This window comes from Rhipicephalus microplus, chromosome 5 (genome assembly GCF_043290135.1).
Source record: "Rhipicephalus microplus isolate Deutch F79 chromosome 5, USDA_Rmic, whole genome shotgun sequence".
NCBI classification, from domain to species: domain Eukaryota; kingdom Metazoa; phylum Arthropoda; class Arachnida; order Ixodida; family Ixodidae; genus Rhipicephalus; species Rhipicephalus microplus.
In genome coordinates, this window is record NC_134704.1 from 56,486,002 (window position 1) to 56,603,220 (window position 117,219).

Here is a 117,219-nt window from a genome sequence, read left to right on the forward strand (position 1 = left end):
TCTATGCAGAAGACATCACCATATGGTGCACTGGAGGCAGCAATGAACGAATAGAGGCTGTGCTTAAGTAAGCTACTGAGGTAACGAGTAACTACTTAAAACCTACTGGAATCGGTGCTCGTCGGTGATCTTGGAACTGCTTCTGTACAGGCCCAAGCACAGTAGATCCAAACCAAGAGGTTAGAAGCCATTAGAGGACGTCAGCGTTAGTCTTAGAGCTGGTGAGGGCAGCTTGATTCCCAGGGTGAACTCCCTCCAGGTTCTGGGTATGACCATTCATTCGAATGTCTCCAATAACATGACGGTAGCTAGTCTTGCTAGAAAAAAAACTGACAATGCCCCAGACTAATAAGAAAGGTGGCCAACACACAACAGGGACTTGGAGAAGACAACCTCGTAAAGCTGGTACATGCCTTCGGGATGTGTCATTTCACCTACGTGGCAGCCGTGCACAACTGGCAGAGGTCGGAGCGTGATAGGCTCAATACATTATTCAGAAAGGCCGTCAAGAGAGCTCTTGGGCTCCTTATGTACACAAGCTCAGACTGACTCTTTCATCTCGACATGCATAACACGCTGGAAGAAATCGGGGAGGAACAGGATAGGGCGCAATTCGCCAGGCTGTCCACCACGCATACTGGTAGAAACATCCTGCGGGAGCTGAGAATTTCAGGAAAATCAACTCGTGATTCCGCAGTATTCCTCGTCAACAACGAGAACAAATCTTGGTGGCCCCCATTCCGCGAGAGGTCCACCCCGAACATAACGTGGCTTGCAGGTGGGCCATGGCAAAGGCTCTTCCACAAAAGACTCAGGACTGCACCGGCGACTGTAGCTTCGTTGATGCGGCCTGGTATCCCGAGGAGAAGGCGTATGTGGCCGTTAGCATCAACCATGAAGGCAGTATATAAACTCCACAACAGCCCGGACGATGGTGGCTGAAATAGCAGGGCAAGTGGCGATCGCATTGGCCTTGCTGGACAACAGGAGGTTTACCATTTACAGCGACTCGAAATCAGTGGTCAGAGAATTCACCAAGGACACAATTATGAAACATGGCTTAACGGATCCTTCTGGACAAGGAGATATAGCCACACACACACTCGTTTGGTTCCCACCTCACATGAGATGCATTTAGGTGGTCCCACCCAATCACAACAAGTTATCCCCCATAGCTGCGCGAGGACTATAGAAAAACGCGTAGCTATCGGGTGGCGTGGCGCTAATATTCTGGAAAACCTGCACCTTCCCTTCTCGTATAACTAACGAACTCACAAAACATTTTTACGTGGCGCGGAGACAATGCCCACCCCCACACAGAAAACTAAGCAGACCTCAAGCTCTGACACTCAGGCTGCTTCAGGTCGGGGCGTACCCTAATCCCGCGCTATTGCACGAGATTCATCCCGAAATACAGCCAGCTAATACATGTTCCTTCTGCAATGATACAGTTAATTTAGAACACATGTTCTGGCGGTGCCCCACGTTACGCTGTGGTTAAGTCATCACATCGTCCAAATGGGAAGGTGCTGCCCAGTTAACTCCGAACTCGAACAACAGTTATGGATCAGAAGGGACAATTGAACGAGTTGGTGCACTTTCATCCTAAATGAATATCAGCGCGACAAACACAAGGACGGGAAATAAAAGACAAACTACAGCAGTTATGGGCAGTACAACGAGTCCGCGACGCAGCAGAAAGACTTGGTCCTTCCATTCCAACGTGGGAGCGGCTGGTAATGAGCTAAAGCACGTTTCGAAGGACCTAATGAGGTTCATCGGTCCATACATCCATCCAATGTTTTGCAGCATTTATACCATGACGAGGCTCATTCGCACAGCGGCACTGGCCATTTGTGAGGCCCACTTATACGGTGTATGGGCCAGACGTGATCTGAATTTGCTTAAAATTGTCAAATGTGCTTCTCTTGCAAAAATTGAAATCACACACATCATCAAACAAAGCAGATTTGATGGTTTACAAACTTACATACGTGTTTTTGAGCGTGAACAATACATGTACCACTTTACGCGCTCAAGTTTATTACTTATTTATCATAAAAAAGATGTGTTGGCAGTGCTTTTAGAGCGTTATGGCATTATAGCACTTGATGTGATGTCTAAACAGCAAAAAAAATACTATATATCAAGCTAATGTTAAGAAACTGGCATTTTATGTCATGGTTTCGTAGATGATGGGTGGTATCTTTTGAAAGAAACTGCGCATCAAGATGACGGGCAAAAAATTGCACATATAATATAACCGAAAACCAATGAACGATATTTTGTGGTAAAATTCGTTTTTCCCACTTCGCCTAATGTTAACACTACCGTACCATGACGCCACTTCAAGCACGGGTAGAGAAAACATGGAGGTGATACGAACTTTTCTCATGAATGGAGCAGAGTAGTCAAAGGTCTTGTGCGTATTACATTACGGTGAATTTGCTTTCGCAAATTTCAATTAAATACATATCTTTATCCAGATGAGTTGGAATGCATGAATGAAAGCAAAACCAAAACCACCGTATTAGAGATGGAATTCGGGAAAAACATAAGTCACAGTGCTATATCTAGCACTGTATCCTGTCTATTTTGTTCTCCTTGTCCTTTCTTATTTTTGCACTAATTATATTGGCCTATGTCGTGTACCAAACTTAACACTATGTCGTGTACCAAACTTAAAACTAGATTTAGCTCCAGCGTTATTGTTGTGTGTGTGGTTAGGACAGGCACTGTATCACCACTAACTGTTTAATCAGACTACAGTAATTTGTCGGTGATGCTGTGCATACAAAAATGTCCTTTTTCCTGCAAAATGAAGGTGTCATGTGAACGAACGTCATCCCTAGGTAATAAATATAGTATTTGCGCCAATGTGCTTTGTTGTCTTTGGGAGTCCACGATATTTTAACGACTGAAGACGAAACGATAGTGTAGAGCACATGATCTTGGTCACCACAATATTATTAACTCTGTTAGTATACATCGTATAGAAGACAAAGAAAGCTATCACAGAACCAAAGAGTTTCTTTCCGAGAAAATAGTGATGGGTTGGGCTTTGAGGGCTATTTAAAACATGCAATAAATTAACGATGGAAGGTTCGTATTTGTGATGCGTTTTATTTGTAAAGCCTTACAAGTAGTGTAATTAGAAAACTAGGAGACAACTTTTGAAACAGGTTCCATACCTCTATAATGCTGTTGAAACGGCTTTTCAATGCCCAACGTAGTTTGTTTTCTCACTGTAGTGGCACCGTTGGAGTGCCTTTCACACGTATTTGTTACTCGCTGTTTTAGTTATTGAAGTTTTATCATAATAACTACATCATAGATATAAAAAAATTATAATAAAACTTAACTTCGCTTGACGTTTCGCTTAGAACGCTCCTTACAATAGCTGCCCATCCAACACGAATGTCTTTTCTGCGCGGCAGCAGCATATAGCGGTGAAACCTTACCTATAGAAGTTTTGAACGCAATTGCTCCTGTAGCGGTAGTAAATCAAAATTTTGGTGTAATTATACGATGCCGACGTAATACATAATTGATAAAAATAGTGGCAATTATCGTTGAATTCACTGCACTAACCCGAAAGACACGAAAATTCATATTCGTTGGGCACGACGTCAAACTGCGAGACTGTGGCACAATGACTATTGCCTTACTCTTGGTAGCTGCAGCCTGCGCATTCAGTTCATTCCTTGCCTTTTTTATATGCACCTGTGCATGCCGAGTTTCAAGAGTTAGAACAACAAGATATGAATCTGAGGTACATCGTAGCAAAATGGTCCGGAAACTGCGACCACCTGAGCTTGTCGAACGTGTTCATAAAACTAAAAACACGGGCGTTTCACATTCAGCCTCCATGGAAACACTGGCACCACGGCCGAAAGCAAACCCGCGACTTTCGAATCAACAGCCGCGCCCCTCAATCACTGCACCACCGAGGCGTTTCTGCCCATCACCGAGGCCGGCCGGCAGCGTATCTGCGGAGGCAAAGATTGTGGCGCCAGCTGGCTAATATCTAAAGAACCACGGTGCGCTTTAAAAGCACCGAATCAGGTACACACGCGCACTCGTGTGAGCCAACGCGTGAGTATGCATAATATTCTGGACTCAAGTTTTCAAAGGCCTTCGAGATGTTAATTGTTGGCAAACATTATTTACGTTTTGGTCTTCGAAGCCGTTCCCCAAGAGATCGACAACGCCGCACCTCTCTAAGGCGATGCTAATGCTGCGCTTCTTTCGCATTTATTTGGTTGTTCGAGAAAACAGGTCTCTGCATAGCGCCGCCACCTAGCGCGAACCTGAAGAGACGGCAAAGTTTGGCGCAGTATTTGAAACCGTACGAAGGATGTAGTTTTTCTCTGATTAAATTCAATCCTTACACGCAGAAGCTGGCTTGGTATTTCACCCATTTATAATAAAGAAACTATACTAGGCAGTGACGCAGTAAAAATAGAGTCAAGCCTGCGCCACGCAAAATGTTCTGGATTCAGTGGAGTAGCCAGCTCACCGGGCCCGTAACTGCCGTGCCCCCCCGCCCCCCCATTTTTTTTCCACCATGACATACAGAGTAAAAATTGACCATTTTAAGGGTTTCCACTCCTGAAATAAAAAAAAAGTACCCCCCCCCCCCAAAAAAAAAAAAAAAAGATTCTGCCTATGCCCCTGGCTCAATTAGTTGTAACAGTTGTTCGATCGTAACTTCTCACGCTGCTCTTTTGAAACCATGATGTTTGTTTGTCAAGTAGAGCATGTCCTCGTAAGATTTTATTTCCTCCTATTGAAAAAAAAGGTGTATGAAATACTTCAAACTGCTAAAAAACCTTCAGGAGAAATCAAAAGCTAGTATGATGAATCAAACACGTCCAAACATGAATTTAAGAGCTAGATTCTGGAGGGGAGCCAGATTATTTTATTCGTTTGACCCACACACCTCCAAGGGTCGTATGATATTTGTGTTTAGGAAACTTTTTTCAGCCAGCAGTCGTTGCGGGTTCTGCCAGAAGATGGTGTTGCATTTCAGTTCTGTAAAGGGCTTCACCCTGTAGTTCAGGATGATGGCGCAGAGTTTTTCAAAGCACTGGGGTTTAGGGACCGGGAGGGCAAAATAGACTTTAAGCAAGTAGACTTAACTAGAAGGAGGTTATCTGATTGGTGGCTAAAGTCAAGGCACGAGTGAAAATTAAACTCTTCACTGTAAAGTACAAATCCTCAAACTCACTTTTTAAGGAAAAAAAATAAATATTGTTTTGGGTTCATTAAGTATTACGGCTTGGTGGTGCTAGCCACCGCCCGATCTAAAGGGTACAGCCATATCCATCCATACATCCATCGATGCTTCTTAGAGTTACATGTGCTCTTGCTGTCACGCTTTCAGCCTTCACCTCGCGGTGTTTTTTTTTCTTTTTTAAAGGCGATAGTCTTTCTTAGGGACCTTCGACGGAAAAATTTTGATTGTCTATCTGTCTGTCTGTACATTTGTTTGTTTGTCCGCCCTAAGGATTCCTCAAACGGCATCAAACGGCAAACCCCTCCGCAGCGCCCACCAATATTGCTCAATGTTTAGCGTTCATAGCTGTACGATTGTCAATTAAAAAACAGTTATTGCGCATATCTGACGCGCCACAACAACGCTTCAATGTCTTGTATCTCTGCCTTTATACTGGAAGAGACACACACAAGTAACTCTAAGGACTGTAGCGCTGTGCTGACAGTCCAACGCGATGCTCAAGAAGGTGTTTCTAACGCTTTGCTACGACGACACGGTGGTGGCACCTGCCGTCGCTTTGCATTCTATACCTTATCACCTCCGAGACTGGCGTGCATCTTTCTCCGCGGTCACGCGCGCCTTCGTTTTCGAAGGTAACTGCCAGATGGCGCCTGTGTCTCGCTTGAGGCACTCTAACGCCGCTCCTTCAGAATACCACTCACCGATTTTCTTGCGCAGAAGATGAAATAAACGTTTTGTTCACTCTCTCCAGATGCAAGACTATCGTCTTTCGACGACATTTACAGTGTAACATGTAGATTCGGGCCAATTTTTTTTCGTAGTTATCAAAATGATAATTTAGTGTTTCTCCTGCCTGCATAGACATGTAGTCTTGTTGATTTTGATTGGGTACAAGAGGTGAATTCGTAGAAATGCACGCAAACCCACGCGCTGTGCTCGGCAGTTTTGTTGAGACATCGGTGTACTCTAACACGCTAATAGATTGCGACGATTTTATTTTATTGCGGTGTTCATCGAAAACTTCGGCGACACGTGCACACGAAAAAATGACAACACTGTGCGCTGTCAATCCCGACGTCGATCTTGGTGATCATCGCGAAAAACATTTAGCCTCACCTTACGACATTTTCGAACAAGGGCTTCCGGTCATCTTCCATCCAGTGTTCCGAGATAGCTCATCGCATGAAGCGTTGTCCATATTTGCTCCTGTGGGGAAATAAGCCTTTTTATCGCGAGAATTTATGTGCCCTATTCTGGCGTATAGGCAGTATATGAAGTGTCTACTGCACTTGCGTGTCTATTATGTTTTCACGAGTGACCGAACTGTATCATATGCTATTGTTCATGTGACTAGGCATCTTGCACTGACGTCACTCAAACAAACATGTTAGTTCACAGCGTGGTGAGGCGCAAGGCTTGCGACGTTGCGTGGTAATGTTAACATTACATCACTTGCAAGTTCTTTAGTTTTGACAGACAGGCAGGCCAATAGCCTTCTCCCTGCGTCGTTATCACATCGAATCAGGTTAAGCACAACGTGGCCTACTACCCAGAAGTTTACTATTAATGCCCTAGTGGGTATAAAGCAAGGGTACTTGCAGTAGTTCCCCAAGGTGTTTTTGAAAATGCTCTGAAAGGCCACTCTTCTAGCTTCCGCTGTGACTGTGCTGCGCATACCACGCAGGCCTGGCGTGTTTTCTTTTTTTTTTTTGTTATGGTGATAGCAGCTTTGATAAGACAGTTGCAATGACCGTAACAAAAAAGAAATTCAAACTTACTTTTCCGTATGGCTATATGATAGCGACATCAAGCAAGTACTTGGGCGTCGTTATATAATCAGATCACGGATGGTCAGCTCATGTAAAAAACGAGACAGGCAAAGCGCGATGCATAAATTGATGTTTTTAAAGCGGGCCTTGTGATATTCGGCAAGAGGAGCTAAGCTCTTAGCATATGCGACGATTATACGCCCTGTCTTAGAATATGCGAACATGGCATGGTTCCCGTCGAACCAAAACCACATGGCCATTACCGAGGCTGTCCAGCGCCAAGTCGCGCGTTTTATGTGTAACAGATATAGGCCCACCGACTCACCTATATATACGCTAATGCTGACCGAGATTGGCCTTCACACTCTATAGCTAGTCGTGCAATGCTATCCGGACTTAAATTTATGTACCTCATCCCACACAACAAACTTATAATAAATTTGAACACATACATTTCCTTCAACACCTATTGAAAAACTTGTCAAAAGCATTACCGTGCACTCCAATATACTTATGCGCCAACAATATTTTTAGTTTCTCGTTTTTCCCGCGGGCAGTGCGAGAGTGGAATGCTTTACTCGAGACGGTGGTTGCGCGGTCCACTGTCAACGAATTTGTCGAACTTGCTGGCCTAAACCGTTCTGTCAGCTACACGATAGCGACGCTATCAGGATTGTCGTAAACACTGTTGATTGTTTGTCCTCTTTCCGAGCGTACTGATATTTGCGTTCCGAAATGGTGGAAGTCGTTCTAATGATGTATCTTAGATGCTCGCCTTTCTTCATTGTTATTTTTCCTTAAGTTTATGCACATGTGACAGAAACGTCTGCACCATTTATTAGCGAAGGTCCATTGTCATTGTAATTTTGTTTCATGACTTTTCTCTACACTTGTATTAGTGTGTATTATTCTATTTTTATATGTGTCATATTGTGTAAATATATATTATTTGTAGACACTTATTACCCACTGCTGTAAAAAATACCTCGCGGGACTGACAGTATTACTAAAAAAAATAAGTGAAAAAATTATGCTGCTTTCACGTCATCAAAGCCATCGTGTTTGTGAACTGGTACGTTAAGAAGCTGCGTCCTTGATGTGATGCGCAAGCTGTATAATCCTTGTATGAGGACCATTTATTCTCCTCCATTCAGTTTGTGTTGTTACACTCTGCAAATTGAAAAACGCGGTGTCCCCCCATGACGCTTGATGTCAGACCACCATAAATTCATTTCCATTTACGAAATATTCAGCGGCTCGTTTCCGTGAGCTCCTGAGAAGGCATCTAAGAATGTTTACCAGAGCAGCATGGCTTCGTTACGATACACTGCGGTGGCTTAAGCGGCAGTGGCCTTGCGCAGTACCAGGACTGTCGGGGGACGTGTTTGATTGACGGCCGCAACAGTTGCGTATTGTCGGGAGCAATATTCGAGAACTTCGATGCGCACAGATTAAGGTGCACAGAAAGACGCACAAAAAAAAGAAAGCTAGCACCCTTCTCGTCTGCATTCTTCTTCATTCCCGTCTTATTTTCGCTAGTGAAACGTACTGAAAACATCAATAATCCTAGGTGGGGCGAAACTAATCCCGAGTCTCGATATACGGTGTACATGGTGATCATACAGTGGGGTTAGCACGAAACATCTCGGAATTCTGTCAGCTTAATGGCAACCGACAATCCTTCATGTGCCGTCAAAAAACTACTAATAACGTTGGCGAACCTGTTTGCCAATACGTTACGTCTCGACTGTAGTTTTACGAGACGACACGAGCCCCGCTAACTAGCACTGGCCCGTGTTCCCCGACTTGGAAACGCAGGCTGAACACTTACCTTTACTGCAGCCAAAACGCTTTCCCTTGCCAAACGCAGGCTTAGTCTGTTCTTCGGTGTTGCTCGAACAGGCTCACAAACCATCGATCAGATCAACGCCTCCTCTATTTTATCAATGCGAGCCAGATGTGTCCGATCCAGCTGTTCACCGCCCACTCTTCTAGCCCTTTCCCTTTCTCTCACATCACCTAGCCTTCGGGTATGCTTCGCGGTTATGGGGGAGAGTAGCCCCTCATGTCATGACATGATTGATATGTGGCGTTTAACGTCCCAAAATCACCATACGATTATGAGAGACGCCGTATATAGTGGAGGGCTCCGGAAATTTCGACTACCCGGGGTTCTTTAACTTGCACCGAAATCTGAGCACAAGGTTTATAGGCCCTTGTGCTCAGATTTCGGTGCAAGTTAACCAATGGAGGCAGTGCTCAGATTTCGGTGCAAGTTAACCAATGGAGGCAGAAATGCTCAGCATTTCTGCCTCCATTGGAAATTCAGCCGCCGCAGCCAGGATTCCACCCCGCGACCATCGGGTCAGCAGCCGAGTACCTTAGCCACTAGACCACTGCGGCGGGGCAGTGCTTCATGACATGAAATCACATGAAGTTATTTTTTATTCAGTTGTGTACAGATCCGTAGGGTGGTGTCTTGCATTACTCGTGTTCACAAATTGGAAGGCACGCCATGGCTCAGCGAAATATACGGTGTTTCGACACAGCGTGTCGCCGTTGGTGGCGCTATGCGGACAACCAATGGGGAAGCGTCACTGCAACGTTTCTGCATGCGCTGCTCTGTGACGCGGAGGCGGCACTGTCTCGAGCCAGAAATAAGGAGTACGAAGGGGGGGAATCTGACAGACGTGTGATATTGATGTGGGAAACTCGTCTGTCGCATGCACCTTCGGAGGAAAGCGCTCGAACACACGTGTGGCGCTAGCAGCGCGACCCCTCATACAGCGCCGCATCACAGCCACTCACTGAATTAAGGCGGACCGACGGCTCCCATTGAGAAGCGTGCCTTTGCACTGGCATTGAAATAAAAAAGGCGTTGTTCAGATACACTCTTGCGATTTCCGGACGTGACTTCGGGGATGAATCGCAACGATGTTTGCTAGCCGCGCTGTCTGCATACTGTTAGCGCTACTTCAGATTACGAAACACTGGAGCACCGAGTAGCAGTATAGCGCTGATCGTGACATCTAGTGAAGCAGTGTGCTCTAATATGAAATGTTAGGAACATTCCTGTGTCTCATGCGCGTCCCGCGGCAAACGAAGGAATACAGACTCGCTATACTGGCCATGTTACCGACACTCTTACACCAGCAGCTGAACAGATTTCATTTTATTAATTGAGCATTAATAATAAATGAAGATTTTCTACTTAAATAACGCAAGGAAGAAGTTGAATCGTTCGAGATGCTCATTTCCTTGCTACGTATACAACTAATCAAACCAACAGACAATTAGGCCAAAGAAACGTTTTACTAAAAACTGGAACTAAGTCCCGTACGCTTTCCTTGGTCTAATTGTTTTATTATTTAATTAGTTGCTTCATTACAGGGTAACTTGACAGCTCCCCACATACTTTTGTCTTTCTTTCTCTCGCAAAGCTAATGATCAGTGGGGTGAAAAATGTGTGGTGAAAATTGGCCATAATGTTCAACTTGTGGAAAAGAGACAATTAACAGTTAAGCGAAAAGTTCGATATATGTGCCTACATGAGCGGGCACACTGAGATAATTCGCCACACGAAAGAATGAAAACAAATCGCAACATACTCGGAGCTGTCCTCGAAATATGTTCTCACAGTATAAATGAAAAAAAAAAAGTTTCCATTTTGTTTGTGGCAACGCAACCTAACGTCAAATATAGCGTCGCGATGAGTGCATACCAGAGTTCATACGGGACATAATTTTGTGCGCACACCAACAGAGTGTACCAAGGCGATTATCAAGCCCTCATCTATAGACACACCAAAAACCTTTCATGAATTATCATTCTATCTCGTGGTACCACAAACCACTCAAATGTGCTCCGCCGCACTGGTCTCGTGTGTCTAAGGTACTCGGCTGCTGACCCGCAGGTCGCGGGATCGAAACCCGGCTGCGGGCGCTGCATTTTCGATAGAGGCGAAAACGCTGTAGGCCCGTGTACTCACATTTGGGTGCACGTTAAAGAACCCCAGGAGGTCGAAATTTCCCTAGCCCACTACGGCGTCTCTCATAATCATATGTTGGTTTTAGGACGTCAAACTCCACATATAATTCGATCAACCACTCAATTGTCGCACTGGTTCTAGTTGCCAGTAGAGAGCCACGAGCAAATTAGGCGTAGTATTAGCAGTGTTGAAACAGCATTTAAACACGCCTTCCTCTTCTCGCCACAACGAAATAAGCACTTGCCATTTAGCGCCTAAAATCTACCAAATACTGATCACGAACGGTCACTTCAAGAATTAAAGCTTGGCAAGAACAGTATATGCGTTCTGTTTTTCAGGGCGTGTTTGGTGACTGAGTGAGACAACTTAAATAAATATCGTACTAATTACGTAAATCTAAATAATTTAAAAATCAGCGTGCTCATTATTTCAATGTTACACTCAGCACTCACTTGAAGACTGAAATTACTATGCATGCTATTTACGACTTACCAATATTGTTTTTTTTCTTTTGCAACACCATCAACGTTTTCATCACGATGAAAATTCACGGATATATGGTGCTTAGGGCAGCATGTGTGGCACCGCTTCAAATCATGTTCTCTCTTTAATGTAATACAGTCAGTGTTCTCACGTTCCTTACGTCTCAAACCGTCACTTCTCCAGAATTTTTGTGGCTGTGTGCCTTCAGCAACTGCCAAGGCTACTGTTCCTATGTTGAACGGCACAGTGAGGCACTTCATACCCTCAATCATGGTACAAAAGTTGCCGTTTTTGTATGTAAATAGACTACACCACAACAAGAGTACGGGTAACAGGGATTAAGGCATTGAATAATGTCTATATTTACGACGTTATAATTGCTTAATAACTACAGTTAGTCGATGCAGAGCATCGATATATATTTTATTTTCTTCATCATTCGCATAAAGCTTGCTGCAATACTTACTAGAGCGAATAGTAGCGCTGCGATCGTTTCGCCTCGATCCATGTACTATCTGTGATGATAGATATAGCGTATGGATTGGCCTATTTTTCGTGCTACCGGCTTCGGACGCACTTTCGCATTTGTTTATTGTTGCGTCTTGACGTATGTGCCGCACGAAATAAACACGGCTTCTTCTGAGCTCCCGTAATCTGGTTTGAATCGCCAATACTAAAATGGTCAAGGTGATGAAGTGGGAGGGCTGAACTTCAGCTGAACTTCGTCTTGCGACATAACGGATGCAGGACACACGAGCCGGAAGACCGAAGCTTAGGCAAATCCATCATTCGCATATTGGCCGAAGAGCCATACCTTACAGCTCCTGTGGACACTATTGCGCCAGAATTCCAGTGTACTGTTTTCAATTACTACCATCGTTGGCTCTTCGAGTATATAGTGTCTTTCTTTTCAATCCTGTTTTTTTTTTTTTGCGCGTAGTAGCCATAGGAAGTGGATCATTTACGCCCAAAGGCTATATTATTACACGTTACAGCAGGCTCAAATTAATGGGTACCGAGTGGCGATGGCATAGTTCCCGCCTAGCCGGGGCGACATGTTGATGAAACGGTCTACGCGGCTCGTAATTAGAGCGCACATCTCTTCTTCACGCCGGGGGTTGGAGGGGGGAGAGGGGAAAGCCCTGTCGTCCATCCTTTTGCGGCCTCTTGCTAGGTGCCAGCCTGTTGCCGCAGGCACACAAACCAAACGAAAGGCAAAAGCCGTGAGTGCATGTGGTAATTATGTAAAAAAAAAAACAACCTCACAAATGGTCGCATATATAGGCATATGTTTAAGACTACTCGAATGCGAAAGTCAACTCCTTTCAATTCTGAGTCGATGTATTCACCCTGCCATATCGCTTTCTGATGCTAGCGTCGTTTTGTACTGCCTCAAAGATCGGAAGTACATTACCTAGTTTTGCATTGCCTCCGACATCTGACCGCCTTTGACCGAGTTACGATGCCACGATGAAGTCACAGTAATGCCATAATGATGTCACTCAGACGTCACAAACTTTGGCGATCTGTGACAGCATCCCGTGATCAATTTTTGCACCACTCGTCCTCGACGTCGCAGGACGCCGACGGTCAGATTTCGTGTTCCATGAGGCATCTAAGGCTCTCGTCCTAAGAAGAGGCTCATTATGAGGCACACTGAAACTCACAGACACACACATTGCTGACCATAGAGCGTTTTTTTTTAATTGAAAGCTGGTCTAGTACAGGCCTGCGCGCAATAATAAAGAGGCATAAATGCTATCAAATGACTGGGCCGGTGGGCAGAACTTTACTACATGATAGCATTTGCACGCCTTGTTAGATGCGAAGCAGCTTAAGGTCGAGCTCAGTCTGGTGTGCCGCGTTACCACCCTTACTGCGCATGCGTGTTCTCTCCCCCCTCTCTCCTCTCCTGCACTCCTCCCTCTTCGCCTCGCAACACCGGCCCAGAGAGCGCCTGCTAACCTACACTCCCTCCCTATCTCTCTCCTCTGGGCTATCCTCCCTGCGGCGTTTACACCCCCATTGCGCATGTGCGTCGCCTCCCTCTCTCTCCTCTCCTATACTCCTCCTTTCTCGCCTCGCAACGCTGATTGATTTGTGGGGTTTAACGTCCCTAAACCACCATATGATTATGAGAGACGCCGTATTGGAGGGCTCCGGAAATTTCGACCACCTGGGGTTCTTTAACGTGCACCCAAATCTGAGCACACGGGCCTACAACATTTCCGCCTTCATCGCAAATGCAGCTCCCGCAGCCGGGATTCAAACCCGCGACCTGCGGGTCAGCAGCCGAGTACCTTAGCCACTAGACCACCGCGGCGGGGCGCCTCGCAACGCTGACGCAGGTACGGTCTGCTAACGAGTTTCTTGATTAAAAAAAAAGAACTGTTCGCGCTGCACAACCGTCCACTGACCACCCCGTATATGTATAGTATAGTGTATACCTTGACCTCCATGGTAGGCACTGCGCCGTGCTCCCGACCGGGTCGCAGAAATTAGGTGCCTTTTTCTCATCTTCTAACCACTACCACCTCCATGGTAGTGGCGGTGGGGGATTTTTTTCCTGTGCGTTGTTGATCAAGACAAATTCGCAGCGTGCGCGTTAACTAAATGAGGACTGCGTGTCTCTGTGACAAATCGGAGTCATCTGTCTCTCACTGCCCGATTGGCATGTTCCAGTAGGAAACAGCGGTCCATAACTGGGCGCTTTGGGCTTCCCCAGGTTTCTCTCCAGCGCAACGCTGCGATGAGGGGCAGCGACAACGTCGCCGCCAGTGTAAGCGTTAGCGCCCTCTGCTTCGCATCTACACATGATTCCTATTTGTGGGATATTGTGTATTTTTTTTATTGCTCTCTTGCACCCTTGCACTCACTATTGAAAAAAAAATAAAGGAAATGAAGAAAAAATAGCACTCTCCTGTGTGTTTCGCTGCATTGTAGCGTGCACTGTTCTGGCCTGATGTTCATTAACCAACCAGTTCAGCTATACAGGAACCCATGTGTAACATGATGCACCGCGAAAATTGGGGCAGATGAGTCGAGTTACTGCAAAGGGTGGGTCTATGCACATGCATCAGGACCAACTTCGACGTTTTTAGTGAATATATAATCTCGTGCTTGGTCACCTGCACTAGCATTTCGCAAGTAGGGTACATAGTTCGATTTCCGAATCGCATCTGACAATGATGACGATTCCTTGGTTTCCTGAATAATTAACCTGCATTCCTACACTCCGCCAAAAGAAGGAGAGAAAACGAATGGTAAAATTCACTACACGTGCTACGTTCTTACAACGGCGGCCAGCGTTGAACACTGAAGTCGTACTGACATGCTGTCATTAAACTCTTCGTGAAGTCAAACTCACTCGGAGACCGAGTTTACTGGGGCCACGAGAACTAACAAATATAAATAACACACGACATTTCTTTATTATGGAAGCTGAAATGTTTCAGCCCCGTGTGCTTAGACTTATGTGTACGTTAAAGAGCAGCAGGTGATCAAAATTTCCGGAGCCCTCTCATAATCACATCGTGGTTTTTTGAAGTTAAACCCCAATTATTATTATTATTATCATTATTATTGTTATTATTTCTGTTATATTTTATTGTATGGTGTGTGCTAACTTCCGAAAAGCCCACATAGAGCTGTGCGGCCACGCGCGCCTTCAATCCCTCGCTCTCTGTTAATAGCGTTCGTTGGCCTCAATGTCTGCACTTTGCCTCACGTTAAACACTGTATACAACTGTGCACCCGCAAACGTAGGAGGGCTTGGGAAGGTAGTTATAGCTAATACAACGGAAGTACCTAATCGCCCCGATCGCGTCGCACATATGAAGAGCGTTGGTCAGAGTAAGCATGGGATTCCCGCGTTCGTTCCGCCACATAGAAGAACTCCCGTGGGCATTCCGAATGGCGGGCTTTCGTGTCAGTCAGCCATAAGCGATACCATAGCTACTGGCCTGTATGCACGTAGATGGACCGCCCGTGGGAAAATTACATAATCGATACTAGCGTAAAAATATCGCCGCTGTTATTGCGTCGCCTGGAGCGCTTATATAAATAGCCTGTTAGGGTTATACACGTCTCCTTTCCGCGATAGTTAGCTCATCGAAAACCATCGGCGCTTCTATCTCTGGGTCTTCTAGTTACACGGGAACTAGTCAAGCGGCATGCTTTCGGGGTAATTTGCTCTTTGCACACAGACTTCAACAAAAAGGCATCCCCTCTTTTAGACACGAGAGATTCTCAGAAAGAAGCCATGGCATGTAATCACGAAGTGTTACAGTAAGGGCTTTCAGTTGGTTTTAGGGCATGTCAGTCTTATAATCCCCTGTTTATAATGAAGTATGACCATTTGACAAAACAGGCATTATGTACCGTTCAAGATGCAAAATTGATTCCGTTGAAAACTTCTTTGTGGGGACGAATACGCCTCATGTGAGCCTCTCTAAAAGCGGTTACAAGACTTCATCAAATTTACACTTGAAAATAAATGCCACAATCACGAATACTTTAGACGGTCTCATCCATCTAAGAGTGATGACTACCCTGCCCGATTCTCGAGCGGGAACGGCGTGCAGGGCAGGGGTGTCTCTACCATACCGTATTCACTCGTCATTATAGTAAGCAGAAGTTGCCCGCAAACAGAAAGCGCCACTGTGTGTCACTACAAACAATAACTTCAAGCACGTGTGCCTGGACAAGTCATTACTACTTTTCTGTTCTTTCTTTTCCCTGACACTATGAACTGAGCAGAGAGCCTTTTCTTTAAAAAAAAAACGTGCTGAAACGCAACATAGTTGCTCTTCCTGAGGTTCACTAGCCACCTTTGGATACACACTCTATGACATCGCTGTCACCTGGTTTGCTGCAAGCCCCAGTAGATGGCATGAAACAGCTCTTGAACAATTCAAGAAAGCTTCCACCAGGGCACAGTTTTAATAAGGTCTTAGTTAAATGCCGGCTGTGTCCAGGACACAAGACGAAAAATGTCTCGTTCCCTGACTATATACAATCGTGACTTCGCGAAGAGCGCGGTGTAGCAAGCCGGACGCACGTCTGGTTGACCTCACTGCCTTTAATTTTTTCCCTCCCTCTTGCTCCATCCTTTCTCTTTCCTCCTGCAAAATCTTGAAGAGTACCACCGCAGTGACTTCAGAGAAATGCATGCCGGAAATCGCCCGCAGGAGCGCGGGAAGGTATGCCGATGGAACCAAACAAGACCTGCTTCCGGCACTTTTTTTTAATATAGCTGCACACTACCTTTTTTTTTTCAGCGTGGACATAGGAAGAGCAAAAAAAATGATTTCTATTATCGCAAGTTATTGTAAACATTTTTGTGCTAATGAAATAAAAAGAAAAGACCTGTGATATAACCAAACATATTCGTTCTCGTTTCAACCGGTCTCTTCAAGGAACGTCTCGCTGTTGACGTCGACGAGGCCTCACTCTCAGTTTGTGTCGAACTGTTCAAAAGTTCCTTCGAAACCCCGGTACTCGTGTACGTGACATAGTAAATAACAGCCGGCGGCACACTTTGTCAGTCTAAAACCCCTTTCACAAGGGCACCCGCGACCATCGTTTAACTCCGTCGTCCTTACGACAAAGGAGATGCGGTCGTGCCACACGGCCATTCTTGCGCAGACGAAGGTGAACGGAGCATTTCGCAAAGGACGTTTGTCAATCTTCCTTTGCAGCGGAACGAGGAACTCTCGTACCCAGTAGTCTGCAGGTCAGAAAAAAAACTGCGACCAATAAATTGCCGCAGTGAAAACAATAATACATTTTGGCCATACTAAACGTTCTTTCATTGCAGTACTCATTCCCAACGTGTTTTCATTCACACATATGCGTATACGCCCGCCATGGTGCAGCCATTCTCTACACCGATGCCCTCCTCACCGTGGGGTCTGTGCCTCGCGAGTTGGGCCGGGATATTTCATCCGTGCATGCGGTTGTTGTCGCCCTGTTTGCGTTTACCCGTGAGAGAAATGACTGAAAGCGCTGCAACATAGTCACCTACTGAAGACACAACACAGTATATAGAAGATAAAATGTGTGCTCACCAGGCAAGGGAAATCTCAAGAACTTTCGTACACAAACAACTAGTTGTCTAGCACGATGCAACTGTAAAGAAAAGTAGCTTTCGGATCAAAGTGGACACCATCGCTGCCAGCATCGCAACATTTAGTGAATGCGTTTTAATTTGAAATAACTTTTAATGCTTTGTTCGCTTCAGGCTTACTAAAGCATAACGAATAATGACAAAAAAAAACAACTATAGAGATAAAATTGGGCTAATTTTGCGAACATCTAACAGTGCCGGCTGAGCACCTCGCGGCAACTATTAGAACCTTGTCATTGCCGTGACCAAGTTCAACAGTTTGGTGGTGGCCGTGTGACACGAGTATAAGCTTACAAACAAAAAAAAAAGAATGAAACACATAACATTCTCACTTCATTATGTGGCTCCCAAAGTCACCCGCTGAATAGCTGACTACCTTACCTGAATACCATACCTCACCCACAAGACCGCTATAAAACATGTTTCTTTATTCGTTGATGGCCACGTGAGAATCGCATACAAAGTTTGAAACAACATATTTGCACAAGGCGGGAAAGTTCGGCTTTAATGAGCAATAAGAATAAAAAATATGGTGAATATATTACCTGTGTAATGCCTATCACGCTCACGTATAACGATCTAAATTCTTCAACCTAATACGCGATAAAAAAAAAAGATTTTCAACATAAACGCTAGCATTCGCTTGCGCTTTCGCGTATAAACGCACAAACATCAGATCCAGGCATCAACGAAATGCATTTTTTTTTGTAAAACCTCGCCATCGTCGACAAATCAAGCAGCACAATTAAGCCTCAATTGTGCGCCGTCGTCACATGACAATATCCACATACCGTGACGCTAATATCCCTAGCACGTTGGGCGGCTTTTCCGCTTCGTCCTCGCAGCGCTCAAGGCGGGCTCCGTTGCTGTCTCCGCTACATTCGCGCACAATTAAATGGCAAACAGCGCAACGAGGAGATATATAGAAAATGTTTGCTCAGCCCTTTCAGTTCAATTAGGAAGCCGTCGGCACGAAAACGCTTCGAAATTACCACATCATCTCTCAGACATAACAGCCGGTTGCAGACAAAGTGAACACAACAAATATCACATCTAATGTAGCTCTTCTGAATAGAATGATGACTGCAGGCACCGGCAGTTATACTCCAATAAGCAGACCGCACATGCTGTCTACGGAGTGCATGAATGCGGACAGTCTACAACAGTAACGTATACACATCTAGAAAGCAGTGAGTTCACAAGTTATTCAAGAGTTGAATGCGCCAGCAATCGCAGAACATGTTCTTTAGTTGTCTATTTTCAGGGATGTGTAGTTAGCAGCAGAGCTAAATGACTAAAGAAATAGGCGTGTGAGAAATACATATACTGTACCTCTTTGTGCGACCGCTGTCACAGTCGCCAGCCCGAAGCCTCTATACAGTGCGCAATATATTCTGATAAGTTCTTAAATATACGCGATAATCTCGTGCCACAGTGGACGTACCAACATACCATGCGTGCGGCAATAAGACTAACTGTATCATGAGCGTTCAGTGACAGCGTTGTGCGTCAACCAAAACGATGACAGTGCCATGGAATGTATGCAGACGTAGAAATTAGAATTCCACAATCTGAAGCACACGTCGTGCGCACACTACGCAGTCAACATACTAACATCCTCGAAAGCCAAACACACAAACTCCAATTACAACTGCAAGCCTAGAAAAAAAGCCACTCACTGAACACACAGTCGTTTGGGTTGAGTCAACGGGTGCTTCAGCTGAAGCTGCAGCAAGCTATCAAGTCTACATGTTATAGTGGGCAGACAGCATGCTACACGTCCTGGCCAGGATTGATCTAATGCACAATGCCTTGTGCCATGCAGTGCAGGCGTGAATAGCTTCCATCAATTCGGTGAAAAGCCAGCCCCTTCAACCTTGTTTAAAATTGTTCGCACAACGACAGTGCTTTCACGTCACTTGCGTATACGTCACTTGCATATACTCTCGCGCACTTTCTCCGCACACGTCTGACACCGCACAAAGCAGCACCAATGGAACTTGCAGTGACACTGCTGAGCCCTGGTTCGATAGTGGGTCTCGAATCCACGACCGCAGCAAAGAAAGCGGCAGCTGTCGGGGCCCGTCGAGGTCCGGTTGCAGATGCGACCCACGGTGCCGGATGAGCCACGCTCCAAGTCGCGCACGCAATAGTTCGGCGAGTCCTCCAGGAACACCAGGTCGCGCGGCTTGGGCCGCACCACGACGTCTGCCCAGGGCAGCTCGTACGAGTCCTGCGGTTCGTCTTCGAAGAAGACACTCGTTGATGACGCGCGTCTCTTGGAAGACGACGTCTTTTTCGTCTTCCTCTTCTTTTTTCTACCCGGCGGAGCCGCAGTCACCGTAGGCGGTCGCAAGTGCTTCTCGTGCAGCTTCAGATGTACAGGTCTGCGCCGGTTCGGGTCCAACGCTGCCCTGGAGCGACCGTAGTAGGGAAGCGTCCGCTTGGCGCGCCGGTACCGTTCGACCAGGTAGTCGCCGATGTAGCTGAACTGGGGCAACCGCTTCCAGCATGTCTTTAGAGAGCAGGAGCCAGAGACGCCGTGACACTTGCACTCCGTAAGGAGAGTGAACTTCACGGCCTGAAATGAGTGAAAGCGAAGAAATGAGTGCATTCTCTAAAAAAGATAACCAAAGAAAAGCACTCAAAGATAAACACAGCAATCGTCGTTGTACCATTGTCGTTTTAGGTGTACGTAATCACCGAAGTAAGTTTGGGCATACATAACCTGAAAATTAATATACACACGCAGTGCTGCAATACAATTCCGTGTGTGTCGTCTTTTATCAGTCCTCGTTAAGGTCAGCTTTGTACACGTTACCGAAAAAAGTGACTAAATACGTTATTCGTTACCCAAGTAAAAAGGAACGCACTACCACTATACGTTACCTCCCAAAAAAAGGTAACGCGTTACCGTTACCGATAAAAGTAACGGACCAGTTGCTCCTGCCGCTACGCCGTTGTGATAAGTTTTAATCAATGGGATTTGTTGCAGGGAACCCAAAATAACATTTAAATCTCAAATTTATGCTTCACACGAAACGTCTAATCCAAACGAGAATGATGCCCAAATTCTTAATAGACGATAATTATTCATGTAAATTTTAATGTGCCAGAACTTATGAATGTCATAGAAGCTTAAAGATGTTCATAGCGTTACATGCGATAGCTTCCGACTCTGTGGCAGATGGTGAAGTCATTTTTCTTAATGTGACAACATACACAATATGATATTCCCTCATCCACATATATTCGCCGAGGAAGCCTCACCGAACTATCAAGAAATTCACAGTGATTGGAGTTTTCCGGGTCCGAACAGCACCTCCAGGGCCGGTCATCGAAATAAACACTGGTGGTCGTTGACCTTCGAAACTGCCCACCGCGTGCCAGTAGCAATCACAGAGGCCTGCAGTGACACCGTTCTCGGGAGTCCAAAGAGCCGGCAAACGAAGTGTGGCCGTGGGACATACCGCTACAAGTCTTTGGAAAGCTCCAGAACAATGGCGTTACTTCGACAGCTATTGGCTGCCTGAGGCAGCTAATGACACGAGACATCTGTATTCCGTCCATGTATTTCTTGAGCTGATACGGATTATAAAGAAACGTTGATTGCGGTATTCAGGACGATACCAAAGCAAAAGATCGCCTTAAGGATAAAAATGATCACCATATGGTCCCACTCGACAAAAGCTCCTATTGAAGAATGCGAAAACAATCGCACATACAAGAACGCACACGCAAGGTAGGCCGTTAAATAATGCTGTCTTCATTCCTCCGTGCGTCGCGCGAAGCAAAGGACATACTAAGTTGCTTTATGAAGAGAAAACTCTGTCGTTAACCGTGATTACCTCCATCCACGCTTCCCAGCTGCTGCCTCGTCATTCTTTATACGCCACCTACCGAAGAACACCGAAAAAAGTTACAGGTGTCATTCTCACAGTCATAATGGGTTTCTGAGATGCATCACTTGTAGAACAAAGGAAAGACAGAAACGTGTCTGTCGAAAAAGAAAGAAAGAAAGAAAGAAAGAAAGAAAGGAAGAAAGAAAGAAAGACGTGAAAAAGACGGGAGGCGACGGTAAAGAAGAGGTGCACAGAGGTTACCAGCGTCTCGGGCGGCTGCGGGCGCCGTTACTCATCCGCGGGCGCACACACCACGCAAGCGTTTCGTCGGTGCGGCCCAGCGAGCACGAGTTGATGGCAATGCGTGGGCACGACTACGGCCCATGCCGGGGAAGAAGTCCGCCGCCACCGCAATCCTCCGCACACGAAAAACAGAAAAGATCTCGCCGCCGAGCGAGATGAGCGATCCGACTTGCCGTCGCGAGGTGGCTGTTGGAAACCGAGTGAAATATAAAAAGGGGGCCGGGAAAGAGAATCCAGGCCTCAACGTGCAAGAATGCGGGCTCTGCGTTTCTCAGCGGCCGCCGGCACATATCGAGGGGGAGGCGCTGAATCTTCGTCGGAGAAAGGCCACCGATTCCTGTCGCAGTGGGTACATCAGCCACGACCGCTACCATCGGGGTAAGTAAAAGGAAACAAACTAAAGAATGAGCATTGTCATAGGCATCTCTCGAAACAAATGTGCGTACGCGATTCAGATTACAATTGCCAAAGAAAGCCTTTGCATGTCTCATACTGACCTTTATTTTTTTGTACCCATAATCCTGCGCCGTGCTACAGGTTCTTAGTTGAAAAGCTGTGCGTTGTAATGTACGCCCACCGATAATGACCCACAATATCTTATATATCCTTAGCCCTACAGATGGTTATGTCGTGGGACCATGCATCAAAACATGCATGCCTGTATGCTCATGTAAGAATATTATGGTATACAGGGCACGCAGGGCACTTTTGAAACCGGAACGTGTTTTGGGCATATGAATAGCAAATAGCGCATAAATGTGAGATTCTAATCTTCAAATACAAGGGGTCATTGACACCCCCTGGATGAACTGTGATTTCCTTGCACTGTACATCAGACGAAGCTGTCACAATGCAAACTTCATTCTTCTTTTCTCCCCCCCTTACAGTAAGACACTTGTTACCCAGACCCCTCAGTCCGGGCCCCGCGGTGTAGATAGGCCCCCGAACCTTTACCAGGTCGGGGGAATGAGGTATGAACGAAAATATGAGGCAATGCGGAACAAGTAAAGCACAGTTGCCGATACAGAACAGCGCAAGATATGAACCTGGCCTATAAAACTTACAAGCCTCACGACTGAACCCGGTCACCACGCCGAGACACGCTCGAGTCACCGATTTTCGTAGTGGAAAAGATAAGCCACCGCGTATGAACACGGGTGCACCAATATCTAAGGGTGCCCTGTATAGCTTGCTTAACATTTACTGAGATATAGGAAACTAAGGGAAAAGAATATTTCCTGACTGCCTTATGTTTACAAACACGTGTTTAGAAAAAAAAATTGCCCGCAGCTTCCCTCGGGGGAACACTGAGGAGGATGCGGAGCATATAATTGGTTAACGGGGTGTTAAAGTGCGACTTACTTGGGTCGATGGCTAAATTGGTTAACGGGGTTGTGAAATGGGGTGTTAAATTGCGACTTACTTGGGTCGCTGGCTAAATTGGTTAACGTGGTTGTAGGAGGGGTGTTAAATGAGTGAACACGTACGACACGTATGCGAAAGGGCGGTGTTTATTTATTGCGACGAACTTTGAGCACGATGGCTTTTAGATGCCACTTTGGCCGGCGCTGGTCGAAGGGACGTCGATCATTGCGACCTCGGACGTCAACGCGCCGTACAAACTAACCGACGAGCGGAAACTGAGCGAGCGAGCACCGACCTTGAGTATATATACAGCGCGACGGCGCAGGCACTGTCAGCTGTCGAATGTTCGAGAAGGGGGAGAAGCGCAACGGCGCATGCGCGCGCGTCAGCTGCCGATGTTCTCGAAGCGCGACGGCGCATGCGCGCGCGTCAGCTGCCGATGTTCTTGAAGCGTGACGGCGCATGCGCGCTACATTATACAGCTAGCGAATGTTCGTGAAGAGGAGAAGCGCACGCGGTGTGTAGAGGAGGAAGGGTGCACAGATGGTGGAGGAGTGAAGCGCGCGCGGTGTGTAGAGGAGGAAGGGATGCACAGATGGTGGAAGAAGGAGGAGGAAGCTTGCGGACGGCGCCGCACTACAAGCCTCGAGTATTAGATGCTCCACATCTAAAATGTTTAACGATTTCGAGTACTTCGTACTCGATCAACTATGGGAGAGCCCTGAGCCGTCCCGCTAAAAGATATTACGTTCTTATCCTATGCGGCGAACTTTTTTAGCAGCACCAGGCCCTTGATGGCATCCGGTTTCTTTCACCCATGGGCCTTAATAGCAGTGGTGGGCAAAAAGAGCTTTAGAAAATAGCGCGTTGATATTCTACAGTTTCTTTCTCTCAGTATTTGGTAAAATATTTATTCAAGTAAATGTTATTTTGAGCTATAAAAAATTACAGGGGATTGCCTTAAACTCCGCGCACTTTCCTTTTATTTATCTGAAAAACTATTGATTGATTTGTGGGGTTTACCGTCCCAAAACCACCATATGGTTATGAGAGACGCCGTAGTGGAGGGCTCCGGAAATTTCGACCACCTGGGGTTCTTTAACGTGCACCCAAATCTGAGCACACGGGCCTACAACATATCTGAAAAACTAGAGAAATACTTTCATTATTCTTGAAAAGAACTTCAAAACGTACTTTCATTTTGACGTTAGGAGCTAGTAAATGAGGTAACCGGAAGTTTTTTTTAGGGTACAACTCTTGCAGTCTTGGAAACGTCTATAGAGCTAGCACAAAAGCCTCCTCGGCGACGTGTATGGAATTTTACTGACGATTACAATACTACCTTATGCAAAGTCTGAGTGCAGATTCATGTTGAGACCACGCCAACTGTGTAAGTTTTCGCCATCTGCAGATGTAGCAATGTAATATGCCTTAAATATTACCACGCAAACTACCAAAGTGGTTGAAAAAACAAGTCACAGCATATCCACGGAGTGCATGATGATGATGAGTGGGGCGAAGCATCCGTCAGTCCATCCGCGCTTCCGTCCGTCCGTGCGTCCGTTTGTCCGATCGTTCGTGCGTTTGTCTATCCATCCGTCTGTCCATGCATCCGTCCGTGCGTCCATGCGCTTGTCCGTGCGACCCTCTATTCATTCATGCGTCCGTCGGCGCGTCTATACATCCATCCATGCGTCCATTCAATCGTGCATCTGTCTGTCCGTTCGTCCGTGTGTCTGTCCATCCATCCGTCCATCTAGTGAACACTTCAAGTACCGCCATCTCGCATCTTTCCGTGAAATATTCATCATGCTACCACTCTTACGTCATTTGAGTGGCATGCGGTAGCCGCCCATGCATCATGTACTCTTTCTTCTGTTCCTCCTCCCACGTTCTTATACATTCTCGAGACAGGAACAAAACTACTGACTATGCCTGGAGACGCTGTTTGAGTTCACTCCCGGTTGCATGGGCGCTTCGCCCCACTCGGCTACACATCATATACCGCCATCCAGCAGATATTCCAAGGACTAAACGACAGGTGGCACACCCGGACCAGAAGAGAAACACGCGCGCACTTTCTAACAGCCTGCGCTTCATGTCTAGTTCCCATTCCACCTTTAACCGCCGCTACTTCATGCCACCTGCTAAAACCAAGGAGGTCACGCCCTGCGAGCTTAACGTGACAATTCTCTCTGGTCAGATAGTGCTCAAAGTGCGTCCTTCAGTTTAAACACCAAATTCAAGGCAAATTTTATTGGAAATGAGGTCACCGATACTCGTATGTGTAGGTTATTTCATCAGAAACAACTATCTTTTTTATTTATGATTATCGTGCGCGGGTTTCCTCCTCAATTCAAAAGAGTGCGCGCGTCGCTCCTCTAGTCCGGCCTTGGAGGTTTCTAACTACTACTACGACGCACTACTGCTGCTACTACTACGTACATTGTGGACGCACGACTCACGGCTTACGGATCTTCGCCCCTAAAAAACAGGAAGCTGCCAGCAATCGATTGCTACGCACACCGCCTTGTGCACTGCAAGCGTCCCGAGCCAAGCCAAACGCCTGAAGTCCCGTCACGACAAGGGAAGCCAGCCGCAGTGAACACGCTAGCACTGCACGTCCATGCCCTTGCTTCACACGAGCTCTGACCGAGGGAATGAAGGGCGAGTGTGCAAAACGGAGGAAGAAAGTGAGATTAGAGGCCAGTGGTGAGTGATGTCGACACACACCGCGCTTCCTGTATTAAATGCGGAGCATGTCACGCTTCGGCGTCGGCGGTGGCGCCTTCGAAACTCTCACTGCGCATGCTCGCGTCTCGTGCCACATGTTGCGTCTCGTGCCAACTATCGCTCCACCCCCTCTCTCGCCTCACAAGGCCGACGCAGGCAGCGTTTGCTAGTAAAAAAAAAGCTGTTCGTCTGTCTCTTCCTGTGTGTCGTGTTTTGTTGCGCTCTCGCGATGGTTTCTATGTCATTGCGCCAACTAACCATTCAATGCACCAATAACCCCGTATATGTGCGCACTGGATCCTACATCAGCGCCCCACCACTCGTTGAAGACAACGCTTCTCCGTTCAATAAATAAGAATAATAAAAACGAAATAACAATTAAGCATTGCTAAACCATACCTAATTATGCAACATTCACGTGAAACCTCCACCAATCTGCGACGCATTTACTCGAGTTCGCCCCGTGGAAAGGTTCGGGGCGGCATCTTTTCGTCTTCGTTCGCTCCGAACAGCTCAATTCGATCGAGCGAGCTCGCAAGATGGCAAAAGCCACAGCGGACCTAGACTTATCGCTCCCCCTTAGCTGGAAAAATTTATCTGCATTAAAGTTTTTTTATTCGTTCTATCACTAACACCGACGACAGCGACGTCACTAACTGCGCTCTGTAATAAATTTACGCGTTCCCACGTCACGCTCAATTTCTCCCGAAAATCGGCCCCGCTGGCGCGAACGAAGTCGTGACCCATCAGCATTTATCTCATTCCGCACGAAGCCGACCCCTCGGTCAAGAACTGCTTTTAGAAACCGAGATTAGCATTCTAACTTGCATTCCTGGGACGACATTGATAAGAATGGAAGGTTATACGCCCATGCACTGGGCTACCCCTTTGCCCACTCCACCTCCACTCCAAAAGACGTGATACTCACCATATTTCATACCCGTCGAGCCACGTGTTGCTTTCTCCACATACATAGCAAGTTTTTCCTTTTTTCTTTTCATGCGTACTTCGCGGTCAAAAGATATCTTTATCGCCTAGGCTAGACTTTATTGAGGGGATCACGGGGAAAAGATTTACGATCGCCGTTGCGCACCGGTGGTCGCATATTTATTGCGGTCAGTTCTCCACCATAAATCGACGCTGCCTTCGCTTAAAGGTCGAACGGGTAAAAAAATGCAGACAAGCGATTCACCAGCAGGCGTACAGTGGCCGGTTTCAGTACACAACTAAGCAACAAAGCTTGGCATCCGTACTAGCCTATATAATTGCCAACAGGTAAAAAAAAGAAAGAAATGAGGAAATGAGAGTTCAGGGGGGCGTGCGTAGAGTCGCGGGCAATTGCTTGAAAGGGACGTGCTTGCCTACAGTACCGATGGTACGTCGTAATACATAATAGGCGAAAGCGTGAGAGGTAAGTCAACCAACAAAAGTGGAAAAGGCGTGTCTCGACGAAGATGTGCTCAAAATGGTTCGGAATCCGTTAAAATATAGGCGTCTGTCAATGCGCTCTTTCTTAGCAGCGATCGCGAGTCTCCGGTTGGGAACGTTTCGACAAGCCTGCCGTGGTATAACAAGGTGGTAAGAAACCTCGTCGACCAAATACATTCTTGTGTCCCGTCTGCTTGTGTTGAAATCAGTTTCAGATTATTTGCCAACACGCCCAGTCTAGTACTTTATCGATCATAGCACTGTAATGAATCGAGGGTGGCATGCGCTCCCAGGCCGCCAGGGGTGCACATGTGAGAGGTCTACTCCCGCTGATTCACTCGTGCACTTGAGACCAATGTTTGAAAGCATATGAAAGATGAAAGGGTGTTCGAGGCGGGAGGCCACGTTTCTGCAGGTGCGATCAACATCAAACAGCAAGATCGACTACAAGAAATAAATAGAATTGAAATTTCTTTTGGAAGGCGAATTACCATACCCTCATCATTTGGATGGGCGCAAATAGGGGCCCTTCAGGACACGAGCATTGCAGGTCACTGGCTGAAGCAGGAAATTGGCTATCTTAGGAGGAACGTAATGAAATATGTGGGGATTTGCGTGCCACAACCACGATATGATTTTGTGAGACGCCGTAGTGGAGGGCTTTCGAAATTTCAACCACAGTACACGGGCATCTCCCGAGGAACAGTGACGGTTTCTTAAACATACGAAGAAAGACGTGGCAGTCTTGAATATAAACTACAATGATATTGAACAAATTGAAAATTTGTGTTTTGAATTTTTTCATCAGCTCAGTCCCTTCGCCTTTCGTGCACGCGAAGCACACTGCCCACTACAGCCTCAATAGAGACGCCGCAGCTGAATATACCCACCAAGTGGCAAAGGTTTACGAAAGGAATGATTTGCCGCCCTCCGATTTTAGCCGAAGCCAAAATTCATACAGATTTCTCAAAAACAAAAGAAAAGCTTCTAGTTCAAGAACAAAACGTCAATAGCATGACCCCTCGTTCCTTTGCTGGATACTGCAGAACTCATTTGCAAGCTCAAGTGTAGTCCAAGGTATTGGTTGTTGTGGTATGTGCTACACTGCTTTGACTGGGCCTCAAAGATGGAAACTGTAAGGCTGCGCATTTAAATCCTCTGATCCGGAAAGCATTGTAAGGCCCGGATATATATTAAAAAATGATAGAACGTGGTGGAATCTGTAGTTGGAAGTCTAATGAAAACACCTTGCAGAGTTTTCTGGATGCCTTTTTATAACCACTCGCAAATGACATTCAACCGCGAGGCACCAGCTGGACGCGCTTGTTGCACTTGCCGGCGAGACAATCCCTGACGTACGAGTCCGTTCTTGGTGGTCAGTCGCTAAAAGGTCAAGCGACCACCTGTCAATAGACCAAGGTGAAGGAGCCAGACTAATAGAAAGGTACGAATGTAAACTTTAGTTCGTCGGAGCAGCGCGCTATACATCTACATTGGCCGTCAAGTGAAAGTACTAGATTTAGAGCACGTTCAAGCATGGAACCACACGCCTTCGAGCGATGGCCAAATGACAAATTCTCCAGCGAGGTCATTAGGAGACACTATAACCGCTTGTCTGGGCAGCTTGCAATAAGCAAACACCTTTGCGTCGTCGTGCATTTAGATCCCATGCAAGCGAACATATTTTACACGCTGCTTACCTTATGTATACACGAAAATGAAGATGAAGAGGTTTCGTATAGAGAGACGAGTCGGAAAGTGTGTGTGCACCCTTTTTCTTTTCCTGTGGTCTCTATAGACAACGACCGTTTTATGCAGGCTGCGTCGAAATTGGGCGCTCTCGTTTAATTCGCCGGGCGGAGACGACAGCGCGCGCGTGGTATTAACGACCCGGTGGTGCCGCATAAATCTCGCGGGCAGTTTGGTTCGTTCGGGGCAAGTCCACGGGTCTCTACAGAGCCATGGAACAAAAGCTCCGTGGGAAGATAAGCGGTGGTAATAGGAAGATAATGACGAGTTTGCACTTTCTGCATGCTCAAACTTCGCCCCCCTTCCCCAAAGCACACACACACACACAGTACACGTTAACAATAAGGAAAGGGTTTGGAATGGAATGAAAAAGCTTTATTTCAGTCCTGCAGGACGCGCTTAGCGCGGAGCGGGCGTCTCCCACGTAGGGACCAACAGGGAGTACCTGGCGGCCGCTTCGTGGGCCTGCAGGACGGCCCATTGCTGGTCCGCGAGAAGTGAGCTCCTGAGGGACCTCTAAACTTTGTTTAGACTATCTGATGATTTTTTTCTTTATCTACATCAATAAAAAATGAGTTAGCGCGAGAAAAGGGCACGTCCTTTTCTCGTCTTTTACTCATTTCCGCGCCTGGCCTCGCGATGTTGGTCCCTGCCTGTGATGTTCCGACCTCGTTATTACACTTGTCGCTGAAAGATAGCGTCCAAAGAATTTGTTGCTTCGGCCACTCGCTGGGATATCTTCGTTTGTAGTATTTATTGTCAACGTATTCCTGCAAACTAGAGAACTCCACAGTTTACGGTGCCGATACTGAGGGCGCCGCCAGATAATCAGTCATTATCAACTGTCATCTGATTAGCGCAACTTCGCGATAATTAATGTTTTACGTTCCTTCGACCGATAATATTTGTCTCAGCATACAGCCGGAAATTATACGTCAAGGGCTTTCCCCTTTAAATTTAGACGACCATGACAATGTACGTGTACGCTATGCAATTTCACCGTTTTCGTGCAGTGTTTCAAATGCTTTTTTTTTTTCAGTATAAACTCCGCTTCAACTCACAACTCGGCAGTCGTTTTCGCGAAGTTTTACAGCCATTTTGAGACCTAGAGTGTGAAGAAACAACTTGAAGATAGATGCAACCATCCTCAGGCACGAGTTCTGGCAAATTTCAACTCTGAATAGCTATTTAGGCGGGAAGAATAAAGATACGGGTTTCGCCCCCACAGTCAGCATCTTGGAGAATAGCTCCAGAATCTTCATCACTGAAACTTGCATGCTATTGAGGTCGAAGCTGGTTAAGGAAGGTCTAGCAAAGTGAAAGAGGCAGTGGATGTGTGCTGGGGCTAAAGCCTCTATGGGTGCAATGCAGAAGGAAGTCGATATCAGATTAAAAAAAAAAAAGAAAAGTCACCCGGCTCTGCTAGTCAAAAACCGATGAAACATCGAAGCTGGTGGCTTGCAAAGAAGCATTCGAAGTGAAAACTTGAGCGTAAATCAAGAAAGGCCACAAATATATTGAAGACCCAAGCACTGGCGCTGTCTCAGCGCCAGTGCTTGTTTCCTGCCTTCTTAGTGATCCGTATCAATTTGTGCTGAAGCTTTTTCCTTAAACATCTTGTGTCAACTAGGTCCAATGGAAGTTTTTCTTACAAAAAAGCCTCCGCCTCGCCAGTCACTTTAGCTGGTTGAATGAAGTGGGGCAATAATGAAGTGGGGTTCAATGAAGTGAGAATGAAGTGAATGAATTAAGTGGGATGAGTTGTTGGCGTAGTAAGGACTTGTGAGAGCGTATACACATAGTGAGACTCAACCATTTTCCGCGGGTAAATTCCACTACGATCTACTATCTGCAACAGTCTCTGGACATGAAAGACTCTACTGGGAATAGCTTTCCTGCTAAAAAGGGCTATGAGCAAAGTACAAGGGGCATCACTGAATGAATTGTTCTTGTCTTCCACGAGTCATGATGCCTTTTGCGTCACATGTCGCAGCTCTCGTTATCCCGCTCATCACGTTCCTGCAACGAAAGCTATGAAAACTTGAAGAATACTCTATTTGTCCCAGCATACGAGCTGGGCCTCAGTTTACGCTGTGCGAGTGCCCACGGCATATTGCCATCGCTTTTCCGTGGTCACCTTTGCCATCAAGCCAGCTATGATACGATTCAGCTATTCTCCAGGCTCTGCGTCTTTTGTACTTTGCGTAGAATCGTCACAAATTAATTATTCTATAGATAGCTTCTATTCAGACGTGGGAGAACAACATATAGTTGTTCTGCCGCATTATATCCGAGAGTTCTTCATTGTACCACGACAGGGTATGTACAAGAAGCATCCCATTGCCTTGTGCAATAAGGTGACTAATTCCTAGATGAATCAGAACTGGCATCAGATATCCGGCGTCGAGCACGCTTGCGCGTGAAGTGAAAGCCAGAAAGTATCCAGAAAGTGTGCGGGAAGCTTTTGTTCCAGGCAGTGAGGACAGAAGGTATCGAAACGGGTACCATATATAGCTGTTAGGTTTATTCAATATGCGTATTTGTAAACATCTGGCTCTTTAAAATGGCACTGCTCGAACTCTCAAATAACCGGGGTGGCAAGCAGAGGCCAACTCGTTTTCTCACAAGAAAAAGTGCGAGCGGAGGACACGCAATAACAATTGCTCGGGTTTTATACGTCTCAAAATAAATATATGATAATAAGAGATGCTGTAGCGGAGGGCTCAGAAATTATCGATCACCTTGTATTCTGTAGCGTGCACCTAAATCCGAACCCACGAACTTTTAGCATTTCGTCTTCATTGAAATGGGACTACCGGGGCAGGCATCTGATCCTAAGACCTTCGAGTCAGAAGTCAACCACTATAACCACAAGGACACCTCGGCGAATGGCAGAGGACATGTGAATTCACGTTATTGCACCCTCAATTGGCGGACTGACGAGAGCTGCGCTCCCGGGGTGTTTCATTGACCGGGAAATCAAGCATCCGGGTCATAACGATTGCACAACGCAGCATGATCACACGTTAAATATAAGATGGCCAAGACACGTCTCCTCAGGACGTGTGATTAATGAGCCACTTGCTCAGTGAATAAAATTAAAACCTAAAACGCGATCCACTCGCACCAGTGGAGGCTCATATGGGAGGGAGGTGCACAATCCCACGAATGACTCCGAGCAATGTATATGCACAAACCCGTACAGAAATAAGAGCGATGACCATCGCCACCAAGGCGTGGTTCATACAAAAAAAAAAACGCGTGTTGCAATCCGCGGTATCCTTTTGGTCTGCCGTTCCGCAACCCGCAGACGAGCTGGCGAGGTCTTTCGCAACAGAAGCATCGGCTCCCGAAGAGGGGGGTCTTAAGACGAAACACGCGCTCTCGATTATCGCTTGTGCAAACAAGTGTTCCAATACACCGACTTATAGCCACGCATGCCACGTGCAAGAAGGGTGTCCACACGCGCGTATACGCCTGCGTGTACACACCGATCAACCAAAGAGAGAGATGGAAAGAGCAAAAGCTTCGTCGAGGGCTGCAGGTCATCCAGTTAGTCCGCAAGGCCATGCCAGCCACCGACTCTCTTCAGCAGTACCTCCAGCCGAGAAATGTAACAGCAGTGATCGATGGCACAGAAGGGAAGGCAGCCTGCCGGTCGCACGGTTGAAGTGGGGAGGGAGTCTCTTTCAAAAACGTAAGGAGCTCCATCGCTTCTTCATCGGCAAGGAGAGCTGGACGAAGACGGCGAAGGGAGTATCGCATCTGAGCGCGCTTAATTGGTTCGGCCGCCCATCTGACGGATCCCACGAGGGGTGTGTCCCGACGTTCACCGCAGTTGTTTCGAGAGCGCCTTCGCTGCGTGGGACGTCCGCGATCGGTTGCGGCCTGCCGGTGAGCACGTGCAGAGGAGGCAAGAGACCACCAGGAGAATTTATGTCCGAGCGTGGCCGCTTATCGGAGCTACCAAGCGCGGTACCGGGGCGGGCACTGAGAAAACTGCGGACGTAATATATATTCTTTACAATATCTACGAGCGTAAATGCCGAGGAATGTTACGCGGGGGGCTTTCCCTTGGGAGACCGTTTCGTGTAACGTTCACCTCGATCTGGTAAGCCGCGCACGGGTTCCTGGACGCTGATAAAAAGAGGGCGTCTCGTTTTCGATGCTCCGAGTTGAGCTCGGGTGCTCGGTTTGTTCGGGACATCAATTTCGGGGCCGCTTGTAAGAGATTTGCTACGATTATCCTGTCACTAAATAAGGGGCTATTCCGACTCACTGAGTAGACCAAACGAATTTTCCTTTCTCTCTTTTTCTTTCAGCCTTCACGCCAGGCATAGAAGGTCGCTCTGGTCAGCACGCACGAAGCGGACTTCCATCCGGTACATATCGGGTTACCAGTTCCTCCCTTCTTGTATTATTTGTTTGCATATGGCTACTTGTAGTTCGTACGTGTTGTCAAGTGAATGTTTGTCTATTTCAATGTTAGAGAAAAAAAAAGAGCCGTGCCATAGAGTGACCACAGAAGCTTCAAATGAAACATAGGTCGTGAATGTCGAGAGTATACAGAGAGCGTCTTTGCTCAGAAGGATTCAAGTAACCGCAAGTGTGACATTGTGAAGAAGACATCACGCGTACATGAACGGAGCCTTCATGACATCCTGTCCGTTTGGACAACCGCACACACGATAACGGAAGGAGACGCGCTCATGTTCCGGTGTTCTGCTGGGTGCTATTCGGGCTGCCGGGCTTGGCTGCAAACATCAATTCCGTGAGGCGCCGGGCGAGCATAACAGGAGGAGCCATTGCGGCGGCTCTCGTTGCCGCCATCAAAAGTCATATTGTACCATAAGAAGACTCTTTCCGACGACACCTTTTAGCCGGACAAGCCATCGACGTAGACGATTCAATTCACTTTGCATGATTGAAGCAGCGCGATGTGGACGAAAAGAAGACAGAGTACAGAGAACGAGCACTCGTTTCGCCATTGGTAAACTCGCAAAATGATTTTTTTGGTATCCCGTACTTATCAGTTGTTTTACATTGCGCCAAACCCAACAGTCTTGCCCTGTTCTAATCAAGAGACGCGAACATAGTTATCAAAACAAAAGCCGTAGAGTCACTTGAAACGCGAAAAGCGACCATCGGCGGCATCGGGGTCGACACGATTGATGCAAAAAGCGATCACGTGATGACTTTACTACATGACGTCAACACAATGTAGTAGATCATCATAATATGTGACATAATTATGACGTCACTATGACTTTCCCTGACGGCCGGTCGTCTCAGGCAAATGCACGAGAAGCTTGTTTTAATTCTTGCTGCCCATATACCTGGTCTGCAACATACCTGGCGCCACGGCACAATTCTCCGAGTCAGGCTATAACAGTAATATACAACCTGAGGTAGATGTCAACCAAGCACAACAAACAAACGAATAACACATAACCGAAACGTGGAAAGCCAAGCTCCCTCTCGATGACCTCAAAGGCTATAGCGACAATCTGTCGTCATTCAAAGCCCCAAAATTTCTGGATTAAGCAGCCCTGTCCTCTCAGGGTGATACTGGGCATCCCTCAAGGCACTGTTTCGGAAAGTAAACGTTTATTTCGGCATTGCTATTCACGTCGAATTGAAGCAAAGGAGAGCGCTATTGTAAATAAGTAATTATGTCACACCCGACACTATTACCACAGCACGCAATCAGCACGTGGTATGTGACCACGTGGCAGCTTCGTTTGTAACAGCAGAGCTATTTAAGCCGGCCTTATTTTGTCAGACGCAAAAAACAAAACAAAAAACTGCACGAATCGGTGACGTCCAGCTGCACGACTGTGGGCCTGCACTGATCGCTCATACACTGGTCTGCTACCAGCCAACCCGCATAGACGCTGTGCGCAACCACTCGGATGCGCCAGACGTGACTTCACGGCCTACTGCGCATGCGCTCTTTTGTACTGTATAAAACCGGCGCGTGGCGGCAGCGCGCGCCACCAGACGCAGGGAAACCGATGAAGGTTGACACGGCCGATGATGATGCCGTGCACATGGAATCACTGTATGCTGTCAAGTGAGGCTGCTGGATTCGACCCCTTGGTGTCCGCTGTTGCTCTCTCTGAGACAACATCCCCCAAAATATCTTTTTTTTTTCAGCAAACACACCCTGTTGCACGACCCTTCTGGCGCTGTATGTGGTATGAGACAAACACTACCGAGCGAGTGTCTATCATGTGACCTTTCTTCTTGTGTCTTAATTTGCCGCTCCTCGCCAAGTTTTGACTTGCTGAAGCTGTTTTGAAGAAACGAAAGATCACCACGTAACTAGAAATTTTCAATAGGAAAAGCCGTGAAGTTGGTATACATCATTTCATTCAAGTTTTACAAGGCAAATCGGAATGATCAGCATTATGGCTTGCAAGTGCTTAAAAGAATGCGTTGAAAGTAGTTAACGAATATAAATGGGGCACCATTTGCAAGACACCATTTAAGTGTCAGGTTTTCATGAAATGTGACCAAGAGCCTGCGTTCCTAATCACGCAACAAATTAGCCATCATTTGCACCAAACGCGCTTACATACTAGACGCTTTTGAATAAACGCAATAGCGGTCAAGTATCCAGTACCCTGAACTGTTTTGATTGAAACTCGGTAAGCACCATCAATAGCACATCAATAATTCCTTGTTGATTCACTCAGAAAATGTTAATTCGACACGTAAAACGACATTTGCAAACAAACCGTGGGTGTCCAATATACTTGTTACCGGTAAGACAAAGTAGATGAACAGTTGAACAGTTTTTCTAAGGCCTATAGATGTTCCGCTCCTGTCAAGTACATTGTGCAAGGGAAATAGCCGACGTTTTTGCAGCGCTTTTTTTTTCTCTCTCACAGCTGCGGCTTCGACTCGCGCTTTCGAGGTGCTCTAACTTGATCTTCTTTTCGTAGTTTCAAGCGTGAACTAGATGCCCATCTTATTTAAGATCGCACAGGTAATCAATGATCCACTGTATACCTGCCATTTTGAAAGATTCGTCCTTACAAACATCATGAAGGCAGAAAAGTGGTCGGCGCCTTCATAATTTAGTTAAAAGCTAGTAAACAATTGACACAAATATAAATTGGTTGTGATCATTTTCTTGACCTCTTTTTTTCTCGTAACAATGAAGATGGTGTGGGTATTCTTAGTTGAATCGGGTATACACTTTGGGTAACGAGGTCACCTACTGCAAGAGCGTATGTTTAGGTATGCTAGTAATTAATGTTTCCCGTCTTAGCGCACAAATAAGCCAGAATGAAAAGCGACACGAAGACAGCGCTGGGCCTGCAACTCGGAGAACAAGACTCACCGGTCGTTTGACTTTTTGTGCCAGCACATCGAGGTGGACAGCAGCCGAGGGCCAACAGCGCTGGCGCTCGCACGACGCATTGCTTGGGGAAAACGAATGTTTCTAGCCTTGAATTAGTCGGCAGTTTTTCATTCCTATACACAGATTCACGGATGCAGTACTGAGCAAAGCGCAGCTGACCTAGGCTGTCATGTCAGTCTGGTGAGGATGGCTATAGGTCATACACAGGCGAATGATTAGTGGATTAATTGTCAATCCCTTCAAAAATTGTTCATATGAATTCACAGTCTATTTCGAAGAAGTAACATTCACTCTCCCAGGGGTGATTTTTCGCAATCAATGGTTAGTTGATCCTTACCAGAGTAACGTTTGCTCTGCTAAGGACCATTTCTGAAAATCAGCTGTTAGTAATTAGAGCTGTAACCATTAGTCCTCTCAGGAGTGACCCTTAGTCTTCTTGCAGTTAATCCTTCAGGGACTAAATCTTTATCCTCTTTCAGTTACTCCAAAAGGACAATTGATTTTAGCAAATCAGTTGATCTCCAAAAGAACTTCCCTCCCTGTGTTTTCCTTACCCCTGTAGTCTCTTTTTTTTTCTTAATGTTGAATGACTGAACTTAAAATGACGACGTAACGTAGGACGGGACTAGAGTCGGCAGACATTCTCGTGGTTCACTGGCAAGTACGACTCTAGAAAAAAACTCACGATGCCCTGAAACTGATCTTGCATATACGGAAAATAACGGAAGGAATTAGTGGTATTAATTATCACGATAGCTCACTGCCCTTTCGCACACGATCTTGTATCCTTGTTGTGCACGTGTATATAATTCCATGCCAGGCACATCAGCAAGACGCAGTTTTCTCACAGAATGGCTGTGCAAGATAGTCTGCCTCCGCTACACACCCCCTCCCACCACTACCTCCTATTCCCATGCCATCGACCTAATCTTTCAAACATTATTCCAGTCTCTGCACGTCTTTAGCGAGTATGGTATACTGCCTCCTCCTATTGACTCTGGAATCCTGCCGATATCTGTATGGCTAATGGCATGCCGGTTCCATCTAATGTCCGATGAAAGGGTGCAAGAAACCGGGATTCCTCATGCGGCAGTGTCTTTGGAAGCACTCCGTTTGTACATAAATAGACATATAGGTACAAATGATGCAGACGTCCAAGACACCCTGAAGCAGTATATCCTGATGCGGAATCGAATCAGCCTTTATTATATTTCCCGTTCACGTCTTGGCATCCTCATTCAACCCTTTCTTCTCGCGGAGAGCACAGACAACCACAAGGCACTCTGTGATAAACTCTCGGGCACTTTTTATCTCTGTTCGCTAATTTTGTGTGCACTTGTGTGTTTTTGGTACTTGTATGTGTGTTTGTGCGTGTGCTTTCCCGAGGTAGCTGGAGGCATCTTGGGTCGCCTACAGCAATGCAGAGCACCCCAGCCCACTATCTGACCATGATAATGAAGAGTTACAGCCCCCGGATCCCACCTTATGCGGACGCGCTTAGAAAGGTAAAGAGGTGAGCAATAACACACCGACTCTGTGATATTAAACATTTAACAACTCGCTGGTCCAAAATGCAGGGTAGCACAGGAGCTCTTTTTCCGGATGGATACCAGATATATACCTTAAGTGAAGCGTATAAATATGAGGACATTAACGTTGATACGGATCCTATGGATCATCCCTCTCTCTCTTTCTCTCAAACAACTTTTTCCGGATGGATACCAGTACCTTACGTGAAGCGTATAAATATGAGGACATTAACGTTGCTACGGATCCTACGGATCATCTACCTCTCTCTCTCTCTCGTGCTGGGCACTTGTTATAAACAAACAAAAAACTTAAACATGTTCCCCCATATATAAACCATTCATATCCCGCATTTAGGATGACTACCTGCTGGGCACGTTTGTATAGGTTCATGATGAAATAAACGCCAAAAAGTACGAACACCCAAAAAGGACACATAAAGAGCGCTTATACTATGTGCTTTCTAAGTGCACGTACTCTTTGGCGCTTGATTCCTCAAGATGATATCTTGCTCTGTACTTTACGCGAACGCCCACTGACGCTTGAAATATCCGCTTCTCGGCGATAGATTTACGTCTAAAGGTTGCAATAAACTCCACAGACATTCGACGCTTTCTACGTGCTACACACTTGAACCGGCTTTTTAAACTTGTTCTCACAGAAGTGTCATATAAGATAAGCAATATCCGAAAGCAATCACATCACAGTCTCCGGTGCATCTCCTGTACGCAATGAATCCGGAAAAGAGAAAGCGGGCGACCGAGCGCCAGGAGGAGGCATTTATGTCTCGGTCATTCATCGGCGAGTGATGGACGACTCCATTTTGGCGTCGTCTTCGCAGGAACCCGACAGCGAGAGAGAAAAGAGACGACGCGAGCGAAATACCCGGATCACCCGACGTCAACAATCGAGGCGTATACGGCATGCGCGTCGCGCACGAGGACTCCAAGCTGGCGCGCAGGGCGCTAAACAGAATACGCATTACTGCCAATTCTCACACGAACGTACAAGGGAGAAGAAAGAGGCGAAAGCCGCATATATATGGCCCCTTGGCTTTACGACCGTACCGTATACGGCCTTATAAGGCCCCATCGCCTTTTTGTTCTTCCCCCGCGCAGTACGCGTGGAGCCAGCACTCGTGTGCTTGAGCCGGTGGTGGGGGGGCTTGAGAGCTGGCCGAAAGGTCCGGTTCACAGCGCGGCTTCGTGGTGGCCAAAGGATTGCACAACGGGTACGGACGAATAAATATGCGAATAAGAGACAAGAATGTGCATAAAAAGAAGCAAGACATTCTAAGAACAGCAACCTTAAGGTGGACGGGAGGACCAATGCAGACTCGCTTCAAAGCGGCGAGAATAAAGGCAGAAGAAAGCAAAGAACAAGGGCGCGCACAAGGCGCAAAACACAGAGCTCACGTGGCTTTCGCAACGTGGCATGCGACCCTGGATGACCTCACAATGAAAACCGCGAGCGGCACACCGCAGTCGACGCCCCGTAGGTGAGAGAAGATCTGCTGTCCTCCGGGATAATAATAAGAGGGCGAGGAGCCGACGGGCAGGGACCCTTAAACGCCCCCTTGTTCTCTCGAGCGCCGCCGCCGTCCCGTCGCCACCGCGGCGCAGGGCCGGAGGTAAACAGCTGTGCAGAATCCGCAAGCGGTCGGGACCGTAGAAACGCCTGCTGCTGCCGCAGCTGCTGATGATGGCTATGCACTGCACTCTGCCGTGTACCTCAAGGAAGAGGAGAAAGAACCGTATTGATCAGGTGCCTTGGTGGGGGACAAGGAACTTCCGCGTAACTGTTGTGCTGGCAACAACAGGTGGCGCCCAATGGCCTTCGTAAAGAAACGCAGACGGAACGTGTGGACGCAGAAATGCGGTGAGCCATAGAAACGATTCTTCGGACGATACCACCTAAGCAATCGGACGAGACGTCACCATGCACCCTAATTATGTACGGGTCTCTCCAATAAAAGTTAATAAAATTGAAGCGCTAACATCAGCGAGGAGTATAGAAGGGGCAGGGTGATTTTTCGTTAGGCGTAAAACTAGCTCCTCTTTGCAAAGAATGAATTAGAAAAAACATAATAAAAGCAAGCGAGGAGCTTAGTGCACTTTGGGAATAATAACGGCCGGTAATTGTTTCCTCGGAGGCCGGGGCCACAATCAGTGTGGCGAAGAAAAGCTGTATTTCAGAGTAGCGCGAACGAAAAGAAAAGAAAGAAAGAAAGAATCACTTAGAAGCGAGAGATCAAGATGGGAGACGTGTCCCTTCTTGATTTTTCACCGTCTGCGTGGTTTTTCGAGCTACGCTATGATTTGTCCACAACCAGTAGCCCACCAGTCTGTCCTTTGAAGTAAAGGTGTCAGAGACGTTGTCCACGGCACAAGCTGGTACATAATTTAGCAGACACACTCTTGAAGTTACGAAAATTCAACCGAGAAACAAATAAGTAACAATAGCGATATCATTACACCTTGTTGCGTAAGTAACTATTTCATTAAACATTTTCGTTCTCGTGTTTGGCGCTACTCTAAGTCTCAATTACGAAAAAAAAGTTTGGGGGCCCAAGACGACGCAGGAATATAAAGAGGCGGCAGGATGCCCTGAAACGTCTCGAGCACTGAAATGTGTTTGTGCAGTTTTTTGTCATTGCCGGATGTAACGAGTCACTAACATTGGAGGACAAGAACAACAAGAGAGAAGGCAGGGAGGCTAACCAGACACATGCCCGGTTTGCTACCCTATACGCTGGGGGAATGAGAAAGGAGGCATAAAGATGAGAGAGTGAGAAAAGAACATTGCTTTTCTGAGTACCTATGCGGCCTACCTGCCCGCGTTTAGTTGCGTGCGGCTATGTAATGGATATAAAACTCTATACGCTCACCTTTCTGCCCGCCCGGTTGTTGTGCAGGTTCATGAGGGCCCGCTCGTCGGTCTCCACCTCGCGCGAGTCGAGGAACTTGCGCGCCAGGCGCATGCCGCGCTTGACGTGCGCGCTGCAGCCGCCCCACTTCCAGCTCGGATCGCCGGCCGACAGCGTGGACAACGACAGCAGCTCGTCGCTGGTCAGGGTGCCCCGGTTGACGCCTCCGGAGGATCCTCCGGGCTGCGGCGTCGACCACGACTCTCGCACGAACTGAGCTCCGCGAGCACTGCACGGAAGCACGGAATCCCCAAGGGTTCGACGAAACGGAGCAGCCAACTTGACGCAACAATATATTAGCGGCCGAAAGAAAGGCGGCTCGAGCAACGGGTGCAGGCTCGACGACACGCACAGGTTGCAGCGTGTCGGAAACTCGGCGCCAGGCCCTCGCAGAGGGTGAACGGCTACACAAAGCATGTCCTCCGAGATTGCGGGCACGCGCCGCCGCTCGCCCGCAATCTCGGAGGCCATGCACGAAGCTGCTCGCTCTCTCTCTCCACGGGGAGAGGGCGTGACGCGGAGCGATACAAGCCTGGCATTGACGCGATGCAACGCGTAAGTGTGATCAGGCCTTAACACTTTGTTTCTCCTTCAGGCACTTCAGGCTGCAGAGCACTTCCTTCCGGTTTTCCAAATACTCCGAAAAATTATTCTAAAAATTTAATTGCATGGTTCTGGTTCAAGTCAAGAGTTATATTGGATACATGTGATATCAGGGCTCAAGTTTACCTAAGATGAGGTCCAATTAACTACCACAATAACTAATGCGATAAATGAACAAGTTTATGGAAAGAGATGGAGTCACCGCAATGCAGTAAATACAGTCGGTCTCAACCCCGCGGTTCTTTCTACCTGGCCTCAGAGATAGTGAGCGCACGCGACACAAAGCTATATGACTGCCGACATGTGCTGAGTGCCTTACGAGACATCAAAGAGTATCGCATTAGGATCGCTTGCCGAACCTCTGTCCTCTGGAACAAGGTAGCATGATGGCGGGAAAAACAAGTTGGTATGCCGAACACGTGTTGATGTTTACCGCGTTTCACATACAAATAGTGCACACCGCGACGGTGTAGCGGTTTCAAGGGGTGCTCAGTTGGTGACCCAAAGGTCACGGGTTCGATTCCTGCCCCGGCTGTTGCATTTATATGGAGACAACATGCTGGAGGTCCGTGTTCGCTGCCGTGTCAGTGTACGATAAAGAATACCAAATGGTGGATATTCCAAGAGCCCTCCACGGCTTAGCGTCCCGTATAATGGTATTGTGCTGGTACGACAACTCCAACAATCGTATTTATATTACAAACAAACCGCCACGTTTTGCACAGGTTACCACGTCTCGCATGCCTAACAGGCATGTTAGCTTTTCGAAACTTGGCGGGTTATGTTATCGAAACATGTTACCAAGCAGGCACTCGTCGGATATAATAATGTGCCGTAATTTAAAATCATTCAACAGCGATTGTCACTAAAGCCAAGATGTTCGCAGGTAAGACATCTGGCAGCGACGAAGAAAATGAGAGTTCTCGGAACGTTGACTGCAGGTACACGTTAAGCTGCATTCACTCGGCCGACGTGATCGCGGACGGATCAGTCATGTGACGTGATCCGCATCCCTCCCCGACCAGCATTCACACGACAGACTAGAATTCACTCTACAAGCGAGGATTTCGGCACTGCTCCCTGACGATCCAAACTCTGATTTGGGATGACGATATTTATACCGCGAGAACAAAACGACGACACAGATACAAGGACACGAAGAAGTCTCTGTGTCGTCATTTTGTTCTCACGCTATAACTATCGTCATGACATACCAACTACCCAAAGCTGCCACACTTCTATGTGATTTGGGCTTCCACCGTTTCACGAATCGCTCCACGCGGGCCGAAGTAGGGACGCGGGAACGGGTGAGGTAGGGTGACGTAGTACGCGATCTTCGGGGTCGACTAGCGATTTCGTCCGCCGTGTGAACACAGCTTTACCTGTTCAACGATTTTTCACCGGCTCAAGCCTATTTCCCTGAAGAGCTGTGTTGGTTGAACGTTTCGGAATGGTTTTATTTATGGATCTGTCATACAACTGGAAACATGTAGCCAAGGCAAAGATTATGTCTAAGCAGCACTTAGCAACTGAAACAAAGATGTGCTTTACTAGAATTTGTCACATTACACGCCGTATGCCAGTCTTCAGTTTGTACAACGAAATACAGGCAACCAGACGAACATAAAGCTGTCTGCGTTTGTACAGAAACGAAAATAACAGTTCACACATAAACATCTTGACAGATGCATACTTGAGCACGCGTGCTTCAGTTTGTTCGGGGACAATCAATTATTGATAGCTCGTATGTGACGTCATGGACACTAAACACGGCTCCAACATGGCGGCTTAGATGATTGAAAATTTTGTTGAAGCGCACTAAAAAACGGACGGACAGAAGAGGCTCACAAGGACAGCGCTTGCTTGACAAGGACAGCGCTTGCGGCCAAGTGGCCCAACTTTCCATCTTGCCGCTTAGATGCCATCGAGGCAGGATGATTTCGTGGTGATTAATCTGCGTCAGTGTGATTACGACGTCACCAGAGCGTTATAGAGTGTCCCCGTGCATGAATAATGAAAGACCCGACATGTACGAGTTACCGTGACATCACAAATATCGCGTCCGCCATGTTGGTGGTCCAACGTGGCTGTTTCAGCGACGTCAGTGCACGCCAGCTATATTTAGGCAGGCGAGCAGTATGTAATTGAACTCACGAGGCGGAACTGTTTGTCGACGAAACGACGGCGGCGAATTTCAGCAAAGTTGAAAGTTGAGCGAGTCGCTTACAGTTCATCTGAACGTGTGAAGCAGCGCACGGTGGAAAAGACGCAAAAGTGGTGGTGCCGTCAAATCGCTTTTTTTTTCTTTTTGCGTCTTTTCTCCACGCGTTGCTCCACACGCTGCCGTGGTTTGCGAAACACCGTAGGCCAATACACAATGGATAACTGAGGCGCTTAATGCACCCACTCACAAAGTGACCGGCTCTGCCGGCGGTGCCTCCACGGCGGGGCTGATCAGCCGGTGCGCGTAGTGCGTGCGCAACTGGGGTTCTTGGTGCGGCGTGCGGTCGCAGCCGCAGCGTGCTAGCTGGCCCCGGGTGCACGCCCTGGTCACGGCGTACGTCACCGCGGCCGAGCTTATGGCGTAAACGAAGGCCGCTTCTCTGCTTCCTGCACACAATGAAACACGCGATATAGTTCATAGACAGCAGGCGATGATCTCGTGAATAGAAGTCTCACGCAAGCCTTTTCATGCGATTCTATCATTTCTTATAATTTTTACTTCCAGGGATGGTTGCTCCAAGCAACAGCGGATGCACAGGTTCGTGCTATAGCCAATAACGGAAAATAAAAAAAAGGCTTTCTATTCAATAAACAGGCTTTGATGAAGTTTAAGAGTGCGCAAATTGGACACTTTCCTCTATAGCTTGCTGGACTTATTGGTACTGCAATCGAAATGTATCAAGCAAGTCGGATAAATTTCCTCGCGTCTCGCTTGGAAGGTGCTTGAAGGTTACGAAGTCACGGCCAATATCAATTCTCCTCAGTGTCTCGAACTTCAGAGGGCAGAACTTTTACCGCAGTGGGTCACAGACAGTTCCTGGTGCTCGCTCAAACACGTCCGCAATGTTAATAAAGAGCGGCCTGTGAGTTAACAATTCTATTCTCGTTTCTAGATGCTTAAATAAAAATGTTTTTATCATCATAATCATCATTATCATCATCATCATCACGAAAGCGAACTGATGTTCCTCTGCTGCGGTATTGCCTTTCCTTATTTATTTGCGTGCATTTCAAAAGATATATTCTAATAAAGACAAAGACATTGCATTTTCAAAACACAGCATATCCATCTCATTGCACACTTCAGGAAAGCCGACAAACCTTGCAGGGTGTCACAATTCCAGCCGTTGACACCACGTGCGCTAAACAAAACCCCTAGTATATCCATAGCAAGTCACATGCTTGAAACGTTGTCTGGAGTTCAGGACCCCAGAAAGCAAGCTCATGAATTGTGAATGGACACTATAGTTTGATGTGCATACCCCTGTTTTGCTTCCCTCTATTTTTCCTCTCGTCTTTCTTTCTCTGTGTGTAGCACTTTTCAATATACTCATCCTAAAGTGATCAAAACTTTAATCTACCTCAAGCGTTGCACGCTATGGCTGATACTCTGCACCGGCGTATTTACCTACGACATTTCTTGAAGACCAGTGACGCGTCGACGTCGCGCCAATTCAAAGCAGCTGTTCATGTTAATGTCTGTTTTCATTCGCAGCACTACAAGATTCATCCGCGCTTCCGCCAAAGGATCACCGATATACCTAAGAGCCTGCATAGACGAGGGTGTAGCTAAAATCACCGAAATAACTGGTGTCCCCGTCTTTTAGAACGAGTTCCGCATCACGTCAACAAGCGCGAAGTTTGAACAGCTGCTTCGCGTAAGGCTAAACGACGTCTTTTATCGTTCCGCGGGGGAGTGCCTGAAAACGTCGCCTCATTTCGCGACGTCCACCCAACCGGTCGTGACCGTTACAAGGTGCACCTTTTGAACTCTGCCACCAGCTTTAGCACTGCACGAACACGACGTTTATTCGCGAACGTGCTCACTAACATATACTGTCGCCCCTTCTTTGTTCACGACCCGTCAAGATGTGCGACGTGTGCAGCGCGTTGTTAGCGGGCGAAAGAGGAAAAGGTCCGTGCCGGCTTACTTCTTCAAGACCCGGCAGGGTCCTGGTAGAAATACGACGCGCATTCCTGGTGCCCCGCGTAAGACGGGAAGGGCGCGCGCACCTCGTGTTTACATTCGCCCGAACGAGCTATTTATGCGGCGAGTCGCGCAAAAAAAAAAGAAGAAAATAGATGGGAGGCAACACAAGAGCCGCTTCGAGCTGGCGCCTCCCACTCGAAGACGAGCTGGTTCGTCTTTTCATCTGTGCCGCACGACGCAATTGGTGTTCACGCATGACCGCGCGGCCGTCTCGTGTCTCGTAGCGCCTTCTTCGGGCGTTGTGCACGTTAAACCACCCTAGAGGACGCCAGCAAAGTTTGAGCCCAGGAGAGAGAAGAAGGAAGAGAGAGAGAAAAAGATTAAGATGAACACGTAATAAATGCAACTCGTCAAAAGAGAGGGTTGGACCACCACGTGCCGACGCGACGCCAACGCAGTACGCCGCGCCGGCGCCATGTCGTGAAGGTCCCCCCTAAATGGGGTGCACGCCGAGTTATGGAGCATCTAGCAGGATGACAAGGCATAGCATTAGAAAGGCTGTAGTGTTCTGTGGTAAACTATCGGCTGTATGCGTTACACTAAGCACTATTATGGCGCTGTATATCATCAATGACACATGGCGTTAATGACATGCCCTCAGTGTTATAGCGATGATGCCATTGAACGTTGTATGAAGCAGTCATGGGACACGTGAATGCAGGCACAAAATGAACTTTTGTTCCCGCTTAAAACAAGAAGCCTCGATATATGCCTACTAGCATGTGAACATTTTCGACATTGTCGATGTGAGCGATAAGTGAACTTCGCCGCTGCTCAAACTGATTTGCCTTCGTTGTGACAAGCTCAGACTCTTTTCTTCGTCTACGGTATTCATTGTTCACCAGCCACAGACTTGGTTAGAAAGTGCGGACGCCAGCCTAAACGTATAATGGTTATCTTCTAAAGAAGCTGTTATTGCTAACGACTGCGCCCACCCCAACGTTACTCGCAAGTGCCCACTTGCAACTTGAAGCGTCCACGTAGCACTGTCGCATAGTGTATTAGCAAACTTTGCAGGCCAGCTGCTTTCGTCTCTCAGGCATCAGATGAAATTGATAATTACGTCATGGACATGATAGAGTTGATCAGAAAAGGGAGCTCATTCTTCAAATCTACATACTTCTGAATTTCCCCTCCGTCCTAAATAACAAGACACTTTGAGCCTCGTTGAGATGCGAAGATGTGCTTGCCTCGCTAACGCTCTCTAGCGATAATGATGTCGCCTATACGGAAAGCGAAATGACCGATTATTGTACTCCAATCGCTCTCGTAAGTACTTTCCGTGCAATATATGCAAATAGACTTTAACATCTTGAGTTCCCTTCTGTGTCAGCCACAGTGCTTTGGTGCACAACTTATCTTCCTTCATTCCTCTGCTTCTTTTAGTTCGTTAGATTTGCGAATTCAAACACCCTGAGTTGAGCTTGCTGCATAGCTTCGAAAATTCCACCAACATTAGTAAGCGAGGAAGAGAGAGAGAGAAAGAAAGAGAGCAGTTAATAATGCTTGGTTTAAAAAGCCTAAAATGCTTCTGCGACGGGCGTGCCGTACTGGGCACTGATGTAGGTCCAGATTTTCATTAAAAAGACAATAGCACATCATTGTGAAATCAGAAGAAAAAAAGCCGGTTCTTTCTCGCCGTTCGAGCGTGGGTGATGCATGCAAATTGTTTATTCGAGGCGCGATCCAGCTTACGACGGCCAAGAGTACACAGGTATAAATCCAGAAAGGTGGTGCCTCGTCCGGAGCGCGATGCTTCTCGTTTTAGCACGCTCTACGTGTCACTCCCAACGATTTGTTTGCCCGCAGTTTTGAAAGCCTTATATGACCGTAGCCTTATATGACCGTAGCCTTATACGAATTGTAGCAACCACGCCATTACGAGTATCGCAAGAAAAAAAATGTTTCTGCATGCCAAGCTTGAGAAGGACAAGCCGGCGTCATCTGATTTACGGTGACGCGGATCTGCTATAATTGTGCAGACGTCGTACGTAGCCTTGCTTAATAAGACGGCTTCAGGATGGGACCAAGCAGCAGCAGGAAAAGAACGATCCCGAGAATACAGTGATCTGTGCTTCGTCAACCTTTTGTAGTGCGCCTGCCACATTCTCGCGAGAGCCCATTACAACCACGCAAGTTCTTTCACCTTATGGTTGCCGATAATGTGAGAATATGATGTTTTGTCGAGGTATCTTATCATTTAGAGTTGATATGAACGCGTGACCATCTTCGTTGCCTGTATAACAACTGAAGTGTTGCGCTGCTCAACAGGTCCGATTCTTGACATGCAGGAAAGATGAAGCTGGGAGGAAGCATTGCGCTATGAGAAAGAAAGAAAAAAGAAAGAAACAAAGAAAAGAAAGAAGGAAGGAAAGAAAAACAAAATGAAACAAGAGAATGAAAAAAAAAAGAAATAGCAATTATATCGTCACCCTCGGTTGGATTTCGCCGCCGACGTCGGCGTCGATGTCATGCACCGTATATGTATACGTATCTATATATATGAAAACACTAGAAAGACAAAAATCCCCAAAAGCCTACAGCGTGCGGAATCGAATGTGAGACATCCGCGTCGTGAATGCGAGGCGTTAATTACTGAGCCACCGAGAGGTACCTCCTTCAACGGTCAAAAGGCAAGCTATTCATATCTACCACTTACCGCTGTTGGCGGCGATGTCGGGTGGGGGGGGGGGGGGGACTATCGTGTTTTTAGCATTATCAGCAAGATGACGTAGTGAGCGTGTGGCGGCGGCGGCGGCGGCTCTCCTCTGTCACGCGCACTTTGGCCTTTGTAGAGAATAAGGGGGTGCACGCTCGATCGCACACCCTTATCTTGCAGTGGGGAGAATCGTACGTCTTGGCTAGCCTTTGAGTTTCGTCGGAACGATTCTGTTGTAGTTACCGGTCGCACAAAGGTCACTGCAATCGTTGCTCAGCCCCCGTTTGTGAAAGGGGCACGCTTTTCAGACACAGGAAAGTAGAAATTCAGACGCTTATTCACGGGAGTCTGTACCTGTGAGTACGTTTCGGGCGTCCTTTGTGCGTGAGATACGCGGGGCATGTTTCGATCTGCTTGCAATTTTGCGTGTGGCATTCCAATTTGTTGCTATCGCGTTCATTGTTTCGCCTTTGCGCCAAAGCTGTGACTTTTTGGTTGTTCGAGGGATCAGTGTTCGATGTTCTTGCGAGTTCGCTGCTGATACGCAAAAAGTAGACACAATCCTAATGATCACACCACACACCTGATTCTCGCTCTTTTTACTTCGCATTACCTCCTCCTCATATATTCTGCATAATATCGAATCCCTGAAAAGAATACCCAGAATGCCTGCCTTAAAATTGTTACATGTCCCGTAATAGTTTCCGAAAGGTTTACAAGAAAAAAAGAAACTGTCCCTTACTTCGAGACTGTGCAACTTTTTACGTTTCCGCAGAAGTGCATTTTATATTCACAGTGAGGTGATCTCAATGAACAATTGTATTGGGCCAGTTGTTATGAATCCATCTTGGTAGGAGGTGCAGCAACTATTACACGAAACTATTACAAGCGCTTTTGTTGTGTGTTCCGTATAATAGTTGCTTCGCTTCCTACCAAAATGGAGACAATTTCGCCGTGCATGAGTGTGCAGTTCATCCATACAGACCGACAGTGAAGAGTTGTCCGAAGCCGGACTCGTAGGCGCCCGTGTCGGAGCAGTTCCAGCGCCGGTGACGAAACTGGCGTCGGCATTCGGCCAGTCCGAGGAGGGCGCCCTCTCCGACAGCGACCATGACGTCAGGCCGCGTGGCGCAGAAACGACGCTGCGCCGCCGTTAGACCACGGATCCGCTGACAGATGAGCGCAGGAGCCAACGCTGTGCTAAGCCTGCATCAGTGGACGCGACGAAAAAAGAAACAGAATTGTTGCACAAACCACCTTATATGTTATAGGTGATTGTCAAAATAAGGGAATACGAATAAAAGTGACCATGGCTCTTTGTCTAACGTCAGTAAGATTGCAGGTGAAAGCCCATGGTATATATTTGTGCTTATATGTGTCACACACACACACACACACACACACACACACATAATATATATATATATATATATATATATATATATATATGTAGGCAGGCATGGTGGTTGAGTGGCCGTAGCGTTGCATATAGTCCAGTAGATCCTCCGTGAGCGGTCACAACGTGGTTTATTTCGACGTTTCGGCCTAGAGTCTGGCCTTCACCAGAATATATATATATATATATATATATATATATATATATATATATATATATATATATACATATATATATATATATATATATATATATATATATATATATATATATATATATATATATATATATAGTCATGACTAAAAGTGGCATCGTTGCTCTAGCATGCGGAGAGCTAGCAGAAGAGGAAGACGAGGAGAATAAGAACAGCTGGCCCAGAGAACGGGTGTTCTGTTTTATCGCTCATAACAATGGCGCAGCCTGGCGACCAAACTTTCCGGCTGAAGCCATCGGCCTTCATGGGACATCGGCAGCAAGGCCTCTCCATCTACAGGACGACGTCTACGCTTCCTTGCTCATAGACACCGCGATCCTACGACTGCCGGTAGGACCTACACTCAGATATGAGAACGGCATCTAAGCCTCCTTGGTGGCCAAAAGGCAGGCTTAACCAGCGCTCCCTGGCTTACCTTACCGCCGTCAAGACGGCGCACTGCCTCCTGTTGCCCGGGGACGCTCTTCATGCTTCCCGCGGCGACAACCTACTGCTCAGGGCATTATCGACACCTAAGCTGCTGAAGGATGCTACCACAGCTCTTCCTGACAAGGGTACCGTTCAAGTGAGTACAAGAATCGTCTCATACTTGTCCGAAATTACCATGGTCTCCGCATGGGAATCACCGGACAGCGCCACGCAGCTGCCGGCGTCCCATCGCAATAATCCGCTCCACGATCAATGCCTTTCCAGGGTCACAATCTGCGCTGATTTCCGCCATCCTGTCGGCATTGAGTGCCACCGACGTTATGCTCGACATAACTGCCTCACATGCCCTGGAGGCCGGCCCACGCGAGCAACGCAGAGAGTTCCTAGATGCCCCTCATGCAGCTCTCGGAGCAGATGGGCGGCTTGGCGCCCTCTACCTTGTCGTCTGCAATGACACCATCGCAAGCCGCCAGTGACATATCGGAGTTTCACGGCGTGGAGAACGACGCTCACGAATGGGTGGTACCCATCAAAGCTCTCGAAGCTCGCGAGGATCGGACGGACCAACAGAAATGGTGCCTCGCCGTTGACTGCCTTCGAGATGGTGCCGCGGCTTGGCACAGGTATGAAGGCATGAGGCAGCAGCCCTGGGCTGCTGTCTCATGCCGCCTTCGGACAGATTAGCTACGACAGATTAGCTTCATTGCCGCCTTCGGACAGATTAGCTACGACATCACTTCCGCCACCCATTCCAACCCCGCCGCGAACGAGGCTTCAGCTATAGAGAGGCATCAACATAAGGCTGGTACTGCGCAGTGCAACGTGTCGAGAGCAAGCCTCCCACGCTGCCTTCGTACCAACACTCGACTCGGGCAGTTGTCTTACACTGCGCCGGTTTCAAACGCAGTACCACCACGACAAGGAGACGATACCACATTCCCTTCAGAGATGTTGGTCTACCTGTTGGTCTTTATCTTGAGTCGCCGTGATACAAAACAATGGTAATCTGCCGTCAGAAATATACGCACTGCCTGCGTGATAGATTGAAACGAACATAAGGCAAACTCCTTGACACATGTTTTCATTTCACTTGTAAACAAGGCTCCCGTGTGGGAGCTGAAACGTCTTTTCCTGCATGTTTTTAGGCCTTTACTTTAGTCGGCGCAGTGACTGCAGTATTTTTTTTTTACCTTCAGCCATGTATCTCAGATGCTGTTCTCAACATATTCAGAGAACGTTCCAAAGATCTCCCGAGTGCCACTAATGCCGGATCTTTCAAAGAATGTTAAGGCCATGGAACTATGGGGATAACTGATCTGTCTCGAAGTAAAGCAAACTGCAAACAGAAGACATATTGAAAATATTATGCAATAAATACACGTGATATTATTCAACGTAAGAGCCTTGGACGTTAGCCGCTGGCGTAGCCAATGGGCGAGGGGGGGGTATATTTCTGGAAAATTTTCAAATATGCATTTGTATACGCACGCGTATAAGAACGCAAGTACGAACATACGTAAAGTATGGTTGGCCAACTACTTCCCATTCTAATAATATTTCTGACTGTGCCCCTGACTTCACCACATCGACCCGATGGAGTTCCCATTTCTTTCTTGCACCTTGAAAACCCTTTCCTGGGACGGAAGTTTTGCCCCCTATCTCAATAACCAGAACTTCATTACTGCATTCTGCATGCCTATACAAACAAAATTGTTCTTGCCCTAGCAAAACTTCACAAGGTCTGCGTATTAATAACAGGATTCAGCTTGCCGCCCTTAAATGTGTGTCTTCTTCGAAAGCCCGACGCTGCGACCAAGTTCTAGAAATCAAGCGGCCGGTATAGATAAGATGCTTTTCGCAAAGATCGCGCGTCCAATACTAAGTATACTGTACTCCGCCACTGCTTCGAATCTGGGAAAACTCTAACAAACCTAACCTCGTCCAGATACCCCAGCAACATAAAAAGAAATAACAAATATTACGAACTTAACAGAACCAGGGCTTGTTTCGCGAAGTGGTGCATAAAACCCGTTCAGTCTTATCGCCACCTTTTCAGTCCAGGCACCGCTGCGGTAGCTGTGATCCCATTGATATGCACGTTTTACGTCTATAAACCCAGAAAGAAAGCGAGTACTGTGGCGTACGTCGTACGCAAACAAATTATCACTTTATACGCTCCGATTTCCTTTCAACTCGGAGGTTGAGCAATCCGGCCTAAAGTGCATGCACACGGCTAAGTCAGCCAAACCATCGTAACGGCGCAAAACGACGTATAAGAACGTAAAGGCGCGCCACTGCTGACCGTCAGCGGGCATGAGCCCTGTCAACACCGCAAGTTCGTTTAGGCACACGCAGTCCTTAAAGGTGCCATCGCCACCACCCGTTTCCAAGTCGGGCGTCATCGACGAACCTCGGCACGTCCACCGTTCTATCGATTCTTACGACGTGCCAAAAGCGCCTAGTATCTGCTGGATCGGTAGCGCATGGCACATACGCCCGCTACCAAGGAGGAGATACAGACCGACCTTTCCTCGCCCACTCCTTTCATATCTCCCACCAAAAAAAAAGTTTTAAAAAAAGTGAACCACCCCAACGTATATTATCAGGGACGTGGCAACTTGCTAAGGCGACGGGCTACGCATGCCTGATGACAGCCGCCGGAGCGTCTATTCCGAGCTATCGCAGTTATGCTCTGAGCTCGCTCCAGCTTGCATTTAAAGCATTAATACGAAGCCTGGCGAAAGCTCAGCAAGATGGACGGCTTGTGTGTACGTGCATGCGCTTATATACCAATAAATGTCTGCACGTGGGATTGTTGTGGGCGTTTTGTTGAAGGCAGTGCAGGATCAGCTGTTCTCCATGCACCACGTTGGGAGCAGAGAAGTGCACGTCTGTGGGATCCGTAGATGGCCGCAACCAATGTGGGTGGCTCTCAGTTGCACTAAACGGCAGACATTCTGCGCTGCTATAAGAAAGGGTGCGTCCCACATGTGCCGCACATTTCGATCAAGGCGATATTTTCCTGTCGTAAACCTCGGTGGCCTTCTTCGTGGTCTGTAAGCCAAACGCGGTCTTAAAACAGGCAGCGGCAAAGCTCTTAGATTAGCCTTTTTCTATTTATAGTTCACCCCCTTCTCCCCTGATTCGTCTGCAGAACTACTGGAAGTTGTTTTGTGAGGGAGTAAAACGGTCCAGGGTAAACGGACGAGTATCACAAACTAACGTGTGCATTTAGGAGGAAAGAAGATAAAGGTGTTCAGAGCTTTTAGAGTAAATGTAGCAAACTTTTTATTGCCGCTGGGGATTCGAAAATAGAGGAGGTTAAATGCAAGGGGTCAACCCAAAACAGCTGAGTAGTTTCCTAAAGATGTTCGCAAGGCCACACAGTCTATTACTCTGGTCATTTGTTTGTTTGAGATATTCAAAATTCTCGCTCTATCCTGTGAAACGGGATATGAGCAGTCGTTCGGCTATCATAGCCTGCAACGGTAGTAGCTATTTGGCTTGTTGTTTCGAGTAGATCGTACTCTAAGTGGTGCCAACGTCCGCAAAGTAGTCGCCATATGTTTGGTTGTTTGATGGTTTGTTTTGTTTTGTTTGCTTGTTTGCTTGTTTGTTTGTTTGTTTGCCAACTTACTTGTGGTGAGCCAAATGTAAACTTCGCCCATGTTTGGACTTTCCTCCGTCTTCAGTGCCATCAAGTTGAAAAGAACCTTTAGCAGTACCTTGGCCTGAGCTATAGTTGGTCGTGGTTGATAAGTGCAGAAACTTTTCGGCGTAAATTGAAGGTGGACAAAAACAACACGAAAAACAGCACTTCGTCGGTCCTTTTGAGTCGTGTGTTCATCCTCCTCGTTCACTTTGCGCTGTGAAGTTCCTGCAGTGTAAGCGAGATTTCAGTAGCTGACCACATTGGCACTCGGCCGTACCTAGAAGCGCACACATCGCCACAGTGAGTTCCCGTGACGTAAAGTGACGTGATGACGCCATCACATGACATCGTAACTAGGTCTTACGTGTGTCGCGATGTGCCTCAGATAGTGAAGGAGGAGGAAGAAGAAGATTGAAACGCAGGGAGGTCATCCAGAGGCGCGTATGTTTTGCTACCCTACAGTGGGGGAAGGCATAAAGGGGTTGACTGGTATGTGGGGTTCAACGTCCCAAAACCACCAAATGATTATGAAAGAAGCCTTACTGGAGGGCTCTGGAAATTTCAGCCACCTGGAGTTCTTTAACGTGCACCCAAGTATGAGCACACGGGCCTACAGGATTTCCACATCCGTTGAAAATACAGCCGCCACAGCCGAGATTGGATCCCGTGACCTGCGGGACAGCAGCCGAGTACCTTAGCCACTCGACCACCGCGGCGGGGCAGGGGGTCCAAGGGGTTAAAGGAAAGAAAGAAGAGCGAAGAAACCACCATCAGTGAACATGTGCGCCTAGTCCGTTGCACGCCTACAAGCGGTTACTTTACCCTGTCGATATTAAAAATGGCGGCCGCGTAAGCGCACGCTTGGCTGCAAATGACATCGAAATATGATATTATTTTGCCAGCCGCATTTTCGTGCACTGCGTCGCATTTTAAGCGCAGCGTTAAATAAAAAAAAACCAAGGGCCTTTAGAAATACGCATCGGTATTTTTAGTAAAGAAACACACCACCTAAATTTTGCGCATTGATGCTACCTCCAGATATGCGCAATAATTGATCGACAGCGTTCACAAGTATGAATGCAGCCACCTGTTGAATATGTCTGGGCGTTGAGCAATCCTTCAGCTTGCGTCGGGAAACTGAATCGTGTGACAGACAGACAGCCAGGGAGACCAATATTTCTAAGTTCAAGAAACCCAATACAGACTATCGTTTGTAAAACAGTAGCAATGTTCGCGTCGTTTTGCCAGCCTGCGGCGCATAGAGGCACGATCCGAGAATTTCTCTTCGGAAAATTGTCTGTCATCGAGTTTGTTCGGCACATTGCGTAAAACACCACATTCGCTTACAAAACAATCGAAGAAATGCAGGCAAGTAGAAAACCACGTTATCTGCAGAAACCTTTCGGAGGGTGGTGGGGGCAGGATCAATGCAATTGACTGCGAAAAAAAAAATAATAAGATGGTGACCGCCAATCTTGTTAAGTGATTGCACAGGGGAACCTGTTGATAAGCGGGCTTAAGCCTACCAAGCCTACCACGAGTACGATAACGCGCGAGACAACAAACACTGACGCCACAAGAACAGCCTCGAGGCAGAGCATACAGCGAGGCGTTTCGCAGTCCGAGTTTTCGACGTTTCTTTAGCCTGCAGGAATTCTCGGCAGGACGTTGCCTGTCTTCCTCTGCGCTTCGCCTTTCCGACCACTCTTCATGGGAGGCGTGGGCGGGCATCCGCTTCGGGGCGTGTGCTCGCCTGTGTGTCTAAGCAAATTAGGCTCGGTCCGCTACGGCGGACGCGCTCAGCCGCTAATTGGGGTTTACGGAAACCGAGATCCGGTGCCAAGCGCGCAACATGTAAAGCACGTACACGGCGGCCCGTTCCTTGACCGCCTTCCTCAGCCGCTCTGCGTCTGCCCAGGGCTCGTTCCTGAGACCGCGTTGGTCATACGTATCGGGGCCCTGCCTCCGCCTACGCGTGCAGACGGCAGGCCACCCCTGCTTGAAGCCCGTACTGATTGTTCGTCTCTTTGCGTGATGAATTGCCGCGTTGTTCGGGACCTTGATGATAGGTTTCGAAGCGATGGGGCGGAAACCATGAGTCGCCAACTGTTAACAAAGAGAGAGAGAGAGAGAGAGAAAGGCTGCCGGAAACCACGTGTCCTCCACAACAAAACCCTACAATCGGCATCGTACATAAGGGGAACACGTATGGCGTACGCATTACAACGCAATATGAGGTTCGAAGTTCCAAGCCTCTTTCTCAGTGGTGCACCTGGGCGGGTCTATACTGTGGCATCTATGCTGTGGGGAGGGGGGGGGGGCTTTGTTTATTTAGTTTCTGTCGTGGCGCTGGGCCTATACCATAAATCAACAGGAAGTAACCACTGCTTATACAACGTCCCCTGCCGTGGCATGCATGTATCGCAGCAGGTGGTGCTTACGTTGGACATATAGCCTACGTCACTGGTGGCCTGTGATGGGTTTGTGCTCGCCCGCTGGGCATCTGCCATTTGCGGCCAGCCAAGACAAAAGAGCGGCCATTAGACCACCAGAAGCGCCTTTCACAGTCTTCATCTTCGTCGACGGCCATTTTAGGAGCGGGGCTCAGCCACGTGACTCAAGGAGCGTGTCTGGTAGTTCATCATAAGTTGAACAGTGAGGTAATGAACGCGGTTCATTTGCTTTACGGCTCTTAACATGGCGTCTCTGAAACTGTATAATGAATCGCAGTTTAAGTAACCGACATATCCATCATGCCGCTGGCGGAAGATGAACGAACAATTATGCTATGGTTTTTTTTAATGTTTTATCGACCGCAGCACGTTCATGCCTAGCATTGAGGCCACCCTTCAAGGCGTTGGAAGAACGCGGTCAGCCGTGGATTGGTTCACTGCAAACAGGCCAATCGATCTCGTCTCTCATGCGCTCAAGTAAACAGAAAGCGTGAAAAAGCATGCCAGAGTGCGACATTAACGCATCCCAATAAGCGCAGCTGGGCACGCACTGGTTTTTTCAGGGAATGTCTCAGTGAACATTTTGGAATGCTGTTTCCAACACTATGCTAATGTTGCAGAGTTAGCCACGCAATGGAGGATGATATATTCTCATTCATGAAATATTCTATCGCTTTCACTCCTCTCCAGGCATGTCGATAACATAATGCTCTCTGCGCTGACATCCCCTATCGCAATGGCCATGCACCAATTAAACGACGGCTTTACACCGCGATCTCCACATGCCTCCTGTGTGCATTTTGTACAAACAAGTTCTGAAAGCTGAACTAGTGCCCCCTCGGTCATCGCTTATGTCAGTGCACTGTTAGAAATATATATAGACTCAGCCGGTGTATGAAGACCGTGTACAGTGACGAAGCACCGATCCATACGCGGACCACACTCGACACCGCGGGACATTCAGCCCATTGGCAACGCGTCAAAGCCAGCAGTTTACATTGAATCACAACGACCAAGTTACGCGTAAAGAGATTTTTCAGTTCAACCCCACCGGATAACATCTTAGATGCTGTATAGTCTTCATTCGTCCCCCACAGGTCTGAGGCGAGGACACTGCCCGTTCTCGCCTACCGATACGTACGCCTTTGTTGGATGGTCACTATACCGCGTTGTAAGGTAGTCCACCGCGACGTTAGGTCCCGCCGGTGGCTCGCCGAATTCTTCCAGAGGAAGGAAGGTGCGGAGATGGACGACGTGCTACATTCTCGTTCGCGGATTTGCGAAACGCGCTCGCGCGTCGTCCGAGCCTTATTCGAAGCACGAATCGACGCCTCGGGGAAAACCGACCGAACGTTCGATCTCGCTGTGAGGACGTGAGGTGAACGAGCAGGGACGATACGAGACGGTCGCGGAGAAGAACGCGGTCTCCGCTACCTCACTTATGCCCAGAAAGAGAGAAAGGGGGCGATCTGTAATTCGCCGGGTGCACACTCGCAACCTCTGTAAGCGAGACCGTGTTGTCATTAATCATTTCCCCGCGGGCACAGCTTTTGCAGAGACTGTGCCTGCGTGTTTGTTCACGCGTCTGCTTGTTTGTTGGTGTTGGTGGATGTTTAAGTGTGAGATGGAGGCCCACTTGTGGAGCTTTAGACAAGGTATAGAGCTGTGTGTGTGTGACTTGCGTGCGTGCGTAACGTTGTCTTGTACCACGCATGTGCGTATAGCGAGCGCACAGTTTATTTTCCTTATCTCCGCAGAGATGCTGCCCTGTTCGTCGGGTTGACCGCCGAAATACCACTCCCTTCCGCATCCCCCACTGTAGCCTCCGAATCGGACTGAACACCGAAGGCAGGCTCACCCATACACTTATTCTTATCTTCTATTTACCTTGCTCTTCGCGCGGAAGAATGCAAACGGCGTGACGTTAATCGCGAGCCTTCCTTTATTCAATAATCGACGCGCAAGTGGCCTCGCCACTGACCTCTTTATTTGGTTCGTTGTTTGTGCTCCGCTACGATCCTCGTGCTCTTGTCTCACGCCAGTTTCACGCAGGTGCGCTTGAGAAACGGGCTCACATAGGCATCGGTGACTACGGGCGTGCGTCCAATCTCAGACACGCCGTGTATTAATGCCTAAGATGTACCCGCAGGTCACGGCATCTAATTCCGGCTGCAGCGGCCGCATTTTCGATGAAGGCGAAAATGCTGTACGCCTGTGTGCTCAAATTTGAGCGCACGCTAAAGAGCCCCAAGTGGTCGGAAATTCTGTAGCCCTTCAATACGGCATCTCTCATAATCATAGGGTGTTTTTTTAGGGGGGGGGGGGGGGGGCACTAATCTTCACATACCATCAATATAACAGTTTTCGACCGTTAAACCACACATATCAATCAATTAATGTCTAAGATGTGACAAAAAGCTCGAATATTTTTTTCGAAAGAACGTAATTGCCTCGACTCTGATGTCTTATTTTGATTGTAAGTTCAGTACAGTATGGACATCGCAGGAGACCGGAACATGAAAACAGAAGCCATCCTTTTAGAACAAGTTGGGGGCGTTGGTCACCCTGATATTGCTTTGCCGTTAAAGAATGCACACTCAATTGGACAGAAAGCGACTACAGAAAGCACTCCTACATTACTTGAAGACAACAAACCTGAACGACCGTCTGTAGACTGCGCGTGCTCCCCCGAGTGTGCTCGCGATTGTGAGCACATTTCTTCTCTCTCTGCAACCTCTTTTCTACCCTTTATCCCTTCCCCAGTGCAGGGTAGCAAACCGGATGTGCGTCTGGTTAACCTCCCTGCCTTTCCTTGCATCTTTATCTTTCTTTCTCTCTCTCTAGAGAATGCACAATATTACTCTCCTCCTTAACTAAAAATTTAATGTCCACCACAGCATTGCAGCGTTACAGTGCTCACATTCTGACCTAAAAGTCGCGGGTGCGATTCCAGGCACGGAGGTTGCCTTTAGAAGGAGACTAAATGCAAGCCCGTTTGAGCACTGTGGATGACAGTATATATGTGACAGTGTACGCCATAGAACACCTGATGGTCGAAATTGCCAAAGCCCTTCGCTAGACCATGTTTCGTCATGGTTTTGGCACGTAAAACGCGGCGAATTATTAACCAGGTATTTCTGATGCGTTCGTTGATTAACTGACAGTAGTTTCATCAGCTTAGGATACCACGATAAAAATATAAAAACAGCGCTTAGACGCAGCACACAGAAAAGAACATACACACGCGGCGCTGAACTCGTAACTCGCTCAATCTGTTCGTCTTCTTCTGCTTTGGGTTGCCAACAACGCGGAGTTGATCACTCAATTAACTCGCTGGACGCTTAGGGATGAATGCCTCAGCTGTGCAATGCTTCATTGAGTGGGTGTGGCTTAACTGTGGTAAAGTTGTGCTTTCTGGGGCGTATTTAAACTCAACGCCGGTGCGATAGCATGCACTGTTCCTGTGGTCAACCGTGCTCGCCGCTGTTGTTCATTGGTCAACGGAAGCTCTGGCAGCAGCTTCTGTCGAAGCTGCAGGTTTTCGATAAAATCAATCACAATCCCCGGTCGCAACTTTCGAACCCCGTAAAACGCATCTATAAATTGCCGCTACTTTTCAGCGTCAGTTCTATTCCCATCACGGTAGCTTTTAAACGAATCAGCTAACGCGTATCAGCCGCTCATCAGTGGCTTGGCATATTTAATACATAATTTATTTGATTTCCCTACACAGATACACAAAGACACAAAAGGATAGAGGAAAATATTGCGCCAGCAACTGCCACCTGAGAGACACAACGTCCGCTTACGTCAGTAAAATACGAACATCGAATTAAAAACAAAACTGAATTCGCATTTCGAGATTAAGAATGAAGAACATGTTACGAACGTGTCACTAAAGCACGCAAAGCTGGACAACGGCTTTCTGCTTTCAAACAACAATTGACCAAGCTATTTAATGATTTTTCAACATCATTCAAACCCGACAACATGACAGCAACATCGTCGACAGATACCTTTTTGCATCTCTGACGTCCCTTGCCTGCTATCAGCAAGAAAAATTTACGCTTGCTACTCACGTGCACATAGCTTTCAGTTACATGGAGTTCAAAGTACATGTAAAAAACTGTCCCATATTCTGGTCGCCGCTGAGTTTTGTCTCTTTAGTCAGGACTATACGATGGGATCGGAGCCTTCATGGTATAGCAACGAGACGGCAAGCGCTTAGAACGTCTACCACACGTCCGTATCGAAGTTTGTTTAGACGGTAACGACATAAAGAACTTGCTGAACCGTCGTGCGTTGCCCGATACCGTCGCTCAGTGACGGCTTCGTTCGGGCACCTCGAGAATGAATTCCGCAAACACCATCCTCTCGTACACGAGGAAATTGCGAAGCGTTTGGAGGAGCTAAGTAACCCGCAGGTGAAAGATAACGCCAAAGGTCACATTTCTTTTTCATCTTACGGGAAAGAAAGAAAGCGTCGAGACATCTAACGACGTTTCGGGGCAGAGGTACGCACTACGTCATGCAGAGGAATTAAGCTACGTATCTTGATCACAGGCTCGTAGCCGGGATTGTTTTTTTTTTTCTGAGGGGGGGGGGGGGGGAGTCTCTAAGCCACTTCTGCCTTGCACTCCTGCTTCGATCTGAGCCATAGTGAGTCTGAATGAGTGAGCTCATGAGTCCGTTAGCCTATAATTACCTTTTTGTAGTTTGGTGTCAAGCTCTTTATCACCAGTATTTTAATTGATCGGTGCTCTTCTTGGCACCCTTTTATCTCGTGTGGTCAAATATCAGCTATCAGTGGTTGCAGTCCAGTCATGACATTTTTATTGAAAGAGAAGGCTCGCACAAGATATTTTTACCGAGAATTCGTAAAAAATTTGTGGGGGTTGGGTGGGGGTGAAGAACTTGCGTCTCTGATCAATAAGTATTGAGCTGGCGTGACAATGCTATGATGTGTTAGGTATGTGTGAGTAGACTTGCGTAGATGCCAGAATTGACGCGAGCTGGCGTAAGCCTGATAGTATAGCTTAAATTAAGTAGATGGGACTATATAGGTCGGCAAAAGACGTGGAGCTCAATCAGACTTACTCAAGAAATATATATTTGCGTTTGGGGCTCCCTCGAACTCAGTAAATATTTTCCAAACCGAACTGCCTCGAATTCAGACTAAATTTTTTTCTCAACCAAACTCACCCAGACTCCGCCTCATAACTCGATATGAGTCTGAACGAGCCTGAGTTGGTCGACTCATGAGTGAGTTTGCCTACTTATATGTAATCTTGAGTATATGTTTCACTCTCAAATGATGTAAAGTACATGTCTGGAGTCAAAACACGTCTACGAGTACGAGGGCAAAGGCGTGCCAGGGAGTCCGACCGAATGCGGAAAGCCCACACACCACCATGCTTCCTATACTACACGATCAATTAAACATTGCCTAGCGTGTGAAGGACGTCAATGCCACCGCAGACTGAGTCGGCGACGACGATAGGTGACGCGTGATCTTTCAAACGCGTCGTCGTGGGCGGGGACGAGATGCACGAGATTCGGCGCGAAGATGATGTAGTCCCTTCCAGGCCGCCGTATACGACACGACAGACCGCCCGCAGCTTGGCTCGCGCTTCGCCCGCGCACAGTCCAACCTCAATCCTTCGCGTATACTTGTCTCTCATCGCTGCATGGCCGTCTGCAGGACCCTTCCCTATCCCCGCGTAACTCATACGAATTGGGCGCTGACTCGGCTTCGTGAGCGATGAACGCAGATGTCGCAGCGCTACGCACACAACGGCCTCGCTCAGCCGGTGCGGGGCATAACTCACGCTATACCTTCGAGCCGAGACGCGTCCAGGCCAGGAGGATGTAAGAACTTCTTCGACCCATGAACGTGCCGGACGTCGGCCTACCCACACATCAGGCAGAAGCGGCGAGTGTTTGCGCCGACGCCTTCATAAATACGACTTGCGGGAGCGTAGTAAATCATGCCCTCGTTTGATGCCGGTGCAGTTCGAACTGCGCGGAGCCAGACTCGGCGCGGGTGTTGTTCTGGCACGAATCGGAGAGCCAACTTTCGGCGCTCTCCGTCCAGCCCGGCCGGCGCTACCGTCTGGGGCACCCGGTTCGACAATTGAAGCTTGTAGATCAGATGAAACAGATTTAGAGGGTTGCGAATCGTGTCCTGGCAAAAAAGAGAGCACACAAGCCCTCAGTTGAAAGACGTGCAACTAGAGTAGATTGAGTCGGTTTTGACTCCTGGTGGTCGAGAACTTACGCAAGCTTTTACGGGTCTGTGAACTCCATTTTTTTTCGATCACCTGGCGCCAAGTCAGTGAGCTTCGTGGTACGGAATACTATTCGTTCACCGTATATTAAAAAAAAAAACTGACTTTAAATTTTGTCACCAACAATTAAGGCACCCTGTGTTACATCCTATATGAAAATGCGACGGGAACACCAACACCAAAACCTTCATTATCGTAGAAAGATGTGGACGAAGCTTTGTCACATTGTTTCCTGAAGCATCAGCATAAAGCAGACTCAGTGTCTGTGTGCAGTAAAACAGTGAGGTTAAAACGTACGAGGAGCAACGACAAAGATCGGGAAAGAGCATAATGGTCGCGGACGTGTAGTGGTGATAGGCCGTCTCGATCACTAACCGCACATTTCAATGTAATAAACGAAAGGCACTCCTCACCGGAACACTGGAAGGCCCAGCACGACAGGGCTGTACCTTGAAAAAAAAAAACAAAAAAGCGTGACTATCCACGTTATTGTTCCCCAGAGAGCTGCAGTGTAGCTCTTCGCTTCGAAACTTCTTAGCATACAAGAGGCAGTTCTAAGGTGTTTACGACATTCCTTCTCGAAGCACCCGCACGGAACTGTCACTGGACGTCAATATAAAAAATGCGCGATGGTTCCATGAGTTCTTTAAGTAGTTGTCATCTAAGTAAACTTCGAGAAGACGTGGCGGAACATTCCAAATGCTCGCCGTCTTGTTGAATTCGCAAGGTTCCGATCTCATCCCAGTCGCGACCTAATTGTTACGCGAATTAGTGGGGACAACAATGTCGAACATTTTCTCAACGTGTTCTTTGAGCACTCATTGAATGAAAGCCAAGCGGCTAGCAAGAATAAAAGGCGGTTGAGCAGGCCGTTCCTATAGTTGATAGCATGTAAGCCACGCGCGACAGCCACAAGTCAATCTACCCACGATGCTGTGGTCCCGTTGATTGATATGTGAGGTTTAGCATCGCAAATCCACCATATGATTATGAGAGACGCCATAGTGGAGGACTCCGGAAATTTATACCACCTCGGGTTCTTCAACGTTCGCCCAACTCTGAGCACGCGGGCCTTCAGCATTTTCGTCTCCATCGAAAATGCAGCCGCCGCAGCCGGGATTTGAACCCGCGACCTGCGGGTCACCAGCCGAGTACCTTAGGCACTAGACCACCGCGGCGGGGCGCTGTGATCCCGTTGTGTCGGGTTTTGGTGACACCGAAAATTCTATCTGCTTGTTCAGTTGTTACCCGCTACGGTGGTTTAGTGCATAGAGTGATTGACCCGCAGGTTGCGGAATCAAATCTCGGTCGTGGTGGCCGCATTTCTGATGGAGGCGGGAATGCGCTAGGCCAGTGTACTTCTATTTATGTGCACGTTCAAAAACACAGGAGGTAAAAATTTTCCAGTGTCCTTTATTACGGCATATTTCATAATCATATCATGCTTTTGGGATATTGAACTCCACAAATTATCACTAAATAATAATTCGATTCCTGTTAAAAAGCGCAATGACATTGGGTGGCTGGGCGTGGTTGCATGTTAAGAGTTTGCTGACGCACACTTTGAGCCCTAAGTAACTGTAAACCACTTTACTAGCAAGATTAGCTGGTTTGTGGTTGACCGTCTCCTGCTGAGTATGTACGATAAAATTGTACTTCGTCCTTCAGACTCCCGCAGTGTTATTTGGAAAATTGCTTTTTCAATATAAATGCTTACACTTCATTGAACTTAATTATGCTACTTTGATCATTGCGCGAAGTACACTAACTATATGAAGCGGGTGAACAGGTCGAAAAAGGAAGTCAGGTCACTTGACCTCAAGGAGGGGGTCAACCAGACGGACGGCCAAACAACCTCGTCATTTAAAAATAATCACTTGGCAGTAGCGCGTGCTCACGTCTTCTAATCAGAAATGTTAAAGCTCTGAACGAAGTTATACTTATTAGCCACTGAGAAACCACATCGACTTGCGAGCTTTCTCACCCGCACCTTAGTTCAATTTTCTGCAAAAAAATTTTCTATTACGCTTTGGTTTTTGTGCAGTAAGCCCACAAAGGGTTCACGAAATAATTTTTTTTATGTGGTGGACTATTTCCCCATTTTCAAAGTGTCGGGTGCCATGCAGGATTCGTGCCCGTAGCAATCTCACGGAAATCTCGAGCGGTATGTGAATAGCCATTTAATCAGGGATTGAAACACAGCTAGCGATCTACATGCTCACCTCACCGGCAACATGAGTAATGAATTGGCGAAAAGACAGCTTTTTTTTCTTAATCTCAGCTGTATAGATTACAAGATTCAGGACCAACACCGAAACGCTCCCGGGTGCGTACGGGCGACGTCTGCTAAAGGGACGTTGCAATTATTTCAATTATTTTATTATTAGAAAAATTATCCTCCTTCACGTAAGATATCTGTTGTATCGCAACACATTCCTCTTAAGACGCGGAAACTCAGCACAGAATCAGACAAGATTGCCCTCACTGTGACAGTAAGTCCAGATTTCCGAACGACAGGTGTTCGAGGGGATTAAGGGGGGGCTTTGAAGAGTCGTAAAAAATTATTGCCCCAACTCAGACGCCATTCGGTGCGATGCGCGCTCGGCGCGGGTGTGGAATTTGCGCCTCGGTACGCGACGCAGCGTCCAGTATAGGCCAGCGGTCATTAAAAAAAGTTTAGGACCTGTTTTACTGGCCGTATGACCAGACCACCGTCGCCTGGGTACACGAGAACAAGCGAACCTGCAAGGAATGCTTTTCAAAGGCAACGTGCCGGGAAGCCCCATGCAAAGAAATACTTGTACTCCAACAGTTTAATTATTTCCGTAAGCTCTTTTGATTGCCGTGCCGGCACGTGGTTTTTCAAAGAAATTCGTGCGGGAATGCTTTCATTACGAGTCTTACTATAGCGATGTATTTAAATGAATTATCGAGGCTACAGTTACAATGATGCCTTAGTCGTAATATTGTAGAAGTTTCGGCCAGTCTTCCCACAGGGCATTCTGGCCGGTGCTCAAAAGTATTCCAAGTGTAAACGCTTGGGAAACGCTTAGTACAGACAAGACAAGAAGGTTATAGCCGCTTATGAGCGGCTATAACCTTATGAGCGATGTCTGCCTCCTGTCTGTGCTGACATATATACCCATACACCTATTAAAACTAGACCACCGAAGCAACAGCTGTTGTAAAGAAAATGAACACTATCGTCAACGCTTGTTATGAATGCCGTGAGAAGAAAAATGGACGCTGAAAGTATGTGTTAACAACACACACGACGTTAATAACACCAAGGAGAAAGAAAGCTACATGCACAAGTACAAGAGATACAGTTTGAAAACAGAGACTTAGCTAAACTAATAAAAATAATACATGCGTGTTCAAGAAAAAGTATTCGGGAACCTCACGGTACGACAGATGGTACGATGGACGCTGATGTGTGAACAGGAGGCGGCGAAAGACGATGTAGCGTGGCGTGCATCTCGTCGTTGTGGGCCCGACTACGGAGCAGTCAACCACGCAGCATCAGAGACGCGACACGCCATGCAGGCACTGGTCAGCCTGCCCAGCGAACAGCTTCACGTGATGCTCGGCGTCACCGTGGCCAGCCCACGTTCTTTGCTTCGCAGAACCCCTGACCATGGAGACACCTCACGAATATCCGCGATGCCCTCGGCAAAGGGTAGAATACCAGGCTGAGCCACTTCCCGAGATGTAGTACTCGTGCCGGCAACGCCGTCCATGTTGGTGGTTGGACGGAAGCAGCGTGGAAGGCCGCGTTCCCCTCTGTCCGCACGAACAGCTGGCTCCAAAACCCACGTGCTTGGAGCAGCTCCTTCGTCTTCGCCATCTTTTTACAGCGAAAGCTGTTATGAGATCAAAACTCGGGTCACCCGCGGTGCCACATAGTTGTTCGCCGCCGCCGGTATAGTATAACTGTATTGAAGTCATGAGGATCAGTCCAGGACTGATGCTGGCTGCCTCCACGTCGGGACAAAGAGGCCAAGCCCCTCTGCCGCCGCCTCTGGACAGCCCCGAGTTGGTCGGCCAGCGCGTCACTGTGCAGCATTCGCTGCCACCACTGTTCACCGTGAGAAGCCACACCAGCCATTGCCGAGCAGCGCCAGAGCATGTGTTCAAAATCGAGCTAGCCCCTTCCCCCTAACTATAATAGATCGAAACCCCGCAGTCTGGTGTCCGTAACCATTGTCGCAAAAAGAAACCTAGTATTAAGGACACAGTGGGGCTCGAACCCTGGTGCACTGCATGGCAGCCCAGTAATTTACCATGAGCCACGCCGGTGCTTGGAACTTGTTTGCAAACTTGCCATAGACAGGCTTGATGTAGGGAGAGGAATCACGTTAATATGAGTACTGAAGCGTTTTGGAATAGCAAGAGAACAACGAGATGTCACACAATATGAACAGCGTACGTCCAATGCTCCAACCCATTATAAAAGCTTGTTTTTTATCCCCTAATAACAGTGGCGCATACCAACTACAGGCGGCTAACCTCCCTGAACGTCCTCTTTCAATTCTCCTCCTCCTCCTCCAACTACAGGCATAATTCCACACCCTTTAAATGGTAACTTTGCGCTTCTTTGTTACCGGGAAAATATTTCTGGGGGGGGGGGGGGGAGGCACGTGCCCGGTGTGCCAACCCCTGGCTATATCACTGGCTTTTTGGTAATAGTGCGAGTATGCTTCGACCTTGCGTGCAATAAATTAAAATAGGCCGCGTATCTGCGAGCTTCGTTGCAAATGTCTTCGGAAGACGATATTCTATAGTGCCGGTCTTCTCTCGTGCATAGTGCGCATTTTCAGGGCTTGCTTAAGCACTTTTTAGAACTACGTATGTATGTATTCTCTTGTAAAGTAACACAACACCCAATACTTTTTTATTGATGTTGCGCCTCAGATGTGCGTAATATTTGCTTTTTGATTAACAATATTCATAAGTATGAACGCAGCCATCAGTTCAGGGTGGCTGGGTGTTCAGCAAGTGTCTAAACATTGGCCGGGTGGCTGAATTATAAAACAGACAGACAAACAGACAGCCAGACCTGATTTTTCAGTGTTCAAGTGTCCCAAGAAAAATTATCGTCTATAGAGAAACAAAAGAGTGGATACTCCCGTGGACTCAGTTTTCTCTGCTCACTGGGTTTCTATAGCCATGTCAGTTGGACGTTAAAGGCCAACTCCCGTGATCTTTCGACCATGTCGGGGTAATGGTGGTTCTAAATTCCTGAAACACTCTTGTCACGAGCCCGATAGCTGAAATTCTCAGCGAATTCGAAAATATTTTAAAAATAAGCAAAAAGGCGGAATACTGAAACCGAAACCCAACCGAGTGCACTGTCTACGTCTGGCGTACTATTTGGTGAGAACCGGAAATCATTTACTGGTACCGCCACCACGGAGATCAAAACTGTGAAAGCCCGGACGAGCATGGACTCATAGCATGAGTGAGTGCGCTTGTCATCAGCTTACGTGTCCAAGACTGGCCGTGTCTCGGAGCTATCGGACAGTGGTGACTCAGCCGTATATGAATCCGGCAAAAAGTGATGGAAACACAAGCGTGGCGTTTTGCTCGTTAACCACTTATCCCACCTGATCCCATTGCTCCAGTTCTCACGAAGAGCTCTGTCGCTCAGAAAGCCGTGATAGCTAACTATCTTAGTCTTGTGTGATAGTTTTGAGCAGCCCACAACGCACACCAACTACCACTCATCGCACATCCATCCACAGAGAACAGAAAATGGCGCGCCAGACCAGCGAAGCACCAGCCAAACACCACAGATTAAGGAAAGAAGCACTTCCGCGCCAAAAATCGCGCCATCGCCTAGTGGCCAGCACAGTAAACGCTGTAGCGGTCAAAGTTAGCGATGCCATCGGTTGCGTCACTCCCGTTTACATGCAAGCAATGACGTCACATAGGCAGTGTGGCCAATAATTCTGGCCAGCCTGGTGCGCGTTCCGAGGCAATCTAATAAATTTCGTTTGCAAACAATCAGCGTGTCGCTCAATACATTGGCATAAATGATGCAAATGTACAAAGGAACGTACCTATAGTGAGTTTCATTGACATCCATTGACGTATACATTGCTGGTGTGGGCTTTTAAGTCATGTACCCTTTCTATATATAGCTGCTTCTATCCGAACATACATACCCATAGTCCGCACCCCCCCCCCCCCCCCCCGTGCGAAACACAACGTAGAAATACGACTTCTACCAACTTATACCGCAATGTTGCACTGGTTTAGAAAGTAGAACCAACGAACTTCATTACTATTGATACGTGGGGTTTAACGTCCCAAAACCACTATATGATTATGAGAGACGCCGTAGTGGAGGGCTGCGGAAATTTCGACCACCTGGGGATCTTTGACGTGCACCCAAATATGAGAACATGGACCTGCAACATTTCCGCCTTTATCGGAAATGCAGCCACCGCCGCCGGGATTCGATCCCGCGACCTGCGAGTCAACAGCCGAGTACTTTAGCCACTAGACCACAGCGGCGGGGCCGAACTTCTTTACCAACGTTTTTCTTGCTTGGTGTTTTTGCTAGGTGAATGGGTATCTAAATAGTTACACGCACTAATGATAGCTTGAAAGCAATCAAGATCTTCGATTGCTCGAACATGTACATGTCGACGATGTGCAACTTAGTAGAGTCAAACGCAGTTGAAATGATACGTCTGTCAATGTTGTAATTTTAATTTTTACTTGTTTCTAATGGTCAAGAAAGTGGTTAGGACGTGCATTAAAATTAGCCGTCACTCATTAAAAATAACTAACGAGGTTGTCTCAGTGCTGACTCTTCCTATAATTATCGGCGAGATGACTTCCTATTCCCCATTTCAAATGGTTTTTAGCTCTACCAGGCATTCCCGCTTAGACGCAGCAAAGCGAAAATAAACCTCGAAAGGCGTCTGTTGAGATAAGATCTTGCAGACTGATATGCATTCACACGACGGAATCGTGCGCGCATTAATGAAGCGCGGCAAAGATTACCAATAATTGCCACATATTACTTTCATTTAAGCACAATATACATGGCCCAGTAATTTTCGTTCAAAGAATGTAGAGACAAATACGTTCATATCCAACTCCTGGTTGTATTGCAACGTGTGCGCGAACGATGGATTTGCCTCGGCGGGTATAGTCGCTCAAATTCACAGACTCGTCTTGTGCGTTTATTTCCCAGCCAAGTGGTGCCCTGTCCTCGGACTCCTGCGACCGTCTCCATCTTTCCTATCTTCTCCTTACTTCCATCGTTCGCTGTCCCTGTGCCTCGCTCTCTCCTTCCTCTCTCTCTATCTCTTCACCTTTTAATCCTATCCTTTTAATCCCTCCTTTACCCCCCCCCCCCCTCGTGAGCTACTGTTGAGGTGTCCTCCCCCTGAGAGAAAGTTACGGGGCTCACTTTTTTTCTTATTTTCATTTAAAATCACTTCCCCCCGCCTTCTATCGTTCGTGAAGTGTTTAATTGGTTCCGGTTTACCGTGTGGTAATTGTGGTGGTATTTCACTATGTATTTGAACTGTACGGTATGATACGATGCTGTTTTAGTCTTCAATACCTCTATCAGCCATTTTAATCATCTCATGACGTAACAATGCGCAAAATTAGCTAAAATCTTGGCTATAACGCTTAAAGAAAAAGCTACGTGCCGACCATGACGGTACAGAGATTCTGTAGCGTTTGGTAAGACGGTAGTGCTAAAACTATTTAATAAAACAAACCATGCAAGTTCTCGTTTTTAGCAGTATAATTAGAGCATGTTTCAGTAGAGAGCCATGATATCTTCGCGCTAATAAAGACTAACATACGAGAGAAGACAGCACAGGTAAACCTGCACGTTAAGGCATGTCAACGTTTCTTCCTTTGATTCTATTAGGTAAGAGTTCAGGTATTTCTATTCCATTAGGTATTTCTTTTCTTATTAAATGTACTAAAGGAAAGGTTGGGGCCGGTATGTGGAGTCGACTACTCCTTTTTTCTTGCATAGTAGCTACCATCGCCGAATAGCGAATAAGCGCAAAACTATAAAAAGACACACAGAAACATATTTACTTCAGCAGTAAATAAAATACGGAAATAATTCCCTTATATAACCGTACGAAAGGAGCCACTGGAGCAAAGATAACACAATCAGCAAGTGAGGAAGCAATTTCTCTGGCCACGTCTACGAAACCTGTTGGCTCTTATCAGCATCGCATCGGTCTCCCCAAACGCGGTTCGGGTCAACTAATACGCGTGTACAAACGTACTAATTAAATCGCTTGCTGTCCGGTCGTTAATGCCGTAGTTGAAAAGAAGCCACAAGAAAAAATAAGACGTCTCGCGAGCCCCAGCGATACTGCAATGGCGTTTTTGAGTTGAGCTGGTCAGGTTTTTTTTGTTCTGTTTTTAAACCAGTTTCACGTGAAGACTTGAAAGGTTTGCTTCAACATTTGCAGAGGCTCCGCATCAAGGTCAGACAAGAACAGAACGAAAAATCAAAACGACGTTCACCCTTGTCCGTTTTTCCTCTCCTCTTTCAGTGTTTACCCGTTGCTTTCACCCTCTCTTTTGCACCCACTCATTTACCGAGCCATTTATCTCCATGAACGGCCTGTCGTAATCAGGGCCGAATTCTATTGTGACGGGTATACGCACCCAGAACCAAGAAATACAGAAGCAGTCATCGTCGTGCTTTTTTAATACCTGTCCTGGACGCGCCGTCTCCCGTGCCACGCTTCGACCCCTGATGGCCGCCGGTTCCTTCCATCTCAATCAACGTTTTCTCACGGCCAGACACCGTCCAGGAACAAAGACACCGCGCGAGAGAGTTGCGCCAATGGGGAGGTGGGTGAATGGAGGAGGGAGGTGGTGGTGGCGCGATCACAGTTTTTGCCTAGGAAGATGGACGTCCCGTAGCGCCGTTCTTTGCATCGTTCTTTTTCGTCGTGCTTATGTAACTGCTAGCTCCTGTTCAGTCCGGGGGCCCCCGCGATTTGCCCATACGCGGGTCATCACCCTGGCGCGCTTACTGAGCAGGACTGGGATTGTAGGAGCGTCGGAGATGCGCCGAGCTCGCGAATCGCTGCCTAAATACGCGCATTACAGCTTTCGCATCTGTAATTGCTTCGGCGAGAGCGTTTATGGACACAGCTACACAGCTGCTCCTCGGGCGCGATCTAGCAAGCTCCCATTCTGAGCGTGTAACAGGTCGCCGTACTCTTCATCAACAACTCATCTGTCTCGAGGGCAGGAAGGGGCAGCGAGTAGGGGCGAGAGGCTGCCATTTTTTTTTCACCTGATAACTATTACCGAGTCATAACACAATGCGAAAGGCTACAATAACTATGCGCGGACTATCGGTCCTCGCTTATCGCAAGATGAATAGTACGCCCAATGCACATGACAGCCTTGGAGTTATAGATGATTTAAGGTCCTCTCACGCCTCCTCAAACGCATACGTCTACATACGCCCCGAGGGGCTTTTGCTACGCTCCATCTGAGCTCTGGCATGAAGGTCTCTTGCAAGGTCTGAAGACAGCTGGGCAACACACTGAGGGCACATTTCTTTGTCCTACACAACTTCGTGAAATCTACAGACAATGAAGCCAAGGGTTGGCTTCATTGGTTTCATTTTCCGCCTCATTTTATTCGGTTACAAGCTCTCAAACTTTAGCCACAAAAATACGACAGTTGTCGTTCTGTCTGTGTTCCTAAACAACTTGACAACTCTGTGTGAAGATATAGTGGTTATTACGGAAAAAAAAGGAGAAACCTTAAATATCTTTATAACATGACTATTTAGTGAATACGTCTCACAGAACAGCATGAGCACAAAAAATAATGAGAAATGAACTATGGCTACTTCTACATTCACTGCAACAAACCTAGAAGGAAATGCATCCATTAAAGTGAACATTCATTCCAGCGCAAGGAAGACATCGTGGTTTTATGCTTGCGCTGGGATATTGCAGCTGCCACCGTGTACAACACGGCGAGAACATTCACACCGAAAGCAGCACACAGCTGACTCACAAGTGGTACGCTTAGATGGGTAGTGGTTACACTTCCCATGAATACTTGTGCAGCCATGTGATTACGTCATGAATGTAATATGAATTAGGATTCTGTGAAAGTTTGCCCGAGAACATAACTGCGAGAGGCTATTCACGAAGCACGACAATCAAGGCACGAGAGTCAGACCGGTGCCCATACAGGACATTCCCAAAACTAGCTTATGCTATCAGTCCACGCAGTGTATGCAAATTTTTTGCAACGTTTGCGAGCATTAAATTTCAAATTACTAATTTAAAAATTCAAAGTACTACTAGACACGCACTGTAAGCCGTGGGCCATTGTTCGCGTCCGTAGACACTGGGCTTCTATTCCGACTGTAAACCACTTCTAGATGTGCTCACCTTTACTGGATGCCACGACAATCACACTGATACAAACCAGCGAGCCAGTCTCGGTAAAACGAATGCATCTGGCCCAAGCAGAGCAAGTTTTTAATTGGGTAGCCCAGCGCCAACCAGGTGCTGCAATTCCGTTCTACCTTGTTATTTATGAGCGAAAGTCAACCAGCCTATTCTAATGTGTCGTATGTCTACGTATACACATCTGGCAGGAGGTCGCGGTTGTTGTAGCACACCGACTTGTGGCGGCGGATGAACCACGACTCATTTATATTTTTTTTCTAGATATCTTATAATCTAAGCATTCTTTCAAGTCGGACTAGCAATGTGCCCAGCCTATATGCATTCTATAAACTCAAAGTGTTATGAATTTCAATCAGTAGTTTTTTTTTTCTTTCGGTTGGCTACTTTCAGGTTCTCTTTGCATTCTCGGTGTAAGAAGTGCTGAAGAAGCTGCCGTGTTAAACGAGCCTCAAAACAGGATTGATTAATGAAATATGCGTCTACCCCCCGGTTCTACACGTAACACATACATCTACGGACAGGACATCACACCTTTAGTCAAAACCTCGATAAGTTTAGCTACTATACTATTCTTTCTAGCAAAAACATCGTCTTTTAAACTATAGAAATGAGTCACACACGACCTCAACCGACAATGGGGACATCCTTATGTATATGTATATATATATATATATATATATATATATATAGATGAAATAGATGATCAGAGTTTCTTCCGGCTACCGTAATAAAAGTTATTAACTCCGAGAATAGTGCAGTATAGGAAACAAAACATTAAAATATTGATTTAATCCTAATATATATATATATATTTCTATATATATATATATATATATAGTTAAGAAGTGGACGTAAGGGTTTGTGAATGACGTCGCACTTACTCAAAAACCCTGACGAAGACCGGTCTACCGGTTTAAACCATTGGAAATAAAACTAAGACAACCGCTAAGTTGTGTCTCTTCTCTTCCCCAGTACGTTTGTCCCATTGAAAAATGATTGATATGTGGGGTTTGACGTCCCAAAACCACTATATGATTATGAGAGACGCCGTAGTGGAGAGCTCCGGAAATTTAGACCACCTGGGGTTCTTTAACGTGCACCCAAATCTGAGCACACGGGCCTACAACATTTCCGCCTCCATCGGAAATGCAGCCGCCGCAGCCGGGATTCGAACCCGCGCCCTGCGGGTCAGCAGCCGAGTACCTTAGCCACTATAGACCACCGCGGCGGGGCTGTCCCATTGAAAAAAAAAACTTCTTCAGTATATATATATATATATATATATATATATATATATATATATATATATATATATATATATATATATATATATATATATATATATATATATAGAAAGAGAGAGAGAGAAAGGTGGCAGTAATTGTGATCAGTACGCGTATGTTTTCTCCACCTACCCGCGTCTTTCTTGGTGCATAAGCAGTGATGATGCGCATAATGTTGATGATGATTATGATGATTTTTGGATAATTTGTACCTACCCACTCAAGGGGACTGGCCAAAAGTCTGGCGGATTATACAGTCTGAATTATTGAGAAGCACCTATTATCCGACGCTTCGTCACTTCCTTTTTCCTCTTTCTCCGCTTCACTTCTAGATGACACTGCTTGTGCGGACACATTTGACGACAGTGAATCGACAAATGTGGCGTTAACGTAGCGCGTAAAAAATATGACCACTAACGTAAATAAAGTAAACCTCACGCAAATAAATGAGCTGGCTTACTCTAAAGCGTGAGGTCTCGCTTTCCGCGACCGTCGAGAACTTCCCCGCCGCCGCAAAGTTGCACAGAACAGATATCAACCGACCGCCTTCGACGAAATTACGCGGCACTTGTATCTCTGCAAGAGAGACCATCCCCTTCCTCACAAGAAATTAAATAGAACGCAGACTCTCAGAATACTGCAGACTGGTTCGCAGTCGAGCCCGGCTTTATTACATAACAGTAGCAGGCTATAGAAACCCGTTTTTCAGACCGACCTCTTCTCTTTCTTCTCTTTAAACTTCTTCTTTTACCTCCTCTTCTTCTTTATGATGTTGGCACGCATTCCGATAACTTGCAGGCACTCCAACGAATTCGCTAGACTATAGACTATCTGCTCTGGCGTTGCCCCTCCTTACGAGGCGCAGACCAAATCAACAAAAGTGGTTATCCGTTTTCAAGAGTCAATCCAGAGGGCCCACGATGTGGCGTGGTCGGGCTTGGCCTTACTGTCCCAACGTAGGACCGGCACGCTGTGTGCTGGGTCGTGCACCTCAGAACTACCGATAAAGCCTCACATCCATCCGTGTAAATGACCTACCGTCTATGCACTGACTAATAAGAAAAATAAACAGGAAAAAGGTTGCCGAAGGCGTCTTACATCGCGCATCTCTTTCAAAAGACACCTCCACGCGGTGATCTCGGAATCGTGTGTGAGTAGGCATTGCACGTGTTATAAAAGCTTGCGACATTGATTCACCACAGTTTGTCGGTGCATCACGAACGAAGCATAACATTGTATAAATGTTCCTCGTCTTCCTCTGCGTGACAGATCTCCGGCGTCGTGGATTAGTGACTTAACATCGTTAGAATTGCGTATGCGTTTTTCTTTGTGCATTCAGAAAGGGCTTCGTGAAGGGCTTTGTGAAGCAACACACGGTGGAGATTGAAGCGTATGTTACACATGCGCGTGTCCTGCACTCAAACGACGTTAGCCTGACTGAGTGTATGCGTATACACATCTTCACGCTGAAGATAAGGATTCCGTCATTTTTCGTCCTTACGGGAGACGGTCGTATAGGCAAAAAGGGCCCCTTAAACCACAGCGAGTTCGAAGTCAAGAAAGTAGCTTCTTTCTCGCCTTCAGATACCCTTTCTATACAAGCGCTTTGTGTTCAGGAAACACGTGGAATGTGAGTACTAAACATTGAGCCGGTAAGGATTTTGTGCTTTTCGACTACGTACTGGTATCTTCCCTGGCGCTGTCGCAAACGCAGAAAACAAAGTGAAGTCAGTTTATCGCACACGACATTCATAGAAGACAAGGCATACCGTGTGTGCGACTGCATGGCCGAGCAAGTGAAATATTTCTCGTATATCAACAAATCGAACCCTCGTTTTCCGCATTTCCAGAGGTGATATAGGGGTTCTTTAAGCTTTCAAACGACACAAATATCGAAATTGCGCATTAATCTATTTTGGTTGAATGATGGGACCGGATTCACGGTGACATTTACTTCCACAGACATGAACTATTCGGGTTCAAGGACACCTCGCACTTCCAGCGTCCCATGCTATGGTAATCCCGCGTAGCTGCAGGACATAAAGAAAAAAAAAAGATCACAGGCAGCTGCGACAACACCTCTATATTCGTGCACTCCTAAGTTACGTGCATACAAAATGACGCTTTCCACGTGGGTGGCGCGTAGTGGGAAATCAATTTATCAAAATTTTACGCGCAACTATAGGTTCCACTAAAACTGTCAAATACGTCATGCCATGATGACGAGGTCTGCAGCAGACACAGAGAACGAAGCATTCCGCTAGTCGAACTTACGCAACAGCTAATACTCCGAAACCTTATTTATACCTATAAGTATACGATGCAGCAATCTAGTTCCAAACGTCCCGTGGATGTCCCGAAATGCGACAATTATCTTGGCTCAAAGTTTCTACACAACAAGGCGAGAAGGATAGTTACCGCGATGTGCCTATGTTAATGTGCTCCTCCGAATGTTTACTGCCGTCATGTACGAGAGACGAACCTGAGTCGTGACGACGTTTGAGCGCTCTGTGCAGGGAAGTTGACAGCAGTATACAGACAAACGCATAACATGTGCCCCTGTCCGTGCGTATCTGCGTGTGTGAGGGCACGCGTCCGTTGCTCGTGACTGGCCGATTCAGTTTCCTGCCGAACGAATCTCGTAAAATTGGCGGCGAGGTAATAACAAGGCTACAGGAGAGTTAATAACCGTTTATTTCATTTTCTCTCACGACCGACACGTTCCTAACTCGCACACGTACACAACCCTCCCCATGGAGCCGCGTTTCCATGTTGCCATGTGTTGGCACAGAAGCGGGTTACATGCAATCGGGTTACGTGCAAGCTCGTGACGGCCTCACGTTTCTCTATAACAATTACTAACGTATTGCTTACTAAAACCACCCCGCGGGATCTCGAGGGTGTCTCTGCACGCCAGCAGCGTTGCTCGTTACTGCTGTACGCGAGTCGAATGCTCTTATCCGACGCTTCCCCCTCCCCGACCCATCCTTGAGGCAATCGTTGCTATATTTTTCCAATTGGTCTTGCTTCTCCCGAGCCGGACCGATGTATATTGCTTCAAGCGAAACAGTTGCACAAATCTGACACAGGTGGCCGCCGAGCGACGCGCCGTAATGACATCGTGAGTGAGTGCTCCTGGACTGGAAGAGGGTGCTGCGCGTTTTGATTGTGCTCATAAAAAGACGTTACTAATCCAGAGGCGCTGCAGGTTTCCTATTTGGCATAGGGGGGGGGGGGGGGTTAACCAGGACTAACCTTGCTTTGACAGTGACGTGCACAAAATGGCATTGCAGGGACCCCATCCCGGTACTGCCTCTGGTGGAGTCACCGACTTGATATGGAACACTACGTATAGGCTCCCCCTCTTCATCTTCTAGACTGTTAAAACGGAGTTCTTGTGACTGTCAGTGCGTGGAAGAAAATGTGGGAGTTTATTTGCTCAAGAATATTAACAGCATTTTGCAACACGTCTTTGGAACAAATTGCCACCTCTGTATACTTGGACTGCTAAGATCAGCGGCTCGCTCAGACGAAGGGGAGGGGAATGCGAGCACCCATTGTAGCGCACCACCTCCCTTCCCCTTCCCACTTACACCCCGTAACTGATGACGCATTTCTTGCTGATTTCTAGCCGTCAAAGAAGGCCACAACGTTCTCCATATAATGTTTAAAATTTTGGAGCACATGCTCCACCGCGGTGGTCTTGGGGCTAAGGTACACGGCTGCTGACCCGCAGGTCGTGGGATTGAGTCCCGGCTGCTGCGGTTGCATTTCCGATGGAGGCGGAAGTGTTGTAGGCCCATGTGCTCAGATTTTGGTGCACGTTAAAGAACCCCAGGTGGTCGAAATTTCCGGAGCCCTCCACTACGGCGTCTCTCATAATCATATGGTGGTTTTGGGACGTTAAACCCCACACATATCATATCATATATTATATATTTTGGAGCACACTTGGTCATCTACTGCTACCTTTAGGCAAGCGCTGATACCACGTTATTCCAGGTGCATGACAAGGGCGGTCGTCGGATGTCACATTCAGCTGGTATCACTTGAAATGCTGTCACTTACCGATACTTATACATCGCGCCTCTTATCCCGCCTATACGCTGATAAGATAACATACTTAAAGCAGGTTTTCGGATTAATAAGCAAAGTGGTCCCACAGTTGTCTGTTTTCTTGGCATATCAAAAATGCGCCGAATGACGAAGGTAAACTAGATTGGAGGTCAGGGTAAGTTGGTAGATTGAAAGGAGGAGAATTTGTCAGTAACCTGGAAGTGTGGCGCTGGCTATAGTGTTCCCCGGTTTACATGGACGGAAATACCAAGGACGGGATGACTACTGGCGCCGCTCAATAAGCACAGCATCGGGCGCGTAATCCAAAGGTCGCATGTTCAGTCTCTACCAGACGCCGGCTGTCTTTTCATTCACTTTCATTTATATCTGTCAACATCATAATTACTATATTACAATTAAAAGACTACAATAATTGTCCCGGAAACCTTCCGTGGCTTCACTATCAGTTTCATTAGGTTGTGTAAAAAAAAGAGTCTTTGATTCGTTCCCCTTCTCTCGTCCATACTATATGGTGATTATAACGACCGCTAAACTGAGGCCATGAATTAGTTAAATCAAACAGCCTGTTACATACAGGCAGGGCAACTTTAGAAGCGACTACGTATATCTTAAGGTTTTGGTCCCCTATACACTCGTTGACACCAAAATAACCCGGATAGGAGCTTTAAAGTAACACTTTATGAGTTAAACGGATTCAAAGTTCCCAATTACTACCCGTTTAAACGCACTATTTGCCTATGTTGAGCCTATGCCACAGACCCCCCATTGTAACATTGCCGGCGGGCTCAGTAGCTTTTCACGACATGGTCTTTACAAGATGACGCATGTTACGACGTTATTACGCAATTACGCTATGTCATTACGTTTCACTAATCGCTTAGACGTTTCGGATGACGTCGCTAAGCGAAGCGGTCTAACAAATTATGATGCATACGCAGTAATACTGCGCCAGCTGCTTGGTACGTATAATGTCGCCTGATTTCATTGCCATCAACGTCATAAAAATACTAACCAGTCTAACTACTACTACTGTTTGGCAAACGCTTACCCCAATGTTTCGCCAATCAACACGGTCCTGTGCTCGCTAGGGCCACGTTATCCCCGCAAATTTCTTAATCTCATCTGCCCACGCAGCTTCCAGCCTACCCATCGCGCGCTTACTAATAAAGTCGGTTGATCTCAATAACCACTAGTTATGTTACCCCTCGCTACATGCCTTGACCACGCCCTCTTGTTATTTTTGATTTACGTTAACATTATCATTACTGCGTTAGTGCGTTGCCCGAACTCTCACGGAGAGATCCATGTTAGTGGCCACGAATAGGGCACGTAGTCAACTTCTTAATTTAGGCACAGTTGAGTCGCTCAACTCGGCTGTTGACGATACAGCCCCGTCGGTCGGATGAAACGATACAGCCATGTCGGTCGTGGCGTGGCCTTCACGAACGTCACCTTTCGGATCTGCATGGCCAACAGCTCCGTACATGACAACTGCAGCTGCGAAGAAACGATTGCCTATCTTCTATGCGAGTGTCTTTGGTTGAGTGCGCCACTGGAAGAACTCTGCGACTGGTTAGACAGATTGGATAGTCACCCATTGTGATAGCGAATGATCCTTTGACACCGGTCGTGTCTGTCTTCGCCACAGAAGGCGTTGAAAGCGTTGTCGCGTTTTTTAACGGGCCTCAAGACAGACATTAAACAGTGTCAAAAAGCACTTCATCTTTTTTCTCTACCCCCCCCCCCCCCCTTTTTTTTTTCATAGCGTCTCTTTTCAATTTCATTGCCCTTCTTCTAGCAAAGGGTAGCCGGCTGGACTGAGGACTGGCTAAGCTGCCTTTCTTTCCGTCTGTTCCGTTTCAGCCTTCTGTGACGTGTGAGACACACACACACACTCACACACACACACACACACACACACACACACACACACATGCACACGCACACACACACTCACACACACACACACACACACACACACACACACACACAGAGAGAGAGAGAGAGAGAGAGAGACAGAGAGAGAGAGTTTCTTCGGCTACGCTTCGTTGATCAAGACGAGTAGCCCCGTTTGGTTCCAGGAGAGTCATCCGCGTGTAGAGATGCGTGCCTCGGAAGGTATAGGCCTAATTGCGGGCTATTAAAAGGCGCTTCATCGATTGGCCCGGGGTGAAAGGACCAACAACTACTACCGCCAGGCGGTCGACCAAAACCTCTGCACGGCTTCCGTACTCCCGCATAGGAGCGTAAACCGCGTCCGAACCAGCTCAAAGTGATTCTGTCTGCTATTTTTATTTTTCCACGACTTTCTACGGCAATCTATCCTGTTTTAGTGCCACATTTTCGCTCGAGTATGGCATCACGGTGCCTAATGGCGACGCCCGCGTAAACGCGGACAGCTGTCCGCGCACGCATGCACCCTCAGTGGTGTAATCACAGGGCCTCCGGTCGTGGGAAATCCTTCGCGATATGTTATACACAGCTGCACCTATATATATGGCCCGACTGTCCCGTCCCCTATAGAGAGAACAGATCTACTTCATTATCAATCGCACTGCCCGGGTAAATATATAAAACGACAATAAATATTGCGTCACAGCATAAGGTTGACGACGCAATGGGCGTTTTTCCTTAAGTGCGAAAGGAAAGCCGATATAAGGGCGTCACTTGGGAGTGATGGGGGTCTTCAATGTCCCTTCACGCGTCGCCGACGAGCTAACGCAGGCGGCACCGTTGCGAAAGAAGTGCCTTAATTGCCGGATAAGCGCCCAGGCCCATCCATCCGAGTGACTTATAGGAAGTAGATGAAAAATATGTACACACCTTTAGTGAAGAAGAGGCGGGCATATCACGCCTGCCTACGTGCAATATATACCAGAAGCTACGATACGTCAGCTGCGCTTGCAGATATCTTTCAAAGACTTTGTCGATGCGCCGTACAGCTACAAACTTTAATGTTTGTAAGCGTGAAAATTACTTTCACTCCAATCAGAGGAAGTTATTTTTACCGAATTCACAAGCAGAGAAGTGACTGTGCATGTGGCGGGACACCCACTTGCCATGCAAACAAGCAAGGATTTGATTCCTACTCAGACCCGGACTTTTTTTTACTATTGCTTTATTTGCATCTTTCTTGATTCCTCGGTACGCAAAGATATTTTTTTCGCTCACAACCAATGACACCGACACCGCCATTTCTGCGAAACGAGCGTTTTTTTTTTTTTTTAACGCTGCCGTATTGAAAAAAGAAAGGCACAGTTTCGCCAAAAGGGCGAAGCCAATAATGAATCCGATAGCAACATATTCGAATGTTTTACGAAGCAAGACTAGCATTTTTAGAAGCAGTATCGATTGTAGTAAACATGCGCTTGCTATGTAACCAAGTTTCCTGCGACGCGGCCCCCGTAGATGACTACAACAATACTCGTGCGCAGTAACGGCGTTTACAGAAGAAGTGAGGCTGGCAGTCAACTCATTTTCACCCGATATCACGTAACTCGACAAAACGCAGGTGTAAGACACCAAGGCCGCTACAGGTACACTTTGGGCATCGTTTTTTTTTTGTGTGTGTGTGTTGAGATCGTAGCCCGTAGAAGCTCCCGCCTGCTCTGTGGGCACAAGCCGCGTGCTGATCGTTGCTGCGACAACGCGGCAACCATAAGCACCCCCCCCCCCCTCTTTGTTCACTGTTCACTCTCGAGAAAGAGGAGGAGGCTAGTGTATCCTTCCCCGTATTATATATATATATATATATATATATGTGTGTGTGTGTGTGCGCGTGTGCGTGCGCGCGTGTCTGTCTGTCTGTCTGTGTGTCTGTGTGTGTGCGTGTGTCTGTCTGTCTCTGTTTGTGTGCGCGCGCGCGCGCGCGTGTGTGTGTGTGTGTGTGTGTGTGTGCGTGTGTGTGTGTGTGTGTGCGTGCGTGTGCGTGTCTGTCTGTCTGTGTGTGTGCGTGTGCGTGTGCGTGTGTGTGTCTGTGTGTGTGTGTGTGAAGGCAAAACCAGCCGAGACTGTCCTTATAACTTATAATAATTGCAATCGCTATAAAAGCATTATACGATTGAACAAACTGTCAGGTATGCAAGGTCGGCGCACACTCGCAGGCATTCTCGCGCATACATGTATGCAGTGTAGGCAGCCGGCGCGATTGGAATGTGAAGCCTAATGAAAGAGAAGAAACTTTAACCCCATTTGACTTGCATACAAGTCTCATCACCTTCAAATTCCACAGGATGCCGACAACTCGACTGAGCTTGCGAAGCTACACGTGCGCACTGCATATATGGAGGGACGTAGCTTGATGTGCACCGTAAACGGCCCTGACCGGTTAGCATTAATTGTAGCTATATCCACATACGAGATCGGACCGCTGTAGTGGCACTTCGCAAGCGCACGTGCAAGAATTATGTGCCAGAATAAAGAAAACAACAGCGACGTCGGTCGTTTATTTAGGAGCATACTCGCTACGGGGCGCCACCGAACCTGTGGGAAGATGTCTGGCAAGCGCGATGACCACCCGGAGGTGCGAAGTGAAGGCACGGCTAAACAGCGCTTTTTACTCACCCGAGGCTTCTAAATCGCCGTAACGAATATTCCGGTGAACACGTGTATACATCTCATCGCTCGGCTAAACGAGGGCCGCTGAAATTCAAGGCCATAATGGGGCAAATGGGCGATTGGCCACACGCGAAGAAAAACGTGATTAATTTCGCACCGCGACCTCCGGGAAAGCCATTAGCGGAATGCAGTTGACAGTTAAACTGCCAGTACGAAGAGTCATTGCTGGGGCCGTCAATCACGATAACCCCTTGCTCCTGTCCATGCTTCGGCCCGAAGCAGCGGTGGCTGATAAAAATCTTCCTCGTGCAGTCTTGTTAGTCTGCAGCCGTCGTGCATGGTGTCGGCGGTGGTGTATCGGCAGTAATTATCGCAATGACTGTAAAAACTTGAGGCGATAACCTATAATTCGCGGACGTATATAAAGCGGCGTCGTCAGTAGTTGAATACAGAGTACCGAATTGAGAAAGTATCAAACGACTTTAGACGCGTAATCAGCTCCTGCGTAAATCAGTTTCTAAATTGCTTGAACGAAGGGAGGGGGTGTTGAAATGAAGCTTGGGGAAGGAAAGGGAATTTTACGCCTTGGTGGGTATCGGTATTTACGGCGCTTGGTTGCCGACCTGAAGGTCGCAGACTAGATCCGGTGGCGGCGGTGGCGGTCGCGTTTTGATGGCAGCGAAATGGTGCACGCACTGTGCCATGTCAGTGCACGTGAAAGGCACGAAACTTCGGGAGCCCTCCAATACGGCCTGTCTTGTATTCGTATGATAGTTTAGGGACGTAAAATCTCAGATATTATGTTTTTACTTGTAGTGTAGTAATTTTGACAAAAGAGGGAAATGAAATAAAGCGGATGAAAGATCAACTTGATACAGCTCGGCACAGGTTCTACAAGCTTCAGCCATCCTATCCTGTCCAACACGTGCAAGACTAACATCCTTGCACTACAGAGCGTACAAGCAAAAGCACTTTGGACATGCCTTGGCCTTCCAAGATGCTCATCGACAGTGGCAACTATTGTCATCGCACAAGAACAGCCGGTCCCAACGCATATCATTGTCGAGACGCTGAGAGCGCACATTCGGCATTTATCACGACTACCGTCACGTCATTTAGCGTCTTTGACAGCGAGGAGGCCCCATAATTCGTTCTGCGGTATTGTGACAAAACATCAGGACATATTACCGCCTGGCTTCAAACTTGCGATGCGTCCAGCAGCTGCATTATGGAGTCTCCGTCCACCTGATGTGCGCTTATCAGTTCCTGGAATCGTTAACAAGGCACGCATGTCATCGCTAGCCCTGAAGCAACTGACTTTGCAACTGTTGGACGAAAGGTACTTCGAACGCATACATGTTTACACCGATGGCTCCCCTAATTCCAACAGCTCTATAGGGAGCAGTTCCGTCTGATAATGTGTTGCTTCGATACAAGTTTTCTCACACCACGACGTCGACAGCAGCAGAGCTCGCAGCGCTTCAAAAGGCAGTGAAGTACATTCTTCGGCAGCAACCTAACCAATGGCCATCTTTTGCGACTCGAGGTCAGCCTTACGACACTACGGTTTGCTATGCAGCACGGGTTACACGAACAATTCGTATATCAGATAAGACACGACTGCCACGATGCGCTCGAGGAAGGTCACGATATTGTATTTCAGTGGTTGCCGAATCATTGCGGAATCGTCGGCTCGATCGGCTCATGACCAAGACCTGCGTACGCCCATACCACTCTTGAGAACGGACGCTGCAAGGCGACTACAATCACTTGCTCGCCGTATAACACTCCTACAATGGAATACACCGGGTTTCTCCAACATGCACCTGTATTCAATCGACCCAAACTTGCAACTTCGTTTGCCATACGGGCTCCCACGATGCGCTGAAACTTTACTGTGTCGCATGAGGTTGGGCGTGGCATTTACGAATGCGTACTCGTCTCCTTGGAATGGCGAGCACTTCGGCATGCAACATCTGCGCCTGCGAGGAAACGCTCGAGCATATTTTATGTCATTGCCTCGCATACCAGTCTGAACGACGTATTATGGAAGCCAAGCTCCGTCAGCTGGATTCACGGCCGCTTACAGAAGAGAAGATCCTGGGACCTTGGCCGACGGTCTCCCATACACGCAAAAGCCACGAAAGCCCTCTTGCACTTCTTAAGGACCGCCAGACTTCACGACCGCTTGTGAAAGAACAGTGTAACACCATGCTGTGCAGTACCGAGCTGACTATTCATCCTTCTATTTCTTACTCCTCTTCTTTTCTATCTCTTTCCTTTCTATTATTCTCCCTTTCCCCCACCCCAAGTGTATAGAGTATTCAACCGAGCCAAGCTTGGTTAACCTCCCTGCCTTTCATCTCTATTTACCTCTCTCTCTCTCTTCAGATAACTCGTTCGATTCTCTACTAATTTTGTTCGATTCTCTACTAAATACCAATATTGCGCATTTTTCTTTGTATTTTCATAGGAGTGTTAGTGAATTGTCTGCGCTCTTTTGCGTTCGTGTTACTTCAACATTCGTAGCGGTATGCAGCGGCTATGGCACAGCGAAAGCACGCATTCGATTCCCTGGCCACGGTGGCCGCACTTCCTTTGGGACGACCCAAATAAATATATATGTTCGTATATTCACATACCAAGTGGAAGAAGCCCACGTAGGCACCATTAGATGCGGACTATCCTACTGTACACAGGCAAGTCTTACTATGAGTACCGTCGTTTTGACTCTGGAAGCCGCGTCTGAATGACTAAACTTTATTATAAGTGCAGCAGTTTCCTTCGGACGAGGCGGGGGAAGAGGCGATTAACCCCTGTCCCATCCCACCCTCCGTCGATGATGATGATGGTATGGTGCCTCACCAAAATTAAACTTTTGAAATGAGAAATGCAAGCGAAGAGACACGTCGACGCTATAGCTACACGTACACTGTACACAGGTATACTCTAATGGATGATTGATCGATCGATCGATCGATTGATTGATTGATTGATTGATTGATATGTGGGGCTTAACGTCCCAAAACCACCATATGATTATGAGAGACGCCGTAGTGGATGGCTCCAGAAATTTCGACCACCTGGGGTTCTTTAACGTGCATCTAAATCTGAGCACACGGGCCTACAACATTCCCGCCTCCATCGCAAATGCAGCCGCCGCAGCCGGGATTCGATCCCGCGACCTGCGGGTCCCCATCCGAGTACTTTAGCCACTAGACCACCGCGGCTGGTCACTCTAATAGATGTTACAGCAGAATGTAGAAATGACGAAGATGGCGGCATCACGACGATGACATGAGAATGGTGGCTCTGTGTGATTATAATGAAAGCGGCTCGGAAATGACGCGGTCATTGATTTGTGGAACGGCGATGACCGTCCCAATGTGGTAACTGCGATGGCGCGAAGACGGAAGCAACATGACAGCGATGTTTTACCGACTCTTCCGCGGCTGTTGTTTGTTAATTTTAAGCGTTACATAGACTGCGCTGCGTAAACGGTCGTTACGCTAATGATCGGGACCTTTCAGAGCATTACTGTTTTTTTCTCGCTAAAACACCCTCGACAGATTTCATGTATCCATTCCTTCCTGCACATGTCTGAATTGCTGAATATCATTGTATCGAAGAAGTGTTCAATCGTTACATCTTTAAGGACGCGCGGGCATGTTTATGAAGCATTCAGTCACATAATACAGCATATCTATGAGAACAAATGAGTTTTGAACAAACGAGCACCTGACTATATATTTAATACGATTGGCCCTTATTCAAAGTTATAAAAACATTACGGTAGTTGCCAAAGTAGATTCACACTAAAGCTTTCTACCTGGCTTCTGTGGAAGGTTCTGTGGTTAACGGCGAAAATATCATGCAGGGCCCAATTAAAGTCAAATCGGATCGTATATAACGTGCTTCACATGTTTTGTGCTTCGTGGCCAATCTTTCATGCTTAAGAAAAATTGGAGACGACCAAAATTTTCAACTCGGATGTCTGGTAGCGAATTGTGCTCGCCGGCGTTCGTGTTCCCTGGTGTATTCTGTGGTTTAAGATTGTTTGGCCCGCTGCCAGAGCTGATCTCGGAGCATACGTAGAAACGGACGCTTGGTTAAGACCCACCCTACCAGGTGCTGCAACTATCCCAACTGCTCTCAAAAAAACCATGAAATATTTCAAAGAAGTCATTCAATTACTCTTTCATTATTTTTTACAGTTAATTGATCCTTACTTCAAAGAAAGTTGTCTTCAGTTATCACGTGTGTCCACTGATTGGAATCGTAACCATCGTTTTTGTAGCTGTTACATTTTACAAGACTTTATCTGAACGGTCGGAAAATCAGACGTATTGACTAATATTATCCGAGGCTGCACATCCCAAAAGAACGATGTAATTACGAGGCTCGCCATGGTGGAGGGTTCTAGAAATTTCGACCATCTATTGTTCTTTAACGTGCCCAGAGACGTCAGAGTACGCGGGCCTCTGGAATATCAACTCAATCGAATTGCGACTACCACGGCCGGAATCGAACCCGCGACTTTCCGGCCAGTTGCCGAGCACAGCGACCGCTACATCGCAAACCGGAAGCGATTCCTCGACCGTAAATACTCGAAAAACAAATTAGAGCGTCGTTCAGTCTTCGTGCCTGCACAAAGGAAGACTGGTCCATCGAGATTTCCTAATGCCGACCAGGTGTACGATACTATACCGAGCATTCGGAAAAGCTGCATGCCCCTCCGCGGTGGTCTAGTGGCTAAGGTACTCGGCTGCTGACCCGCAGGTAGCGGGTTCGAATCCCGGCTGCGGCGGCTGCATTTCCAATGGAGGCGGAAATGTTGTATGTCCGTGTGCTCAGATTTGGGTGCTCGTTAAATAACCCCAGGTGGTCAAAATTTCCGGAGCCCTCAACTACGGCGTCTCTCATAATCATATGGTGGTTTTGGGACGTTAAACCCTACAAATCAATCAATCAAAGCTGCATGTAATAGGAAAAGGCGGCTGAGAGAAAGAAAAGGTTGACGCCATTCGTTTAATATCGCGGTGAACAAGTTGTGCCACCGCCTGGAGGGAAGCGAAACGTGTGCGTCTGTGACATTTATTGGATTTATGCATCGGAGTGCTGACGTGACCCAGAGGTGCGGTCGACGGTAATAACCATAAATACGGTAACTGTCGGCCAAAGCACGCTGGTCTGACCGGGTTGAGCGAGGGCCCGCGATGAGTGCGTGCCTGTCAGCTCTGCCTTTGCCTTTCACGTATATCCCGCCGTTATCTTACGAGGGGGTAAACAAAAAAAGATAGCGTAAGACAGGTTTGGATGGGTTACTTAAGTTTTTTATTTCTGACTTTTGATAAGATTCCTTCAAGATTTGTTGCTACTGGTTTCTTTTCTTTTCGCCTTCTTTTATCTTTTTCTACTTTTGACTCATTCCCTTCACTGAGGGGAAATTGAAGGCAGGACTACAAGGCTACTATTTTATTTATTTTTATGTATTTATGTACCTTAAGGGCATCTAGGGCATTTCATAAGGGGGGTTTCAAACAGTAATCAGTGACAACAGCATTTTTTTTTTAACAAGAAGACCGCAAAACATACAGTCCGTCAACCAAGATAAGCAAGAAATAACACAGCAAGGTTTTCACAAGCGATCATATTGAAAAAGCTGCACGACAAGTTATACAGCAATGCCTAAGATTGTCCATTACATTCAAGGAACGCAAATAATGCAGACTGAAAAGATGATTGCTGTGTATGCGTTACAATGCTGGCAGGCAGAGCGTTCCACTCGGTTATCGCTAAGACAAGGAGTGAGTATTGGTATTTTTTGTGCGAGAAAACGTAGGTTCAATTTTATGATCATGGTCAACGCGTGCGGAAATGTACAAAGCAGGGTGAATGAACGTATGGCGGAACGGCGAATCACTGTGGTATAATTTGTGGAAGAAAGATAAGCGGTAATATTTCCTGCGCATGGCAAAAGGGGGGAGATTTAATTTTTTCGTAATGAATGACACACTTTCATAACAGGAATAACATGACAAAATAAATCGCGGGGCTTTGTTTTAGACAGTTTCGAGTGTATCAGTAAGGGTTGCTGTGTGGCGGTGCCATACTGTGGAAGCATATTCTAGGGTTGGCATATTTTGAATTGAGGTAATATATGTATATATTGATTTGATTAATATGTGGGGTTTACCGTCCCAAAACCACCATATGATTATGAGATACGCCATAGTGAAGAGCTCCGCAAATTTCGACCACCTGAGGTTCTTTATTAAAACGTGCACCCAAATCTGAGCACACGGGCCTACATTTCCGTCTCCATCGGCAATGCAGCCGCCGCTGCCGAGATTCGAAACCGCGACCTGCGGGTCAGTAGTCGAGTACCTGAGCATATATATATATATATATATATATATATATATATATATATATATATATATATATATATATATATATATATATATATATATATATATATATATACAAGATGAATAATATGGTTGACAACAAGCTCCAAAAGCTCCAAATAAAAACACAGAACAAAAAACTGAAATAACGAAAATAAACCTAAAATAAAAAATAACGACGACCTTCAGTTTGCCGCTTCAAAATGTCTTCTTCGGAGCTCGTAAGGCAGATAACCATCACTGAATTGTTGTTGCCAACTTTAGTTTCTTTTTTTTTTTCTCTCCCTTCGTCAGTGGCCCGGCATCGCACAACTTGTAACTTCTATAGAATTAGTATGCAGCGGCGGTATAGCGGTTCCCCGAGTGTGCATCTGCCTTATCGACTAGAAATATCATACCGGATTTTCGTTTGCACGACATCCGACACGCAGTGCCAGCTCGCCCTGTCTCCAAGCCCGGTAGGTGGTACCGTACAAATACGGTGTTTCAGACTACAACAGCATTGAATTTTAATGACTCGGGCTTGAGCAGCAGACGCCAGCCAATTACTTTGCTATAGCACGTGAAATAAAAGTTATTAGAGAACGTTTCTACAATGTCGGCGAACGTTAGAGCGCTTTCCAATCAGTTGACTTTTTAGACGTCGTATCGGTGATTTCGTGGGCCCTTGCAATAGCTCGTTTAGGGCACCACGCAGCATAAGTAAACGCATGAGGCCCACATGTGCGATAGGACACGCAGCAGTAATACACGTGAACGAATGTCTGGAAGTCACCGGCTTTTAGAACCATGGAAAACACTGAAAACTGCTACGTACGGTCGTTTTGAGTTCGTCGCCCGAAATCTCGGACTTGAAAATTTTGCATGGTCTTCAGCTATAGCGTATGTTTACGATCGCTTAACACTAACACTTTCATGCATCTAAACCATATGTGCAGTGGTACCATAGCTGGGTTGACATTACGCATCCATCGTTGCGCGTATGCATGCTGATGTAATAGTTAATAAGTTGAACGACGCGTATAAATTGAAGCAAGACGTCTAACAAACTCGACTGCCGCTTCGTTCTTTCAAGGTTTAAATCTGATTAGCACTGTCATCGCGTTATCTCATATTAGGGCTTCAATGATTTTTCTAAGGCTTTATGAGGGAAAGCACACACACATATTATCTCGGTACTGTAACGGTACTGTGAGAGTACTGAAGGCATATGCATTCAGAAGACAGCAGGCAGAAGTTGGTAGAAAGTTGACGTATATTGTTGATAGAAATTCAAAATAAGTATAGTATGAGTACGAACATGGATACAGGACAGAAGTGACGACAAAAAACATGGTCAGTGCTAGCGAAACAGTTTATCAAGATTAGCCATTCCTGCTAGTATGTAAATAAAAGCGACAGTCGAAGTTGGTCGGGCGTCATCATCATTGAACATCACGCCACGCCCCGTTACAGTTGGTGGCAGAAGGCTAAAGACGATGTGCCCAAAATGAACGTATCTCACCTGGCGTTGTCGAAGAGCGCCAGGAGGATGAACGCGATCTTGGCGTGACGAGTCCACTGTGTGCCGTGGGCTCCACCAATTCTTCGGACCATGGCCCTGAGCTACGTAGTTGACGGCGGCATGGCCCAGGCTGGAACAGCCTGAACCTACAGCCGTCCATGGACGCGCGAGACAGGCATGTCACTTCACCGCACGAAGGTGGCCGCCTCTCATCGTCCGATGTACGCGACGATGACACAGACAGACACACACGCACTCGCAGCACTGGCTGAGTCAACGAGATGTGGGCAGTGTGCAGTCGTCTTCCTGGCTCTCTCCTCTTATTTTGCTTGCGTGGGCGTTGCGAGGCTGACACTGTAGCCGCTCCGCAAGTCCGGCAAACGGAGCGCTTCTTCCGGTTTCCTTTACTCCGAGACACTGGGACAGCTCGAGCGCAAGGCGCACAAAATCGAGACGCTAGAACGAAAGCTCAGCGAGATCTCTCTCTGATTACAACGACTGTCGCGTGAACTGAGTCGCGAATCGAGGGAACACTCTCACGGAGCTGTTTTTCAAATGACCATCGACCAATTCACGCACTGAAAGCAAGAACGTTAATTCCTGTATTCGAACAGCAGCCCGTTTGCGCGTGTCTGCATTCTCGGCAGCACCGGCAACGCTGGAGATTGAGATATCCCACCGGCACGCCTAATACGAGACCACCGAAAGCAGCTCACAAAAAGATCATCACAGAGAGCTCACCGAGCAGGCTCTTGCACTTCTTGCGCACCTCAGGTTTCGCGAGCAGACCAAACAAACGAAAATATTCAAAAGCGGAGCTCCACGCACATGAGCACTTTCGAATGGTAACACAGTGCACGATCTGCAACAGGCGGAGCACGTGTTGCTGAGTGGCAAGCGGTACTGGCGTCCCACACGGTTTAGCTCTAAAGAGCACTGCACATCACCCTTCTCCGTCCAGGGCACTAAAAGAGAGACGAACTAGCAGCGCGCGCGAGACCGTTCCGCTGTCGTTGCGTTGTGCTCGACTCACTCAGGTGGCCGGCTGGTGCAATCCCCCCCGCACTCGGTCGGCCTCGCGAAAGCAACGAAGAGGTAAGAACGTAGAAAGCAAAAAAGAAATCCGAGAGTTGTGTGTATGTGTGTGCTCGCGTTTTATCCCTTACCTCGATCGAATGTGCGCGTCCCCCCACCTTATGCTCACCTCCTTTCACTTCTTAGCTCGCTTCGCCTTGCAATCGAGGGTTTCCCTTTCCAGCTAATTCGCGGACCAGTCGTAAACGACGTCGCTAGCGCTCGGGACGTCCCATTGGTCCGTAGTAGACACCCTCTCTCGCCCCCGACGCGCCGCCGAAGCCCTTGGGATGGGGTGGATGGCGCCCACCGGCTTGCGCGAGGAGAAACAGCGGCCGGCCGGTTGGCTGGCTTCATTGCATGACTTTTTTGTCTTGCACGGTAGCCGCACTTTTGTCTTCCGCGCACGACTTGTGCATCGAGTCGCTGCGTAAAGCAGGAAAGCAGGAAGCTGAAATAGCTGTTAAAAATCTTTAGGCGAATGCCTCAGATGCCTCACCAAACGGGCAGAGTGACTGGTGGCGACGTCGGTGTACCAAGAAGTGACGAGAAAAAGAACATGACGTGATGACCTCATGACGTCACAGATGGTCAAGATATTGTAGAAAAATTGTAAATCAATATGACATCCCCGAAGGTGATATCAATGACACTGCCACTGGGTCAAAGGCAGGCCGATCTCAAAAGCTATGTTGGGTGCGGAAAACTAATAAGGAGGACGAAAGGGGATCAACGCAATTTACTCAGTAGCAGAAATGGGAAAATATGGCTTTCGTCTTCGAGTCATCTTAGGTGAATGCATAAATGAGCGTGTAACTTTTATTGTAGCAATAAACTGCGCAGTTCGTCGCACATATTCTTCCAAATGAGACATTACATGGGGGAGTAGGCCACAAAAAGACTTAGTGTACCCTCGAACCTCTTTATAAACAACCCGGATATACAGTGAAACCCCGTTAATGCGTACTTGCGAAAAACGACAGCATAAGTATGCACTAAACGTACTACGCATTAACCACCATTTTTCTTACGTATGGTTTTAGAAGGCACGAGAAATAAAAACGAAAGAAGATTCAACATAAAAACAAACTTATCTCTATAGCGAGACACAGTGCTTCCTTCAATTTCAAGGCAACACCCACTCAATCAGGCGTAGCGCAGTTTAAGCGATAATCGTGCTTACTGCAAGCACGTTCGTTTCGCTTTGTGTACTGCATATCTTTAAAAAAATACAAGCACATTACCAAATCGTCGTTCAGCTGCAGTCGCTCAGTATTCACTCACATCGCGTACAATCATGGGCGTCGGCAGGGGCGTGCAAAAGTTACATTCATGTATGCCATCTGAGCCGATTTTCTTACACTGCGAGCAGGACCTGCTCAGAGTCAACGTGCGCGGAGAGTACTGGGTGCTTTAGATCATGAAGTAGTATGCCGCGAGTGTGGAGATCACCAGCGACCATCCATCCTTTCAGAAGGAAGTCAAGCCATCGCCGTTTATCCTGTAGAACTCATGACAGCAATAACCCATCTTTCTGAATTCCGCATGGAAATGCTGCAAAGAGGCAATAAAGATGTTTCAATCACTGCTAGAAAGACTGCATCACTGACACGTGTCATTTCATGTTGTGAATGTGCGCATGCTCCTTGTTTCTGCATCTTTCTCGCATTCTTGTCTCTCCTCTCTCCAGTCACTGTGTGGGACGGCAAACAGTGTGCGTGTTCTGGTGACCTGTCGTTCCCCTTACTTTTCTGTCATCCCCTGGTTTTGATTAAGGGTATATTAAACCGTAGGCGTGCGCAGGGTTCCTATTCAAGGGAGGGGGGGGGGGGTGTCTTCACAACGCCCCCCTTTCATATTGAGTCAATGTAAGGCGCAGACCTTGCCCCCCCCTCTTTGTTGACTGGCATGGGGGGGCGAGTGGGGGGCGCCTCTGTAGCTCTCACCTCCTGTGCACACACATACGCACCTATGTATTCAACCACATTTGCATCACCTTCCAATGCTATACTTAAAGGCCAACTCCGGCATTTTTTCGACCAGGTCAAGGTAACGGTGTTTCTATGTTCCTGAGACACGCTTGTCACGAGCCCAATAGCTGAAATGCACAAGAAATTTGAGAATAATTTTTAATAAGCAAAAAAGTGCAATACCGGAACCTAAACCCAACCGGGCACCCTGTCTGCGTATGACGTACTACTTGGTAAGAATTGTAGGCCGTATGCTGGTCCACCGGCGCGGAATATGAAAACTGTGAAAGCCAGACCAGCGAAGCGCCGGCCAAACACCTCAGAGGAAGGAAGAAAACTTTCCAGTGATATACCCGTGCCAAACACCACCGCCGTTGCCTTGTGGCCAGCACAATAAACGCTCTAGCGGCCAAAGTTGCGATAACATCGGCTGCGTCATTTCCAGTGACATGCCAAATATGACGTCACACAGACCGTATTGCCAATAATTCTGGCAAGCGAGCTGACATATTCAATGCAATCTTTAAAATTAATTTGCAAACAATCAGCCCATCTCTAAAGCCTGTAATTTGGAGTAAATGACGGAAATGTGCAAAGGAACGTACCCAGCGAACTCCATTGAGATCCGTTGACCTCGAAAAATCGCCAGACTAACTTCACTATACTGTCTCTGCCACTTATACTTGATTTATTTGTGCGTCATACGGCAAAATCTACAACAGCTTCGCCGAACAAACGCCCAGTACAAAGCTCATCTCACTGTTCCAATTGATCACAAGCCTGCGCAACCCACCCAGGACTGCCCAGCAGTCCCATTAGTCCATCATCATCGCACGTGCTTCACCCACGCCTCTTGCGTGTCCCCAACGTTGAATAAAGATGATGCGAAGCGTACTTATCAAATAGCATCTCAATTTCACCTTTTTACTATGCCGCTGACGATAAGAATCATCCTCCCATGGGCTCGCGCACACTGCCCCGGCCATGCGATGGTCAATTAATGACACGACAGTCGCCGGCAGCTCTTTCTATGGGTACGTACGTCAGGGCACCAGCGGACTGAGTCGCATGACACTGATCGTGGCTGAATAATTACTCGAGAGAGCACTCGATGAAGACGGTGCGGAACTTTCAACGCGTCTCCTGTGGTTACCGTTGCCGAGCACGAAGCTGCAGGCGTTCTGCTTACGCCCGAGGGAAGCACTCGTGCCTGCGTCACCGTTCACGACCTGAAAACGTTCGTGATGCGCCCAATAAGAAAGGCATGCGAGCAATCTTCGACGCAGAATGCGTACCTGCGGTAGCTCTTGCGGAAATAGGGACACTCCAGGCCGGGCCATGTCAAGAGCGGCAATTGAAGGATCAAAAATCGCAGGCGTGCACACGCATACACACGACCGGCAGCCGACTTTCCGTTTAGCTTGATCTCGAGCTTGGCTTGACTTCGTGTTGGAGCGAAAGACGAATTGCCGAGCGCTGCCAATGGCCCTCTGCAGAGTGTAGCCCTGAAAAAAAAAAATGGGGGGGGGGGGGGGCCTCCCTGTCACTCTAACAAAGTTGGCCGGAGGGGCGAAGTCTTGAGAACCACGAGGATGTCATGAGAACGCCATCGTTTCGCTACGGTCTCCGCCTCACCCGTAAACACCGTGCGAACTGCCTCAAGGTTTCGTCATGATCTCAATCTGCTAAGCGTTTTTATTCACGCGTCGTGCTCGGGAAGAATCGCCCGACAACAAAAAAATAAAATCAAGATAACTCTCCCAAGAAGAGTTCAGCGTCTCCTCACACCCTTCCCGCTTTCATTTTAATGACGCTATAGTTTTAACAAGGATATCATCTCACGCGCGAGCTCAATTACTGTAACAAGATTATTAACCAATTACACTGAAGAAGAGGTAACTCATGGCGGGCGGCGGGGCGGCCTTAATAAAGGCGTTTAAAGAAGGATAGAGGTGGGCGAGGGAGTGGAATTTTAACTGAACCAAGAAGATGAGACGCTACAACCTAGCCGCTACGAAACGAAGTAACGTTTAAAATAGTTTGTTACGGTCGATTGGTTATGGATGACTGTTTAGGACGCACGGCTCGTATTTCACGTAATCCGAATGAACGCCAAATTAAACACGCAGACAACTCAGGTTGCCATGCGGGTTGAGCTTGGTTAGGTGTGCGGTTGGCAAGACCCCACATGAAGATAGAGAAGGGGGGGGGGGGGGAGAGTTCAATCGCATCTAGATAACCAGTCTTCAAGCGGTGTGGTAACGATACCTAGACAGGTTTTCTGATGTGTTCGAACAGGTGAATCTTCGGCCAAGTAAGATATTTGAAGACCCGTTTCAGCTTGCGTATGTGCTGTTTGAGTGAACGTATACGTAACATGTTATAGAAATGCACCACTGATAGGTAAAGCCCTATTGTGATTTGAGGCCAAAACTTTGGGCCCATATGAGTGCGTAGAATTATCCGTTAAAAGGAATTGGGGGGGGGGGGGGGGGCAAGTTTTTCTTTTCCCTTTATGCGCCCTTCACTGGTAGAAAGTAAACGAATCGGGCAATAAATAAAAAAAGGAAAATGAATAATCGGTGACAAGCTTCCCATAAAGGCCCCGCATTGGTCTTGGGCTTTTTGGAGTAAAGGTGGAAAGCAAGCAGTTCTTTTAAAGTAGGATATTATTTTTTTTTAAAAAAGAGAACATGCTCAGTCATAACTCTGAGCAATAAAAGTAACGTCAAAGGTTCGCCCGAGTCAAAGTGTGGCGCACAATTGGCACCACCCTTTTATTTATTTAGAAATGCCCCCCCCCCCCCCACGAGCCCCCATGAGCTTTGCCTCTCCCCGCGCATCTCTTGCTGTCCCAATATACTCTTTATGATAACTAAGCCCGTGACGACGACTAATATTCCTGAATATTCCTGCTTTTCGGCTAATTTTTTTTTCTGTATATAGAACAGACCGGTTGCGTCGAGGCGTCGAATTATACACTGAACTGCGCTCATACGAAAAAAAGAAGTCTGTAAGCCCAGCTTTGCCCTCACTCGCAAATAAAACGACATATAACGCGAGAGACGAAGCAAGATGACCATAAGGAGTCTACAGTATTAGACCACTGCTCGTCCACCATGTGGTCAGACGCTTTTTTCGAGTTATTTCAGGATCTTGGTAATATATATCAAAGATTCTAAATCAACAAGAGTACACAGCACTTGACAGCAGTGAAGAGAAAGCAAAGAACTATGGCGATGATCCAAGGAGATAGCCAACACATATTTCGAAGGCAAATGCGCGATTTGGACACGGTAAGTTTGGTGGACAGATGAGATTCAGAGGTCTCCTGGTATGATGTGGCCGCAGCAAGCACACTGCAGGACCGGGTTGATTGACGGCAGGTGGAAGAGCTCTTCGCTGTGCAGTGAGAGCAGTCGAAATTATGATGATGACGATGATGACTTCAAAATAGCTTCAACTGACCCGGAGACGGCCACCATGTAGCGAGGGTCACTGAACCCCACTTATATTTCTCAATTATTTTAATTAGCCGCTCGTCACGACGTCATGGCGTGCACCTAACGTGAAGCGTAACATTCCGAAACAGCTGTACACCTACCAAAAACAAACCACCTACCCAAAAACAGGGACGAATCATGCGCGTGTGGACACGAAATGTTTACGAAATGCACCTCGTATACGTCTATCGCGCTCATGACTGACTGGAGATTTCCTCACGATGACGCAACACTTAGGCCACGGCCACCACATTTTTTTTTCTTTCGCTAACGTGCTGCTCGTGACAGCTACCTCCTATACATTTGTCATCGTCATCATCAGGGTCGGATCGTGCTCTCTACCCTGTCTTCGGCGTATGGCCGGACATCGTGGGAACACGCACCTCGGAAGAGGAAGGCACATTAACCGACTCTTAATCGATTTAAGCTGTAGACAAGGCCCCGACGGCTATATTCCTATCATTCGGCTCGTCGCTCACTTTGAAACTTCGAGATAAATGGCGGTCTTTCTCGGCTCACCGTTGAAGGTGACGCTGCAGGGGTTGCACGCTGCGGCCTGCGTGTGTACGCCACCGACTTTTTCATTTATCACTCTGCGCCGATAAATTGATCCTCGCCTCACGTCTCTATACATGGTCCCCGAAGCGTCGAGCTACCTTGAAACCAATCTTGAAACGCACCGCGCGTTTCGCAACGACCAGTGTGGATCACCGGAATACTGGCTAGCGCTAATGATGGTTATTTAAAAGCTGTGCGAGCTGCTCCAGGCGTACGCAAGTGACGCAAGCCTTCCAAGGGGCCCTCTGGTGTTCGTCGCAAAACGCTTTAACCACGGGGCGCTGTTATTCACCCTCCCTGCCTTGCTCTGCGCCCAATAACCAGCTCGGCGAGTTAGGTTTTAGGGGCGAAGATCCTCGAGTCATGGGTTTGTTCCTCCTAGTTCGTCGTGGTTCGTGACCACCTAAGTTCGATGACTCACTCAGCAGGTGCGGACGAGTGGACAGACAGACAGACAGACAGACAGACAGACAGACAGACAGACAGACAGACAGACAGACAGACAGACAGACAGACAGACAGACAGATGAACAAACGGATGGACAGAAGGATGGATGGACCAACGCACGTACGTACGTACACACGGACGGACGGGCGGACGGACGAGCGGACGCTTCGCACCACTCATCATCATTCACTCCATGGATATGCTGTGATTTTTCGCCATGCTGGCGATGTGGAGAAACCATTTATGGCGCCTGAAGGCTGTGTGATGCAGTTACTGGGCTTGCTACCTGCTAGCTAAACGTAGCACATTTCAATTAGTAATTCAAGCCAGATCCACGCACACGTAGACATACAATCATGCCGTGGCGATGATCATAGGCGTGTGTAGGGTTTCTATAAGGGGGGAGGAACGTGTAACTCAGTGCTCTTCTCCCTTGCTCTTCCTGGCCCCTTCCCTTCCCACTGAGACCCCTGTGACCAGAACGCACTAAAAGAATGAAGTACAAGGGGTAGCATAAGTATGACGGTGATGGTGCCATAGAACACACGAAAACGACGGCTGTGATGATGCACGGAGGCTATTGTGATGACAATATCAATGGCGATGACATGATTTCCTTAAGGTTTAATTATTGGATGACGAATATTATTCATAATGTGCCCACATTAGCGCTCCTGTGTTTTTTCAACTTTTTTAGATGTGATGCAGTTCTTTGACTTGCCAGTGTAACGCTGTCCGTCCGTGTCTCTGTGCTAACGCGCCGCACCACGCTCCTCTCGCCAGAGGTGTTGGGGCGATGCCCAGTAGGTCACGCCTTCTCTCGCAGTGCACGGTGACGTTACTCTCTCCCTCGCCTGCGTGCCACCTCTCTCTCTTCCCCCCTCTCCACCACTGGCAACGTTCTAGCGCACATCGAGTGAACTCTCTTTCGGCTCGTTTATCTGCAAGGGAGAGGACGCCAAAAAGCGATTCTAATTCACCCGCAAAAACATGCGCCGAAGCGACTTGACCTAACCCAGCCGTCGCCGGCGTTGCAAGGGTTAGCAGAGCCGATCGCGTTCGCAAATGAAGACATCGCGCCTAAATCATCACCGACAAGGCGCCAGAAAAGCCGAACGCAAACGTCGGCAGCGGAAGACTAACGACACCGACTAAGCACGAGTCAAAAATGCCGATCACGTCCATGCGCAACGCTGCTGCTTCGCATCCCATCAAGGTTCCATTTGGGATGATGTTAAGTCTTAGGGGCAAAGCTTCTTATGCCATGGGACGGACGGACAGACAAGTGGACGCACGGACGGACGGATGGACAGGCAGATGCACGGATGGATGGTTGGACGCACGAACGAGCGCAGAGACGGAAGTACGGACGGACTGATGGACGCTTCGTCCCACTCATCATCGTTCACTCCGTGGATATGCTGTGATTTTTCACATGCCACACATTGTGTCTCGCATGATCACGGTCAGAGATGAATGTAACAAGCGGTTAAAAGTGTTTGTTAATCCCTGTGGTCGTTCTCGAACCACAGGCGGTCACAGACGTCGCAGCCGAAGACAATGACCGCTGAAGAAACTCCCGTCGGAAGTGGCGCTCCCGCAGTCGTCTGCAGATTGACGCCACAGCGCTGCGTTGTTGCAAGCGTCTGACATGCGAGCCAACTCGGCGGGATGGTTTCAGGAGAAACTCGCGCGTGGGCTAGGCATCGCGGCTGCGACAACGTCACTCACAAAACAGCCAATGGCGCGCATGCGTTGAAACGACGTAACTGATAACGCAGCCAATGGAGACCACTTAAGACACTACTGCCTAACAAATTTTCGTTTGTCTTAGCCATACACAGCTGCCGCTGTAGTAATTGAACGTAATTAAGGGTAATTAACCTTCACACGAACGCATTTCACGCGCATCTTCTATACTAAATCACCCCCAGACATTTCAACCTGAGAGAAAATTCGTGCACTCATTAACACATCATTCGCAATCTATATTTTTGAAGACTCAAGCTGTTCTTGGTTGAGCCTTTCATGCCCGGTATTCGTGGTGATGCTGGTGGTCATCATAAACGGACGGGTATGTGCCACAGAATTCTGTGTGGGTTATAAAAAAAAACTATCGTCATCATAAACAAGTGTAAAAATCGGGTAAATCCCACCACACACAACTTCCACTCATAAGGAGGAAGGCAACAGTTGGTTCAACACGTGCGTGTTACTACATTCACCCCACTGTCACGTGACACCTCGTGGTTGAAAAAGTCGATATACTACCACCTCCGAGCTTAACAAAGTGTTCTTTAATAAATAGCACTGCACGATTCACCATAACAGAGCATTCTAAGCGAAGGCTTCCTTGTAAACACTTGTACAAGATTGGTAGGGTTAACATGCAATAAAAGTACACTACCGACTCAAATCCAAGCAAAGAGTGTATGATAAAGAGCAGTGATACAACACAATTTGAGAGCGTTGAAAAGCACAGAAATAAGTTAACCAGACGAAGGGAGCGCTACCAACATCGCTGTTACAAATGTCCCCAAAGCGAAGCTGGCTGGTTTTTTTTTTTTAGTGATCACACGATGAAAAAAAAATGAAACATCACCAACACTGCACCAACATCTCCTTAATTTTCCATTCGGTAATAAATGAGGTACTCGTTAGAACAGACTCGCTACCAGTTAAACGTGCCATACAATTTCCTCAAGGCTAACACGGATCGCATCCAGCTACTCACCTACCCCAAGGAAGTCGCAGGAGACAATTACTGTAAATTTCAAGAGAGAAAGTAAGAAAGAGGAGTGGGGGGGGGGGGGCAGAGGGGTGTAGATGAAAAGTGTGTTGTTGAATATAAAGCAGAAGATAACAACTCAATTGTGGGACGCAATCCCCTCATAAGTGACTACTACTCCCGGATAGCTTTTACTCTGTACGTCTTATCCATTTTTTTCTATAATGAAGGACGTTCAAGTTACGGCCCGTTTTTTTTTTCTGCGCAAACATCGAGTCACGTTTGCCGTAAAAGTTTCACTGCTTCTGAATAAACAAGATTTTGGCTTTGTGCCCTCCTCGGATTTGCGCAGCCACGTCGATTTTACGATCGAGCTGCCGACCACAAAGTCGGCTGCTCGGGCTACATCTTTTATTCATCGGCTCCATCATATCGTCTTGAATCGGCACTTAGGAGCCTTCGTCACATCGTTCCGAGGGTGACGATGGCCCCCTTTTAGTAAAATTAGAAACCCGCACAGCGTATGTCTGCGTGGGCGCGAAAGCGTCGTAGAAAGGAAGCGACCTCCAACTCAGACCATGCTTGGTAGCTTGAAGAGTTAAATATAAAAAAGAAGATAAAGTAAACGAATGATAATATTAGTCTGCTAAGGCCACCTTATGCGTACGTGCTGAGAGTCGTAAGCATTCTCCTCTAGTCGGTTGTATCAGTTGCAGTTCTTTCCATATTTGGTGCGCGTAATGAAACTCCAAAAGCCTGCAAGGCTCTCGCATCACCAAGTGAAACTAAAGATCAGTAGCTTCACCTGTGGGGTCTCGAAATGGCGAGCACCACGCCCTTGGAGTGAAGTGACACAGCAGACGCGGTCGAAACGAACCAAACAACACATATTTATTCAACTACATTTAGAACGATGATATCGTCAGCCGATTTATTACTCATCAATTGTGATCCACACGCTAAACAGCCTTACACTATATTAAACTACATTCAACAACATGACAAACAAGGTGGTGTCGCCAACGCCTGACTCACCACAAGGGCCCCTGGCAGATGGCCCGCGGTGCCATGCACCAGTGTTCCACTGCGAGAGAAAACCGTTCGCGCCAAGCGCCACCAGCCAAAAAGACTCGCTCAACTCTCTCATGCCGCTACCAAGGCTAGCCGCCAGGGGTCACCACCGGCGCTGCCGATCTAACCATGATGACGATAGTGGTCAACAATGGATGGGTGGATCGATGGATATGGCTGTACCCTTTAGATCGGGCGGTGGCTAGCGCCACCAAGCCGTCATACTTAATGAACCAAAAACTAGATTTATTTTTTTTCTTAAAAAGTGAGTTTGAGGATTCGTACTTTGCAGTGAAGAGTTTAATTTTTACTCGTGCTTTGACTTTAGCCACTGATCAGATAACCTCCTTCTATTTAAGTCTACCCGCTTAAAGTCTATTTTGCCGTCCCGGTCCCTAAACCCCAGTGCTTTGAAAAACTCTGCGCCATCATCCTGAACTATAGGGTGAAGCCCTTTACAGAACATTATCAAGTGTTCGGCAGTTTCTTCTTCCTCTCCACACGCACTGCATACTGTGTCTACTCCTTCGTATTTGGCCCGATATGTCTTGGTTCGCAGTACTCCCGTCCTGGCCTCAAACAGTAGAGAACTACCCCGAGTATTATCATAGATCCTTTCCTTGGAAATTTCCTGCTTAAAAGTTCGATAGATTATAGCGCCGACTTCTTAATCATGCCCATTCTCCACATGTCAGTCTCCGTTTCCTTCACTTTCTTCTTAACCGATAGTTCTTTTTGGTTTGGCCACCTGCTGTTTTCTAAGTATTTACCAGTCAACTTCCAGGTTCGCTTTCTCCTTTTTGTATCGACATTCTTCATGTACAAGTAGCTGAAAACCTTCCTAGCCCAACGCTCCTCCCCCATTTCTCTCAATCGCTTCTCAAATTTTATCTTGCTGCTAGCTTCCCTGCCCTCAAATGATGTCCATCCCATATCACCTTGTACTCCCTGATTTGGTGTATTCCCGTGAGCTCCTAAAGCAAGCCTACCTATTCTACGTTGCTTATTTTCTAATCTTGCTTGAACTTCTGATCTCATGCACAAGACTGCATTGCCGAACGTCAGCCCAGGAACCATGAGCCCTTTCCATATTACTCTCACAACATCATACCTATTGTAATTCCACAGTGCCCTATTTTTCATCACTGCTGCATTCCTGTTACCTTTAGTCGTCACGTATATTTCGTGTTCCCTCAGGTACTCGGTCCCATTGCTTATCCATAGGCCCAGATATTTGTATTTATCTGTTATCTCTAGCGTGACCTCCTGTTTTCTAAGCTCACTACCTTCGTTGTCATTGAAAATTATGACTGCTGATTTTTCCTTAGAGAATCTAAAATCTAGCCTATCTCCCTCATTACCGCAGATGTCCATCAATCTCTGCAAATCTTCCTTGTTGTTGGCCATTAGCACTATATCATCTGCGTACATTAATGCTGGTAGTGCCTGATCAATAAGTTTTCCTTGTTTGGCTAAAGAGATGTTGGAGCCCAGTCCACTTCCCTCTAATTTGGCCTCTAATCCTTGTAGGTACATCATGAATAATAAGGGTGACAGGGGGCACCCCTGCCTATAAGCCCCCGTTTTACCTCTGCAGGCTTGGATACCTGTTTTTCCCACTTTATAACTACCTTGTTACCTTTTTAGATACCCTTTAAAAGATTAGTGACTACATGTTCCACGCCTAGTGTGTCCAGTATTCTTCACAATTCCTCTTGAACCACGCTATCAAAGCTCGCGAAGACAACGCCACCTGCAGCTCAATAGCTGTGACTTTGAATTACGGCTTCTGCACATGACACGTGCGCCAGGCGGCGCAAACAACTTTACAAAAAGTGTCAGCATTTTTACACATCACAAGAACTTTAGTGATATGGCTATATCAGTTACAACAGCGGCTGATTATGCTTAAAGATAAAGATTGTCAGATTCTCAGTCACCTTCACAGCCCCGTAATCATTAATCACTGCAACATAATCGTTGCTTAAAAGAAGTGAAAGCCGCTGTACAAAAAGCTACGGAAAATGCAAACGGACGAATTGAGCATAACGGATTGTGTGTGTGCAGTGTGGTGGAGCGGAAATATTTCAAAACTGCACCAAAGCTATTAAAGATTCGTCCATCCATTCATCATCACAATTCACCGTATATAAACAATGTGTTCAATGGTAGATATTGTCGTGGACATGATGGAGGCATGGTGGTTGATGCAGTGTTCCTTTCTCGAAAAGGCGAGCGCCACGCTCGCTTTTTTCGAAGGAACACACGGGTATAAATATGCAGAATCGCACACGCGTGAGCACAAGTTGTCAAAAAAGTTGCCCACTTTTCATAACTAAGTGTCACATTAGTTATTGCGTGGTATCAGTGTAGAAGGACGTTTTCGGCAGCATGTGCTTACGCATGTGCAATTCTGTATATTTATAAGTGCATGTTCCTTCAAAATAAAATTTAGTTAGCGCTTGTGTTCGTGTGTCCTTCTTTCGTCGATATCTAAGAGCGCGCTGTAATATTATGAATCCCCGGTGGTGGGACCCAATCCCAATATTTTCCCTTCGTCACGGGAGGGTGCTTTTCGGGCTACTGGCTCGGACGATCAGCTGTGGTTGTTGGACCAGGCCTGAATATATATGTCTTCCAGAAAGCCTACGAACGTCAGAGGGCGCTATATCTACTAAGCTACCATAATTTTGTCAACAGTGCTTCTAAGTGGCTGTTATTACGGTGAATAAGACTTAATTTTCTCTATGAGGCTCTTCATTTCGGGAATCGAGAGCGCACTCTTCCCTCGTGCCTCGTTCCCCGTCTAGTGTGTAGTGCCCACACCGTGAGGCTCGACCGCCGGGAACCGCTGCTAAACGGCACCATGGCAGCCGCTGCTTCAACGCCAGGCAAATAAACATGCTCCAACTCTTTTTACACACCCAAAGAAGCTAGGCAATTCGTAGAGTAGACCATGGCGATCATGTTTTCGTAAAATTTTTCGTAAAATTTATAGCCCTGCACGCCACACAGAGCCCTCATTTTGAAAAACAATTCCCACGTTCTTCTCCTACTCCTTACCAATCATCCTTTCAGGCGCAGTGACACAAAATCCCCAATCATTGATTTGACGTAGCTCACAGCGCACCATTGGTCTAAACAAGGCACGACGACGGGCTACGCCTACCGCTCCCGGTGAGAGAGAAGGGTGGCAAGGCCGCGCGAAAATTTGAAACCAGCTGAAACCGATATTCTAAACCCTATAACTTCCTTAATATAGTACCTATTCGCAGAATTCCTAAGACAGCATGTTCACAAAGCAAAAGTGCACATAATTCTCTATAAAACATTTTTAGGGGCGAAGCTCCTTACGCCGTGTGCTGTGCGTCCCGTGTTTGTAGTATGTAGTAGTAGCAACCTCTCGTTTAGTCCTTAGAATATCCGCTAGATGGCGGTACTTGTGTATGATGCATATATGATAAAGAATGTGATACTTGGAGTGTTCACTAGATGGACGGACGGGCAGACGGACGGGTGCACGGACGGACTAATGGACGCTTCGCCCCACTCATCATCATTCACTCCGTGGATATGCTGCGATTTTTTGGGGACCTCGGAGTTGTTTACTGGCTCTTTAAATGATGCTTCTCTCTCCCCGGTGTTTAGACGTCCGGGCACGGCACGCTACCCAGCACGCTAGATTACATCACTTTGCCCCAGCTGTGCTCATTGGCTGTCAGTGACAGCTCAACCCTTACGATGCCAACACACTTTGGTAGAGAACCTCAGCCTGCTCGTACCTCGACGATCAGATAATGTGCGAGGACCCAAAACGCTGTCCGAATCCAAGTAATCCTGGACTAAGGGCGCATCTGTTTAGCTACATTAGAAATAAAGACATCCATTACCTTTCTCTCTTATATACCAAAATACAGTCCATTGACAGTACGACACTTCGTGAAGATCTTAGGATTAACTTTGCTCCTCTGCGATTCTTCAACAAGCACCTATAAATTATTCAGGAGCGTTATCTGCTGTATATTTTGCCCAATATATCGCTTACTTACGATATACCTCACTTATGCGCCACAAAGCCCTGTCTGGAATCCTCGACTTCAACTTCGCCAACACACACACGCGAACACGCACACGTTGCTTTAGTTTGAACCACGCGGTGGAGAAGTTAAATTTCCCGTATACAGATCGACATGAATCCGTGCCACAGATATTCGGCCACCTCCTCGTCGATGTATATGTCGAGTCACTGCCAATTAATCGTCCGAGATCTAAGGCATCACAAGGAGCCATGCTCCTGATGCCACAGACATCTCGCCCCTCCGCTTCCTTTTATAGAGCCTGCGCTTCCGCACATTCAATTAGAGAGACGAAAAAACGTCATTGAAGGCAGAGCCACGCCATGGGCTTAAAGGACGTGCCCAGACGATCTCTTCGTCAAATCTTGGGTGCCGGCCAGTTTCCATACCGCTCGAGAGATCGCGTCCGCGTATCGCTTATTTACGATATACCACATCTCGGGGACAAAGTTCCGCATGCAATGGCGAGGGCCTCCGTATAGTAAATGTGCTTCGAGACCTCATACGGCACACACACAGCAAACGTTTAGTCATACGAGGAAGATATCAACGGCTCCCATTCAGCCCGCATGCCATCACCGTTGTTTATGAAGTGGAACGCCTTTTCTCAATGGTAATGCCAAATAACTTTAACATCCATAGAGGGAACGGCTGATAATTTTCATCATCATCACCAACAGCCTGACTACGCCCACTGAAGGGCGATGGCCTCTCCTATGACCCGCCAATCAACTCGGTCTTGTGCTTCCTGTTGCCACATTATACCAGCGATTTTTTGTTAATCTCATCGGCCCATCTAACTTTCTGTCTCCCCTTTGTAAGTTTGCCTTCTCTGGGAATCCAGTCAGTTACCCTTAACGACCTGTAGTTATCCTGCCTACGTTCTACGTGCCCGGCCCACGTCAATTTCTTCTTGATTTCAGCTATGATATCCTTAACTCCAGTTTGTTCCCTAATCCACTCGTCTCTCTTATTTTCTTTCCATAGCTCGTTGCGGTGTCCTCAATGTAAGCTGAACCCTCTTTGTAAGCCTCCCGGTTTCTGTTCCGTAGGTAAGTACTGGCAAGATGCAGCTGTTATATACCATTCTCCAGAAGGCTATTGGCAGATTACTATTCATGATTTGAGAATGCTTGCCCAATGTCACACACCCCATCCTTATGTTTCGTGATCTCACTCTCATGGTGATCTCACTCTCGAGCTCGGTGACGGTGTAGTTCGTCTCTGCTCTGGTCAGTGTCCGACTGGCATATGCTACGACGTGCTGGCGACTGTTGCAGAGTTGGACCAGCACAGCACCAACACCTAGCCCACTAGCATCAGTATGAAGTTCAGTCAAAGCATCAGGATCAAAATGCTTTAGGATGGGTCCTGAAGTCAATAAAAACTTCAGCTGTTGAAATGCAGCCTCATATTTATCATCCCACAAGTACGGTGTGTCTTTATGAAGAAGGGACGTCAGTGGGGAGGCAAGTTGTGCGAAGTTCTTAATAAATCGGCGGAAATATGAGCACAGACCCAGAAAAGTTCGCAGGTCCTTCACTGTTCGTGGTGGTTCAAAGTTGCGAACCACTGCGGTCTTCTGTGGGTCTGGTCGCACGCCTTCTTTATCCACGAGAAAGCCTAATACGAGGGCTTGACGTTCTCCAAAATGACACTTCTTTGAGTTTAAAACAAGGCCAGCTTCGCGTAAGCATTCAAACACAAGCGACAAGCGGTGGTTATGCTCTTGAAAAGTCTTGCCGTAGATAATCACGTCATCTAAATAGCACATGCAAATTTCCCATTTTAGTCCACGGAGTACTGTATCCATAAATCTCTCGAATGTCGCTAGAGCATTGCACAAACCAAAGGGCATAACGTTGAACTCAAAGAGACCGTCTGGTGTTACGAAGGCCGTCTTCTCTTTATCTGAGGGATGCATAGGAATTTGCCAATACCCAGAACGCAAGTCAACAGAAGAAAAATAGGAGGCAGAATGCAGGCAGTCCACGGCGTCATCTATACGTGGCAAAGGGTAGACGTCTTTTTTTGTGATGGCGTTTAGGCGACGATAGTCTACGCAGAATCTCCATGAATTATCCTTTTTCCTCACTAGAATGACAGGAGCTGCCCATGGACTACACGATTCTTGTATGACGCCCTTCTTTAGCATGTCTTCAACTTGCTCAGCGATGACTTTCCTTTCGGAAGGCGAGACACGATAGGGCTTCTGGCGTATTGGTGGTGCTTGGCCTGTATAGATGCGGTGTTGCGTACGTGAAGACGGTGGCGTAACGGTAGACGTCTCGTCTTGGGCAAAGTCAAAGACTGAGGCGTAGCGTGTGATCACCTCCTGCAGCAGCGACCGTTCCCATATATATATATTTCGCGGCAGTAAATATAACCGCATAACCAGAATGCTTTTTTTTTGTACGTTCGATGTAGCTCTGTGAGGTATTTACCCCGAAAAAAAGTCGCATAATCAAGCCACTAGCGCTAGAGAAAGAGACAAAACGGCGCCGACCACAAAGTCTCGCCTCGTGCTACAATAACGTACATTTTGTTTCGTTTACAGCCACAATAGCAGGAAGTCACAAGGCAAAGGCAAGGATGTTAAACAGGCTGGACAGGGTTGACAACTCTGCTCTTCAAAGGTCACTTCAAAGAACTGCGCCGAAAATAACAGTATCGCATATGTGCCCTAAACAGTCGCACAATATAGTTGACGCTGCTCCATCACTGAAGTGAGAAAGAAAACCTTGAGGCATTCCTTTTTGTCTTGAGTGTCTGGTACTGAATCTCATTTATACGCGTTCGTGTATCCTGGTGTATACCTTTTGTTATCTTGTTGCTTCGCGCGCCGCAGAAGCGATTTCAGAGCACAAGTGAAGGGAAGCTCGCTGTTAAGATCTGCTCCACCAGGTGCCGCAACCATCCCAGACTCTAACAAGAAAAGCGCCTGCTCTTTCAAAGCTATATCAATCAGTCGTCATTCATTAACGTGCACGACTATTAATTGATCAGTACCTTTATGAAACGTTTGCCCTGGTGAGATACTTATCGCATATAAGTGTTAACGTTAGCCCGAAGCATCCATTTCGTACCAGTTTCATTTTAGGGGCGAAGCTCCTAAAGCCGTGGTTGTGTCCTTCCTCTGTGACCGGTTCGTAACCACCTTTGCAAACTGCCCACAACTTCGTCCTTGTAAACATCCCACTACGCCCCATCACCAATCCACCATTTCACCGACCATAAAGTGCATTTGCAAACAAGAACAAATTAAAAGTTGATTTGTATAATGTACGCACAGTCTTCCGCCTTTCTAATGATGTAAGGGTAACATTCCCGGGGAGCCAGTACGGTCGTCACTTCTCAGCGACATTTGCGGGTGTGGGTGTTGGCATAGCGCAGCTGCGTCTGCGAACGGCTGCGAATAGCTCGAAATAAAAGTTATAATCTGCGCACAGTCTTACGTCTTCCTAATAATGTAACAATCACGGTAGAGTTACGGTTTACCGATTATGTCCCCCTCTCGAGCTTCGCCCTCTTGTCACAATTCATTCCGTTGACATGGCGTGACTTTTTTTTTCTGGGGTGTTTTTCCTGAATATTTGCAAAGCAGGATGCACTGGGTGGGAAGCACTTGGAAAAGAAACAAGAGTGCCTCTCGTTGCCCGTGCCAATAACAGACGAAAAGAAGAGGCAGTGCGCCTAACTAGGTTCAGAACCTGCGACCTTCAGACACTTCTTTTTTTCTTCCGACAGAAGGGCTCTAAATATTCAGCGGTCGCCCTTGTCGTCGCTGCCTTCTTGAGACGACTGTCTCAAAGAGGCAAACACGAGGCACGGAATAACGAACGCGTAAAAAAAAGCACTCGTACAAGAGGACAGAGACAAAGGAACTTGTGTCTCTTTCGAGACAGGGTGCCGCGTAAGAGAGATCGAGTCGAGGACATAAAGATGCAAATGCGACTCGACTGCGCAGTACACACGAGAACACGCCGCAACGAGCCGCACTTCTTCGCGCCGGTGTAGAGGGGGAAGGGGGGTGGCCGACGACGACTCCGACGACGGGCACGTGCAGCCCACGCGTTCAGCGCGGCGGCAGGGCGGTCGTCGTTAACGGTGGCCCCCGTCGCCGTGCTGTGCTCGTCCTCCGCCCCTTCGGTCAGACAGGCGCCTTGAGCTATCCAGGTCTCTCCTTCACGCCACACGCACACACCGTTTCACATGCTGTATATGGAAGAACGGCCCGTGAAGACACGCCACTCAGCGCCAGCTTCGAGTGACTTGTTGTACTCTGGCTTCTATTCTACAGCTGCACTTAGTTACAGGCCCCCGCCCCAATAGTAAAAGAGGAAGCCCTTATAGGAAGAATTCATTAGAGCTGCTTGTAGGCCGAGTCGGTTCATTCTTACGGTAGGCCCCGCCGCGGTGATCTAATGGCTAAGGTACTTGGCTCGAATCCCGGCTGCGGCGGCTGCATTTTCGATGAAGGCGGAAATGTTGTAGACCCATGTTCAGAAATTTGGGCGCACGTCAAAGAACTCCGGGTGGTCGGAATTTCCGGGGTTCTTCACTACGGCGTCTCTCATATTAATATGGTGGGTTTGGGACGTTAAGCCCCACATATCAATCAATCATTCTTACGGGAGACGTAGCGCAAAAAAAAAAAAAACGAACACGAGAAAAGGACTACACATACACAGCGGATCGATTTATATGTTGGGTTTAACGTCCCAAAACCACCATATGATTATGAGAGACGTCGTAGTGGAGGACTCCGAAAATATCGACCACCTGGGGTTCTTTAACGTGCACCCAAATCTGAGCACACGGGCCTACAACATTTCCGCCTCCATCGGAAATGCAGCCACCGCAGCCGGGATTCGATCCCGCGACCTGCGGGCCAGCAGCCGAGTACCTTAGCCTTAGGACCACCACGGCGGGGCACAAACACAGCGGAAACTATCAACTGATTTTATTCGAAAAGCACACACATATGTGTACACACACGTGAACAAAGTCACGAGTCCCATGAGCAAACAAGAATTCACTAGTGACAGGCGCGCATGCAAGTAATCTATCTCAGTGGCATGCAATATTGAGGGGGACACCTTCTTCTAGCTTTTACTTAGATTGCGGGGAGTGCGGTTGTGCACCCTTAAGAGAAAGTTGCGCTAGAAATTGATGAAGCATTTTTTTATTAACAGATCTGGCGAGACATGCGTAACAAGGCCCTGTATTACGTTAATTGCATGTCACTGAGATCGATTACTTGAGCGCCTGCCACTACGTGAATTCTTGTTTGCATAATGTGACTTTGGTGATGTGTGTGTACACATATGTGTGTGCTTTTCGATAAGTCAGTTGATAGTTTGCGCTGCGTTTGTGTAGCCCTTCTTTCGTTTTTTTTTCTTTTGCGCCAAGTCTACCGTAAGTAAATAATTCGTTCGCATGAAAGAACGTGGTTGTTAGCATGCCCACAGTTTACGAAGCAATGTCATTTTATTTTGATAATGCTCGGGGATGGTTGAGGGGTAAAAAGAGAGCGAAATCGGTGCTCCTGAACAAGTGGTTACTTATCATTCCCTTTCACCGAAACTCATCTCTCAGTAAATATTGACGTCAACGTGGATTACAGAAAAGTAAAGCGGATCAATCGTAACTTCGTAGCGTAACCGCTGCGGAAATTGGTCAAGAAATGAAAGATTATGGCCACATAGTATACGAGCATGTTAATATTACTGTAATATACCGCACACCACATAACCTTTTTTTTGATTGATTGATTAAACGTTTATTACCTTGCTCTGTTTCTAGAGAAATTATTTCTAAACCCAAAGTAGTACACATGACCCGGGAAGTTCATATTAATGTGAGATAACCCGATCACCTTAGACACCCTAGAGACAGTACTATTGTTTTCTTTCTCCTTTCAATGGTACATTTACCTGCCTCTGAGGCATAAGCTTTTGTGTTTATGTGTATTAGGTGTGCGCCGTTAGGCCAGTGTGGTGCATGAGCCGAAAAAGTGTCCCGTGGAATCTGTTATGTATGAACTGGCCATAACTGCTGCTGTCACTGTCCCGAAGACCGGCTTGCAGGAGGTGACGGGAACGTGCTGATTCCAACCACAGGTACGTCCATATAAAGTGGCATTCATCTACTAGCGCCCATGGTGTAGAGTCGTACGGACTCGTAGCACACGGTAGTAAAAGCGATCAGTTCCACACCGAGATGACAGCCGGGCTAAGGGCCACTCCTACCCGAGTTCTCAGTGTGTGCTACTTGGAGCTAGAACATCGGCTTACACCGTTGTGTAGTGCGGAAATCTTGTTTATAACTTGTTTATATCTTTTTTTTTTGCATGTTGTACCCTACTCCTCTCGGTGACGTTTTGTGTTAGTGAGGGTATACAATAAATGAAATGGATTGGAACGAAGTGAGAACAACTATGCCGAAACTTAGGAGCGAAATGTAGTGCCTGACGAAAGAGGTGACAGCTTCGGCTTCCAACGGCTTTCACAGCGTGAAACTAGCTTCTCGGCTGCTGACCCGCAGGTCGTGGGGTCGAATCCCGGCTGCGGCGGCTGCATTTCCTATGGAGGCGGAAATGTTGTAGGCCCTTGTGCTCAGATTTGGGTGCACGTTAAAGAACCCCCGGTGGTCGAAATTTCCGGAGTCCTCCACTACGGCGTCTCTCATAATCATATGGTGGTTTTGGGACGTTAAACCCCACATATCTATCTATCTAGCGTGAAACTAGCTAGATTACTTCCCTGCATAAAGGGTGCTTACCAGCGCAAACGACAGGGCAGGAGGGGACAGGAGAAGAGACGAGACAGTTAAGCGAGGTATTGCAAAATCTTGCTTCATGACTGCCTTGCGAAAATCATGCGTGCACAAGAATACAGAAAGCTTTGTTGAGCAATCTTCAAGGCTGACGTTGGCTGGTTACCCCGACCACGTGCAAGTTTCCGTTGCCGAAGGCCTGCTGCGTGAACTTAAGGCCAAAGGGACAGATAATGCAGTCCCACCTGTCACAGCTAGACAGGCTTTCGCCGTGGTTCCATATATGCACAAGATAGCGCACAATCTTAAGAAAGTGGCACAGCGAGTTAATGTGAAGGTGGTCTTTACGGCCCCTCAAAAATTGAGTCGCCTGTGCAAGCTGTCTGTTCCTCCATCCAGGCCTACCCTCGGTTGCACTACAAAACATGCAAATAAATTCAGAGATTGCAATAAATTCAGAGATTGCATCTGTAATGTGGTGTAACAGCTGCTGTTATCGTGTGGAAGGTATTACGTCGGTCAAACAGGTCGTTGTATAAATGAGAGGCTGAGGGAACATATGTACAATGTGGATCACTATAAACAAGGATGTCTGTCCGTTCACTGCAGCACGTGTGGCTGCCGGCCAATATTTTCAGAGTGTTCTATTGTTGCTAGATGTAGGGATCGTACCACGCGCGAGATCATAGAGGCAGAAAAGTTTTGCACATTGAAAGATGCTTGTGTTAGCACACCTTCTGTCGCGCTCACCGATAAGGAAAAGTTGTTTCTTTGCTTGTCAATGTGATGTACTTATGTATTGTCATTGTGCTTCGCGCATGACTAGTGCGACTGGTAACTGTATAAAAGCGAATACCTTCACAAGAAATAAATTGTTGGCAGTTTAGCGCTCTGTCTCGTCTCTTCTCCTGTCCCCTCCTGCCCTGTCGTTTGCGCTGGTAAGCACCCTTTATGATGTTATACCAACACGCCCAATCCCACTGTCTCTTTACTTCCTTGCGTTTCTATTGTATTGCCGATCTATTGTGCAGCCACGTAGCCAGAATATTTAGAGAATGTGTGTGTGTGGGGGGGGGGAGGGGGGGCGCTTGCTGGAGAGTATTTTTCACTAGTTCTTTTCGATAAAACACACCCCTCAATCCGAAGTTGAGTGGCGGGGGAGGGGGGGGGGGAGAAGGCTCAGCGCACTTCCAAGCTATAGGCCTACCATGGTGTATAGAAGGATGAATATCCACGAACCCTTCGATTTTTTTTCAATTCATGCGGAGTTGTGAGAGGGTAGAACTGCTGGGAGGGCACAACTGCTTTCTCGGCCACTACAAGCAAAGAAGGAACGAAAGAACAATCTGCACACCATCACCGTTCAGTCTCGGCTGGTAAACATTCGTCGCGCGGGTCGTGCAGCGCCGGTGCCGCAACGAAACAGACGCAAGTAGACGAAAACGGCCATGTACATACATATTCGCCAGAGCCACGCCGCTTTGAGGCCCGACCGACTCGCGTTTATAATCATTAGCGCGCGCCACGAGACGACCTCCTTGAAGACCATGTTACCTTTTCTCTTTTTTTTTCGCATTTATTTCGTTAATCCTCGGCTCTGACGCATCTCTCTGGCCCACCTCCGCGGCGTTGGAGCAGCACGCAGACTTCCGGGGCTGTCGTCCGCAACACCCACGCCGAAACGAGAGCAGCAGAAGATGAGAACAAAAGAACAACAATAATAATAAAAAAGAGAGACTCTACAGCGCGGCGCCATCTCGTATACACAACACGGCGTCCTATCCCCCGCCCGTCGCGAAGACATGCTTTGCAAGCACGTACGCAGACTCCTCCCTCATTAATACCACGCAGCCGCAAGATGACAAACACACGTTTTTGCCTGCATGGAAAGACGACGACGACTGCGCCGAGAGCCTGGGAAAAATATATATAGAGCGCTGCGACCTTTTCGCGTGAGTGTACCTGGTCTACTCCGAGGCTGCAGCAGCAGTGCAGCAGACTGAATCGCAAGATCAAGAGAGCGATACACTTGTTACACGTGCACCACCACTAGTCACCATATATATATATATATATATATATATATATATATATATATATATATATATATATATATATATATATATATATATATATATATATATATATATATATATATATATATATATATATATATATATATATATATATATATATACACCTGAGTAGCGCGTTTGCGGGCATTAGAAATTCCGCTAGCGTAAGGGACGGGAACATCGCGTCCAAGCTCATCTCTCCCCTCTGACCAAGCTCTTGAACGAGGACGTACTGATCGTCGCTGTCGTAGGGTTGGTCCCCCCCTCACCTTCACCCCTCCCCCCTTTCACGGGCGCATACACTTCAGGTCCCCCCCCCCCCCCATCAAGGGCGTATAAAAAACCGCCCACGGTCATTCCATTCAACTCCCTCGGCTTTATTTTATATATATACACACATAAACACTCTACGTGGGTATTGCGTGTCTCGTCGCGTACGTCTTCGCAGAGCGACCCGCGCGAGCTCCGGCGGCCCACCGAGAGAGAGAGAAAGAGAGAGAGAGAGCATGGGTGTAAATGTTCATTTGATTTGCTTCTCGGGGTGGCATTAAACGAAGTAAACGTGGGGGTTTGCCGCGCCGCTCCCTATAGAGTGAGACCACTGAGCGTACACAAGAAACGGCGCGAGGGAAGAAGAGTGTCGAGGGTGGCGCAGGGACAGGGGTTAACTAGAGGGCGACACTTTTTGGGTAACTCGCAAAAAGAGGAAAGTTCGAGTCTGGTTAAAACTGGAGCAAAAGGCTGAAGGAGCACCTGCACGCAGATTGGAGTATTGTGTCAGGCACCCACTCACCCCTGCACTTTTTTTTTAGAAAAAGGGGAAAAAGAAAGTTTAGGCAGAATAAACTCGGAGTGCACGTTGTCCGCGTGTGTGCAAAAGCATGAATGCTCAATCACACCTGCGGTTCAATCACACATGCGGCTCAATCACACATGCGGCTCAATCACAACTGCAATTTTCGGTTGTGACTGGAGACCAAAAAACGGCAGAAGGCGACCAATGTTCACGCCTGCGTGCTTCGTTCTCTATCAACCCGTAGAAAGCAATCGCGCATCTGTCTTTTTCAGTAAGTGTACTAACATAAGCCCGCACTTTGTTCCTTGTTCATATCACCCAGCTACATCTCCCTCACACCGACATGACCGTCATCATGAGGTTAACCTACCATATTTCTCAACTACTGCAGGCTCTAACTCATTTGTTCCCAGGACAGCAGGAGATTGAAACCACTTGCCTGCCTTCATAACGGATATAACTGATATCCAACTGCTTTAGAAATATCCCATCAAGCCTACTGTAACATTACACGTTTGTTTCTTTTACATTACTTGTAACTACTTCGCTAGATGTTACCTAACGTGCTTCACACAAATTTTTGTAGTAGTGTATAATGCTTTCATTTTACTGTTCTTGTTATTCTTTGTTTTTTTTTCTTTTTACTATGTACATCCCCCCCCCTCTGCAATGCATTTATATCATGAGGGTTCTATAAATAAATAAATAAATAAATAAATAAATAAATAAATAAATAAATAAATATCTCGACTGCGATGACAGCCTTGCTAAATAAAGCTTTGCCCCACAGTTTCCAACTGTGGGGAAAGCGCACTGTGTCAGTGCGTAACGCCCTTTTTTTTACGCACTGAGTCAGTGCGTAACAAAAAGGGCGTTGTGTAGGGTTTGATGTACATGTTCACTAATTTGTATAAACATTCGTAAATGTCATACACACTGTTGCTTCAACGACAGCCTGTTCACAGTCTTGCCACTTTCGACAACAACCACGGTGCGGTGATTTTGCTGTATAACAGGTCGATCATACTACGCGAGACATGAACGGCTTATAAACATCTGAGTCACAAACCCCATTTCCCGTCACGCGAGCTTGCGCAACAGGGCGCTGCGTAATTT

At 47.2% G+C, this 117,219-nt stretch overlaps 1 protein-coding gene across 1 annotated transcript; it reads right to left on the reverse strand.

Annotated features, from left to right (window-relative positions):
* Positions 1 to 18,012: 18,012 nt before the first annotated feature.
* On the reverse strand, positions 18,013 to 93,865 carry LOC119174515 (protein Wnt-2). Its single transcript, XM_037425453.2, has 5 exons — positions 91,028 to 93,865; positions 49,309 to 49,529; positions 43,863 to 44,061; positions 40,810 to 41,077; positions 18,013 to 20,187 (listed from the first exon to the last, which is right to left on the reverse strand). The coding sequence occupies exons 1-5, from the start codon at positions 91,117 to 91,119 to the stop codon at positions 19,537 to 19,539; spliced, it is 1,431 nt and encodes a 476-aa protein (XP_037281350.2). The 5' UTR covers positions 91,120 to 93,865; the 3' UTR covers positions 18,013 to 19,536.
* Between the last annotated feature and the right edge of the window lie 23,354 nt (positions 93,866 to 117,219).

Bases quoted from the DNA above. Each gene is read 5' to 3' on its own strand.
- LOC119174515 (XM_037425453.2), bottom strand. From the start codon at position 91,119: ATGGTCCGAAGAATTGGTGGAGCCCACGGCACACAGTGGACTCGTCAC. The intron at 49,530-91,027 runs GTGAGATACGTT...CCACTGATGCAG, and splicing joins GCGCTCTTCGACAACGCCAG to GCTTAGCACAGCGTTGGCTC. The intron at 41,078-43,862 runs GTGAGTGGGTGC...GCTTCCGTGCAG, and splicing joins CCGGCAGAGCCGGTCACTTT to TGCTCGCGGAGCTCAGTTCG.